Genomic DNA, 143,764 nt, shown 5'->3' with positions numbered 1-143,764 from the left:
AACTAAGTAGCGCAGAGCCGAACCAATCACAGCCGCAGCGTCACGTCGCGTGACTTGTTACGTACAGCACAAGTGCCAAGCCGCACGTGTGTTTGTTTGGGAAGCAGCCAGCGGGTAATGGAGGAAATGAGTGTGCCGACTAGAAAAATCAACCGAGCGTGACCGAAGAGAAAACCGATGATGGTTCCAATGCCGGAGAGATTGTCGAACGGAAGAGCCATAGAAGTTCCGTAGTGTGAAGGTATTTCGGCTATTTCAAGTCTGACAAAAAATAGAGTAGTGTGCACTGTAAATTGTGCCGAAAGCAAGTCTGGAAATACAATAAACTGGTGCATGCGTCACACTGTGCGCCACGTTATTGTTTCGGTGAAATGAATTTCTACAATACTGTTAATTCTACTCTCTGCAGTGTTTAAATGCTTACATATACACACAGTTACTGTCCCTCCACACATACGACTCGGTTCTGCTTCTATGCCCCAGCTTTGTTTACTTTTTCCCACCGAGGCTTCTAGACTTCTGATTGGCCAACATTTCTGCACGGTTAGGAATCTAGCGCCACCTGCTGCTTTGGCATGTTCATAGCAGCGTTTTCCTTCATTTCTGCCTTTATGTGTGGACGGGATTATTTTTTAAAACGAAAACGGAAAATCTCAGTTTTCAAAAATACCCGTGTACGTGTGGACGTAGCCTCAGTCTCTGACTGGAAGCGCTAATTCGTCATTCGGCTTTTGTCAGACTAAAGTAACTGTTAAAACTGTTTGAAAAGCTCAGCTATACAACAAGGACAGATTGAGAATTTCCTTTTAGTTCTCAGTTTATTTGATATTGACAAAAGTTAGTTTTGTCTGTTCTTCTGTAAAACAAACTAAGATTTATTTTTAGAATTAATATTTTGTTTCTAAGTGGAATTGACAATTTAGTCTGTTTTGTTTGTTCTATTTTGAAACTTAAACGCTTTAGCGGCTGCCTTTTGTGTAGTTTGCAATATTTGCCTTTATTTATCTGAAAAAGTCTCATGTTCCTTAAGTACATCTGCCCTGTTGAACTTATTATGGGAAATAAATATTTAAATAAAAACAAGCTGCTGATTATTTCACATTTTACTTGTGAGCAACGGCACATTTAAATCTTACAAATATACTTATTTGGCTTATATCGTGATAGATATCGTTATCGCCTGAAATGAAAAAAACATATCGTGATATGAAAAAATCTCATTTCGCCCAGCTCTAATATATATATATATATATATATATATATATATATATATATATATATATATATATATATATATATATATATATATACTTTTTTTTTCTTCCTCAGTTCAGCAATCTGTATATAACGATCTGGTTCTGTTGATACAGAAAGAGAAAAATCTTTCCTTGGGTCAACTAAGGAGCAAGGCAAGGGCTAAAATTTACCAGTTTTATACACTGCCACAAAGAAGAGGGCAGGGTGTATAATCATGTGTAAGCTACCAGAAAAAAACTCAGCTAACTTATTTATTATAAATGTTATAATCATTCCACTGGTGTCATTTAAATTGCAATGTAAAAAAATTAAATTAGTCTCATTTGAATGCCGTGCTTTGTATCTGTTCACCTCCTTGTTTGTTGTGTGGTCCCCACACTTGTAACCTACTTCTTTAGAGTGAGATGAGCTTCGAACAGGACTGCCTGATGAAAGGAGGCTGTCTGGGTCAAATGCACAATGGCATACACTACAAAGAGGTCCGACAGTTTCAGTCCAGATTATTCCTCTGAATGATGGACTGACGTGTGCTGTGGATCAGGTTCACATTATATATATATATATATATATATATATATATATATATATATATATATATATATGTATATGTATGTATATATATATATATATATATATATATATATATATATACCATTAAGTTGTATTTGAACCCAAGGTACCCAAGGTACAAAATTGTATAACTTGGATGTTATAATGTTTTTTTGTTTGCACACAGCTGCATATTTGTTAAATGTTGACAATTTGTTGAAGATTACAACTGTTACCTTTAAAAAAACTGCATTCATGTATTGTCTGGACATGATTATTTCAGAATATATATGATAATTGCATTATTTCAAAGGTTTTTCTTTTGACGTTTTAATAATCTAGAGAGCTAGAACGTTAGTCACATATTAATTTTGTTCGAGTCTGTCGAATAGAAATTGTTTTGACATATAAATTTAGTAATATAGGCTTGGTTAAAATTGACTTTAATAGATTTAAATTTAAAAGATTCTGAAAACTGTCGTTTATTCTGTTTGTAATAAATAATAATGCGCCAAGTATAAAATGGATCAATAAATGTATACTATATATACACATCTTTTTCTCATTTCTTAAAAAAAATGAAATTTACATGTTTTACTAACAAAACACATTTTAACACATCTTTGTGTCAAAATAACACATCTGTGTGTTGACTTACTTTAACAGAAGATGTGTTAAAGGAGCAGACACATTATTTTGTGTTAAAATTGACACATCATGTGTTGTCCCTGAGCAGATACAGCACATGTGTTAAAATCTAACACATGATGTGTCAGTTTTAACACATCACTGCTAAGCGTGTATTTGCCAGTGACAGTCAAGAGATAACTTCAGGTATTGTATTGTAAACATTGCACCTTTTGAAGGTAGCAAACAAACGTTGATGTTGATCTACCATGTAGACATCCCAGTCTCAGAAAACATTTGTACTAAACCTTCATCAGATGGGTGGTATTGACAAATTTGACCAAACTGATAAAAGACCGAACCTAAAGGCTTTTTTGTATTTATTATTTTAGCCAAAACAAACACTTTCTTCAGTATTTCTTTCTTTAACTGTTTACACAGAAAGGTTGGGAACCATGTACTGCAATAGGGCATTGTGTGTGCTGACTCCAGGGAAAAAAATTGGTGATCATTGTACAACTGATACATCTGAGGTATGAAGGAAAACCAGGCGAAGTGTGACAAAGAAATACAGAATGTAATTACTTGTACAGCTGCTGTTATTGTGTATATATATATTTATTTTATACACAATAGTTATTTTTTATTTTATTTTCAACTTTAATTTATATATTTTAAAATAACTATCTTTATCCTTATCAAAAAGGTGAAATTTAGTCATACTAAGTGCATGAAGAGGTTCAGACAGTCCTGAGGATGAAACCACAAGCACAATGAATTTGTGAAATCAGTTTATTTATTTGACACTTGATCAGCTCTTTAATACATTCGAACTTACAATGAGATTTAGCTTTTTTGTGAAAAACAGACTGCTACTGTCAGCTTTTGTTGTTCTGATAACAAACATTCAATCTCGGATAGCAGAAAAAAAGAACAAACAGCTGTGCTGAAAATGTGTAACCTCTCATAGCCAAGAATCCCCATTGATCTTATTACACATTAAAGTTGAAGTATAGAACCGGCAACGGCACAAAAACGAAGACAGCGGTGATGTACGTTCTGTCAGATCAAATGACTGTGCATTTGTTATCTATACAACACTGATTGTCACTAAAACTGAAGCTGTGGTGACTTGGAGCAACCACCTTGCAAAGTTGCAAATGACTGAACAGAGAAGAGAATGAGAGGGGGGGAAAGAGGAGGAACAAAGTGACCACCATCTCTTATTGGCAGCAAACTCAGGTCTTAAGGCAAACGCTTTCGGTTAACAGTCAGCAAACTCATATAAGCCAACCTGGCACAACCCCTTCAAGATTTAACACTCTTGAAACTTTCTTCTCCTCCAAATCAAACTGTCATCTGCTTCTGTCCAATGAAACTGCATCAAACATTATCTACAGAAGAAAATCACAGATCACTTTCCAGATGCACAAAAGAAGAATTACTAAGTTACAAACTGCATATAGATGAATTTTAATGAGAGAAAACAGAGAAAAATTGAATCCATACCAAGTGTAGATATTAACATTAAAGATTAATGAAATCGCTACATCAGACTAATGAAAACCCAGAGAAGAAATTATTTTGTGCTTTGAGATTTCTTTCTAATAAACATATTGTACGGTTGCTGGGTAAAAGCAAAGTGCAACTACTTGAAAGCGTTTTGGAGAACATTAATACGATACATTAACAGTACAATATATGGCATTATCCATGTAACAACGTGAGCAGATTACAGATTTTGAGGCAAAATTCTGTAAATCTGAGGAGGACATATTCGGCAACAACATATTCCAGCTGTTTAGATCATTGAATGAGTTAGGCCTAAAATCTGCTGTTGTATCTGAAATGATTTGCCAGATAAATCAGATGAAGGAGTGGGCTTTAGATTAGGAGATAAAGCTAAACAAGCACATATTTACATTATTTGACTGCCTACTACATCCAAGCACATTAAGATAAATCAATGAATAGTCGACTGAATTAACCGGCAACGGCACAAAAACATATTTGGAGGTAGTTCACTAGGACATATTAACTCTACAGTTTGGCTGTAACAACTGTGAATATACTGTGGTTGAAAACAAAGTTTACATTTCTGCATCTGTGTTTTTTTGCAGTAATAATTTCCTCCTCCAGACATGGAATATAGTTTAGTCTAAGACAAAACAAGGAACAAGTGCTGCTCAGGACTACAGACACATAGTGTATGAACGATATGAGTATCACTTATCCATGCTCTGTTTTTTCTAAATTCATGCTAGTATGTATAAACACAAGATGGCACAGTAGTAACATACGCGGGATCCTCATATTATTTAGAGGCTATAATTCAAGCCTGATCTAATCCACTTAGCTTCGAGCTACATCAAGCTGATTCAAGGATTTAAAGGTTCATTAGAAACAATTCTCTTATTTACCTTTTTCCCATTGAAGCAGTGAAGTGATAAACCTGAAATCTAAAGAAAGAATTCCAAAGCAACGTTATTAAAAAAGAGAAAGATAGCATCATAAACAGTGGATACTTTACTCACGTTTCACATGTTTACTGGTTTACATCACAGTAGGAATACGACCAAAGTGTTTTGGCACAGAGCCTTCATTAGAGCCCAACTCTTATTTCTCTCAGTTTGAAAACTAATTTTGAAAAATGAAGCTATTTTTCACTCTGAGTAAAACCTGTAGGGTCAAAAGCTTGTTTCCACTACTACGAGAGAATTAAAAAGTGTCATCCGTAGGTCAAAAATCTGTCTTATTATCTCAAAATTCAAGTTAGGTATCTCAAAATTTTAACTTACTGACTCAAACTTATGAAAAAGTTAAAATGAAACCTTCAGAAAAAGCTGGAAAAAAGTCCCCAAAATGAACAAAATGTTCTTTGATTCTGAGGAAAACTGCTCCCTTTATTTAAAATGATTGAATATTCAGGCGTGTCGCTCATTTATCTGCTACTGGAGACAAAAATCAGACAAGGCCATCATACATTAAATTTCTGTACATATACATCTTTTCTTATCTGTCTGAAAACTCTTTAGCGCATACACGATATGGTGCTTGATGTGTAACTGCGCCGCATGTACAGATAATAAAGGAGAAAAGGATGTGGGGGAGGGGCGGAGGAAGTCATTCTTCCACATTAGTTTCAAATTAGGGAAGTCTGATTGAATCAAATTCCCCCCAAAAAGGACGTTTCAGTCAACCAAGTGCTTTGGTTGTTTACTTCTTATCTTTATTATACATCAAACATCAAATGATATATAAAAGTTAAAAGGTCAATCAAATGTTCTCTAAGTTTACATTAAGGCTGGTTGGTATGACTCCAATTAGAGTCATTTTTATTTTTAGTATTCCCTCTTTTGGCAATTCTTAATGGTATGTAACACATCTTGTGTCCACATCTCAAAGGCAAGTATAACAGAAACCTCCGAATTCTTTTAAAAAAACTACAGACAGTGATATTGTCGGTCACTGTCTATTTTCTAGGCTGCATATAAGGTTAAAGTGCCTAACAGAGCGCTGTCACGGGTAATCAGAATAGGTTACAAGGTTTAATGGGAGACAGGTTTTCTAAAGCCAGACTTCTAAACTTTGTGTCTGTAAGTCTTTAATTGCTTTTCTATATACAATGTGCTTATTAATGTAGCATGTAAGTTTATCGCCTTTATAACATTCTTAGCAGCTAGGAAAAAATCTACCTCAACATCGATTAAGTTGGTATTTTACATTTTCCACATGGCGACGGCAGGTGTTTGTCTTTTCCCGTTGAACATAATGGTTCCATTATGGCACCCCTGAAAACCCTGAAATTACATGTAGTAGCAGTGTGAAGTGTGTCTTCCTGTCCTTCTCAGCAGAGGGCAGTGTTGAGCCACCAGGAACAGCTCACTGGAGTAGAGGTTGCTTTCATGGCGCCATGAAATATTCGTCCTCATTTTCAGCTTTCTACTCTCTGATCCACGAGTTATAATGGCAAAACTTAATTTCACATCTTCTCACATCCTTTGAACACACTCTCCAGGGTGAGTTTTCTGACTCCAAGCTCTTCCGTGGTGTCTGTTTTGGTTCTGTGTGTCAGTGTGTGAGTGCGCACACCACGAAACCAAAGGAAAAAAATCCAAAACAACCTAGTTTCTCCAAATATTGACTCGTTTGCTTGACTACAATAGCCTCATTTTTAAGCACACACACAGTTTCTTGGTTATCCACCTTGTTCAAACAATGCTGGAACAGAGCTAGTGAGACGTGGTTTCAAGTCTTCAGTGTTTCGCTCTCGATGGGGTTTTGAGGTTAAGTACTACTTCAGTCCCCACATTTTTTCCTGCATTACTCTTCTGAGAGGTTTCCTCTTGGAGCTCTCTTTAATGCTTACACCTCCTCCATCACTTCCATGACAATCGTCCGCGGACCGGTCAGGATCAGGTTGCTGACGGTTCGGTAGTCGTGACAGAGGACGTTCAATCCGTTCACCGCCACCACGAACTGACACACCTGGAGAAAGTTGACAGAAACAGGAGACATGCTTGATCACCTTTAATGCCACTCATAGAGAAAAAAGAAAAGAGGCAGATAGCGATATATTTAATTATAGCTGCAAAAAACTCCCCAGATATTTACAATACAGCCTGTAAATAAGGGCACAACTATTTGATTTGAAATTACGAATTAATTATATTTACCTACAAATACATAACGGTAGACACACATAAATAAGGAGTTAACAAGTCAGGTTTTTACAGGAAACAATTATACCATACGTAAGTAATGTGTGAGTAATTTTGATGAGCAATTTTGAGTATTGATGTGCTATTATTCAACTGTATTTTTATTTTATCAACATAAATGTGATGAGGACTATTCTCTCTTACCAACTTACAAGAATAAAAAGATCCCATCAAAATTTGCAGCCCTATGTGATCTGATAATGGAGAAATTCATTGTCCTACTTCATAATACAACCCACACGCTGAAAAGTGCAGTGTACTTACAATGAAAGTTACTCATACATTACCTACAATTACTCACAGTATAGTTATTTCTTTGTTTCTTATAAAAACCTGACTTGTTATATAATACAGGTGTATTTATCTTTAAGGGCTTGTAAGCAAATATAATTATATTGTAATTTCAAATAAAGTACATTGAAATTCCTTTTAATTACAGGGAAATTATACCCTTAGTCGTGGCCCACATTGCAAAGTTTTACAAAAAGCCATCAGGCCTACAGAAGAATTCGAATTTTATTCTACAAAGCCGAAATCTACATTTGCTGCAATGAAAGACAGCCTGCTATACTTTATCCAAACTGTGCTTCTCTCTGTATCAAGTTTTCATCTGTAAAGCTCTACGGTCAAAGCTTATAAGTATAAACTATAGCTGCCTTACTCCTGCCTTACAGTTCTTTGGGCTTTAAGTTGGGAAAGCACATCACTGAGGGGATAGTGTGAGTGCCCTTTGGTCTTGTTAAATGTTCACTTATATTAATAGACAAAAAAGTGTCTACATCTAGTAAGTCTGTTCTTTCGTCAAAATTATAACAGTAAATTAAAGACACATGTTATTAATAACCTGCCCCAGCAAAAGCTAATAAATCCCCTACACTCTCATCTGAATAAGTTTAAGGCTTATTTTAAAACACAAAAACAACCTAAAAAAAAACTTGGAAGCTTTAAGTTGTGAGCATTCAAAGCAATAGGTGGCCATCTTTTATATACAGTCTATGAACAATTATACAAAGGAGCATTTGGCCGTCCTTCACTTTAACATGCAAGAGTGCAAATGCTTCTGGGTTGTCTTTTTTTTTTATCAGCACAAGTTTCAGTGTCAACACATGTAACCTAACACAGGTGTCAGTGAGCACAGAGCACAGTCATAGCTCAAAACTGTGAGCTCACTGATGTAAAAAATATAACTGAGTTTGAATAACAAGAGGTACAACATGATTGCCTCACTCCAAACCACTCCTGTCACGCCTGAATGCCCCCTATGTTATCGTTTAACCACTTCTGCAGCTGCAGATAAAAATAAGGCGTCTTTTCAAAACTGCCTTCTAGCTGCCGTTCTTGCAACATGATCCTGCTGCTGTGTTTTTTGCAAACTTTTAAACCACATACTCACTCACATAAGCACTCCCTGCTTTACTGGCCCCTAAAAGTTGTTGTTTTTTTTTCTCTTCACGATGCCAAAAAAGATCGATTAAGAACAAAAGCACCTCATTATTCTGATATTTTAATAGCCCATAAATCAACCACGTGCAGACAGCCGAGGAAAGATTGAAGAAAAACAAACTCTAACAGATAGTTTATTGACTGTGCATACAGGAAACATTATGCATGTGGAAAATTTCTTGGAGTGAACAGCTACCTAAACTTGCCTGTTACACAGAAAAGTGAACACATGCAGAGAGAGGCCTCTAGGAATATTCTCACGGCAATCGTTGCTCAGTGTTTTTCCAGCACTCCTAAATGTTTCTGTGCTAGAAAGCTCAAAATAGGCAAAGGAAATAAGAGGAAAGAGAGATTAAGTGTGATGAAGAAGAGGGGGAAAAAAACGCCAGGCTGCTAATCCTATGTAGCAGAGGAATTTAAGACCCTCACTGTAATCACACCCAGATCTCTACGGGCTATACTGCACTATTTTCAGAGCCAAAACAGTCTTCTTCATTCTTCTTCATTTGACCATCTCATCTTTATCTTTGGTTCCCTGAATTCATCTCTCTAGTCTACCTTTCCTTCCAATATCTTTAACTATCTTTAAACTACTCCCCATCTTATCCCTCCTCTTTCTCCCCTATCCAAACATTCCTTCTCTCGGGCTGCAGGGTTGTTAATCTTGGCTGGACCCTAGCTGGACGAAATGTTTCCCTGTGCTGAGATGGTTAAAACCCCTCTCACAAAGTGAAATGACAGAAACAGGAAAAGATGCAACAAGTTAAAAGGTGTGTGAAACGACTCGGCTGTAATCTGAAGACGATGACTTGTCGCTTTTTTGGATTTTTGCCTGGACTGTAGTTTCAACATCTGACAACATGACGCCCCTCTCAGGACTGCGGTCTTCTTTCATTAAACAGTAATAAAAACACTCAGGTGAGGTGGAACCTCCGAGGAAACGTGAGGAGTGCGATTAACTCCACACAAATAAACTGATGACGATACTGCACACACCGCTGCACACGAGGAACTTAATGTACAAACCTGACACGATGGAAATCAGATAAAGCTAATGTAATAATCTGGTTTTTGACGTGGTATTTATTGGCTTAATGGGTATAAAAGATGCTCAACACAAACAGACCATGTTAAATGTTTAATAAAAATGGTGCACAATTAAAACCGCTTCCACATGAGGTCTTCATATTTTGTCCCAATTAAGTCCAAAATAAGTTTAACACACGTGAAACGCTCTCTGAGCGACAACACCTTTATGACTGACTTGAACATGTTTCTATGGTAATAATCAGTCACCAGAGCAGAAGTGATATTATTTCCAGAGGCTCTTTCCTCTTTTAGTGCTAATACTCAAACTCATCTCCTCTACCTACTTCCTCCTCTTCCAGTTTTCATCTTCAGCTCATGTGTCTTCGCTATGGCAACCATCCTTTCTTTCAGTCAGTTGCACACATTTTCTCCTTTAATTAAAAGAAAACATCCCTGTAACAGAACAACTAAATGATGTGTACTAAAGGATATGGAAAGTGATATGTACACAAGAAAGCCCTTTTGCTTCCATCGGTGACCACCCTACATGAGTAACACGCTATCAATAATTAATTTCTTGTTTTTCAGGCTCCTTCTACAATTTTTTTCAGTCATTGCACTCTGGCCCCGCTCTCCATGTTGTGGTAAAGTTGCTGTGCTCTGCATTCCCAGGATTCCTTGCTGCCATTCTGTTGACATACCTTCATGGCAGCTGTAGCAGCACAGCTACCATTATCCTTTCATACTCCTTGATTTTTTCCCCCACCCCTACTACAGCACATTTGTGCCACTCTTTCCTCCCATCCTAGCATCCTCCTCCTGTGGGCTGAATCTACAAAAAGAATCCTTAAACTCTTGTTTGACATTTAAATGCTTCTCCGACAGTCTACAGACTTAACGGAGCTGCCCTCTTGAAATCAAAATCCACAGCAAAAAGCATCCGCAGAGGTGCAAAAAGCAAGTTTATGTCTCAGATTTCACTAAGAAGTGCGTGTAGTACATCTATTGTTCTTCTCTTCAATTCATCTGATGACAGAAGCCTGCAGGGGTTCATCATTCTTTCAGGAGTTCACACATTTCTACCAGTCTTACCTTCATGCCAGCAGCGGCAGCAGGTCCACCTGGATCCACAGCCTGGATGTGACAGGGTTTGCTTCCTCGCACCACAAACCCCCAGCCCACAGCATCGCCTATAATCTGAGGACAACAGCAGCAGATGAGACGCAGAATATCTCACTTCTTTTCAATCCCATGCTCAGTGACTTTAGATGGTGAAATAATGTACTTTAAAGTACTGTTTGCACATTATACTTTGGATTTTTGTCGTGTGATGCTCAGCTGAGACTCTTTGGTGATCACACTTAACTTAAAAAGAATAGGGAGGGATGTATGTGTGCTGTCTGCTTACGCCCATGAATCATGGGACCTTTCACATATATTCGCGTGTGTCTGTGTGTGTGTGAGGACATGTGTGATTGCTCAAATAGTCTCCGTTAGACCTCAGCTCTCTGTGTGCGAGTGTGTGTCTGTGTGTGTCCTACAGTGAATGTCTTCTTTATAAAAGGTCCTCCTGGTCTCTGCAGCTCCTCTGGACTCACTTGTCTCTTCAGGACTGTTGAGAAAGACACATCAACACAACACACAATGTTACAGCAATAAGACGACACACTGGCTTGGGCATGCACACATGAAACAGGTCTATTTTTGGTTAAACATGTACGTGTGTGTGTAGAAACTATGAGTGTTGGTCACATGCTAATAATGCCTTTGAGGCACCCTGCTTCCTGAAACAGTATAGCTTTCCTTCCTCTAGTCCAACTTCCCCTTACCAGTACTTGCATCGACATGACTCTCCACAAGGATCCAAAAGACTTTTGTGTCTTATTAATTAATTAGATTAAATTAATTGGAAATGTCCTCATTTTAAGGAGGAAAAATGAAAAGAAATTGGAGAGCAAAAGGTGAGATACAAAAGTTAAAATAAATAAGATCTTTCAATGCTCTTTAGACAATGCTCTTTATTAACAACTTTTCTTAGGCTTGGTGATCGCATTATTACTGACTGCTATGATTTATGAGCATTTATGATGAGTCTGTGAATGAAGCTATAGTTGCTTTATGCGATGTAATGGCCATAAGTATGAAGCGTCTGACCATAGTTTTTCCAACTAAAGCCTCTCCAGGACATTAAACTAATTGATTTCCCGCTAGCTGTTCCCACTCATCTATTGGACATTTCCTTCACTTTGTTGTTTTCCTTCCTTTAGGTCAGGTCCATTGACCTTTTCCATATCATCTTCTTAAATATTTTATCAATATGGTGTCTCAGTCAAAGAAGCCCTGACTGGCCAAACCAAAGTTGTTTGTTCCAGTTTTGAAAGCTTTTTTATTGAAGATTAAGTCCAGACAGATATTCATGCCTCACTCCTTTTGCTTTTTTCTAGTTTATATCCATGTGAATGTGAGTGCGAATGGTTTTCTGTCTCTATGTTTTAAGTTTTCTTATGCAGGGTGGTGTTTCAGTTCCTCATCTCCTATAATAGGACCTATCATAGGGCTGCATATGTTTAGCTGATAGGCTTTTAAGAATAGCCAGATCTCCTTTACCACTGGAGAATTGGAGGGTCTAACAAACTCTTATGTCTATAGCCTCTGTAAAGTAGAAAAATACAAATAAGTAAGCAGCTTTCAGCCTTTGTGTGCACATTGAGTTCAGATTTCAACAGGTGCTTAGTATTTAATAACAAACTATAAATCAACTCGATATATGCCGCAAAGATCACTGAATAACTCTCAAAAATCTAAAAGCAAAAAATGCAAGGACATTTCTTAGAAAGCCAGTGGCCCGTGCTTGACAAATCACTTATGGTCTACATCGCAACACTTAACTGTAATCTGATAAAGAAGAGGAAGTGAAGTGCAAAGGACCGCTAATCCGCTAGAGCTGGAAATTTTCATAATCTCTCTGTGGAATTCCAATCTGATCAGATATACAGGACAATTTCTCTTAACATTCTGTTATCTGCCCCCTTTGTGTCACGATGACATAACCTTTTTTAATGGTGTGACTTTATAGAAACAAAACACTGGTCAAAGCTCACCCCATTCATCTTATATGGAGTTTCTTCCTCCTCGTATGTGAAGCAAAAGAGAAATACCCTTACTCTGTGTGTGTGTGTGTGTGTGTGTGTGTGTGTGTGTGTGTGTGTGTGTGTGTGTGTGTGTGTGTGTGTGTGCCTTCCTCTTCCTGCTCATTGTGCACCATGAGCAAGTGCTAATGTAAAAGGGGGGGCTGCTGGCACAAAGAAACTCTTGTCGAGGACTCTGCTTGAATGAAACACATCAGAGGACACCTCAAAGTAGCCAAAATAAAACACTCAGAAACACACACACGGCTCAAGGGCGTCACTGCCAAGTTTTCAAATCTGCACAGAGAATTTAAAGCCGTTCATTTCCAAATGACAGGTATGATTGTCACTTTCCTTTAAGCAGTGCATATCTGCTTTCCACTGAAGTAAACGTGCGCTCATTAGGATTTTTCTTCAGCATGTCTTCCCACAGAAAAACAAGCTAATTCACAGTTTGCGATAGAATAAATGTGGGTTAAGCAGTCTGTTATATGACCTGTTGTGAGTCTTCTATGCGTTTAGTTGTCAAGTTTGTAATATGGATATTTGTCAATTTGAATTATATAGGATTTCAACTAGTCCACCTGACGCCTCTCTCACTGACGGCAGCTGATTCTCACGCTTCATTTCCTTCTTTCCAACTGAGCAAGTCTGAAGCCTAATTTAGTAACTTTAATTTCAAAAAACACAAAGTAAAATATCTAGTGAGAAACCTGCTGTGCAGTGGAGGTCTTGTGTTCCTGCTACACAAACAGCTCTCTTTCTGTTTTTTTGTTTTTTTACCACAGGAGTGTCAAACATACAGCTGGCCTGGCCCCCAGACATCACCCATGACCTGGCTTATTGCAACAAACTAACTAAGCACCAGATAACAGTGTTTTGCTTTAAGTGTTACATTAAAGAACAGAAAAGTTCCTATTTTTCAGCATTTACAATAGAAATGTTTCTCTTTTTTGTTATATTGAGTCACTGGTTAAAAGAACAGCACAACAACCTTTTCTGTCATTTTAAGCATTTAGTCATTAAAGTTTACGTCAGGGGACCTGTGCTGATTTTTTATTTATTTATGTAATATTTCTTTATACAATGTGGAAAAACTCTTTTCAAAATTTAATTTATTTTTCTTAAGAAATCTTATGGAATAAATGTGTGCTTGGATTTCTTTACACTAAAAGGACGGGGAACAGTTTGTAGATCCACACAAGCTCAAACTGGGCTCTGTGTGCACCACTACATAAAAAGGGTTTTGACACCTCTGGTTTAGCACGTGACAGAGCTGCATGCAGCAGCACACAGACTGAAGCTGTCCACTGTCTAAGAGAAAAAGTCAGAAGTTCTTTGCTTCTCTAAATGACCGCTTTAAAAATCCAAAGTAGAGCCACTATATTAAAAAATAACTTTACAATTAGTAAATAACATGAATCTGTCAGTAAGAACACACAACAACTAAAATCATTTGGACTTATTCCCATTTATTAATGAGGTTAGTTTAAACTATTATAACTGCCACTGTCTACTGAAGACTTCATTTAACTCTATATGCAGCAACTTTAAACCACAGCTTTAGAAAACCTGACAGTTAAGCGAAGATATAGTTCTTGCTCCATAGTTTTTTTTATGTTCAGTGGGAGTGGGGCCCATTACAAAATACACTCGATATCTATGTTGTCATACCAGATTTAGGGTTGCAAAGGACAGGCGGACTGCTGCTGAGCGTAGGACTGCTGCTGTAATAACCACTGCTGCAATAACCGATGCTGCCACAGCTGCTGCTCATGCTGCTCCGACGAACTCCGACAGACACCTTTATCTCTTTTGTGGGACTCACTGAGACAGAGAAACACAAACTGAGTTGTTAGTCTGAAAGACAGCCAGAAAAAAGAGAAAGAAGGCAAAGCAGAATAAAGGCTTGATTTACAGTTCACCAGTGTGGCCTCTGGAGCTGCAGACCAATCTAAAGACAGGAAAAACCAGCACTACATAGAGCCCCTTACTTCATTCATATAAAATATTGAGTCTTTTCTCATTGGAATATATTGTGTAACCTCCTAAGTAGGTTAGACTTTTAATAACTATTTAATAGTTTTAAATGTGCATGCTTAACTTTCTCTTTGTTTTGCCATATTTTTTGTGCCACTTTGGTGAGACAGAGACTTTGTGCTCTGCTCTTATGCCTAGTAACACAAACAGGGCTGCTCTGTTATCTTCATAAGGCAGACACCACCAAGGACACAGGTTACGGAGAGTGGATTTGGGTATGTGTGTCAACAGAAGATAAGGCAAACTGGATAAATATGCCACTGAATCAAATAACCAGGGGCAATATTTAAACTGCTTAATAAGAGTAATGTTTCATGAACACATGGACACAGTGAAGGTTTCCTATGAAAGGTGACAAACTTCCCAAGGTCTCTACCAAACGTCTGCGAATACTCTCACGGAGGAGCTGGGGTTCAGCAAAAGTTTAGATTTAAAAAACAATGTTTTACTTTTAAAATGACTGAAAGGAGGACACAGATTATTTAGCTGATCTGTCAGTTTGGAATTAAAGGAAATAATGAAGCAAAGCTTTTACACAGTTACTGAGAGTCAGATGGAGTGTGCACCTGAGAGAAAGCTGGTGTTGCCTCCGTCAGAGCTTTGTTTCCGGAGACAGAAGGGACTGTCGTGGCTCTCTGGGATGCTGCGCCCTCGCTCGTGAAGAAGTTCAATCAGTCGCCGACGTCGCCGGAAGTTCATCCTGAACTGGTAGAGGAGCGGCCCATCAACAAAGTGATTCTTGTTGGTGACTAATAACAGGGAAAATGGACATGAAGATCATAAATACGTTTTGTTATGTATCTGAAATGTATAAGCTTACTCCTATTGAGCCTTGATCTAGAACCTCAAACGCAAGTAACAATTTCCCTGGAGCTGCGCTAGAACACGATGACCACTGAGAGCACTGACCTCACTTATTTTCGCTGTGCTGATAAGATGAGATATGAGTACATTTTTATCAAAATTAACAAGCATGCCAAGGTGAAACTAATCACGTAAACCGGTCAAACTGCTGTCAATGTCACTGCTCTTACTGTGGTTTCAAAAGAGGTGAGATGCACAGTTTGAGAGAGAGAAGAGAAGCTGATATTGTCTTCTTCCTGGCTGAAGAGTCACATAATGCCCGCGTGATGTCTTTTTTAACCCCCTCAAAGTATTTTGGGGGTTTTAATCTTTTCAACCAACCAGCTATAGACAGAAACCCAATTTCCTGTTTCAGGTTATGTAAGTTAACCTCTTGAAGCCAGATTATTGCCGTCTAGAAATGAGTTCCTGTTAATACTCACCCACAAAACAATGCAAAACAGCACAATACAGTCAGGGGGTGGGTCTGTGACCCAGCGTCTTTTCATTTATTTAGTATCGTTGATTTCCTATGTTAAAATAATGTTAAATTCAGGTGTTATTCTTAAGTTAAGGGTGTAGTTGAGTTTTTTTGTATTCTGTATTACTAATGAGATACGTTAAGTTCTAGTATTATTAGTTTGGTTGAGTTTTTAATCTGGTTTATGTTTCTTCTTCTAATACAGTATGTCATGTGTTTCATGTTGTCCTGTCTATGTCCCATTGTGTTTCCGGTTTTATTTTGAAGAGTCTTGTGTTCCATGTTCATTGTGTTTTGCTTCCCCTGTGGCATTCAGGTTCATTTATGCCAACTGTGTTTCCCCAGGTGTTTCCACTTTCCACATTACCCTTTTGTGTATTTAAGTCCTCTGTCTTCCTCTGTTCTTTGTTTGGTTGTCTGCTGTCTCAACGTCAAGTCACGGCTGGTCACAGAGTTTTATTTCTATTCCTTAGGTTCATGTTTCATGTTATAGTTATAATAGTAATTTAGCTGCTCCCAGTTTAGTTTTGCACCAGCCTTGTCTTGTTTTCCGTTTTTGACATCAGCACAAAATAACCGGCTCGCTTTTTGTTAAAGATTCAGTTCTGTCTCTCCCTTGTCTGCTTTCGGGTCTGCTCCACAAACACACCGGCCATTCTGGCTGTGACAAATACAACATTACTCCAGTGAACCTAAAGTATATTTAAATAACTGATGTTTCTCAATGTCCTCCTTTTTGGAGAAAAAAAAAAGAGAGCTGTAGAAATCATTATTTCCTTCTTAGTAATGGCTGCTTCTTATTGGATATATATATATATATATATATATATATATATATATATATATATATATATATATATATATAAATGTAAAGTTCAGATTTGTGTGTAATGCATTACTGTAATCAAATTACATTCTTCAGTAGTGCAGAGACTCATTACTGTAGTAAATCAAGCATTCACGTTACAGTTCGCACTACAAACGTTTTTCAGTTCAGCACGCGGGCAGACAGAATGTAAAACTGTAAGAATGACTTTCTGTCCAAAGATGAAGCTTACTTTATATACTTCTAATCACAAATAGCTGGAAGAAAATAAAAATCCATCCCAAACAAGAGCTTAAAGGTCTCGGAAGGTTAAAATATAAAGTAAGTTGTAAGAAGAAAGTCTAAATGCGCAGGTGTCCACTAGTGCATGTTATGTTATTACAATAATCATTACATAATGAGCCTTCTCATAGTCATTTCTCATTTATAGGTATCATGCATTTTTATGAGCAACACACATTTGGCTCGTGGCCATGTCATGCATCAATTTTGTGGTTTCTGTCAGCTCAACAAAGTCCCTTTATTGTGTTTTTTAAAAGTAAAAAGCCTGTACTGTGCTTTACACTCCTCTTCACAGACTGACGTGAAATGCTGGTTTTTCTTCTGTAATCTGATTTATCATGTAAAGCCTCACCCCTGGTGATGACAGCTGGCTCCTGGCTCATTGCCTGTTGCACAGTGATATATCAGCCCTGCTCTGTTTAATTTAAGCATTACCTGGAACTCTGTCATCTGCTTATTCTGCCTGTCTGTACCTCATTCAGAAGCACAGTGTAGGAAAACATTTTCCCCAGCGCGCCACACTAAGCACACTGACCAAACACAGGCTTTGGGCCAAACACAAAGTAGATCCATCCAGACCAACCATACATCGTACAGATGAATGTGACTACGGACCACAACAGAAAAGAACAGAAATCTGGCTGGTTTACTCTCCACCCCCTTTATAATGTGTTTTTCATGGGAACTCGGGGTGTGTACGAGTAAGCTATTTATAACTTTACTGCAACACAGTGTTGTTAACAACATACACAGTCCACATATTATTTCTGTAATACTAGAGCACTTATTTTTGCAAGGGGGATGGCAGTGCCGTGTCTCTGTGACGGAGCAAATGAAGTTTTCTATCACCTTAAATAAGTGACGTAACAAGGCTGCTGTTTGTGTTTTTGTGTGTGTGTGTGCATGCGTATGTGTGGAGTAACACCACTTTCCAAGTCCCTCGAGATGCTTAGTTTTGCAGCAGTCCTTGAGAGATGGAAACTAGGAAGTGAACAAGAGAAAGAGGGGCCAGATGGACCTACTCTGTGACGACAGGCATTCAGGCTGAAGAGAAGCAGTAGCAAAAGGGAAGAGTTGGTAGGAATAACTTGATAACATATGATAAACCACCTCTCCATCACTCATGTCTTTCCTCTTTCTTTTTCATCTGTAGGTTATCATTGCCTCTCTGTTTAAATCTGTCTGGACTGCAGAACATGGCAACCATGATGTACAGCAGTGGCATTTCAAAAACGTTTTGTTCCGTTTAGCTATCTACAGTCTGGAATCCAGACATGACGACCCCCAACACTGTTGAAGACATATTTTCCTTAATGAAAATACAAAGGTCATGTGATCGCTCTGCAGCAAGCCAAATTAAATCAGACATGAACGGGAACCAGAGAAATTTCATGATGCAGTTATGACCCAGCAGAAACTCATTCAGGGTCCAAATAACCATCATTCAGCAAAATGCCAACCTGTCATTGAAGCCCTGAACAACAAACGCAGGACCAAAGCCCCTGGAAAAATACTGACATCCACAGTGTGTGAGTCAAGCATGTTCAGGAAAATATCAGCGACACCTTAGCAGGTATTAAACGCACAGTTACAACTGGACACGATATGAATGTATATGTCAGTGATTACCCTCCACACAAAATTGTGTCTGCACAAACACAAGTTTTTAAAACATCAAATTTGTTCACATGCAAAAGCACTTTTAAATCAGTTGAAAGCGACCTTTCGGAAAAACTCACCTTGCATTTCTGTTTATGCGCATGTGTTTGTTCCTCATGTCTGGGTTTTCCCCCATTTAGCTCCCACGTTCACCTCCTCGCATTTATTCCATGCCTCTCCTCTCTGTCATGTGCGTTGTCACCCATTGTCACTTCCCTGTTCCCTTGTTAAGTCAGAGTGTCTTAGTCCGCCTTTTTTCCTGTTTTATTTTGACAGTCACGTGGTCTATGTTAAGCGTGTTTAGTGTTGCTTCCCCTGTGGCGTCATGTTCGGTTGTATCAGCTGTGTTTCCCATTTGTTTCCAATTCCCCTGATCACGTCCTGTCTGTATATATTGTGTGAGTTTTCCCCCGACCTTTGTCGTCACATCTGCTTTACCCGTGGCTCTCCTGTGTCCCTCCCGTGTTTTCAGGGTTTCTCTAATGCTCAGATTTCTCTAATGTCTTTCCCCCAGTTCAGGCGTTCCTCTGTTTAGTTTGTTTTTTATGTTTCTCCCCGTTGGGTATGTCTGCCTTAATAAACGGCACGCTTCAGTTAATTCCTGTTTTCATTTTTTGTGGTCTGCATTTGGGTCCTCACAAAAAACACACGCCTCGCATGTCAACTGCATTGTTACTTCTTTTACATAAGTTCTTCAGTTATCTGTATGATGTTTTAAACATTTCTTTGCATTGGCTTATACTCATCTCATTGAGGATACTGATGAAGAGAAGAGTGATCTCCAGCTGTAAACTGCAAAGTGTGCAAAGGCCAGAAACAACAATCCGCTGCTTGGAATATGGCAATAAATCTCTCCAAGAACTTTGCAAAGGTTCCATATAGCAAAGGACGCACATAGAAAGTGATCCTCAAGCTGAGTGTATTTCAGCACCATGCAAGAAACAAAAGCTTGATTTCCAGCAGGTGACAAAAGCACGAGGTTTCTATGGAAGCAACGCTGTTGCCACAGTATTATGTAGTATGTATTAAGTATTATGTGTTTTTTACCAACTAACAGTACATGAAGTGAAAGAGCTTGTGTTCTCATTAGGAAGAGGACTTTTACTGCTATGTAGGCACATATATAGTTTAATAATATACATTTAACTGGCAATCACATGGGTGAAACTGCATCTCAGACAGTGCAAATTAGCACAAAAGTAATGGAGCAATGCCCCAGTGCAAGTAATTACTTTCTATAAGTAATGTATTGAATTAGAATAAAAATATTTTAAAATACTGTAATGTAAAACATTACTTTTTGGGGGATAAATGACACCAGTGCTACTCATAAGCAGTGAAATGCATTCCCAGTCAGTGTGACACTATAATGTGGGTCAATTCAAAATGGCTAGAAGCCCAAAATGGGCAGTGATGAGTTTTAAGGAGCAAAACTAATAAAGATTTCATATTTTAGGCACCCTTTAGAGACCATATTAACCTAGTTTTTGTTGTTAGGTTTGAGGCCTACTTATGGGTATTGCCTAGAAAGAAACTGTAATTTAGGTTGGCTCTATCTAGACATATCTATGACACTAAAACGGTAAACTGGTAAACCCTTTGCTGACTACCAATTCAACGGGGAGATAAATGATTGTACTGATTAACCAAATAACTGACAGGAGGAAACAAGGCCCTTCCCTTGACTCCATCCTCACCATGCTGGATGATCCCATGTTCAAGAAGCCTCCGCCCCAGCTGTTCAGCCTCCTCCCTGGTTGGCATCTCCCCCTCCTGCAGCAGCCAATCGATGAACTCTGAGGCTACCAGCGTCCGCTCAAACGACTTGCCTTCCTCCTCTCTGGTTTGCAGTAGGTTGTTCTCTGTGTTCATTAATCTATGGAGAAAATTAGAGCGAACAGAGTAATGAAGTTGAGACCGAGGGAAAGGAGTGATAGTGGGGTGCTGCAGAGATGAAACGGCACATTTGGTGCACGTGGTGCACCTGGCACCGACAAATTTATTTAAAGTTACAGTGATTTTACATAAAAGTCTCACCTAGCTGTTGGAAAATAAAGTAAGGTTTTATGGAAGCTACGAGCCTTTGGTTGAGTGAAAAGTAAACTTTCTTCAGAGGTAGTTCCCTGTGGAGAAAACCTTATAAACCAGCAACTCTGGTCATTCCTTCACTCTCTAATCTTCACTTTCAAAATGCACAAAGCCTGTGCTGTAGCTGTCTCCAGATTAGCACATGAGCAGTGTGCATAAATTCAAGCCATTCCTTAAACCTCATATATCAAACCTACACGATTACAAAGTAAGTACACTGAGGCAAACCTTCTGGATAAGCTTCACTGATAAATGGAGGGTTGTTTTTTGGAATCAGCTGAGTTGAATGTAAAGGCACAAGATTTAATATAGTTTCCACAAAAACACAAAAAACAAAACAAGGATTGCATTAAACAGGTGTTGTAGTCTGTTCTGAGTGGCACCCGGTGACAGACTCAAACAAAAACAGGCATGTGCACGCCTGTAAGGAGCAGAACTGTCGACTCGTTCGCTATCCCACTTTCTCAAAACCACATTCACACCTGTCACTCACACGCAAGCACTCACCAGCCTATACACTTAAGCAATGCCATCAAAGAGCTGTGCAAGTTACAGGGGGCTTTCTGCCACCTGCATGTCAAAACATATGCTTAAAATGAAATACAGCCTCAAAGATGTATTTTCTACGCTGTTGGTCCTGTTCTGCTGGCACAAAACGTATTCCCACATTCAGTTTTAGTGGCTTATCAATCATTCACTGAGCGGTTAATATCACAGCCTGGACTGTGTATTACACACAGATATCATGCATGAATGAATCAGCAGTTTGGAGATTTGTATAAATAATCATAATATTCAAAGAACTTATTCAAAGAAGTAATAATTTCAACATCAGATGCATCCAAAAGCTTTGGGTGATTTGGCTCCAGACTAAGAATCAGCTACTAACTTAACATTTGATCCAAGCAGGACAGAAGAACTAGTGATGGGATAATCTTTAAAGCTATATTAATTTAACTATGGAGGAGACAGTTTCCGTAAGTCCCTACCGGATCAGCGATTCAGTGATGAGATTAAACCCGAATCTGGAGATGACAGACATATTAACGAGAGCTCCTCTGGGCTTTTTTTCCCTTTTTTTTTGTAGAGTTAGAAGAGAAGATGTCACTCCCATGTCTGTGTAGTAACTATTAACTATTTCCAAAGAAACCATCAGATTAGTTTGGCTTAACCAAAGCCAAAAAGCTGTTCAAACCTCTACAGACAAGTGTGCAACTATACTCAGCCAGGAAATTGGCAACATAACCCAAATGCAAAAAGGCACTGGTATAATATGTAAGTTAATGAGCTTTAAACATACTGACAGATTAAGTGTGTCTCTGTTTCTTGCCTTTATTCTAAGCTAGGCTATGCACTCTATTGCTATCATTGGAGAGTGGCCTTCTCATCTAATTCTCAGAGAAGAGCAACTATGCCAATACATTTCCTGCCATGCATTTATTTATTCGCTTTTTGTATAGGCAATCCACAGTATATCATTAATCAGTATATGTAGTAAGCAAGTTTTACCTGGCACAGACAAACCTCCTACTCTTTCAACATCTCGATGGAGACAAATTAATATTTGATTGGAAAGCTTTAGCGACAAAACCATTATTCTCCTGACAGAACAGGTTCTGTGCTAAGTAACACAAATAGAGAGACTAATGAAAGAAATGAAAGTAAATGGAAAACTAAATGAAATCCAACTCAGCTGCAGGATGTGAAAAGCCGCCTCTATAAAAAAAGCACATTCATGCTCTCACTGTGGTTCATTAAACTTTGACTGACATCCACAGAAAACCGAAACTAGTCAAGAGAAGAACTATGACGTCACTGAGTTGCTCACAGGGACATAGTGTTATCCTCAAATTTCAACCTTTGGGTTGAGTGAAATATAGAACAAGTGCAAGCCCAGTGTTGCTCAAGTCTTTAGTCATTTAAGGTCACTGGCTGGTTTAGATGCAGAATTTAGAAGGATTGGTGGCTTTACTGGAATAAACTGCTATGGCTCACATTAGCAGCAAACATCATAACATGCTGTTAAAAGAAATGGACACAATGTTCCACAAGATCTGTTTACACAATGCAATTTAATCCATTTTAACAGGTAAAGTCAACAGATCGTGTTATGCTACCTCCAAGGGACAGGCTCAGTGAAGTGAACTCTGAACTTTGAATAGTAACCACTTAAGTAATAGAAAGGACTATGACGCTTTGCATACACATATAAATGGATCATGGAAGCATTAAGTGGAACAAGAGGAGTTGCCACGACCCTGATATGAACTCAGAGTGTCTGTTCAGTCAGTTTACCTAACTCCGAGTGACAAACACTGAGACTTGGCATTTCCCTGCTTTTAAATTTAGTCTTTCATATGGGTGGGGTAGTGATGACTCTATGGCCAAAGAATAGCTTTTAAAGGATGCAACACTAATGGTTATGTAAGATGGGCATGGTGAAGTGGTTTGCACTTCTGTCTCCCACAAGAACCTAACTGGTTTGAATGTATCTTTGTGTGACGGGCATCCTGAAGTCCAAAGGCGTGCTGATTACTGGCCTTCTAAACTGGCTGTAGGTGCAAACAAGAGAGTGAGTGGTGGTCTGCACCTATGATGGGCCGATGACCTGTCCAAGGTTTAGCTCTTCTTAGGGTTTCTAAGAGAAATATAAAGAGAGAATATCTTGTTCTTGTACTTTTAGATTTAACAGCAGCATTTGACATAACTGATCACAGTATTTTGATTGGCAGGTTAAGGTCTTAAGTGAGCATCTCTGGATCATCTCTAGAACGGTTTTCTTCTTACCTCAGATTTTTATCAGTTGCTGCTGACATGTTTATGTTCTCATCTGCCACTTTGTCATGTGGTGTAAACCCAAGGTGCAGCTCTGTTTGCACTACAACCACTTAAGACACATCTTGCGTCTCATATAATTGTTATGCAGATGATATCCAGTTGTATACTTCTTTCTCTCTAACAAATGTTGCAAAAATATCTGTCATTCAAGACTGTATTGATGCTATAAATAACTGGGTGACAGCTAAGTGTCTTTCACCTACACTGGGAAGACTGGTTCTCTTTTGTGTTCCTGACAGCTTTGTTCCCATTGTGATCAACAACCTTGTGTATTTATGAATAAAATGACTGAACCTATGGTGAACATTTGATGATGTACATTTGACTAGGCTCTTCATTTTGATAAACATTAATAGCCTTGTGTGTGACTGCCTCAGTCGAATGGTGTCTAAATCAGAATTAGAAATGATTATTCATGGCTCTGTTTCCTCACAATTGGACTATTTTAGTACACTGGCCTCAGTAAGTCATCTTTGAATCACCTACAGATGGTCCAAAATGTGGCTGTGAGGGTACTTAGTAGGTCCTCTAAGTTGTCTCATTTGAAACCAGTTTGAGATTTAGGTGATCACGTTCAGAGCTTTGGATGGTCAAATGCCTGCTTACATTACCAAACTCTTTCTCCCAAATATAAGGTGCAGGTCCCTGAGGTCTTCTGACCAAAACCTGTTGGTGGTTCCTTGTTACAGACTGAAAACTAAAAGAGACTGTGCATTCGAGGTTGCAACTTCTAAACTATGAATGCTCTTCCACTGAGATCTGTGGACTCAACTTTCAAAGAGCAGCTCAAGACTTAATTTGTATAGACTTGCTTTTAACTAGTGGATATTGCTGTAGTTTATTATTAGTTTTGGGGTTTTTTTATTTCCTCTTTTTATGAAGCACTTTGTGATCCTTATCTTGAAAGGTGCTATGAATTATTTTACTTACTTTACCCACCTGCCATCTTATCATGAGTCACGCTATCACAGAATATGAATGGGATTGCAGCAGTGAGGGGTGGTTTTTGGCTGAGCTGCAGGATACCAGGTGGGGCAGATTAATTCAGGGAGCAGTGCCAGGTGGAATGATTGGCTCACCTGCTATAAGTTGCTGATCAACTTCTCTCTTTTATGTATTAGCGTGCAAGGGCTGAATGGGGCGGATGCACTTTTCTCCACTGGGCATGCTCACACAAGTGGACCTTGTGGAGTTTATGCAGTTATGGCTACTTACAGCTTAATAAACTAAATGCATGCACTTCCTTTACACAGACTGTGTAGCAAACACATTATGTGAATGACACCCTGCAGTGCCAAAAAAAACCTTGTCATATCAAATAACCTTTACTTCTACAGTCCTAATCTCAGGCTCTTAAATGAAGGATTAGTTTAACACCTTTACTATGACATAAGTTCACTTTTGCAATGCTGTACTCCAATCTTTTTTTTTGCCTCCATCCTAAAAAGTTTGATTCCTTTTTTGATGAATCTTCCTCTTTTAATCACTTATTATTACGACTTCCTACTGAAACAAAACAAGATTTTCCACCACTGGAAATGTCACATCTCCTCGCAAACATAAAGCAGTGACCACACTCACAGCTATAACTTGTTATGTTAAGGAATTAAAGGTTGTGTGTCTCTGACAGGGAAAAAAACAAAATATAGGTTAAGCATGATGGATGTCTGGAATGCGGAAAAATGGTCACCAATAACGGAAAGTATATACAATTTGCAGCTGAAGTAGAAAACATGTAAAACCACCAGTACACTGAGTGAGCGCTGTGGTTCCTTGAGGCTGACCAGGCTCAGACTGAAGGGCGGCCTTGGGAATGAAAAGCAGTCTCTGCTTTTGAAACTGGTGTGTTTTATAGACTTGACAAGTCCTGTGAAATCAACAAACATCCCTGCCTGCCCTTATCTCGTTGTCTGTACGCACTGATGTGGCAAACGTTGATGAAAAAACATGAAAAAACTCCTGCATGAACGTGGGGAATGACAACAGCAGCGCACAGACAAGAGATTGTATCTTACATCTTGTAATGTACCTAGATTAAATCTCAAATGCTGGCTAAGGTGATCTGCATCAAAGCTGTGCAAATGAAATAATTTCTGTAAAATTTTCATGTTGGCACAGCGTCCTTCCACAGTTCAAAGACATGCATTAGGTTAGGGTTTCCACATTCAAAACTGCGTCTCTCTGCGTTAGCTCGACAGACCTTTATCCTGCCCAGAGTGTACCCTGTCTTTCACCCTTTGACAGCCTGAATAGGCTCCAGCCCCCTATGACACCAAACAGCTGTTGTGTGTGCACCAATGGGTAGAAAACCCACCATCCGTCACCAAAGAACATAACTCACAGGTGCTCCAGTGAGGCTACCAGAAACTACTGCAGGTGTGAATGTATGTGAGGATAGAGCAGTGTTAGGCTAATCTCAAAAAGGCTCAAATTAAGCATGTAGGTGCATTCTATATATATTTGACCTGTTGCCAAAGGCAGCTCGAGATTAAACCGCCAACCCTGAAAACAGTGGGCAGCCTGCTCTACCACCTGAGCCACTTGAATTCAGCTACTCAAAGGTAATTTATTATATCAGAGATCTACATGAGCATGATTATCCTCTGAAACTCTGGGCTCCAAAACTGTGCAGTTTGGGTGCTTCAGATGAGACACTCATCATAAAATATTTTACTGTAATTAATCAAAATTACACATGACAGAATAAACAGTTTTTGTCAAACAACGAGTCACTAACACTGATGTTTTTGAACCTAAACATTTCAGCTACAACTCTGGATGGTACTTTGACCCTGAACAGGGGTCTCTAAGGTGGAAGAGGTTAAATTCTGTAGAAATTCGGGCATAATCAACAAGAGTGCAAATGCACACACGCACAAACAGCTACATGATAAACAACGTTTTAAAGTGTCCCCTCTGTCGCTTAGGAACTTCTGTCAAAATAACTTCTTGTGGTTTGTTTGCAGTATGTTGTTTATGTTGTTTTGACAGTTGATGGTATCACAGATCAATTAACGTGTGACAAGAACTGTTTATTTTCCAGTAGAAGAAAAAATAGACGTGAAACTGGCTGAAGGAAAAAACACAAAGCTATTTTAATGTACAGAACTGTGCAAAAGTCTTGAGCCAAACCATTTTTATATATGTTGCTGGAAAAATTAGAAATAGGTGCAGTGATTTCTAGATGTTGGCTGCCTTTTGTTCTGTTCTCTATTAAGATGATCCCACACTGCTTCAATAATGTTGAGGTCTGGGCACTGAGGAGGCCTATGGATGTCTCATGGTGTTTCATTGTCTTTTTATCTATCCAGGTATGCTTTTACTGTATTGGCATTGGTGTTTGGGATCATTGTCATGCTGAAATATGACGCTTTTGCAAATTTAGACACTTTCCAGTTTGTATTGCATGGTGGAACACAATCTGACGGCACCTTTCTGAGTTTATCATTCCATTGGTTTTGCCAAGATCTTCAACATCACCGGCTGAAATGCAACCCAAACCATGACAGAGCAAATTGTTGGAATAAAAACACTATTTTTTATCTGCCAAACTGCGTTCTCGTTGGCATTTTTATAGAAATAGGAGGAAAAATACCATGTAAAATTAGCCCTTTGTTAAGTTTTCGGGTATGTGTAGACACACTGGTTCATCCCTTGAGTTAGGTGGTAGTTTTATGCTTGCATGATTCGTAGCTCAGCGTTTTGTGGTTTAACAGACAAAAACCATTACTAAGAAAATAGTCAGAGACAAGGACTGCACTGAAAATGAGTGAAAAAAATTAAAGCAGCATATAAGGGATTAAAGTGTGGCTCAAGACTTTTGTGTAGTATTCTGTTAGTAAAGCCTTCTTTTTCTTCTGTGAAATGTTGTCATGATCCTGGAGTTTTGACCGAACACTTTGGGTTTTGCACTAAATTCTTTATTACTTGATGCTCCTTTGGGCTCTTAGTTTGTTTATTCTGGACGTTTCTCTTCAGTCTGGGGTTTGGGTTTCAGTTAGTGTTTTGCTTTCTTGTCTCTTCTCTAGTCTCATGTGTATTGTGTTTAGTTTTGCTTCCTCTTGTCCCATTGGTTAGATTCTCTTCACCTGCACTTGTATTTCCTACAGTATTATGGACTTACTGTCACAACTAAAATAAATACCAAATTGAGTTAATTCTGCTCTGAGTCTGAATTCGGGTCCTCTTCTAACTCCATCCCACGACAGGTGTCTTCACTGAAAAAAAAGATTTATGCTAGAATGTCTTCCATCTTATTTTACTGTGCTAGCCTGGCAAACTATAACTGAAATGAATGAACAGATAATTCTTGTACTAAAAATGCCTCATGCATCCTCTGGCAACCACGAATGTCTATAGAAAATATTGTTCATCTAGAAATAAGGATGTTTCAACCATTTTTATATCCACTTATCAAACTTGTGGGAGCCTAACCCTGAGGCCATAAGGATGAAACATCCTGGGCACTTTAGAGATGAGTCAAGAATTTTTTTAATAAACGAATCAAAGTATTATATGGTACGATGTGGTGTATAGAAGCCTTATAATAAAACCACATTCCTGACAGCTTGATAACTTCTGCTGTGGTCGTTGGTTCTTGTGTATCTTAAGTCTCATTCATTTCAGTTGTGTAGTGTTTACAAGTGAAGTGATTACCAGGAACTAAATCATAGATTGTTATGAAAACAGGAAGCGTAGGGACAACAACCTTCCCTCAGTGGGACATGAGTGCACTTTGCACTCAAGCACAAGAGACACAGAGATTTTTTTTGTCATAAGTGCAGCAGCGAAGCAATTCAACCACTAGGATAAGTGTGTGTGTGTGTGTGTGTGTGTGTGTGTGTGTGTGTGTGTGTGTGTGTGTCCTGGACTGCACCGCGGTGATTACATAAACACATAGCTTTGAGGAAACGACAGATGTCTCCCCTTGGAATATTTCTTTCTCTTATGCAATAACTGTGTTTGTGTGTGCTGTCTCAGGAACACATAAGAAATAGGTCTCTGTTAATAACAGTGTGCCACTGTGTACAAATTAAAAGCGGCACAGGAAGACTACGGTACAGTGCACAAGTCCAAAAAAATAATGCCACATACACACGCGAGAGGCAGAAAGGAAGAGTTTGGTGGTTTTTTTATATTTATAAATTGTTAGTCTCCTATTTACTGGAAAAACAACACGGTTACAGAGCTGATCATGCTATTTGTGGCATCCCCCCTTTAAACCCAAGCGCTCCTCTAAATAAAGCTATGACTCATCTCTATATCCTCTAATTTTCCTAACTTTGCAGGCTTTTATCACAAAAAACAGGCATGCTCAATGCAGTGTCCTCTAATCTAACTGAATCGAATTCAGCAGCAGGACAAATTTTCTAATTAATGGGGGTGGTATGTCAGATGCACTCAATCAGCATGCTGTGCAGAATGACATAGACTAACAAAGAGATACAGAGGACAACCGGAAATGTGTGGATGGAATGTGGCACAGCTTTCCAAGTAGCCATGAAGCTCCAAAAACTGAAACCACATATCAACATAAAGTCACAGTTCACCATTCATGCTATCAAATGCTTTCACAGCTGCGGCCTTTAAAGATGACCTACTAGGTTCATTTCCAAGCCCAGACTAGAGGCTTTGCATGATGTACAGCACAAAATATTCCTAATTTATCTTGTTCTGAGCCTCGGTGCAGTCCCACAGTTTCTGGGAGGAAAAAAAACAAGTAATTTTGCTTCCCATGACCCTCCCTGTAAATCAGCTTTCTTCTGAACAGCTTCTCTTCACAAACAGGTTTGACAAGCAGCTAGTTTGAGCTGCTGTGCCTAAAATGAGCCACAGAGATAATCATCATGTTGATCAGAGAATTCATTTGCGGTATGCTTAACATTATGCACCAGAGGTTTAACATTCTGGGAAATTTTTCATCTACCTAGGAGTCAAATCGGGAAATTGATGCTACTCTTGAGCTTGTTTTATAACTAAAGCTTGACCCAGAAGTCCATTTGCTTAGTGTTAAGGGCCAGATTTACTAACGTATGCACCAAACACAGTATTGTCTGTATTTACAAAAAGAGCACAGTGAAAAATTACATGTAATCGTTGGGAATGGTTTCTCAATGCCAAAATATAGGGAGGGCAATATTTAAATCAAGTATGTAAACTGATTTACTAACGTTTGTGGCATGCAATTTGCTGCTGATAGTGACAATATGTATTAATGGAAAAAAAATCATCTTTTGTTTTTAAATATGAATTTAACTGCATCTGTGTTTAGCAAACAGTGCAACTTTGGTGACTTACCAGTAAAACCAACCACACCCATGAGCACTGTTTAGGGATGGCACACATTAAATGCTATTTTGTCCTGTTTAGTAAATCTGACTCTAACACTGGGAAAGGGTAAATGGCAAAATTTGCTCAATCAAGAATCTAGAAAATCATCCCTGAAGTTCACTGATCAGCTCACTCAGGTTCTGCTGGCTACAGAAAAACTTCACAACTGGGAAGCTAATTACTGAGAGCATATCTTCTCACCTTTACACAGAGACTTCCTGGTCTTTATGCAGATATAAGAACCTTCTTCTAATCTAGCACTTGGTGTGAAAGCAAATGCAACACAGTATCCTTAATGCTACATTTTAAAAAAGGTAAAACAGAAAAGTTTATTTGTTCATACTTTTCATAGATCCTCTGGCCCCTCATAAACACCTTGGCTTCATTATCCAGCGGGAATGTGCCGTCATCCTTCCGGAAGCGGTAAAACAGCTTCATGTCTTTGAAGTCCCGGTGCTCGTCACACACTGAATGCAAAGAAAGTTAGATTAAAGGGCTAATCTGCAAAAACACTGCCACATTTTTGTTTACTCTCCCAACCAGCCGAGATGTGGTTTACATATTTGTCTGTCCAAACTCAGTTACTAGCTTAAACTTCATTTTTGGCAGACAGAAATGAGTATGTCAGAGGGATATCTCAGGCTGAGCAGTTTGGAGACAAACGGCCAAGATTCAGATAGCCTGGAAATGTACAAAGGAGGGATCGTGGATGGAGGAGTAGTAATAAAAATGAATGCTCTGCCTTCCAGTAATACTGTCTATGTCATGGCGGTGGGTCTGTGACCCAGCATTTTGAGCTTATTTTGTATGTCTGATTTCTTATGATGTATTAGAGTAATGGTAAGTCCTGGTGTTATTATTAGTATGCCTTAATTAGGTTTCGTTTAGCTAAAGTTTTTTCCATGCTCTGTTTCCTGTGTAAGTCTCTCCTCCTCTATGTATGATTTTAGTTATGTCTGTGCCTCGTTCCTCTTATCTGTTCCCATGTTCCTCTCCTTGCGTATAATAGTTAGTTTTGCTTCCCCTGTGGCGTCATGTTCATGTGTCAGCTATGTTCTCCATGTGTTTCCGCTTCCCTCATTACCCTTCTGTGTATTTAAGTCCTTTATCATCCTTTGTTCAGTGTCAGTTTGCCTGTTGAGTTCTTGTCATGTTTTCAGGTTTTTTCATGTTCATGTTTTTATCATGTTCAAGGTTTTGTTGTCTGTCACCTGAACCTTTGCCTAAGTGTGCATCTACCTTTTGTTTAGTACCTTTTCCCAGCCACAAACAAATGGCTCGCTTTTTGTTTAATTATAGTTTCATTCCAAGTGTCTGCATTTGGGTCCTCTTCCTCCCTCCACACAGGCTGCCATTACAAACGGTGACATGTAAAATGCATACATGTAGCACGTATACATGTAGCATGTATAATGTCAAATGAATTGGTCCTAGCACAAAACCCTGTGGAACTCCATTGTTATTATTAACCTCCATTATTAACCTTAGTGTGTGAAGCTCCATTTACATTAACAAATTGGAGTCTATTACATATTGCTGTATAGTATCTATTCTATTTTATCTTACCCTATCCTATTGTGTTTTTCTTAACTTACTGCCGTGACCAAAAGATTTCCCACATGTGGCACTAATAACGCTTATCTTATCTTATCTTATGATTCAAACTGCAGCACAATACCTTGTAATACTTGTGGCATGCTCTAGTCACTGTAATAAATTATTGTGGTCATAAGTGTAGTACACTGCAATGAGGTTAAGCAGGACAACCACAGAGGTCATACAACTACTCTTTAAAGAACTTCTGAGACAAAATAAAGGTTGGTGATTGGCCTATAATTAGCTAAGACAGCTGGGTAAAGTTACTCAAGACTCTAAATAAATGTTGGTAGTATTTCAAGTAGCTTTACGTAATGATACATGTTGTCGATGAAACAGCTAGTCATGAAGAAAAGAGGACGATCACAGAAGATCCATGTAGGTATTGAAGGAGGTCATGCAGAGAGATGATGTGACAGAAGAGGATGCTAGGAATAGTGTGAAATGGAGGAAGATGATCCACAAAAGGTGAACAGCCGAAAGAAGACCAAAGGTTCTTGCTACCAGTTCAGCAGCCGACCATGTCTGAATGATGTCCGTCATCATTTGGTGACTTATGATCAGCACTTATAACTTTCTAAGTTATACATTATAATATCATAGTGGCTCTTACCTTTTTTAATTTTCAAGTTACGTTTTTCAAACATTTGCGTCCAATTTTTCCATAATAAGTATTTGGTGTATTTTATTTTTAGGCATGTTAACCTTCATTGGACAAGATGGTACAGAGAGTAGGAGAGTTTGAGGGGAAATGGTCTGGGTCAGACTTGAATCCAGGCCCCTGTGACATGGATTTTAGCCTCGAGTATATCACAGCTAGCTATAGCACCACCCAGCCCATAAATTCCTGAGTTATGGCCAATGAGGTCACAGTGACTTGGCCCTTTGACTTCTGAATTCTAATCAGCTCATCATTGAGTCCAAGATAACGTACTTGGCAAATGTAATGGAATTCCTTCCCTTTCTGTGATACTGCAGTAACACGGTGACACTAAGGAACCCGATCATCAAAACCAGTTCCGATCATGAAGTCTGTAAATTTCTGCAGAATTTGCAGACATTTAAAAGAAACTGCTTTAACGAGAACCCCCAAACAATGCCTAAATAACAACATGGACAATTGTTGACAAAGAGCCACTACAGGAAGCGGCTGTTAGAGAGTGACTGAGAGAACCCAAAGCCTATAATGCAGGCAAACGCTGTCTTCATGCAAAGAAACACAGATGCACACAGAGAAACAAAAGCTGTCCTGATGTTTTCTTTCAGACTGTATAGAAGCGTTACAGGATCACAGACTGGGTTTTGACATTCGGTCATTAATCTATAGCCTAGTTTCTATACGTTGGCTCTGTCTAAGTAATAACTTAAGAGGAAAAAGGCCTCTGTCAGTGGTCAAATGTGAAGCAGGTATGAGACGCTCCACTGGAGCCAAATTGGCCAGGAGACCCAGAGAATCATCCATTAAGAGGGACGGCTTGTTCCCAGAAAATGTCAGGAAGAAAACAGAGGGTGAGAGAGGGACCCTTGCTGTTATAGAAAATGGAAAATCCACTCTCACACGCATACACTTTCTCACAGAAACAAAGCTCTACCGTGGTGAATGATGCTCTGGTCTAAAAGTTTTTGCACAATCTTGATGGCCGTGTCTCGATCTGAAGCTTCCTTGTGTTCGATCAGCCAATCAATGAGCTCCTTAGCTACAAAGCAGTTCGGGTAAGTCCGGAGGTGGTGCCTCCGGTCCTTGATCACCTTCGCCTCATGGAGCCGCAGCCTGTAAACAAGTAGCAGAGGGGAAGAAAATCTGACTTCAGCACAAGTCCTTAGAAATTACACCAGAAATTGGGTTTTTTGTTGTTGTTGTTGTTTGTTTTGCACCTGAAAGGGTGCATTGATTTTGTAACATATAAAGAGACTGTAATAACAGTGAGGAGAGACCAGAGCAGCATGGTGTATCATTTTACACTCATTTTGCTCATATTGTTCTAAAACAAACAGCTAAGCACTGTTGCTGACTACATGTCCTGATTTGGTTATCGATGTGAGGGTATCACAATTGAAATTTAAAGTGGAATGAAAACACAGCAAATGCATATTTTTGGTTTGAGATGAAACACAGTATTCAAACACTATCTGCAGGGATTTATAAGGTTGACTGCATGATCACATGATGAACCTCTCAAGCCAAACTTAATTTCCATCATGGGCCAGATACCGCCCACTTTGATCTTGAGATCAAACCAGTGAAACTCCTCCTTATGCCAGTGTAAAAACATTTAAATAAACATTTAAACCCTGAGATCTCTTGATATAAGAAATCAAAGTGTTAGTTCAACAGTACATCTCGGTTTTCTGCATGATAAGCTTTGGTAACCCATTCCCACACTGTCCTGCATACATAAAATCTAAAGTTTCAAGTTTCTTGTTTTTAAAATGTGAGCGCACTATAAAAAAAAGCAAATGTGGACATTTCTATAGTAAATAGTGAAAAATAAGAACTTCTCTGTCATTTAATTGTTTGTTTAATAACTTTTCTGTAGCTGGGAAGACTTATTAGTAAAACCTATGAAAATACAGTTAAAAAGTTAAAAATCAATGCACTTGTTCACATTTTTGAAAGCTATTGAGTGGGCTGGATTGAAGTCTTTGCTGGGCTCATTCTGGGCCCCGGGCTTTATGTTTGGCACCCCTGGTGTAGATCCTTCATGTGCTGGCTTCACAGTGACCTCTAGCTGAACCTAGGTATTGTGAAACAGTCCACCAGTCTTAGCCAAGCTTCCTCCAGCTAGCTAGTTCCACTTCATGCTGAGTCTGTATGCAGCTGGCTAGCATCACGCCGGATTAGCTATGACAGCATTAGTCCAAGCCGACCCAACTCTACTGCCAAGACTCACGATGGGCAAACAAGCTCCTCTGAAAAACTTGGAGACTTTGCATCCATGCAATCCTGACATCATCCTCTCTGTGTATTTAGCTCCGGTCTAATCCTCACATAAATTCAACTCGAGAGGAAGCAGAAAGCAAAGTCGTTTCATTTCTTTAACTTGTGCTGAATCACACAGTAACAGGGAGAAGCTTTTCTCAAAGAGTCTTTGCCTACTGGCATGCTGAGTCCCAGGCTGGAAGCATTCATGAACACTTAATAACCATCAGACTCAGCCACAGTGCAACACATTATCTATTCACAGCTATGAACTGGTCACAAGACTTACTACAACAGCTGCATGTGCCTGTTCTTCCATATAGCTGCTTCTCTGTCTGTTTTTAAGCCATCTGCCTGAAACAGATCTGTTCTGTGATACAAGGAGTCAACACGATAGAGCACAAACAAGTGATAACATATTTTAAAACAGTCTGCTGTTATCAGTAACGGAAACTGTGTCATTCATGTTCCATGAGCTTGACTCATGATAAAGTGAGCTAACAAATGTGTGGGCACTGCTTGCTCTCATCAGCAAAGTGTAATCTTATACTTATGAATGCTGCGGTTCTCAGACTGAAAGGGAATGTAACGTTTTTAAATCTCTCATTGCGTTTGGTATGAGCAAACACTCCAGGACAAAGCTAAAAAAACAAAGGAATTGCAGCCAAACACAAAAGGAGAAAGTCAGACATTAAACTGTCCCGTGTGTAAGAGTGTTTCCAGGATTTATTTTTTTTTAAATAGGATGCAGCGAAGGGAAACCGAGAAGGACCATGGGTCATGTTTAATCAGAAAACTCTCATTAATAATATGAAACAAAACAAATTACAAATATTCACAAGCTACAGTGCTGTCCAAAGGTTTTGGCATCCCTTATCTCCTTATATTTTGCTTCCAAGGAGCCAGACCTAATTGTATTTTTTTAATTGGTCTTGAGCAATAGTTCTCCAGGCTTTCTGAAGGTCTTTCAAAATTTTTCTTTTGACATTGGTTGCTTTGTTACCCTCATTTTCACTTTAGTCCTTGTATCGGAGGAATTTTTTTTTGTCTGTGAAGCTACTTAACACTGACCTTTGAGTCATTCGAGTGTAAAACAAATACTGTACATAAGAGAAAACTTAGCCAAGAATGAATTTTAATTGTATTTTAGGCACTGTGTATTACCAGCCAGTTTTTCTTGCATTTCTTTAGTTAAATATATGAAAAATGCCAAAGATAAAATTGTGCTTGTGCACCAACAAGGTGTTATTAGCTGAAGACTTTGCAGCATGGTGTGGAAAACTGGGCAAGTGGTGATCCTAAAAAACCACCCCAAACTATCCAGAACAGATGAAAAGTCTCTTAAAGTCATGTCCTTAAGAAATAAGAAAATAGAGAACATATAGAGAAATCAGGGATGGCCCGAGACCTTTGCACAGCACTGATTCGTGATTTTTGGCTGCCCTGTACTATAACTATACGGTGGCCACAAGATTTAACAGTGAGGTAATGAAACCGGGTTGAAACAGTGACTATGTTTTCATTTCGCTGAGTGTTAGAAATAAAGGACAGTGCCTGACACAATTTTTCCGACTTTCTATAGCCACACTAGCCACTGAAGGAGACTGCACTTACCCACTGCACCGCATTAATCTAAATGTTAACGTCAGCATTCCTAAATGCTCACAAAGGCAATTTAACATGCTGATTGCAAGCATAAATAATGTTTACTATATTCACTGAAGGTCATTTTTTATATGCATACATACATACAAAAAAGCAGCCAAGAACAGTTTTGGTTTCTATTCATGCACTATCCATAGTATGGGAAACGCTGACCTGGCGATGGCAACAGATAAAATTAAATTTATTCCTCAGTGTTTGTCCATCCAAAAAGCAGCCATCAAGCTTGATGTGGCACCAAAATCTATATGTGTACCAAATTCATTTTATTTTATTATATTCAATTTTTTTTGCAATCCATCAAACAGTTGAACTGTTCAAGCGTGAAGCAAGGCAGTGACAAAAAGACATCTTTGAAACTGTCAGGAATTAAGATTTAGGCCAGAGAGCAAGTCTTACAAGCCACAACCTTGAGTCCTTTCCCCCAGAACAGCGGCATCTCAGGAGACCCTGGAACAGCCTCCACAACCAACCTTTCGTTCACTGACACTGACCACAATGCCAGCTGGCAATCTCAGTGTGCAGCAGTGCCAAGGACACTGACACACACACACATGGTGAGCATATAATGATAAACAGGGAAAACTGTTGCAAGCAAACTGTTAATCTCTTTAGGAAGACTGAAGTGATACTGCTTGTGGTTTTTTGGAAAGCAACATACTTCAAAACACAACCACAAAAACATACTTTAGCCACATATTTCCATATAGTTCAGTTGGGGGCTGAAATTCCAGGCATTGATGCCATGCTTTACCAACTGGGCCTCTATTCATTGCTGGGGGTATGAAGTAGTGAATGAACTGCTGGTTATGTAGTCTTTTTTTCTTTTTTCTTTTTTACAGTACAGTGGGTCAAAGGGTACAGCATGTCAACAACACTGCTAGCAGTGTTGGTACAAATCCCTGATAGGATGAATGGGCAGGGCTTGATAATGACACCGGGTTAGTAAGTTCATCATTCTCTGCGGGGCTCAAAGGGCACTGTATAGATGGAGCACCAGAAATGAATGCTGCAAAGCAGGATCCTGCAGATTCTGGACATTAAAGTGATATAGTAACGTGAAAATGCGTTACATAGTGGAGATGAGGAGCAACAGCGTGCACGAGGAAGGTTATGCATGTCTTTGTTTGGTTGTGCATGGTGCAGTGGGGCAAAAAAACAAAACAAAAACAGGCTGCTGTACCCGTTTGCATGGAGAGGGAGCCACGTGATTGCATGGTTATTAACCTGCTGTCAAATATCTCCCAAAACCCGCTTCCCTTATTTACTGTCATGGCCTTTTACATGTACCCAAAACATGCTGACATGAGCATGCATAGTAACTTAAAAACTGCTAGGAATTCCTTGCTATTAAAGCTGTCAAATCACACGAAAGGTACCACAAACTTTGCCAAAAACAAGGTAGGACGCTACACCCTGTGAATTCTACGAGAACTTGGAGCTGAACCGACCGACATACCTGAGCTGTTCCCCGGTGACAAGCACCTCGGCCAGACGCTCCAGCTCGGCAGCCTTCTTCTGCATGGTGTTCCCGATGCCGTCCATCTCTCTACTGAAACAAGAAGCAAAGGGCGGGGGGGTTGTGTTTCTATGCATCCAAATGTGCATCACTGCTTTTTAGGTGACAAACGCATAAAGAATCACCGGATTGGACAAAGGCGTGGAGAAGATCCGTGCGCTGATGACAAACAATGCACTGACACCTCGGTTTCTGCTTACCCTTCAAGCACCATGGAGAGCGGTGAGGGTAGGCTCGCAGGTATTCCTTGGATGAAAGCGAAGAAAGGAATTATTCCATCCCGGGAAACACGAGCAACAATGCCGGGAGTGAGACGCAAAAACAATCCAGGCAGCGCCTCAGTGCGCCTGCAGCTTCATCAGCAGTTCTCCACTTTCAGTTCCCTGGATTGGAAAAAAAAACCCAAACAAGAAAATCTACTCTTACAGATCAGTGCATGCATGCATGCCCCCTCCTCCTCGTAGTCTCCTTGAACCCCTGCGTTTAATCTTTGAATTCAGCGCTAGTGACAGCAGCTCTCTCTCTCTCTCTCTCTCTCTCTTTCTCTCCCTCCGTGCGGTGCTCGGTTTGTTTGTCCCCGCGTGCGACCAACCACACGAGCTGACTGCACGTTTTCTGCACGGAGCAGCCGGAGCCCATCCACAAAGCCCCCGCATTGGGAGGACTCTGCTGACGTCACTGGGGGAGTTCACCGAAGGGGCGGGATTGCAGAGATGTATGTGTGTGTGAGCGTGTGCAGGTGTGCGTGCGCTCGCTTCTGGAAAGAATGAGGTAGGATAGGTGGGACATGAGGGGGTAATTTTAGCTACAAATTCGGGTTGTACACCTTTCTTCTTTGCACGTGTTCGTGTATTTTCTAGAGGAAAAAAAGGCATTCTGTCATTTACAACTGTAAAAGCAACTGTAACACCTGTGATTTACACAAACTAAATTAGTAACAATTTGGAGCTTAATAATAAGATTTGTTTGTATTTATTCCACAAAATGGGACGTCTCCACCTCCTTTACCTGTTAAATGTATATGCTATAGTGTACAAAAGAGGGGGGAAAGACACAGAAGGAGATTATGTAACATCCTATAAAGCAATTCAGTGCAGACAAAGAATGCCAACTGCAATTTCTATTCAAATAAAGTGTGTCAGTGTAGCCTACTTGTAGCTAAAAAGGCCTCAGGACAAACTCTCACAGGCAACAGGAATCCAATCATAAGCTACCAAAACATCCTCCTATGACATGTGAGCAGGGTGTAGCTCAACCTACGCAGCAGCAGCACACAAATTCCTGTGGACATGCACACTGCCTTACATGTGTTGCTCAATGTATAAAATAACAACATATGTCGAAACTTGTCGAGGAACTGGAAGATTAGTTCCAACTCAAAAACAAAGTATTCTGTGTTACTGTACATTTATGTACAGCCACTCCTTCATTTCTCTATATTTTGTTTGGAAAATTGGAAACAGGTCCACTGATTTTCTGGATAGAGTATATAAACAAAAAACAAACAAACAAACCAAAAAACAGATTTAGTACCTGTCTAAGAAGTTACGCCGATATTTTCTTTGGATGTTGGCTGCGTCCTGTTCTGTGTCACAAGCATCCCACACCGCTTCAGTGTGGAGGCCAATCTATAACTGATAGTCTTCCTCTGTGCATCTTTCTCTTTTACTGCATTGGCTCTGTGTTTGGGGTCATTGTCATGCTGAAAAATGAAGCTGTAACTAATTGGACATTTTAAAAGATGTTGTTGTGTGGTGGACCAAAATCTGATGGCCCTGCTTTCATAATTCCATCAATTCTGACAAGATCTCCACCACCACAAATGTAGCCCCAAAGCATGACAGAAGCCTCCACTGTGTTATACAGATGGCTGTAAACACTCACTGCTGTACAGCTCTCCTGGCTCCTCAGTAAACACCAATAATACAAACCAAAAATGTAAAATTTGGATTAATCACTCTGTCAGACCTGTTGCCACTGATTTTCAGTCCAGTCCTTGTGCAATTTGGCATACCTCGGCTATTTCTCCCTGTTCCTTCAGTCCAGCCTTCTGGGATTTCCTTACCTGGATGATTGAGCATGCACCAAGACAAAAGAGAAACGTGGCGAAATTGAACAATAGACAAGAACTTCTGGGTTATGGTGTAATATGGCATAACCCACAATGAACGGATCACTTCTATGGTCTATAATAAACTGAAATTACATTAAATATGCAGTGTACTAGAGTCAGGGTAGAGCATCTTTCTTCCTGCCCTCCACTCAGTCAGAGTCTTGGTGGCTGTGGCCTGGCAGCACCAACTGCTGCCAACACTGTTTACATGTGATGGTATTATTCTTCCTTGCGTACCACTTCATTTTTGCCACTGTTCTTCTCCCCCTGCCCTTTTCTCTTATGATAATGCTGGGCGGTGTAAAGCACATCCATGAACCCATCACAGGTTGGTGAGGTACAAGAGAATGGGAGGAGGCAGGAAAGGGCAGGCAGCTGGGTAGGTTTCTTTCAGAGGTAACAAGGAAATGGAACCACTTGGGAGCTTAATCTGTTTCAGTTGGGCCATCCCTGCAGAACAAAGGCAGAACAACCACACAACTGAAATACTTTTGTAATAGCCTCCTTCTCTCTTGATAAGGTAAATAATCTATCAAGTTCTCGACTGCTTTCATTTAATTGTTTAAGATAAGAGATAAGATAAGATAGAACTTTATTAATCCCTCGGGTGGGTTCCTCTGGGAAATTCGATTTCCAAAAAAGCACAGCACCGACAGAAGTTACAGAGTTACAGAATATTATATATATATATATACACACACATATATAATTACAGAGACAAATATAAATAAAATATACAAAGGGGATAAATAGAATAAATAGGAATAAAAATAAAAATACAAGTGAATTGCACATTTCAAGTATTGAGTCTATTGCACTGTTGACTATTTACAAAAAGTATTGCACAAGGTATTGCACAGTGAGGTGAAGAGGCACTGCAGCTTAGTTGTTCCCCCCTCCTTTGTCCTCCTGTTTCCCCTCCCTCTCCCCTCCAGAGAGGAGTTAAACAGTCTGATGGCGTGTGGGACAAATTACTTAACTATTTCTGTGTGGGTGTATGCGGCAGGTCGGGGTTCTTATCACCAACAAAAGCTGTAAACTTAAAATACAGGGTTAAGTAAAAAATGTAGGCCCCCATATTCTTCTTCATATTTTCCAAAGCCATCCAGTGGGCCGATTGAGACCCCCAGGCCTTATGTTTGTCACCACTAATAATAATTTTGCACCCAATGCTTTATATGAGCTAGTAGCCCCCCACTCAGCCAGAGTCATGGCAGCTGTGGCTTGGCAGTACCAAATGCCAAATTACTGCTGGTGTGTGGTAGAGTCCCCCTCTGCTGACACTGTTTACACATGATTTTATTAGTCTTCCTTACATAACTGTCACTATATTTCTCCTTCTGTCTTTTCCTCTTATAATAGTGCTGGGTGGTGTAAGGCACATCCACCAGCCAAGCAGCTGCAGGTGGGTGAGGAACCATAGGAACCCTTCATACTCAAGGCAGGGATTTTTTTTCGTAGGGTCTTCCAGATTTCTGGCATCCTTGCAGAGTGGATCAGAGGGACAACAAAAGTGTTGCAGCTCCTCTCTCCATCCTATGCCTCAGTCAACTGCTTGAGCATGACTTCCTCACCGTCCTCATCTCTGCTTTGGTGATGTAGCTTGTCACATCTGCTTCTGTAGGGCACATGTGACTTGTTTCCTTGCTTCTGTGGGCTTAGCTGCCCTGAGTCATTGCAGGTCGCTGTCATGCCACAAAAAGATGTAGCTGGTGACTTGGGCCATGAAACCAGAGTAGAGAGCGTGGGAATCAGTTGGGCATCCAGTAGCAAATCTCCTAGTAACATTTGTTACCCAAGCAGCTGTATACCGGGGCTCACCTGCCAGCTTCCTCACAATCTTCTTGGCGAAGTCCATTTTGATAGCCTGTCCAAACAGGGATGTGATGGAGGCCTTCACTTTATCCAGCCTGCTGAGGACATCTTGGGCATATACCTGCATCAGTCAATGATATTTAGGTCCTGCAGGCAGTGAGAAACTGAATTTGCTTCTCAAGCCAGCTTTTAGCATGCTCTTCCTCCAGTTGCTTTTTTTTGGCTGCTTCTGTTTCCCAACCTACGCTGATGCATGAAGAACACAACCTGGATGTCACATCCCAGCTTGTACAGTATGTCAGAAGACATGGGAAGTGGAATTGCGATGGCCAACATCTAGCTGGGAAATGATGGTGTGGCTCCAGCTGATCATCTTTTGTTTGCAGCTCCTACAGGCAAGATATTCTGAAGCCAAGTAATAAGAGTTGCCGATATCAACTATGAGCTTGATCTACTAATGTAGTCCAGCAGATATAAGATCTGACTTGCAACAGTCTGGATGTGGACAGTACAGCCTCACACGCCACAGCGTCCTATCCATCCAAAGGAACAGGGGCTGGCCAAAGTACTGCTCCAGTGCAGGCAGAGCACTTGAAGTCAGTGAATTGCACATTCTGTCTACCTTTGTGTGGTCCACCTCTGATTGATTAAAGCGCAACCACTTGTACAAGGTTTTGGAAATCCACCTCTGGTCAATATCTGGTAAGGCGTGGTGGATCCAGCCAGCAGGAAGGAAAATTCTCTATTAAACCGATAACAGAGAATAAAAGTACAATAATCTTTTAACTTATATTTTGTGTGTGTGAGAGAGGAACCACATACCTAGCATAATCCAGTACATTTTCAGCCAGTCTGAAGCTTATGGCCCCTGAAGATTCCAAACTGCAGAAGATGGTGTTCATTATCAGGGTCCCCCACCTTGACAGAACAGCCATCCTTGCTGACTCTTTTACCTTCTCAGGTGAGAGAGCTCAGGCCCATGGGCTTTTCTCGGCTTTGACTGTCATGGCCTCTTCTGTGTCAAAGAGACTGGCACAGCCGTCCCCTCTCCTTCTTCTAAATCTAGGATCCATTCTGTTTCAAAAAAGGACAAAAAAACTCGGTCAGTCTCTGATGGGCAATTAATTGTGCTACTCTTACTTTATTTGCTCATGTCCCAATGTGCAAACTAGTATGTTAAACAAACCATGTAGTATTTAACATTATCAGGGTTGCATATGATAGCTTGCTACATAATAGCTTGTCGCACAATGCTGTATATTAGCTAATAGAATATGAATTAGAATTTGCTCACAACTCTCCTAACTTTAATTTACTTTATTAAAAATAGCTGGGTTAAGTATATATAAACTTTGATTAGCCTTCAGGATGATTATTATTATTATGTTATAAACTTCGACTTACTGTCTTCATGGCAGTCAGAATTTCACTGAAGTTAAGGGGTGGATCCTGGAGACAGTCTTGACAACAGTGATTCCAAAAAGTTGATTCTGTTCATCTGGATGTGGCGTTTTCAGTGGGAGAAACGTTTTGTCACTCATTCAAGTGACTTCTTCTGTCACGATCCTGGGTCTTATGACCCAGTGTTTTGAGTTTTAGTTCATTTTGATGTTTATAGTTTATGTTTAAGCCCTTCAGGTTTTCAAGTTCATTTGTTATCATGCCTAAGTGTTTCTAGTTATTATTTCCCCCTCGTGTTTCCAACTATGGTAAATCTCCCCTGCTCTTCATGTGTTTCATGTCTGTGTCTTACATTGTCAAGTTCGGGTTGTCATGTCTAGTTTTAGTGTTTCCTGTTTTATTCTGACAGTGTCATGTGTTCTTTGTTCATTGTATTTAGCTTTCCTCTCCTGGTCCTGTCATTAGGTTTATGTCAGTCAGCTGTTCCCCCATGTGTCTCCACTTCCCCTGATCACCTCATGTATGTATTTAAGCCCTTTGTTTTCTGCATGCCATGTTCAGGTCGTCTGCTCATCCATGTCTCATCTCCAGGTACCCATGTCAGTTCACTATGGTTAAGGTTTTTCATGTTTTGTTATTAGTTCACCCAGTTTAGGTTATTGTTTAGTTTTCACCGATGCCCTATTATTTTGTACCCTCGTTGCTAGTCTCAATAAACGGCTTGTTTTGTTAATCCACACCACGTTTTGGTCTGCGTTTGAGTCCTCCTCTGCAACACATACGGTCTGCCCCAGCCAGACCGTGACATCTTCAGGCTCAGCTGACTGCAGGTCTTATGAGCCCCTGAAACGAGACCCAGGAAGTGGTTATAGAAAGAGGGTGATAGACAATGCTATTGACCGAACCTCATACCACAGGTTATACCCAGAGGAATCTACACCAAGTCTGTATGGTTTACCGAAGATACATAAACATGGTGCACCTTTAAGACCAATTGTCTCTATGATCAACTTCCTTACCTATAACATGTTAAAGAAAAAACACCAAGTCATTGGTTAATAAATAACCAATATTTATTAAATTAATAAATAATAATATTTAATATTATTAATAAATCTTTAAAAGCCTGTTGTAATAGTATGCTCAGGTAGTGATGGATATTTGTAGCTGGTAAAACAACATTGGCACCTTTCCAGCAACTTTTTATCCACATTTCACCTTTATTAGTTTTAACTGCCGATTTAGAAGGCGGGACTAGTCTGTGTGGTTAGATACAGATTGGTTAATTTAGGTGAGCTAGCGAAAGATGGTGAAGATAAACCATTAATATTAGTTTACCTTTGGGAGTGTAGTTACCTGGTTTATTGCTGTGGTGGGCACTCTGTGACGAAATGTAACTAGTGTTTCTTTCTGTATTGTCATTAGCCTGTTCTTATGGAAGAGGATTTGGACCACTAGAAAGACAAAAAAGTAGCCACGTCTTTCTTTTTTGTTTCTTTTCCAGAATTATGACTTTAATCTCCGAATTCTGACTTTTTTCCTCAAAATTCTAATCTCAGAAATTTGAGATCAATCTCATAATTCTCAGAATTAATCTCAGAATTTGTGTCTTTTTCTTAGAATTCTGTGATTAAAGTCAGAATTTTGGCTTTTTTCTTGGAATTTTTACTTTTTTTCAGAATTAATCTCTTTTTATCCACATTTCACCTTTATTTCACCTTAATCACCAAAGTGATACATTAGTTTTAGCTGCCGATTTAGAAGGCGGGACTGGTCTGTGTGGTTAGACACAGATTGGTTAATTTAGGTGAGCTAGCGAAAGATGGTGAAAATAAACCATTAATATTAGTTTGCCTTTGGGAGTGTAGTTACCTGGTTTATTGCTGTGGTGGGCACTCTGTGACGAAATGTAACTAGTGTTTCTGTCTGATTAGCCTGTTCTTATGGAAGAGGATTAGGACCACTAGAAAGACAGAAAAAGTAGCCACGTCTTTCTTTCTTTTTTTCTTTTCCAGAATTTTTATGAAAAAAGTCTGACTTTTTCTCAGAATTCAGAATTTTTTCTCTGAGATTAACCTTAGAATTCTCAGACTTAATCTCATAATTGGTGTCTTTTTCTCAGAATTCTGAGATTAAAGTCAATATATTGAGGAAAAAGTGTGTTCGACAATTAGCTTGAGACGTCCTGCCACCTTATTTGTGTAAAGCCCAACAGCGACATCTGCTGACCAACGGAGCCTTTTAAAGTAAGAGAGGAAGAGTGGTACGCTAACGAATTGCAGGTGTGCACTGAGTCTGTCACGTCGTGGGCCAGTGGCGCAATGGATAACGCGTCTGACTACGGATCAGAAGATTCTAGGTTCGACTCCTGGCTGGCTCGTCGTATTTTTAGCCTTCATTCTCTTATATAAGAGTTAAATGCTGGATGACTTGCTAGAGATGTATAATTCCAAGAAATAGTGGATGTATTGATTAAATTGTTTGCTAGTGACCAGAAGAATAAAGAGGCAGGCCTGTTGCCTGAACTTGCTGGAATTTCTAGAAAGATTTGACCAATTCAATGTGGTACAAAGAATCAAAATCGATCAGTTATCAATCAGTCAATTTTCTTGGCAACAAGTACAGCTTCAGTTCAGTTTGGTTGTTTGGGGGAAGACAAAGTTTCTTGGATAAACACAGATAAGTATTATTGTTATAACTATTAGAGGTTGTGTCAGAACCATCACAATACCTACGATCTCGTGGAGATGGAGACGTAATTCGTTCTACGGAAGTGAAAGTAAAACAAGGAAGCTTTCTTAAATTTACATATGAGGAGAGTGGAAAAGAGCGAGCCAGCCAGGAGTCGAACCTAGAATCTTCTGATCCGTAGTCAGACGCGTTATCCATTGCGCCACTGGCCCACGACGGTTTCCACTCGAGAACTTCCTATTTCACAACAGTGTAAGTATTTGCAGTCTAGGTTTACTCGTTCTTTTTCGAGGTCGTCATTTAGGAACGTGGTGGGTAGCCGAAAACGTAATATGGTGACGATTTGTCACCTAGCGTAAAATGTTACGCTTTGGGAGTGAGAACGGGTTGAAGTATAACATTAAAAAGAACAATAACTGTTAAATGAATAAATAGTAGTAGTTACAACTTAATGAGAAAAAACTCGGCCTAGTTGCTCTCTATGCCAGCAGGTGACGCCATCGTGCTTATTTTCAGAGCTAGTGAACACGGCGCCTAAACAAATCAGAAGATCATAGGTCGAGTTCTTCCTTGTTGCGTTTTTTTTAGCCAGCCAGTCTGCCTGCGCCTAAAGAGAATGTGTGTAGACTAGGGGCTTCCAACTCCAGTTCTTGAAACCTACTGTCCTTCAGCTTTTAGATCTTTTCCAAATATGGCGATGACTTCAGGCCCTGAAGGCCCCCGTGGACTTGTCCTCCTCTCTGACACATCTTCTGTCACCTGTTACTAAGCAAACTCAAATGCAACAGGTTGCTGAATGCATTCAGGCCTTTGCTCAGGCCTGTTTCTAGATTGTATGTATTATATGTGTTTTGTAGGCATGTATGCAGTTTTAACCTTCTGTAGCTCAGAAGTTACAGAACTCAGTTACTTCTAGCTCCATCAATGGCATCATGGACACCGGGGTCACTGCTCCGGGGTCCACTGGCCTCGTGATTACCTTTTCCAACAATCCTCTGGTGCAAGGAATGAGACAACAACCACAAGTCACCAATATCCCTAGAAATAATGCAATAGAAAGCATTACAGACATCACAAACCCTTTCCATTGTCTGAAGACGGATGTCATCCAGCTCTCCAGCGGGTTGTCGATTCCTGAGTGTTCATGCATAGTTTTAGACAAAGTTTTCAGCCCTTCCAGAGCTCGAGTTACTGAGCCATCTGGGGCAGTGTTGTTGGGGATAAAGGTACAACACGTCTCCGAACATGGCACATACACCCCCTTTCTCCGCCAACAACATGTCAAGGGCCATTTGATTTTGCACTCCCATCAGCGAGGTCGGACCCAACTGTTCCGCAAACCCCTCCATGCCATCTCTGGTTAGGTTAGAGGGTCTCAGCAAGTTATAGTGGACATAATTTATGCAATCAACATTCTTGTTTGGAGTTACCCAGATGAATATACTTTCAAATCCTGAAGCTACTTGGTCTGCTAGTTTATACTCATTTGGAACTCCCCTGGGCACCCCTATTGAGTCAATCCAGGTGGGTGAATTCAATCTTGGGTCATACGCATGTGCCCTCTGGGTCCCTCTCTTTGCCAAAATGTGTCTCTTACGTCTGGCAGCTAAAGCGCATGTGTTGTGTTGTGGTAGGGCTTTTACCTGGTTTCTGATCAGTGTGAGTGGAGCTCCCAGCCGTACCATAGCACATGCCCCCTCACTTCCCAGAGGAACCCGAACCAAAAGAGTGCGGTGTCCACAGTAATAATACAACCCACTTCTAGCCCATGTTCCAATCAGAGTGTTTGGGTCACTTACATTGTTGGTGGTTCTTCCCGTGAGTGTGACAGCACACCAGCTTGGGTCAATTTCTCCCAATTCGTACTTTACCTCATCCGTTGAAAACTTAAAACATGTATAGTTGCCTTGTCTTGACATAATTGGTCCCACTGTTGTCTGCTTTGGGATTAGAGGAAAAAGACTAGACAACAGAGTGCAGTTGCCAGTACTCACTGCACTTTTAGTCAGCCTCAGCATACAGTCGTAGCCCCACTTGTCCTCTGGATACAGTGGTGCGGGCTCTGTAAACAAACGTGGTCTGGCTGAAGCACAGGCAACGCAATCAGATACCTGTTGTTCTTTAGCACCAGCATCGATGCTGAATGGATATCAGCCAATGTTGAAGAAGTTACACTGTTAGCCTGTTTGTCAGCTTAATATAATTAATCAGTAATAAATAACGACGGTGAAAAAGCAACAGGAGACGCTTGTTAAGGGGTCTGAAATAGCAATTTAATAGTCTAAATCAAATTTGGCTTGTTGTATTTTATTAATTAAATATTTCCTTTACAACAATCAAACAGAACACAGTTGGTTACAAAATAAGGACTGCAAATGTCAAGCAAGCAAGCATTAAGTTAGTATATGAATAAAATATGGATGGCAAAAAGCATCAAACCGAAAATGTTCTGGAAGGGAAATAACTATTTAAAGGGGAATTGCCCAAAAAATAAAACAGACAAATGATTATAGGCCTACAGTATATATAAATATTTATAAAAAAAATGCAATGATCTACAGTTCTAATACCAGCATTGTCATAGGTGCATAGAAAACTCACTTCTATTTCTCCATGTGCTTAGAACAGACTAACAGTATAACCAAGTCTCTCACTTGATAAAACACATTTGGGAAATTATTTTGAAGGATCCTGTAAATTAGCTTTAATTTCAGTGGTCACTGGGACATTTAAAAGAAAAAAACCCATTGATGTTAGCAGGATTTATCCCAAAATAAGGGTTAAAAAAAACAAACAAACAAACAAACACACATTTCCCCCTCAGAGTTATACTTCCACTCCAATCTTTGGTTTTGCCAAATCATTCCAGAGATTCCAATTCAGGATTCTTTCAGTGCCATGATGCCCGTCTCTTATACCCCTGGAATTAAGTATCGTTTTATTCTCGTGTGACACAGATGTGTCTAAGTTATTATATGATGTAACTAAATGTTGAAATTAACAGCAGAAGTTTGGAGGCGAAGTTGAAGGCACACAGTCTAGGATATTTACACAACCAAGGCATTTCATATTTACACAAAGAAAATCTATAATATGACAACACTTCTGGAAAGTCTGCATGCAATGCTTCATTTAAAGTAGGGTTTTGGTGCATTGCAGTACTTCATTATTGGATTCTGCATAAAGGACACTTCATTGACATTCCTGTCAATATACATATCAAACTATATTTCAGGACGTCTCAATCCTTTACAACAAGAATTGCAAATAAATTCCCGAAGTCCATATTTTGCAGTTCCTTCTCCGATCCATCAGGTGTCTCCCACCACCTGGAGCGCTGTTAGTAGGAGGCAGCAGCGACTGAAGAGGAGCGGCCAGGCTGGATGTGCTTCAGGTGGCAGGAGTGGCAGAGAAGGTGTCCGTTCAGCGGGTAACAGCGGTGACCTTCCTCATCGTTCAATTCCATCTTACAGTCCTGCACAGCATAAAGCAGGAACATGGCTGAGACATGTCTACTGAGTGAGCTTCAGCAGATAGAACAGTTGACAAAGGGTGTGATTGTTGCTCTGTATTGATCTTGGAAGATTTGACAGCAATAATGGCTCTGGTCAGCAGGGGTTTTCTTTTGTGCTGCAAGATTTCTTGAAAGAAATGTTTCTAACACTAGATTTTGTGTTTTGAACAACCTGAAAGACTTAAAAATAAAAAAATAAAAAAAGCTGAGAAGAAACCATCCAGTAGTTACACAGAGGCACTTCTCACAGCTCAGTGATTATGAGAAAAAAAAAAAAAGAAGCTGTCAATCATGCAAAAGAACAAACAACGGGTACTTGAGAAAATGATCAGATGGTGATGATGAGGTGTTGCATACCTGCTCTGCTCAGCACAGCATAATTACCAAGACTGTAATTAAGATCGGGGATCTACTCATTATAATTTCATTTAATGAGCTATTCAGAAAGCGACTGGCTAAGAGCCACTAAAACACACACATTTTACATTTCGAGGTGTTTTTACTTACCTCACAGTGATAACATTCAACATGATAGTCTTTGTCCATGGATACTACTCGAATGGTTTCATCAGACCCCTGGAAAAAAACAAAAAAACCCAAACAAACCACTGAAGGTAATATCACTAGAAAATGCTCCACTCTCTCCTTCTGTTCAACTTCTCAGTTTGACAAAAGCTTCAAAAGATCGATAAGAAGCCCAGGGACGTCAATGCAAGCCACGAGCTGAATGATCTGTAACTCCTCTGCATCACAACTTTGGAGCTCAAGTGCTTGGCAATCATCTTGGCGAGTGTTGAGACATGACTGCCACTGGTTGCTCCAGTATCAGAGCAGTTTCATTCTATGTTGTGAATGTACTCAATTTATTTCTCCCTCCCGTCAAACGATAACTCAGATGAGCCCTCACATTGTTTTGACCAGCTTGAAACTTGAGCTCTGTGTTTGGGTCTTAAGGATTTATAATCAATCACGTTCTTACTGAATGACAGTCCATGTGTAAAAATAGCTGATCATGCTCTACTCCTACAGTTTCTTAGTCATCTTAGCTTTATGGTTCTTCTCACAGTCTTTGCCCTCCTGTGAACCTGAGCTAATCATTCTCTACAGTAAAGATAAAAACCCGGCACTTTATGATCATATCCTGTACACAGGTTCACATTTCAGCTCCAAATTACATATACTTATCTGGATACTGAGTAATTTTCTCAGCACCTATGTGCTACAACACAGTGGTTACTGTAGGCAAGCTGGACTGAGTGGATCTGAAGTTTAAATAAATATTTCAGATATTGTCCAGTCACCAGAGAAGTAAGGTATTTGAAGCTGCCATAGAGGAGTTCAAATGTCAGCGCTGCTTTTAACCAACAAAGCTGCGTCCTTATGGTGTAGAGATGAAGGTGTTTACTATGAACGGTGCCCAGTTTACTCTGGCTAGTGGCCTTGATCGCATTTTATTTATTCTCTTTACTGTCTGTGCACTTCCAGGCATACAGGTCTCTCATACCATATTATGAATTACATTTTTAATATGAAATTATATTTACTTGGATTTCTACCCAGATTAGTTTTTACCTTATTGAGACAGGCGTTTTTTGTGTCATATTTTATTTGATTGATTTAAGCTGCTTATTATACTGTATGGTTGTCTTTCACTTATTTTTAACTGATGTAACCAAAGAATTTCCCACCCTTTGTATAACTAAAATATATCTTATGTGGGTATAAAAACATGATTTGTGTTGTGCCAGTTTGATATGGTAATTTAAATTAACACCTGCATATATAAAGGGATGAGTAGCCAACTGGACATCTTTTTTTTTAATTTCACTTTTTTGATTTACAAATGAACAAATATGCACAAAAGAGAGGATTGATAATTTATCAGCTAACATTAGCAAACTTAGTAAACAATTTGTTAACGGGAGGAGTGATTTAAAAACGTCCTGCTGCATGTGACAGTTGTTGGTTTAAGTTTACAGAAAGAGCAAAACAGTTTGTGTGTCACAGGCTGTAAACACGTTTGATTCTACTGTGTAGTTGAGCGTTTTTCAAGTGGCCGTTTGTGGAACTAAATGTTCACCACCTATTATTTTTTTTAAACCCAGGACAAAGTATTTTTTGGTGTTTTCTTTTGAGAAAAGCTCAAAATGTTCAAATGCACATTGCTGATGTTACCCAAGTAAAACAGCAGAGAAAACAAGGTGGCGATAGCTTACCTCTGAGGGCAGGATTGGCTGGTTACAGGCAGCACATTTAGGTGCAAGGACCCTGGGAAAGTAAGATGGAAAGAGAAACTTTTAAAGACTTTTTTAAAACTTAACTGAAAAAACAAAAAAACAAAACTGTAACGACTAAGGTAAATGTAGTAACTAAATGAGCTGAATTAAAATGAACTCTATCCAGACTTTAAAGATCACAGTTCATATGCAGTGTCCCTTTACCAGACGTTACACCCCCCCCCCCCCTCCCCCGCCTCCTGATTCAGCTAAGGAAATGCCAGGTCTGCAGATGTGCTGGCTTCACTTCACACACGTGATTCCCCAAATCCAAGAACGAGTAGAAAATTAAAGCGCAAACTGGATTCATTATTTCCACACACGTGGCAGGCACCTGGAAGTCTGAGGAAAAAACAAAGGGTCTCTCAGTGTGGATGGGCATGACTGTGGCCAAAAGTCACATAGCTGTATACACAATAAGGCTTGTCTGATTTAATCAGCGTAGAGAACATTTGGGGGCTGCCAGGCAGAGATCGGCCACGTGCTTGGTTCTGCTGTACATGCTGTCCCAGCAGGAAAAAAAAAACAAAAAAAAAAAACAGCTGGAACTGCAGAGCCGCTGTGGAGAGCGAGCCTTTACAGGTGCTGCACATTCAAATGTGATTGCAGTTTGTCAAAGTGGTTAACAGTTCCCACACATGGATTCATACATAAAACCTTTCAGACCCCTACTTGTATTGCAGATTATGTCCAATAATGGGAAGAGCCATGGCTCTGTGCCACTAGTCACACCTCTAACTGGACAGTGATATTTTCTTTCCTCCCTCCCCCTCTCTCTCTTGCCCCCTGCCAGAATAAACTTCTCATGTGTCTGCCACATGTGGCAGAGGGAAATTTAGTCAACCCGTGCAGGCCTTCTCAACCTGATCCCGCCATAGCAGAGGAAAGTTAAAGGGCTGTGCTAGTGAGTTCAATTGGAACATGAAACCTGGACATGTTTTCCCAGCGTCACTTTAAACTAAATCCACCCCAGACAAATCCAGGTGCTCCTTTAATTACTGTGTAACAAGCGACACTCACCTGTGGTAGTCTTTGACACAGTAGATCCTATTTTCGGTGTCCACAGTGAAGGGCACTCCATCAAGGCTCTCGTTACAGATGACACAGCGGAAACAGCCTGGGTGGTACGACTTCCCGAGGGCCTGCAGGATCTATGGAGAGGAATGAGTAACACGCTTCATGTTTCTTGGTATTTTGAATGGTCATCATATAAAATAAAAAAAAAAGGGAAAAAAAAGAGAGAACATTTTGGTGGGTTAACTGAGTCATCATCACAGCCCAGAATAGTCTAAGACAAATAACTCAGCAAAATACAAGAAGCAAGCTTACCTACCAAACAAATCACAAAGATTGACCCAATTTTAACACATTTTATTTACAGCAAGAAAAACTAAGAAATCTCCTTTACTCAGCCTACTGAGGTGCAGACTCATGCCAACAGAAATACTTTACTTCCTGACTTGTGATGACATCACATCGGGGTGTTTCTAAACCACAAGCCTGTGTGTCTGTGTTTGAGGAGACAGACAAAGACACAGAGCCAATGCTCTTTATTAAGTCATCATCCAGATGTGTGCACTGAATGCTCATTTAGGATGAAGTAACCACGTTTAGTGCCGAGATCACCAGACTCTGACACACAAAAATCACACAGAAGCCCATTCAGCTGACGAGAGGAACCCAACAGTTACCATGTCCATGATCAAGTGTCCGCAGGCGTTGCACTTGTCTGCAGACTGCTGGAAACCAGAATACTACAACAGAGAAAACACAAATATGGTTTATTAACGGATTTTCTCACAATAGAACCCCTCAACAGCTCCACAGTGTTTACCCTAGGCCAAATCCCAGGCCATCTGGGCAGCTGAACTAAAACCATCTCTACAGTTTGTTGCAGTAACATTTGCTTCAGTGACATTTTTTCCGATTTAGTCACAAAGTCAGTACAGTGTAGTTTGTTTTGAGTATATTTAAGTATTTCAAAAATATTATGTAGGAAAATATCAGTGAGAACAGTGCACACGTACAGGCCTGGCAGAATACATATGCATATATCACCACTTCATACAGAGAGCAAAGCCGGAGCAAATTTAACTCAGTATAAATGTTGATTTTAATTGAGAAGCTACGAGCTTTTGGTGGAAGGGCAATTACAGGAGGTTTTACACAGAGAGGGCTCGCGGGGTAAACAGACACAGGGCTGCTGAGAGAGCAAGAATGAATTTGTAAAATACTTTTCACATGAACGCAACATAAACACCAGCTGTAAAACGCAGACAAAAAAATTCATGACAAATTCTAACTTAGGCTTTTAATTGAGTTGAATGCATCCATGATTATGCACAGGGAATGTTCTTTCAATTTTTTGCAAAGTACACGTGGGAATACTCTGATGGTCCAATTGGCCTGACTGCCCTCCAACCCATCAGCAGTAGGAAAGCTGTTTCTCCAGTAACAGACCTCTTTCCAGTCTCATTTTAAGGAAGTTATTCACATTGAATACTGGAAATTCTCTAAACTCTGTCAGAAGGTCATGTCTCTGATTGCCATTTGCATTCAAGTGGAATGAAGCAGTTTTCAATGATCATGGGTTGGATTAAGGAACGATGTACACCCCCCCAAAAAAAAAACCCAACAAAAAAAAAAACTTCTTTGAGCAGCTCCCTTATTTACAAGGGGTCGCCACAGTGGAGGGATATTTGATTTGGCAGACATTCCTATGCCGAACGCCCTTCCTGATGCAACGCTCTTTGGGACACTCGTCTCTTTCTGGTCTTGAACTGGCGATCTTGCACACAAATGGTGGGAACCTGTGATTTCTGGTATTTTAGGCAAATCACAAAGTTATCTGATTTTAGAAATGAGCCATGACAGAAGGATACTGACTGGCATCTAAACTAAATCTAATGCTTTTTTTTTTTTGCATTTTTAAGTCCCAGTGATGGTTATCAGACCATAAAATCCAGTTTAAGAAAACTAAATATTGACTCTTTATCGACTGCTCACCAGGAAGTCTTCTTCACAGAAAACCTTCCCTCCAACATAGTAGAAAGCTTTCCCTCTCAGTCTTCGACCTGCAGAACAGAGAGAACAGTCTATTAGCATCAAAGTTGTCCACAGCTTTGACTAACAAAATCGTCTTATTCCCTCTTACTGAAATACGAACGTTAGGCAGTTTAGAACAGGCTTGAAAAGATAACTTAACGACAGAAAGTTGAACTGTCATACTGGAAAGTCTTACATGAGCCACGAGCTTCATCTCAGAAAATAGTTACACCACGACTAAGGCATTAAGAATGTAGTGATTAATTACAGCTATTCAAAAGGTAATGGGCCGTCTTGCAGTATTCATTACGTCCTGCTGAATTCCAAGCAGATTAATCAAATTCAGGGATTCACAGTGTCTTGGTGTCTTAATATAACACTACTGTGGCACAGATCAGGCAAGGAACACATCTGGATCTAACACGTGCAGATAAAGGGCTCATTAAATCTAATTATTGGACAGGTAAACTGATTAAAGAGTGCCCTGTTGAATGTCATGGACACCATAGGCCAAATCCTCCAATAATGCACTGCTCTTCTTTGTTCCTATCCAATGTCCTTACACATGCTGGGTATGCTTACTTTTTGTCAAAACACACGTACCAAGCCCTTGTGTGCTTCACATAGCTACGCCTGCCCTGGTCCCACAGGAAGAAAGAACATTCCTCGGATTTTGGAAGTGGGGAGATGAGGGAGGGGACAGCAGAGAGGGAGGGGTTCACCTTAGTGAACCGCAGTCTTCTTTATCTCTCAGGCTCCATCCCACAATCTGTTTACTTTTTTTTGTGTAACCAGTCTACTTGTTCCAGGAGACAGATCCACATCCTAACCTATACCAATTAACAAAAACAAAAAGCCTTTTCATGATAGAATAAGTACTGGGGCTTTTTTCTCGGAAAATGATTTCTCATTGCTTCATCTTTCAGCTAATTGTTTGACGATTTAAAGTCATAACTGGACTGTTTGGAAGCAATGAGCTGGAATAAAAAGTAAAATGAGATCTAAACCATGAAACCTCATGATTTCTATTTTTCACTGGGTAGCACATTAACTTCTTCAGGAATTTACAAGTTCATGATCCCATTTTAACTGAGTAAAAATGACCATGCATTACCAAAGTGTCGCCTAGACTACCTAAAGAAGAGCAAAGTCATTCTGATCAGACCAAGGTGGGGAACTGGCCGTGAGTAATTACTGATAGTCCTGGAACTGTGTCCCTAAAGGAAAAAGGGAAGGATGAAGGGGATGAAAGTGAATTATGGACCATTCCTCTTCTTCACATTCTTCTTCTTCTTTTTTTTTTTTTTTTTAAGTGAGTCACAGAGGGAAGGCTTTGCACAAAGATAAGAGCTTAATTAAAGTCAGGAGTCAGCAGTGACGGTTTGAAAAGCACAAGAAACGACGACTACGGCGCTTTCATAAAAATGTAAAACACCTGAGGGACAGAGCCAAAACACAGGGCCGGGTTCTAATTAAGCAAATCTATGAATTCCCTCATGTGATCCCATTCAGAAAATGAGCAACTCCTAATGACCCTGCCATGACTTCCCAATCAAGCCTCAACCTCAACGAATCAGGTCCTCGACTGTGACATGTCAGAGATTGTTCTCACCTTAAAATCATTTCCTGTTCTATGAAATCACTGATGTACTTTTAATTTACAAAGAAAATGAGTATTTTTAAGACTTCTTTGAACTTCGGTTGTTTGGTCAAGACCCTGAAAATGTAGCCTCCAGATGTTAACATACCAGCAAACTGAAGGACCAATAGGATCCTGGCTTGTATCCTCCAGAGCCTGCAGACTGACTTGTATTATGGGCTGATATCGAGAAAGCAGAATCTGTTTATCACTGTTCTTTGCTTCACTGCTGCAGTTCTAGGCTATCATAGTAAAATAAATGTGAAAAACAAACCACAACAACCACAATTTCCTTTTTATTTCCATCAAGATTAACTCTACAGATGCAAGTTTTCCTGAGTGTCTCCAAGCATATAAATTTAAGAAGCTGTTTTTAATTTTTTTTCTTCTGAATTACACTTTTTTCTTTTTTTTTTTTTAAACAGTTCCACAGACCATCTGAGAAGTAAAACTTGGGCTTTTTCTCTCTAACTGAAACTGTGTTTTTACCTTTAAATGTCTGTAAACAGTAAATGATTAAACTAGAAGGAAGACCCCTGCAGCGAAGTGCTGAATCTCAGACGTGGGGGGGGGGGGGGGCAGATTGGTAGACTGAAAGCCTAGAAGGAGGTTCATGGTCATAAAATCTTATGCAACTCAACACATGTAGCAGTTATGCTGACACACACATTTTGGAGACAGGAGAAAAAAAAAAAAAAAAAGGGGCAATGCTTAATACATGAGTACTGAGTAGCTGACTCGATTATGCAGCAAGTATTACATATGCATTTATATTTTTCGTTATGTTCCTGTGTGCTGGCTCTGTATTGCGTGGTAAATGGTCTCCCTGTCTCACACTGTACTCCCAGCTAACACAACAGCGCCTACTGTCCTCCTGGAGCTGGGGCTACAGAGGGCCCCCATGCCTGCATTCCTCCCCAGATGAGATGCTTTCCCCTGGGGCCGCTCGGAGCAAACACAACCCTAATGCCCTCGCTTGTAACAAGCCATGAGAGGTATGTGCTGTGTAAACTTTCTCCCACCACTTCAGGAATCAGCTACACTCTGAGCCACCATGTAAACCCTTAGAGACATGCAGTCCTTTCCGTTAATCGTCTTCATGCCTGAATGAGCGCCGTTGTCACTTCTTACTAGTATAAATGTTACTAGGTACAGCTATATTAGGACTGTGCCCATCTCTCTTACTTACTTTGAAATGCTCAGTTCCTTAAAAACATGATTTGTTATATTTTAACACATTAACAGATAAAATCTTATCTCATGCACTGTTTCTAATTTGCAACTTGCGTTCGTTTTTGATGCATTTTTGGCAGCTCCTTTAAATCCATACTGTTACATACATGTCTGAAGGAACATAAAAATTAATGAGATCCATGTCTGAAATCAGGTCTACAAGATACTGCTAAACCCAGCAATATTATGCATCTCTTATCATAATTCAGCTACACCATTTTCCTCACAAACAAACATGACGGAGGGTAAAGGGAAATAGAGGTGTTAATTACACATTTGAGTGTATAACCAGAAAGGTCAGCAGTGGTACAGAATAATGAGCCTTGGCAGAGATCTCCAGAGTGCCACAAATACCCTGCATACCCATGATCTGATAATTGGGACAGAGATTTTAATGGTTGAAGCCATGAGTGAGGTCATGCTTTAGTGGGGGAAGGAAATTAACATCTAGCTACAGGTCAACCACAAACCATAAGTAATAGGTCGAAAGCGACAAAGTAAACTAAACCCTTTAAATATTATTTAGCACAACGTTGATAGAATCCACAGGATCTATACGTGCGGCCGTTCCTACACTTTTCATTTAAACTCAAAGTTGAAAAACTGCATCTGCCCCCGGTAAGCAATATTTAAAGAAACACACAAACAAATGAGAGATTTAGTTTTTGAAGTCGATGCCAAAGCATCTTTGAACAAATAAACCCTGTAGCCAACCGGTCCAGTGTGAAACAAGCCACTCTTGTTTCCGTCCATGTGCCACAAAGCACACATTCCTCCCAAGTGTGGATGTGGGTTTAAGAGTTGAACTCCTTAAAAACACTCAGAGAGACACTAAGTATTATTCGAAAAGCTAGCTTGTTGAAAGACAGATGAATTAGGCCGGCAAAAAGACTTTTAGTATGCCTTTGTCTGGGCTGAACGAGTGACTGGCACACCCAGAAACCAAACACTAGCAGCAGAGGACAGTAATCCCTAAATAATTGCATGTTTTTGCTTGGGGGCAGTGAATGAGCAAAGAAGAAGGTACCACTTTGATTCAAGAGTAGAGCTTCTTTGGCAGCCTGTTAGTTAGGAGGTGACAGCAGCTTTATGTGTGGAGAAAAGTGTTTAAATGGGAGCAAAAGTGAGAGTATGCGGCACACGGGAGTTTGTGTGTACTTACTACAGGCGCTGCAAGTGAAGCAGTTGTCATGGTAGAGGCTACCCATAGCCTGGCAGGCTTGATTGGCTCCATGCACTGCCTTATTACACTTCACACACGGCCCTGGAACAGAACACAGGCAAGAAGACACACATTTAACCAACATGGCTGTCACGGTTCAGGTAAATTCATGTTACTACAGCACAAGATATTAATTTCAAATATAAAAACAAAAGGTTATTTCATCAGTTTCTGGAGAGAGAGAAGAGAAAACTTCAGGAAGCTGGTTTAGACTGAAAGGGGAAACACATCAGTATTTGCTTATTTGACTTGGCTTGAAGACTTAGAAGTCTATTAATAAAAGAGCTGATAAGAATTAGAGCAGTCCTACTTTTACAACATACACAGTTAATGTGTCCCGATATCAAGACATGGGAGTGTAGCTAATATTCATACACACTCACGTCCAAGTCGTGTTATTTTTTCTCTCTCTCTCTCTCTCTCTCTCTCTCGTTGGGTGAAGATTACTATTTCTGTCCTTTCAACAAGCCTTTCACATGATGGCACGCCAGGAACATTACATAACCTCTCCCTTGACTCTGGACAGCTCCTGAGCAACACAAGGTTACCGTGTGATCAATATGCAACTATTTATACCGAGAGCTGCATGAGGATTGAGAGAATTTCCAGAGAACCCTCCTCTGAGCAGAAACAGTAGGACATGGTATGATAAGGCAAACTGACATATGGACCGCCATCGCTGCTGACTGATGGGCTGCTAAATCAATCAGTGAGATATGACTACCTAATTGTTAAAACAGAAAGGGCGATGACACCGATGGAGGATGAAAGTGAGACCTCAAGTTTCTCTTTTAGTGAGGGGGAAGTTAAGTAAAGGCAGGCATGAGGTTATTTGCGTGTGTTTTTAATAGTAAAACTCCCCAGAGACTAAGAAATGGAGCTCAGCAGAAGAGTGTTACAGCCCAGCCCAGCCCAACCTAACACAGCTCAGCTTCTCCAACACTGACAAAGAAACTTCTGTTTCCATTGTATCCAACACTCATCATATGACTGTGTCCTCCACAAACATGCTGTTACATTTAATAGCGCTCATCAAATGATTCTCAAAACAGACTTCCAGTAATACAGTTGGGCTATATATACATATATATATAATTCAGCTAAACCTCTCCTGATGCCACCACAGAGTGCACATCATCAGGGGCCCCACTGGCTGGAAAGAAGATTTAGAGATGACAGAGGGATATTATTAGAAAGCCAAAGAATGTTGCTCTTATGTAAGCTCTTTGTTTACATGAAAACATGATAAAGCAGTCATACGAAGACTAAAATACCCTATTTGAATAAGTCAAGATCAAATCTCAAGTCTTCTTAAAACAAAAAAAAACAAAAACAAAAACACAAAACCAAAAACAGAAGAAATGGTACAAATACAGCACAGAACACTGTTTTTTCAGGGGGGGGGGGGGGGGGGGGGTTACATTTGATTTGTATGCACTACAAGGGAAAACAGGCTAAAAATGTAGTGTCACTTTAGTTTTCCTGTTTTAAAACTTAAAAAAACAAAACAAACTGTTACTCACTGTTGCAGTTTGTGCTTCACTCACTTTAACATGAGTCACCTACACCTACATTAACTTAGATGAACACATCCACCACATGAACTCTATAAAAGACACACGCATGAATGCAATACAATAATCTGCTCACACACACACACACACACACATCACACCCAGAAGTGACAAGTGACACAGCATACCAACTTCTGCCAGTTACTGTAGCACATATACATACAAGTGCACGCACACAGACAAAACCATGCAGATGTGAGCTTGTGAGGATATCCAGTCACATACTTGATCAAAAATAAAATAAATAAATTAGCCTCCAAAAGGCCTGCCAGAGCAGAAGCCAAGAATCCCTGGGAAGAGTTAAGATGAAGCTTTCCACTCAACAGCCAGATGGGATAAATTAATCCTCCATTTTAACGCAACACTAAAAACTCTCCACTGGATGTGTATGTGAAAGTTAGAGGAAGAGGCCAGGGAGAACTCTGGGATGTTGCTTCTTCTTTCTTGAAAGAACTCCTCCATAAATCTAACTTCCTCTCAAGTTCTTGCAGCCAAGGACAAAGCTGCATCCACAAACCTGTCCCTAAATTTCTCAGACTGTCTGCTCATCCATTCAAGCTGCACCACAGGCACCCCTAAACTCGTCTGGGACACCCCCCGCCCCTCCTCTTTGTATCTCAAGACTTCATTTCTTAAATTCCTCACTCTCTTCCTTCAGAGATTCCTCAGTGTTCCCTTGGTGCAGCCATTGGCAATGAACTCGTTTTCCCAGAACCTCCAACTGCAGTTAATGCCAATCTACGGAGCCCCTCTGATGACATGGTACAAAAAATAAATAAATTGTGGCTACAAAATACTACTTCGTGCCCTCGAAATAGGTATAACGTGCGCACAAAATGCTAATTTGTGGGCACGAATTGGGTATAACGTGGCAACGAATTACGCATTTGTGGCAACGAAATAGATAGCGTGCGCACATCACATTGATACAATTCCTGGACAGCTGCGTAGCATAAGATTAGACTAAACCTATACACCATGGACATAAACAGTATGAATGAGTTTTATTTTAGGCTGGGAATGAGCTACAAATGCATTTTGAAAAGCCTGCAATGCAAGGAACCATTATTACGGAGAGACATTTAAACAGGATATTGAGAGCCCAGTTGCTTTACAGACGCAAGTACGACCTGGACGCCGGGATAGATTTCATTGTCAACCAACTGCAAGGGCCTGGGAAGGATCACGGTTATCGGTCAAGTGTTTCGTGGCCACTAGGGATGGGTACCGGTGTCCGGTGCCATGATGGCACCGGTTCTGACATAAACGGTAGTAACCAGACCGAAAAGCAGCGCACATTTCGGTGCTTTATTTCGGTGCTTTTTTTTCCTGAGCTGTGATACACTTCTAGCCAATCATTTTACGTTTCCGAGGATAGTAGGCGGGGCCAGGTACGTACGTTCTTTTATGCAGAGCTACAGATTAAAAATGTCCAAGGCGAAGCGGTCAAAAGTCTGGCTGTACTTCACATCAAAATATGCAAACTCAGCAGCCTGCAACAAGTGCTTTAAGCTGATACTGTGATACTGTCAAAGGAAGTAACACCAAGAATCCGATTAAACAGCTGGCGACGCATAGCGTTTTTTTTTTTTTAAAGCCAAGAAATGCGCCGTATTTGATGGCAGCAGCAGCCGTTCTTCTCTGCGTTAGTAGCTTAATGTTGTTCGTTGAGTAGGCTAACCACGTTATTACATTAATGCAGGTAAGGTGAACTAGCAAACATCATCATAGCTACATGCTGCTGTCTTCTTGTTTGATGGCAGATACTCCCTTCACCCTGGCTAAAAAGACCAAAGAAAAAGTGGAAAACAGTTAAACATGAGAGGTTTTTGGACAAAGTTTGTATTTTTTTTCCATTGTTTAAGCACTGCTTCCAGCCAAGAGTGATACCATATATGCCCCATAGCTGCAGAAAAGGCTAACATTGTTATCTTTTTACAAAAAACCAGCTGAATATGAGAGGTTTTTGGACCAATTTTGTGTTCTCCATTCTTTAAGCACCGGTTTGAGCACCGGCACCGTTTCAAAAGTACCGATTTGGCACCGGTATCAGATAAAACCTAAACAATACCCATCCCTAGTGGCCACAAATAAGTATTTCATGGGCATGTTATACCCATTTCGTGGGCACGAAGTAGTATTTTGTGTCCACAATTTATTTATTTTTTGGACCATGTCATCAGAGGGGCTCCGTACCAATCAGCACAGTATGCAAACAACATAGCCCAATATATGCAGGCATATATCAGTAACTTAATATTCAAGCACTACTACAAACGATTTACAAATTAAAATATTAAAAGAGCTCAAAAGTAGGATTTTTCAGGAGAAACTTAAGCATGTAAAAAATAGCCTACACTAGTTTTTACCCCCCACCTCTGGTATAAAGTGATGACTCAGAGGATGAGCCATGGTCTGGTGGGAAACTCCATATAGGAACTGTGTGGGCTATGTAGGACAGTGTGTGAGAAAATAAAGGCATATATAGCATCATTTTGAAATCTTCAACCCCGGCCTGTTGCACACTGTGCTCTCCCACACATCCACATTGCGTTGGCTATTTGTGCACCTCATCAGTGACTGTGGCGTATGCCAGAGGATCTTTCCTTACACACCAATATAAGCACGTTTGGGAGGGGGGAGTGAGGTAGAAGAAGGCGAATTACATCTGTGACATTCCAGCAGGAAATTCCTCCAGCGAGGATTCATGGGTGGGCTACATGTGCATGTGTCGGGGTCTCCTGCTCTCTCTTCCTTCCCACCATGTTTCTCTCTCGAATCCTATTTTCAAAGATGACTTTGGCTTTGAACACCTGAGGATCTGCATCTGTGATTACAGCCTATCAGCTGATCTCAAAGGCAAGCATCTGTTTTTGTATTTTGTTTCTCTCCCCAGCATGTTTTGCGTATTCATTTTTTGATAGCACCTGCAGTCTGGAGAGAGCAGCTTCAGTGCTACATGCACCAACAGGAGGAATGAAAACCAGAATATGCAGGGTTTTTCCCCCCCAAACTCAACAAGTTGAGAGCAGCGGCTTGTTTGTTCTTCATATGACCCCAAATTCTAACATTTACAGTCACATTGATCAACTTAAACCAAAGCAATCACATAAACTCCTTGGTTTGTCTTTTTGTTAAATTGTTAGCAGTAATTACTCAAATGTTGACAGATTTATATAAAAATTCTCCAGAGATGGAGCTGGAAAGCTGGGAATTTCTTTTAAGTGCTCCTTGCGATATAACGAGGTCAAACACTTTATGCCAAATATTCCCAAGTTTATATCAAACTGAATGGGAGACATTGTAGTTTTCCATGTGCTTGAGCTTGGTGCATGCACAAACCTGACAACGTGCTTACAGAAAGTGCAATCTTAAAAAAAGGGTGCAAGCACAGGTCTCTGTCAGTGACATCATTCTAGTGTCAATCAAACAAACTGGATGAGGGAGGAGCATCAATACAATTACAAACTTAATGCCCCACAGATCCAAAGTGATAAAGCTCTAAGTACAGAGTTAAGGGCCTCAATAGTAATCAATTACCTCCCTGAGATGAGATAAGAGGGTAACAGTCTTCTTTCTGGCCTCTGACATTCTTTTACTGCCAAAGGGTTTGTTGTGGGTAGGCAATTAAGCAATTACATGAGACATGACAAATTAGAAAATTATTCCGTCTGGATTCCAGAGCGGAAAAGGGGGAAAGGACCACCACGGCATCGGTCGACGTGCAGTTTCACAGACAAAAAAAAAAAAAAAAAAAAAAGTGTTGGCATGTATTCATGTCACCAAAAAAAGAAACACACAAGATGCACGTCTGCAACAGAAACCCACAACAGAAGGATTACAAAAGCTGACAAAGGGTACACGTGTCAATGAATGAAGCAAGTGACCAACTTGCCTCATTCACTGGCACATGTACCCTTTGTTGTTCTTCTGCTCTGGGTTTCACATGTCTCATGGTGGTTTATGTTTTGGACTGTGGTTTGGTGGTTCAGTTGCCCAACTGGCAGAAATCCCCTTGTTAATACTTGCAATCTGAATTCTTACCAAAGTAGTCAGCCTTTGGCTGGGCATCCATCTCTTTTTCCAGTCGCTTAGTGAGGGCTTCTAATTTTATTTCAGCTGCTGAAGGACTTTGTTCAGGTGGATGTGTCAGGACGGAATGACAGGGTAGCTGGACAGGCTTAGAGGAGCCCGGGACTTCAGCTTCAGCACTGTTGGTCTGTCCACAGGCAGGCATTTGGCTCTGACCTTGACCCTGAATGATGCTTTTGGAGACACTGCTTGGGTTTACAGCAGAAGATGTCACCCGGGCTTTGGGCTGAGGCGTTTCAGAAGTTGTAGAAAGGACAGAGGAGGCTGCCACGGGACCATTATGGCTGGCAGATGGTTTAGAAATTGGCGGTGGCGTGTAATGGGACGCAGGCTTGGTGGAGGGCTGCTGCACATGCAATTCAGCTCCTCCTGTGAAGGCACTCAGAGGCAGGATAGGCGCCAGGTCTGGTTTTGCTGAGCCAGAGGGCTCTCCGACCCACCCTTTAACTGGCCCAGCAGGAGATGGTGGACTTCTATTGACAGGTGAAGAAATGGCCTGATTCTGCTGGGATAGAAGACTGTTGAAGGTAGAAGGTGCCTGGGATAGGTGCTGGGATGCACTGCTGCTCCCAGACTCAGACAAAGATGGGGCAGGCTGGCTGTCTCTGGATGGGGCCCAAGCAGGCGGCTGGCTCACTGGGTGACGCGCATGAGAAGGGTTTCCAGAGCTAGGCGGGGAAGGGGTGGTATGCTGGTATGAATGGGGCTCCAAGCGCTCCTTACTGTCGTAATTGTTTCCGTACTCGTAAGTCCTGCTGGTAGGAAGTTCAGACTGGATACCCGTGTGGTGTCTCTGGCCGTCAAACTGTGCGTACTGACTCCCAGCAGCGGTGCTCGGCACAGGGCCAGATAGTAGTGGGGGCTTCGCAGCAGCTTCACTCGGCTGTCTGTAACTGTTGATGGGCGGTCTGTCTTTGGTGTAATGTATGCTGCTGTGACCTCCGTTCATTTTAATGGCCTCGTTGTTTCTGGCTATCTCCTCCTGGTGTTTCTGCATGTGTATTTTAGTCATTTTAGAGGCAAAAACTCTCCTCGTCTCTTCAAAGTCGGGGTTATTTCCCGCATCCCTCCTCATTCGAAACAAGCCATCTCTGGATGCTTCATACATGTTTAGGTCCTCGATAAACTTGCTCGCCTCGAGCCCTAAATCCTCGTATTTATCCATTTTTAAAAATGCGTATCGGCTCTGCTTCAGTAAAGTTGCAAGTAGTTGTATCTAGCCTAGCTTAAACACAAATATCCGCAAACTTTACAGTCAGTAGTCCAACAGCTCGCAGTCTTGAGAGAAGAAAATAAACTTTCCCCCTCCCGCCTGATATTTCCGACCTTTTCCCCGTCCTTTAAACAGTTCGAGCTCCACGTCCTCCTCGGTGAAACTGTCCGTCCGTGAAGCTCAGCTCTGCCCCAAAGAAGCCGCCGTCCGTCTGGTTATAAATGTGAGCCGATACCCCCGGACGACCCCACAAACCGCCCTCTCCTCCTCCTCCTCTTGCTGTTGCTGCTTTACAGCTTCATTCAAAAACTTTGTCTTTCGCACCTCTGAAAGAAAAACTACTAGAAAGCAGTCAAAAACAGAGAAGTTAACCCAAACCGCTGGGTCACCGAGCCGTACGTGGCCGCCGGGTCGACAGTTGGAACTTAACGACGGAGCAGTTTGTTCCTTTAAAGGCACAGCGCTCAAATCAAGTAGGACAAGTAAGATAAGAGCTTTCCCACACACCAGCCATTAATCAGCGTTATTTATGTAACCAGATACCATATATCTGGTTTTAAAATAGCTCAGCTCGCAGGCATCCATTCTGTTAACTGTTCCATACATCATGTGTTATCTTTAAAAATATCACCGAGTTGACTCAATTCCCGTTCTTCTTCGAGGAAAAAGAAGAAAAAAAACCATTCCACTTCCCTAACCTATACTAATCTTTATTTTCATTGTTTTATTGTTCTTAAACTGGACATTTTTTAAAAATTTATTTTTTACATTTTATACCGTTATTAATAACTTCACATTTCCATGGAAGGACGTGTGTTATTGTTGCCTTTATTTAAACAGGCAACAGGGTGCAATCACAATCCTGACAATAACGGGTTCACTGTTGAGGGTAGAAAAAATGAAGACAATTTGTATATGGAAATAAAAGAAGGCAGAAGCTGGAACTTGAAATTACTTAAAGTAACGTGTTACTTGTTATTAAATAGCATTGGTAAAATAAGATTTAAAAAGTAAATAAAGTATAGCCCCTGACACAACTGCTTAAACTAGTCCCACTTCTCATAACAATCTGTGTAATTTAATATTCATAAAGCTGTACAGTAACTACTGCATGGGTGTGTATTATGTGGTTTGGGTATTAACAGGCCTGTCTGTTTATTGCTGAATGACATCACACATTCCTGTTCATGCAAAACACACACACACACACACACACACACACACACACACACACACACACACACACACACACAGTGTAACCCCTTTGCATTGTGTCCTGACCCGTCTGGAATATTTGAGGCAGAGTTGGGGTGCAGCAGGACAAACTCATAATGTGTAGACAGAAAATATTTTATGCGTCCTACATAAAGCCTGAGTGTGCTTATATTGTCTGACAGCCACAGTTATTGTGAAAAAAAAAATATATGAAGCCTGGTGGCATAATAAAAGGTTTAGCCTGAAGAAACAGTCACTGTAATGCAATCACCCCCCCCCCCCCCCTAAGCAGGAGGCCTAACTTGCTTTACTTACCCCTTAAACACATTCATCAGGACAGCTGGGAGCACTATTGCTGTAAAGAAGGGGAAAAAGGACAAACCAGAGCAGCTGCTCAAATGTGTTATTGCTTAAATAAATTGACCAGCATCCACAAAGTTATAAAATATTATTTATTTCAAATAAAGATGCAGTTGCAGCATGCAGTGTGGGACATTAATGAATATGTCCAAAATCTTATATCTAAAATGTTGCTAACATGGCACTCTGACATGAAATTGCAGTGAGTGTCCTGGATTTGAACCCTGGATGTCTTGTACAAAACGTAATAAACTAAACATTTGAGAAAGCATCATAAAAGTGACAAAATTATATCTCCAGACTGACTTAAATTAAAAACTATTTTGAATATTATCTGTGTGCCATCCATAATATTGGTGTTGCTATGTTCTGCATTTACTTTGCTAAATATCTATGGGGAAAATCCAAGCATGTGGTGACAATAACTCTGGAAAACATGAGCTCATTTAATTTCACCCGTTATGGTAATTGTGTCATTAGAGCCTCATTAAAAGAGAAAAATGGGATATAAACAAACAAACAAAAAAAGCCAGGTTTCAGACTTCCTACATGTTCATGGTTACATCATATCTTAGAGGGGACAGTTAGTAGCACTAACTACTATTATTTCCAGGAATCCAAAGCTCTGTTGTTACTCTTTTATAAGGATATGTGCCAAGGCATTTTGTAAACAAGCAATGAAAATGTAGCAGTTAATGAAATCTGCACAGCAGATAATGCCATATATTCTTAAACTAATGCTCAGAAGTCTTTTTTGTTGTTGTAAGGCATTAACGCTTCCATAAAAGCAGATGCAGTTTGTGGAATTGTCGGCTTTTACTTTGAAGCATTAGCAGTAACAACTCTACGTGACAAGACACAACAATTTGACTGGTTAGATGGAAATAGGTGGAATAAATAGATATGTTTGAAAAACCTGCATGTAAAGATGGATGAAAGAACAGCAAAGGAAGAATGAACACTGGCCAATGCTTTATGATACAGCCTTGGACAGCTTTACAGTGAGGACATCAGTGTTTGTACTAAGATTATACATGGATCCTTTCAATACAAAACAAAACACCTTAGAAAGTGTTCCTCTGCACAGAGAGGGATATAGCCGGCACAGTAAACATAATCTAGAGTGGATCTTCTTAAACCACTCCTTATTTCTTTACATTTTGCTTCCAAGCAGCCAGACTGTGTCATTTTTTAAGTGGTCTTGAGCAGTATTTCTCCAGGCTTTCTAAAAGTCTTTTCATTTTTAGTCCAGTCCTTGTACCTGACCTTTTTCAGATGAATGTTTTCTTTTTGTTTTGTTTGTTTAAGCCACTCAATACTGACCTGTGAAATCATTCAAGCAAACTATCTACAGCAGATGAACTGAATTTAAAAATTATGTCCTTAACAAACACCTGACCCTTCAGTTGATTCATCGACTGTTCACTGAAATTTCATGAGAAATGGTCTCAGTGGAAGGGTGGCTGTCAGGAAGCAATTCTTAAGGAAGGGGAACAAGATGAAAAGGCTGAGGTATCCCAAATTACTCAAGAACTGGACTGAAAAATCAGTGACAACAGGTCTGATGGAGTGATGAATCCAAATTTGAAAATTGTGGTTCAAATTGTCATCAGTATGTAGCGAGGAGCTCAGGGAAGATGTGCAACAGAGTGTCTACAAACGTCTGTAAAACACAGTGGGCTCGTCAAAGTGTCCTGGTTTTGGAGCTGGATTTCAGCCAGCTGTGTTGGGAATCTTGTCAAAATGGAATTGTGATTCTGATCCACCATGGAATACCATATGGAAAGCAATTGATTGGCCATGGTTTCATTTTTTAGCTTGATAATAATCCCAAACACTTCCAGTGCAGTAAAAGCGTATCTAGATACGCACAGTGGAACCCCATCAGCCATGGACTGGCCACCCCAGAACCCAGATCGCAACATTATTGAAGCAGTGTGAGATCATCCTGATAGAGAACAGAAAAAAAGCAGCAAACATCCAAAGAGCTTTGAATGTCCTTCATGAAGCCTGTAGAACTATTCCTGAAGACTACTTAAAGAAACGGCAAGAGAGTTTAGGTTGTGTTGAAGAATAAAGACGGCCATACTAAGTGTTGTCTTTCAGACTCATCAGAATGGTACCAACTCAGTTTTTGCCTTACATACTCCATTTCGATCTATTTTCTAACATCTTTCAGTAAATCACTGCACCTATTTCAGATTTAAAATATAAGTAAATGAAGGGTGACTTAAAACTTTTGCACAGTATTGCAAATTAATAAATTAAGGTGTGGCAGTTAAGTGTATAATCACACACTACCCAAGAGTTTCGTTTCAAATACAATTAAGGAACTAATGAAACTGTGTGTGAGCTCATTGTGTAAGCAAAGAGTACCCACAGATGACTACTTTTCCAGCCTTGAGGTCATCCTGCAAGATAATGAGCTGTGGCATTACAACGTCCCCCTGTGGGAACACACAGCCCCAGTCCAGGGACTCGACTGCTGCAATGGAGGGTGACCGGGACTGCGCTGCTGTGTGCTCCACCCTCATCCGTCTCAACAGCAGAATTTCTCAAGAGGCAGAGGAGTGATTTAGTTAATCTCATCAAAGACAATCCATGCTGTACATGTCTTGTGTAAGAAAGGGTATGACTGCGATCTGAAGAGAAAGTGAGTCACAGTGGATTATTGTTGCCTTTTCAATGATCCTCGTCGTCATGGAAACTGCAGAGATGATAAAAAATGTTAAATGATGCCATGAGCTGAAAGTGACAAAACGAATGCATCACTGCAGTTCAGATCAAATTTATTCAAAGGGGCTAACTTTAGTCCAGGAAGGATTTTCTATCATGTCACTCAGACTGCTCTAAAGAGAGCAACAGTGTAACTGTTGTTTAATGAAACAGCAACTCAGGGCCCATTTTTGAGGCCACCTGAAGTTCAGCCATGCTTATTAGCTGCTGTTACCAGTGAGAAAAGTAAATGAAGGTGTGAAAAGAGCTGCAAAAAAGGAAGAGATCAGGGGTTTAAAAACAAACTCCTTCTGGTTGTAATGCCTATTTTAAAACAGACTGTTTGAATGTGTGACACAGAGATGAGCACAGAGAAGGTAAATGCCTCCGTTTCTTTGTCTCGCTTTGTTTTCGGTTGCGACGGCATCAAGCCATTGTGACAATGAGAAAAACAACGAACAGAGTTAAAGTTCTTTACTCCCCTCCTCTAATTCCTGGTTTCACTTCCTGTTATTCTGTCTCTCTTGTGAGCCTCTTCCTGTCACCTGATGCTGAGAGATAAAGCACCAAAATATGGGAAAAGGATTGAGGGGGTCAGTAAGAAACATTTTTTTTGTGCGTCTGCACATTTTAAAAATTCAGCATGAGTAACTAAAAACAATATATACAGCAAGCCATGATTTTATCAGCTGCAAGCTGGCCAATATGATTCTTATCAAATTAAAAGCATGTCCTTAGCTATTATCCATATAGCTTTAAAAAACTCAACTAATCGGAGGTGTGGGCACAATAACTTGACGAGGGGGAAATTGTTTTACATATCAAGTGACTGCTTACTCATACTCATTCCAGATAGGCCAGTAGGCGTGTTCACAGATACATTTCAGTGCCTCTGGTGTGTGCGCTCTGCCAGGACAGCGCTAAGGGCTGAGTCATGTTGGTCTAATGTCAAGACACAGAGCCCATGAATAGGCATAGTTGGCCATGAGGGACAGAACAAATGATGCGGTGGCAAGGTTAAAAATCCCCTGACCGCGTGAGGCCCTTCAGTTAACTCCAGCTGGCCAGGGTTCACGCAGCGCCGCATCCAGTAGCCAAATGGCAGTCTATGTCTGTGCAGCCCAAAAACAGGCTCGGAGGTGCACACAAGTGCTGATAAGGCACAGCTGCATGACTTGGCTGAGACGTGCATTGGTAGATTGAGAGGTGTGAAGCTGTGAGTGCGATGCTTAAGGTAGAGAATGTGAACAATGACTGGAATCTAAAGTGGTCTTTGGGTGGAGGTGAGGTCCTGAATAATTGGGAGTCTGATTTAGAAAAGATAGGTGCTGCATTAAAGAGACTGGAAACCTGCAGTTGCTCTTTTATTAAAATAGAAAACATAAATAAAATGCCTATATAGATATTTACATTGATATCATTCAATTTTTATCTGAACTGACGTTCAGCCTTTCAGGTTTTCTTAAATAGATTTTTAAAAAGTCCACCTCTTTTGTCTGTCTCAAAAGCAGTGGTGAACAATCCAGTGTCACTCATCAACAAGGAAGTTGATGAGAGCAGTCCTGGGAGACAAGATGGCTCTCTTTATGCTGCGTTCGCGCAGAAACTTCTGTCCGACGGGGCTCTCCAGAACCAGCTGCTGTACCCGACTGGTATCTTTGGACACCTGCACAGGGACGGTCACCATGCCACAGGACTTGTTGTTTATCTAAGAGTAAGAAACAGAAGGCGACAGATGAAAGAAGTTACTGAAAGTTTTTTTCCATTCGGTTATTTTGAAAAACAAAAGTACTGCCATTGAAAGTTGTATTATAAACTGGCACAAAACTCCTAAAATAGCAGACTCCACCTTTTCCCTCTACATATACAGTGCATCCTTTAAAACACATAGTTAGTGGTACGCATGGTAAGGACACTCGGTCTTGTATGTTTGGAAGCAAATGTATGTGTGCACACGCTGAACATGATGCTGCTTTTAGGTGGTTGTAAATTAAGGGTGTGCACGCTTGTGTGTGCGTGTGCTCGGGATTGGCCTCCATTCTGGGACAAACCCGAGTACGTGATTAGAGGACTGAGAGTGAGGAAAGCCACAACAGAGCGCTCAGTCTAAGGGAAAACCACCACCATCATCATCATCACTGAGCAATGGAAGCTCAAATATATATACAGTGCGTGTGACTCAGAGATGTGTAAAAGAGTATTATTTTCACTAAGACACGGAAAATACATATGGAGTATTGTGAGAACAGAACTGGGCACACCCACCCGCACTCAGACGTGTGCTGGTGGGTTTCCTGGAGACCCGTCCTAACCATAAACACTACTTCTTCTTGCTAAGGTAACCCTTACCTAACTGAGTATTTACACAGAAATGTGCTGATTTCCCAAAATGTCACTGCAATGAGATTTATATCTCTGTAGTGGGAATAGAATAAGTGGACACACCCATTTCTGTCTCGTGTTTCTCGTCTCTTTTTCCACGTAAAACTCAAGTGAATGAGTAGCGCTGTTATTCAGCGTAGTGTTTGTTGAAATCACAGGTGTGTGTGCGTGTGAGAAGGGATTAGCAGGTTTTCTCAGGGGGATACTACCTCCTAAAAGAGAAAATAGTCACATTACAGCAGTTGGAGCTTTTATCTATTAGCCTAGTGGATATCCAGGGCAGAACGAAGAATAGCACTCTGATACAAATGGATTTTCTTTTAAAAAAAAAGAAAAACACTATCACAGCTGGATACATCCTCTGATTGTCTTTGCATGTTGAAAAACACCGATACTTGAATTCCCGATGATGATGTACTCAGCTTAGAACCAGTCACAGGCTTCATTTTGGCTAACAGGCGTTTTTTTGGTTGGGTTTTTTGTAAAGAAAGTACACGAGTGAGTGAGTGACAGCAAGGCAGGAACTCTGTTCTTAACTTCTAATTACTGACCAACTTGTCTTTTTAACTTTAAGCACAGTGTCCGACATGCTGACGCATAAACACACAGGTACGCACGAACTTGTAAAGACATCTATCCGCGCGCGCACAAGCACACAGAGGCTAATCATAGGCTCTCCTGAAAATTACAGACTATGGAAGTAATCATGGAAGTAAAAGTGGAGAGTTTCAGGAAATGCTAGAGGACGTATGAGAAAAACAGTCTTAATAAAGTTCTGTATATACACTCACTGGCCACTTTGTTAGGTACACCTTGGTAGTACTGGATTGGACCACCAAGGGTGCTCGACTGGATGAGATCTGGTGACTGGTGGCATTTGAGTGCACATTTAAAGGGACAGACATGAGCATCAGCAATACTCAGGTAGGTGTTAAAACATTGGTACTAAGGGACTAATGTGTGCCATTAGAACACCATCACCAGCATTATTTATGGATACATGCGTTTTGTCTTTTTTTAAACACCAAATTCTGAACCTAACATCCAAATATCACAGCAGAAATCAAGACATTTCTCTAATCTTCTGTTGTCCAGTTTGTGTCTCCTCCCAGTGTCAAACTGAGGATTATTCTACATGTTAGGTAAATGTGTTAACCACCATAATATGGAGTGTTCCCTGATTGTTACTGGTGGTTATTTGAATTCCTGTTGCTATCAGCTCAAAGCAGTCTGGCCATTGTCCCCTGACCTCTGGCATCAACAAGGTATTTTCACCCACAGAACGTTTGCTCAGTGGATAGTTTCGCTTTGTCAGACTGTCAGGGACCAAGCAGTAAAGCATAAAGGACACCGGTGGTTTTAATTCAAAAAACGGGTTTTATTGACCCAAAAATATGAAAATATATTTAACAAAGCCAAAACTTAAACAGGCAGACCAATAAAAGAGGTCAACTCAACAGACTAAACTCAAGATAATAATTAACAAAACCTCAAACAAACATATGGTAAACTGACCTGCTGAAATGACACACAGGGGGACTTAAATACTGGTTTAGCTAAACCAAATGACACACACGGGGGAAAACAAGATGGCTGCCATATAACCAACTAATACAAAACATTTAAACAAACATGAAACACCCCCCAGGCAATGAAGCATGTGGTGCAATCCAATTAGGCTGTCAGCAGTACTTCAGGTCTCCCAGCCCTTTGCCACACCTTTTGCCAGACAGGAGGAGACACCAACCCCCAGGTAACATGTGTGGCATGCCATCACACAGACCATTCTGTATAAACTCCAGAGACAGTTGGGTGGGAAAATCCCAGTAGTTTCTGAAATACTCAGAACAGCCCATCTGACACCAATAATCATTCCATGTTCACTTACACGACCTTTCTTCCGCATTCTGATGCTCAGTTTGAACTTCAGCAGGTTGTCTTCACAATGTTTAGATGTACAAGTGCAATGACCAACAAAAGAAAAGGAATTAGGAAATGTAAGCGCTTCATTTAACTTTGACAACCATTTATTTCTGTATTTATTGTTCGGTCACAGAGTCAGAACCTTCAGCAGTGATGCATATTGAGTGAGTTCACGTTTATCTGAACTTACCAGTACAGACAATTCCACAAAGTCAGGGACCTCCAGATACTCTGGGTCCACAGTCGGCCAGGACTGCTGCAGGACATCCCCTTCATGTTGGAGGATGGGGCTGAGGGGGTGTTTCACCTGGCAAAGACCTGGGAAAGACCCAACATGGACAATATTTGCCGACTCTCAGGAAACGTATGCGGAGGTACAAAAGAGTCAGTCAGAAATGTTTGTTTTTTTAAAGAAAGAAAAGTTATATACACATTTAATTTTTAGTTCTGCGGATTACTTTAATGTTGCTTGTATTTGTTAATCTTTATGCTGAGACAACATCTCGGTAATGGGTCATACAACAACGACGCAGCTATTCTTACAGCGAGCTCCTGTCCTCTGGAGGCCCAAGGGAAGGATGTGAACTTCCTCTATCCTGCACTGTGTGTGTGAAATTACGATGAAGGGCTCAGAGAGTAAAGTACAGTGCGGCAGAGGTCACACATCTTGTATGTCCTGTTTATAACGCTCTGCATTGGTGATTCTCAGACTGTGGGGGCAAAACATGACGAACACGTACCGGGGAAACTATGCAGTGAAACTCGAGTAAGCTGAATAACTGAGGAATTTTTTAAATTTTTTTAAATGGGGTGGGGGTAGGACAATAAACAAAACGAAGTTTGCTGATGCTATCGTGCTCAACTTTGTTTCACTAAAAAACAACTTAAGCTTCTATAGCTTCTTCTGCTATACGTACATGATGTACATGAGCACACACAAACACAAAACGTGCTCATTGTCACTCATTAAAACCAGCACACACGCTATACGCTTTCCTTTCAGCTGGACTCTGTTTTCTGGTTCTCTCCTCTCTCGGCTGTATGCAGAAAGCTCGCGTCCGTGCATCCATGAAAAGAAAAGGATGTCCTCCAGGGCAGCGCAAGGGCAGAAAGTGACGCTAGAGCTTCCTTTCTGTTGTTTAGCTTCTCAGCACTGTTTATTTCAGGCAGAGTGTACTGATCATCACCACTCATCGTTGGGTGTTCACTAGTGTAAATTAGAAGTTTAGCAGAGGCCGCTTCCTCTTTTACACACCAAAATTATCCTCATTTACAACTATTTAAATATCATCCGACAAGCGGTTAAGTGTAAGAAGCTGTGTGTGTCATCATGTGACACATTTCTTCTTTACATTAAATATGCACATGAACTTCACCAACCTGCCCAAAGCTCAGAAGCTAAGTGAGGGGCCATGGGTGCTGTCATCATAACCAGGGCAGCCAGAGCTTCCTCAAACTCCACGCTGTGTTGCAACAGCCTGACTGTTGCACTCTAGACACACAGAAGCAGTGGAGAAAATGTGATTTCCAGTGTGTTCAGTTCAAACAATACTTGTACCATATTTGCAGTTAGTTCGCCTCAGTTGAGTCACGCCTCATTTATTCATATTTTGCAAGGAAAATGGGGAAATAGGTGCAATGATTTACTGAAACGTGAGAACACTGACGAAAGTACAGTATAGAAGGCAAAAACAGAGTTTGTACAATGAGCTTTAAAGTCAATATTTGGTGTGATCACTTTTATTCTTCAACAGCCTGAACTCTCTTAGGCAGCTTTCTTGTCATTTCTTTAAGCAGTTTTAGGAACAGTTTTCCAGGCATCTTGAAGGACAAACATTAATGCTGTTTGGATGTTCGCTGTCTTATTCAGTGTCAGGATGATCCCACACTGCTTCAACAATGTTGAGGTCCAGGCTTTGAGGAGGCCAATCTACAACTGATTGATGTTTTTCTATGCAGGTATGCTTTTACTGCACTGGCAGTGTGTTTGAGATCATTGTCATGCTGAAAAATGAAACTGCTGCCAATCAAGCACTTTCTTGATGATGGATCAAAATCTGATTCTACTTTGTTTGGACAAGATCTCCATGACCACTGGCTCTCAAACCACGACAGAGCTTCAACTGTGTTAAAGATGACTGTACACACTTGCTGTTGTATCTCTCTCCTGGCTCCTCTGTACATATTAACAACAAAAATTTCACAGTTGGATTCATCACTCCATCAAACATGCTACCACTGATTCTGATGTCACTCCTCAGCTATTTGTCCCTGCCTTAAGAATAGCTTCTTGACAGCTACACTAAGACCTATCAGGTCCTTTATCAGCTCTTTTCTGGATTCCTTTTCCTATTTCTTAAGGACATGACTTTAGATGTTGCTCATCTGATGTATTGATGTATTTATTTATTTTTAGCTAAGTTTTAGGCTAATAGCGCTTTAGCGCTTGGTGCAAAAATATAATTTTATGCCTGTCAAACTATGTTATCTTAGGCATTTTTCATGGATTCAACGAAAGAAACAGAGACTGGACTGAAAATGAGTGAAAAAGCAGCCAATGTCCACAGAAAAACCTTGAAAGACCTTCAGAAACCCTGGAGAACCATCGTCTGTGACCACATTAAAAAATTACAAGAGGAAGTCTGGCTCCTTGGAAATAAAATATAATGAAATAGACTTTTTTGCACATTACTGTCCTTCAAGATATAAGAGAGTGCACTCACGCTCAGTGTGTTAGTGAGTCCCATTAGGCGAGATATGGCTGCGTTGAACAGGAAGTCCTCTGTGAAGTGAGTCGTCACCTGAAAACACCAACAGAGAAACACGGCACAGTTGGTGAGTAAAAACAACAGTCTGAGGCTTTATGATGCGTTTCTGGATCCTAGACATATGGCTGCTTCCAGATGGGTTGGTGTTGTCACTTATTATTACAGAGTGTGCCTCTGATGAATCACTGGAAAACAATGACAGGTTCAGAAGACGGGCCTCCAGTCTGTTATTGTCATGTGGACCAGCTGAAGCCACAAAGCGAGTCAACATTCCCCTGCTCAGCTTTCATGGAAAAGGGAGCCATTTGGGAGGGTCCACAGGGAGCAGGTTTATCAACGAGGCTTTTGAGGGACAGATCAAAGGACAGCCTCGGCTTTGAGGGCTTAGGGCAAACAGCCTGAGGTCCTTTGAAAGCAATGGCCTTGAGGTGGGAGGCGGGGGGTAGAGAGCGACTATCAAACCTGGCAGCCAGAGAAGGCTATTTATAAAGTGTGAAAGGAGACAGTTTAAAATCAATTTCCAGCGCCTTCTGCTGCTACCCTTTATTCCAGGGGTTTCAGGTTGCGACGGATGTTTAGCACTGAAATGCCACAACTCAGGACTTTGTACTGCGAGACTGTGTAACGAGTGATATATTACTTGGTGTCATTTGGTGCCTTATAAATGAGAAAAGACTTCTTAACGTGCCTTCCAACTGTAATTAACAAAGTGGCAAAAGGCTGAAGGATATTAATTAATACCAGGCATCAACAACTTTAGCACAGATAAGAGGAACAAGCTGAGAGCGAAATTCAAAACGGAGCAAAATGACAGATGCAATATGTTGCCGAAGGACAGTGAATGTTAAATCTCACTGACAACCCGAGATTTGACAACGGGCACATATCTGACCCCTGCTGGTGAGAAGTGCTGCAATATGTCACAGTTTAATGTCACAATGAGACGCTTAAGCCAGGGGTGTCCAACTCCAGGCCTCAAGGGCCGGTGTCCTGCAGGTTATAGACATCACTCTGGGTCAACACATCTGATTCAAATGAATAGTTCATTCCCAGGCCTCTGCAGAACTTCAAGACACGTTGAGGAGGTTATTTAGACATTTAAATCAACTGTGTTGGATCAAGCACACATCTAAAACCTTCAGGACACCGGCCCTCAAGGCCTGGAGTTGGATTCACTCGTTCTCACTGGAGCTGCTCACACAGACAAATTTGCAGCACTGACTTTTTTCGAAACAAGCTCAATTTTTCGGATCCGAATAAACACACTTGATATGTTAGACTGCATTTGGGAATAAATGTGTTCGTAGCTCAAAATGATGATACGGAAATAGTAAAAGAATACTGTTTTACTTCAGACACACAGCTAAACACACAGATGTGATCCTAGCTCTGTCAAAAAGAGCTTAAAGTGCCCAACTGACATCATGAAATATGGACAAAAGCAGCCATTATACAGCTTCAACTCCTGGATCAAACCATTAAGTCTGCCTTCTGCTGCCTTCTAGTGAGAATTGGATGAACCCAGAATCTCAGTTTCTTCCCTTTCTTGTTTAGAAACATCAGGACCAACTCATCATCACGACGCGCTCGGTGTGTAAAGGCCTTTAGGCTGCAGAGCAGTTACCTCTTGAATTGCGTAGTTCTTGTTCTCCCAGATCTTTTTGGCCTCTGCGAGCTCTTTCTTTTTCAGCAGCCTGGGGTTGGGGACATCTCCGAGCTGCCGTGCTGCTCTCAGCTTGGTCACCAGCTGCCACAGTCGAGACTGCCATCGTAGAACGCCAGCAAGAGCATCGGCTGGAGTGGGTCAACACACACAGGACACAGGAAAGAGCATGTTTTTACAAGATTTATTTAAGTTCACACATCATGAGTAACTTGTCTGTGTAATTTTGCAGACTCTTCTCACTCTTAGCATTCCACAGGATGTCCTGTTCAGGCGGTGCCGCATAGAGGATGTATAGTCGTACTGTGTCCACGCCGTACTGCTGGACCACGTCTTGGGGGTCCAGCCCGTTGTGTTTGGACTTGCTCATCTTCTCCCACGTCACCTCAACGTGACCGCCACTCAGAGCCACTGGCTCCTTATCTGGAAGAAACAGGATGGGGTCAGAGATAGCTGGGATCAATAGACGTCCTACTTTGATAACTAGCAGTATCTCTTGTTTATCTTGTTACCAATCAATAAATCCTTAAATGCTAAGTATAACAGTGTTTTGGTATCTTCAAAGGATTTTATGTGATTTGGCTTTTCCTGAGAGTGTCTGATTAACCCGTCATTCAACTGGAAAAGTGCGATCTGAAGCGCTTAAATGAAGAAGGCTTCTCGCTAACAACGCTAGAAGGAGGCGGGGAGGCAGTGTTACCACACATTACAGAGAAAAAAGATCAGTCATTTCTCCGAGCCCCCCTCCTTTCTACTTGTTACAAATGTGTCACATTAACAAACACCCTCCAGCTGCACGCAGCATGTACCTGTGAAGTTTATTTCTTCTCTCTTTAGGTACTGGCCACTGCCTGCAAGCTTAAACGTCTGGCCCTTGATCAGACCCTGGACCAGGAGCTTCCGAAAAGGTTCCCTGTAACACATAAAGAGAGTGTTTCACTTACAAACACTCTCAAAATTCAAATGCACACTAAATAAAAACAAAAACAAACATACACATAAACCACAGTGTACCCCACCTGTGACCCACAAGACCCTGATCCTTGCAGAAATGACAGAGGAAGCGAGCATAGTACAAGTGCATAACAGCGTGTTCCTTCCCTCCGATGTACACGTCCACAGGAAGCCAGTGGTCTGCCAAGTGGCGCTCAAAAGGCCTGAAGACGGAGAGGACATTTAAAGAGGTGCTCACTTCATTTACTAGCCTAAAGTAATATCAAGAGCAATGCTAAACTGAAAAGGAACAATAAGAAGGGTGAAGAAGTGTCAGTGAAGAAGGGGACAGGATTTCTGAAGACCTTGAATGATCTCTTCCTTCCTAAAATGAGGTCTGTTGAGTTTCATATAGGAGCTTTTTTGGGCTCTCACAGACGCTATAAATGATTGTGCAAACATCATCATCTGTCCACACAAACCAATGTTGTGGAAGAAGTCTTTTCAGTAAACACAGAGGCTGCTGGTTTGCTCTATCACGATGTAACTTTTATCTTTTGCTCACTTAACGCCATAATACTACACAGTAATCATTTATTTTACCTTTTTTTAATTTTAATTGATTCAGTTTATGTTTTCTCGTTCATGTCTTTGTCATTTTGTTATCTGCACTTGAAGCACTTTGATGTTTAAAATCAATGCCAAAAATGAATGAATTAGCAACTCAAAGCTGCAAAATGCCCAATTACAATCCCAGTAGGCATTTTTTCAGATGAGACTAGTTTGTAGTTACGTGCTTTGGTAGACATGCACGCCGTCTTCCTCCAGGGGGCAGGCTTAATCTGACACACGAGAATCCAGAGAGGAAAAGAAGCATCGTGAAGCCTCTTCAGTTTCTTCAGACTCAGAAAAAAGTACCAAAGTAATGCCTTCTTACATTTTGGCTGCCATCACAAGTTAATAGTGAAACTATGACTATTGCTTTCAGATCTTGGCAGGACAGCCGCGTGTAGTCAGCCTGGCTGTCATGATGGAGTATCGGTAATGACGCTTTTTAGGGAAGACTTACATCATTACTCTCCTTCACACGTCTCTGCCTCCAACCCTCCCTCTGTGCCTGATAGCACCTCCAGATAATTGAACCGGGGTGGAGGGGAGTTATGAACTCACAAAGCTGAAAATAATTCGGACTCACTTCTGGCAAGAGGCCAAGGAAGTCTAACACATAACACCCTGTTCCCATTTCCTTCATCGCACTTGCTACTTTAAAACATCACTCGCTTCCCATTTTCGCTCCCAATCCCCCACCCCGCGTGTATACGGCTCAGCAATCCAACTGAAATGCACAAATGGTGTAATTGCTTTTTCTGTTGTGCTGTAATCTGTCCGGCAAAGAAAAGTGATGGAGAGAGCAGTCCCCCTCCCTTTTTAAAGCAGCTTTACGGCTAGGTCAGGGCACTGGGAAATTAATCTCTTTTGTTAAGCTCAGGGTATCACCGCCACCCCAGCAGGTGACGGCCATTGCTCCATAATCTCTATCGGCAAAGAGTGCAACTTTCAGGGAAGTGCGTATGCATATCTGCGTGTACACAACCCAATACAAGTGTTTCAAGCAGGCAAGTGGGAGAGAGAGTGGGTGATCTAACAATGAGCATAATCATAGTTTGAGTACAACTTACACCAATAGCACTTATAGAGTTTGTATTTACACAGCGATTACACAGCGACCTTTCTTCATATCTAAATAGACAGACATGCTTCTTCTCCTACTGCTGGAGAACCTTTTGCAACTTCCTCTTTTCTCGTTTTCTTTTAAACAAATACGATTGTAATAAAAGGTGAGAAAGAAGGTAAGAAAAAAAGATGCAAGAAAGAAAAGTAAATAAGTCTACATTTGTTGGCCTCATTGAGCCAGAGATGGATGAACAGGAACATATTAAAGCTTCAAGAGGAGGCTGTTTATACCTGTATGCATTGTGAGGGTCTGTGTATCTAAAATAATACCAGGCCGAGTCCACAAATGTGTCCATGGTGTCAGTTTCCCTTCTCGCTGGGCCCTTGCATCTGACAGGAGAGACAAAGAGAGAGTTGGCAAAGGAAGGACTGGGAAAAAAAACAACAAAAAAAACAGGCTGATAAATTAGAAAGTGAACAAATGAATGATGTCTGTTTGTATGCTCAGAGAAAATGGCTCATTATGTGATTAACGTGGGTGTGCGCGCGCATGTGTGTGTGTGTAATGCTGCCTGCATCTGGCTGTGGGGGTCATGTCCCCGTGGAGAAGCACAGCTGAAGCCAGCCTGGCACCAGAGCTCTGTTCTTGTGCCCTGACTAACAGGCTGTGCTAACAGGAAAAGAACTGGCAGGACGCACACACGATCATGTGTTTGTGTTGGAAATGCCACCTTGTGCCCCTCTCTATCCAAGCCAAACAGCACTTGGGTATGTGATGCGAATCTGCCAGCAACACTTTCACAGTGCAGGAGAGGACATCGGCAAAGAGGGGGAAGGAGGCGGGGCTTTTGGAGAGTACTTCTGCTTCAGTTTAAAAGCATTTAATGGAACGGTGAAAGCATCTGCCTTTTACTTATAATGAGTCTCAAAAGATTTAAAATCAGTGTCCCGGAAAGACAAACAGAGAAACAGCTCTGAGCTTTGCTACAGTGTGTGCAGCGGAGCTGGTGTCGTCTCCTGGACCTCGTGGGATGCCTCCGTTTCATCTTAAACTCCGTCTACTGCTCGACGCGTTCTGATTCATCTCACAGTCACATTTTTTTAGTCAGACACGCGCACGTAGAGAGGCAAAAACTCCTCGACCACCTACCATACCAGTCTATAATAAGGCTGTGATGATGAGGTAAGAGCTGGAGGTTGCCTAGCAACAAGGCTAAGGTGTAGCACAGTTAATATTTGGAAGTCAGGTGTTATTTCATATAATGAAAACCCAGCAGTATAACAAAACCCAGTCTATCACAAAAGCGCTCAAATGGAAAGAGAAAATTAGTGTGCACAAAGAAAGAAAGAAAGAAAGAAAAAGGATGCTCCTCTCCTTCCTCAGACAGGCCAGTATGGACCAATCAGGAGTCAGATTGTGGCTATTTGATGGACAGCTGGTCCCAGACTACTGAGGATGAGATTTGATGACACAAAGGTGCTCTGTCCAGAGATGGGCCTTCTCTAAGCCATGAAAGGAGCCCAACAACAAAAGTTGGTAGCTAAAACAAACCTGTGCTGGAGAGAGTGTGTAAAATGTGCGTGTGTGTTTGGAGGGTGAGCCAGAAAAAGCCAAAAGGCTCTCAAACAGATGCAGCTAAAGGAGGCAGCTGTCCACTCGAAAGCTCTCCACTACAGCAACGTGGCCCCAATCTGCTGTGTGTCCACCTGCTCATATGTTGGTGTTGTGCTAACTAAGCAGTCTCGCCTTTTACCTGCAAACCCACACCTGCACGCACACCTTCTTAAACCAGACTAAATCAAAGCTCAGGGTTCAGTTGGCAGACCAATTTACAGAACTGCAGAGGTTATGAGACAAAGATGAGCACGCAGGAAATGACTTCGTCAAGGACAGACAAAACTGCATTCCTGCCACCCATCTCTCATCGCCCTGCCCGTCTGTGTTCCTCGCAAACTTTAATTGGACATGGTCGACAAGTGACGAGAACAAATTTCAACAGACACTTAACAACGGAGGGGAGATGGGAAGAGAGGAGATAACGGCGTCTTTGCGATTATAGCCATCAATCACTGCTGATGGGGGGGAATTATAGTAGCTTTGTGGAAGTGAGTGAACACAATCTGATGACTTGTGCCATCTGCGACTGAGTGGGCCTTGGTTTTAATCAACATGGTGCCATGGCGGTGATTAGTCTTATTCAGAGAGGAATTCCCATGTCAGCAAGGCGCTCTGGAGACGCCAGTTGAGCAGTCATTCTGCATTCAGCACATTCACTGATGAGCTGCTGAGATGTGTGTGTGTGTGTCCGTGTGTGTGAATGATTAGGCACTGTGCATAAAAGGTAAATGCATGCATGTCCGTGCTTGTAGGGCATTCGTGTGCATCTCTCGAGACACAGCTGGCTTATATAACACCCATCATCATCATCATCATCATCTCATGCTGCTCGTGTCAGAGATGCCACTGATTACATAACCCCGAATGAACAAAAGTATTAATCATGCAATTTACAGGCTTGCACTCAATGCAAAGTGTTCCTGTAAAGCTGTCAGTCCTCTCAGGCCCGATTGACAGCGATCTCATTTTGTCAGTGTTGTTCTCCTGAGGAAACACAGGAAGGAAAGGCGGCCACAAACGCCATAACAGGCATGATCATTTCCCCAAAACGCTTATGCTGTGCTAGAAAAGGAATAACACTGTGTATCTCATATACAGTATGACATAGACGGACGTGTGGCTGTGCTGATGCTAATACTAACAGTGCTTCAGGAGATGGTGTTGATCCAGTGATACTTGTACAAATGGGATCTATGAGATACAGAACTGAACAAAAGGCTTGATTGGAGTGAACATATTCAGGAGTTCCCACACTAATCGGACCGGATTTTTCAAATTGTAGAAAAGAACCAGAGCAGTGACCTCCGAGGCAGTTCCTCGAACGGTCACCAGAGACTTCTATTTTAAATGATTCAACATTATAGCACACATAAACATGTTTAATCCTGATGCAAGAATACGATTTTGCTCTATTGCTATTTTTCCTGTTTGTGGGGCCTTGTTCCAGTTAATCTAATACAAAAAAAGACCTCTCAGCCATTCTTTGTGGAGTTTGCGCCTTTTGAAGAATTTTATTTGCAGCTATGCAATAAATAATATGGCTCACTCAATGGTAGCCAACAAACTCTTTGGACTCTTGTAAGCAAATGTTAAGGTGCATAAATGACAAAAGCTGCTATAAACAGCTTCCCAAGCTGCATTTTCTGGCTGCAGTGACACTGACACTTTATGCATTATATGTTTGTTCTTAGATAATAAACTGCAGCTGACCAGTATAACAAGTACAGGCTATAGTAGTAATTATATGCACTCATTAAAACTGTTATTGTGTGGTCTATAAAAGCATAACAGAGGGTTCAGCACCTCCTAGCTGCTACTCTTTCCTGTGCATTTTCTACATTAATTTGAATATTAGGAAGGAACGTAAGGCCCTGTGAGCATCACTGCGTGTTATAGACAATTTACAAATACTAATTCTCCATTTTTAAGGATTTAAGAAAGATGTCACACATCCTGTACCTTCTCCTTCCCTCCTTCTTATACACTGCTTATCTATTTGTTTGTAATGGCACGAAAGGTTAATGAGACACATGAAGTGGGATAAATGAAGTCTACAGTCCTGCTGTGCGTTATACAGGGCTGATAATACTCAGCGTTCTCACCTGGGACATTTGCAGTTGACCCAGTCATGTGCTGCTTCTAGAGGCGACGCCCCTTTTCCTGTAATCGATGGCAGCTTTGGCAGAGTAACTGGTAACTCCTCCTCAGGGACGGCGACCGGACCGCATGACCCACAGTGCACCACAGGGATGGGTGTGCCCCAGTATCGCTGTCTGGATATCAACCAATCTCTGAGCTTGGAGCTGGTTAGGTAGCCTCCAACCTTCTGTTCTTTGGCCTTCTGGGTAATAGAGTTAAAGGCTTGATCTCTGGTAAGGCCTGAGAACTATGCAACAGATAAAAGAAGAGGGACAAAAGAATGAAAATAGTGTTGTTTGCTTTTTATTAAAGAATGATTAGTATTAGTGCTGACCTCCTCAGAGTTGATGAGGGTTTGTGTCCCATCTTCACGAGTTTTCAGCACTGATGCCCAACTCAGATTCAGAGCTCTAGCTACAGACAGATCCTCTTCATTACAGTCTGGGACACCTGTAACATACATGTGCAGCATGAACATGTCAAGAAGGTAAAAGCACTCAACAGACATAAGATGCTGCTTATTTCAATCCTTTTTACTTGTTGATAACGCACCAACCACAGTATCCAGATAGTCATCAAAAGTCTCCTTGTGTGAGATGACCAGGGGAACCTCACGGCCGGTGAACAGGTTGTGAGCGGTGATGTCTGTCAGGGAGTCTGAAGAGCAAAGGGCAGGAGGGGAATGAGAGGCAGCGCTGCTTCCCCTGGCAGCTCATTATCAACAACTGTTCACCACTGAGACTAGTTCAAGGGGAACCCAATTAACAAACAGTCCACTGCAGCTTCTACAACCAAACCTCGACTGTGTTCGAAATTAAATATTTACATTAGCGCAAGGTATCCAACATGCATCCACTCCAGGATATGGAACACATAAAGACAAGTACAATACAAAACTTTAATGAAGTGTATAAAAAATATAGTTCGCAATTCTTCAAAGAAAAGCTAGTAATCATACAAGAACATATTAAAGTGTGTAAACTCCAGTTTGAAAACAGCCTGAGCACAAGCTGGTTGCGAGTGTGGAGAGATGCCAACCTCTGCCTGGCTGAAAGGCTTCCTGCAGAGCGGAGCGCACTGAGCTACTGCCGTGCAGCAGTCTGTGGGAGGGCAGGATGGCCAGGTAAGCAGCTCCGTACACCGTCTCCGGGGAGGAGCTGTAGGCTGACAGGGTCTCTCCTGTTTCCTTCCCATTCACCTGGAAAATAAGAGAGGAGGCATGTGGGAAACTGTCACATCCACAGCGGCACAGAGGTCGAATAAACAGCGAGGACCTGCTGGCTTTCTATTCCATATTTCTGTAAGATGGCAAATAAAACTAGAACAAAGCAACGGTTAGCATTTTTATGATTTTTATAACATAACAATTTTTATAACATATACACACATATATATATATATACACAAATTTTGAATCACAGCTTATAAAACTTGACCACAGTGACTCAGATATATAAAACACCTTCAGGGCTTACTGGGCTCTTTTAGCTACAATAAACATCCTGAGATCACTTTTAGATGGCGCACAGTTATTTAAGGATATTCTAATTAACAATTAGTACCCATCACGCTAAAAATCATACTGATAGGAGATAATTGCAATTAACAGCAGCATTTTACAAACTCTAGTTTTTACTTTAATTTTACATTCCTTCATAACAACCCTTTCCAATTATTATCCAACCCTCTTTCCTCTATAAATATAAAAATACTACAAAATATCTCAATTAAAGAACCGACTTGAGTGATTTTTATTTTTAAGGAAAACTGCTTTAATAATGCCAGTAATTGGGTTCTCAGTTGGCTTTTTGATGTCTCTCAGTTTGAGACAACAGGCTTGTGAAGAAGCCTAAATACGACTTTCAGCAGCAAGTAATCTGCGACATCATCTGTTTGGGTAAATTGCTACTTGTAGCAGATGCAGTGAAAGCAAATAATAAGTATGGATTTCGATGTTTTGGTACATGATTTTAATAGAAACAGATAAAAAGAGAGCTGTCAAAGAAACTCAAAGCAGGCAATCAGTGCTCGGGGTGAAAGAGATGAAAAACAGAAGCACAGAAGAGGGAGCACTTGCTGGGAAAGTGCTGAGAGACTGAAAGAAAACAAGAAAAGTGAAGAGGAGAGAGAAAGGAGTCGAGATCCACCTTCAGTTTGAAGTCGAAGTAGCATCCGGTGCACTCTCCAATCCAGTTTGCCTGCATGGCTTTGACCCCGTACCACTCTGGAAGGTCCTGCAGGGCGTCCAGGAGGGGCTGAAAGAGATAAAGCCACAAGTTTACTACTTTGTACAAGTTTGGAAGGAGCTAATTTTCCACTTCACTGTGGAAAAGAGATATTCCTATTAGTATGTGGCTGTCTAGGATAATGCAATTGACTCCAATTCCGTGTGGCCTCTTTCAAAGCGCAGCCAATTTATTTTGACAAAGCAGCAGAGCCGACCAGGTCACATTATGCAGACAAAAAGGGATTCTCAAAAATTGTGACCTCTGCTCGCCCTCTTTCCTGGATATCGCAAAGCAATCGCCTATATAGTGTGCACACTACCTCACACACCCACACTTCACATACACACCCATAAGCCCATACACCCCCCCCACACACACCCAGACACACAACAACATTTATACTGCATGATTAAAGGAAGCTATGCATATCAACAAGGCTCAAGCCAAAAAGCCACAGCTGGTCTGAGGCCAGAGATGTTATAATTCTCAATTTCCTTTTCAGTCTGTCAGCATCTATTACCCACAAACCACCCCTCCACCCCATCGTGGTGCCGTTCAGCATGCAGTACCTCATCACAGAGTTATCAATACGAACATAAACACTAGCCATAGTCATCGCTAGCATGAGTGCAGCTCGTCAGTTATGGATTCCCTTCAGAGCGAGAGGGGAAAAAAGGGGCATAAATCCCGAAGAACGTGTGTCAGCGTGACTGAGAGGCTGCTGGAAGGAGACACAGCAAAACAAAGATGACGAAAAAAAAGCTACGAGTGAGAATCGGGCACGGCTTTAAAGTGAAAGGCAGTGAGTGTTTTTCTCACAAAAGCCAGAAAAAACATTAACAGCAAGGACATGAGTCCCTGGCAACAAAGAAAAGCTTGAGCATGAAATAAGAGTAACCAAGGACTGTGTGTGTGCATGTGTGAGTGAGACATGTCAAGTACACTTCTGGGAAATATATTAACACAGTGAGGAAACACACAAACAGCTGTACTTTGGAAGTGGGTTCAGTTGTCGGGTGTTAATTTACTTGGAGGAAATCAAACATTTCTGGAAGCTATTTGAACAATACTGCACGTGAGCGGCGCACTGAGCTCTCGCTTTTTGTGAATCATTTAGATGTCAGTCGTGGTGTAATAGGCAGGCAGCATTTGTCTGAGTGCAACAAGTGTGATTATGCATGAAATTGAAAACTCCTGCTCCTGCCATGTGATCATTTAGCATCCTGCACGCTCCACATGGGAAGAAAAAAAAAGGATCCATCTTAGTAATAATACATAGTCGTTGCACAATGTGGAATAACTTGACAGCTAAACTGAATAAATATTGCCTGAAGTTAATGTTGTCTAACAGACTCGAACACGTTTAGAGGCGAGCGGACAGAAATAAAAAAAAAAAAAAAGGAAATCACAGTCCAATTACATCGCTTTTTATTTGTCACGCTCTGGTTTGACACGGTCCGCCTTTCCCTCCATCTGTCTCTCTCACTTCTCTCCCTTAACACCTTCCTCTTCCTTCCTTCCCACTTCTCTGCTCTTCAGAGAAAATTAGAAATGCAGGAACACATTGTCACAGTAGGCTGCTTCCACCTCCGCTCAAACCTCTGACACGGACACGCACGGGCGACTTCGGCGCCGCGGCTGAACCTGAGCGACAGCCGACTGCGGACGAAATTATTTTTTTAATCAAAGTGACAAAGCAGCGAATAAAACCCTCAAACGGACGCGCTGGTGCTCTCGCAAGTTTGGGGTTTGTTTTATTGGAAATTACATGTGTTTTGCATCATTTCCAATGTTTTTCTTTTTTACATTTATTTCACACCGCCCAGGCACTGGTTTCAATGTTATCTCAGTATGAAATGAAACCCCACTCACAAAAACTTGCTTATGCTTTCTTTTATATTGTGATGGAAACAAGAAGAGCTGAAATAATCAGGCAGTGACTGAACCCATAATTTGAATGCAGAGATGTCAAACTTTGTTTTTTTGCTAGGCAAATGTGAGGATTTACTGCTTTGATGTTCTGTATCTCTGACTATGTTTAAAGTTTTGGATGGCTTTGAAGCTGAATTATTTTGTTGGTATTGCAATTTTTGGGAGATTTTCTGCACATTTAGACACCAAAAAAGATGCCCCACAAAATTAAGATCAACTAACATTAACTAAACATGAATGTAATTCCTCATTGCAGCTCTAGAAACAAAAAAAAATGTTATTAGAAACATTTCTACCCAATTTTTCTCAACTCAGTAAACAAACTAAGATAAATTCGAGTTTAAAGTGTTCAAGCACTGAGCACATAAAGCCAAACTTTTCTCTTTTATAGGTACCTGCCTGTACAGTGTATTTCTATGTGCAAGCACATGCACACACATGCATGAGTTCCATGAAAAATGTATGAACTTTCTTTCTGAGGCTGATTCATGTAAGTCCAAAACGGCTAATTTCACCGTGCACCAGCCCTGTTCACCCCTCTGCTTAAAGGTGGAGGCTTCTCATCAGCCAGCCAGGCCACCTGGTGGTATTACTGAGGCTTCTGGTCTCTTTTTCCTTGAAGTAGAGATGCCAGGCTATAAATGATGGTCTCCAGGGGTCTGATTGCAGAACCAGAGAAGCAGGACTGCAGCTGCTGTTACTGAAGTGTCAGCCATGATTGTTATCAGAGGGCTCCGCAGCTCATTTTTGCCCACATGAAGTTTCTGGTCAGCCATTCAGATGCTGCTTGTCACACACATACTGGTGTATCTCTAGCACTGCCTCTCACACACACGCGGTACAGTCATACCTTGGCATAGTTTGTAGTCTTGATGAACCATTGTGTGAGTAGCTTCTGCTCCACCAGAGCTCCAGACCTCCAGGAGTGCCCATTTTCATCCACCTGTTCATCAGCCAGCACCGTCTGATCAACAGGGTCCCAGTTCACCACAGCCTTGGATAACACACATGCACGCACACAGCACACACCCAAACGGCACACATGAGCTCACAAATTGAAAAGCACAGCTTAAGAAGTAGCTCATATTTAAAAGCATATTTTAAGGCCACTGCATTTTATTACACAAAATGAAAAATGTTTTTTCCAGCCTGCCTACCATTTAATCCAGTCAAAGAGAAAACTCTGAGCTGCTTCAATCATTACTGTACCAGTCAGGGATCTGAAACCTGCGCAAGTCATATTATTCATTTAAAAGAAATCCAGGATAAACCAGAGCGCAAATACGATTAATACCTCTTTTTGGTATGCCAGTCCCGCTTCAAAGAGCTTGATAAATAGATACTGCGTCCACCTGTAGTAGTCTGGGAGGCAAGTGGTCACTTCCTGTCAGGAAAGTGAGAATCAGACTCAAAAGGGAGCAAAAGGGGCCTGAAAGCTGCCAAAACTCTCTGTCTGATGCTCAGCTCATCATCACGTGCTGCTTACCCGGTCCCAGTTGAAGCAAAGCCCGAGAGTGTCCAGCTGCTCCCGCATAGACTGTATGTTACTGAAGCGAGAGGAACGGCGCTAGAGTTAGGATATAGTGCACTCATGGGCCACTTTGTTAGGTACACCTTTTCAACTGCTCAACACAAATATTTAATCAGCTAAACTGATCAGCAACAGCAACAGAGGACTGCATCCAGTGCCACTCTGTCAGCTGTGAACAGGGAACTGAGGTTACAGATGGCATATGCTCACCAAATTTGGACAACAGAAGATTGTAAAAATGTTGCCTGGTCTGTTAAGTCTTAATTTCTGCTGCTTTAGATGGTAGGGTCAGCATTTGGTACAAACAACATGAAAGCATGGATCTGTTCTGCCTTCCAACAAAGCTTCAGGTTTCTGGTGGTGTAATGCTGTGGAAGAGGTTTTTCTTTGGGCATACTTTAGGACCTTTAATATCAGTTGAGCATCATTTATGACAACAGTGCACCCATCGTCTAATAGCTTCTTCTAGCAGGATATCAGGCCATATCACAAAACCTCCACCACCACAAACTGGTTTCTTGAACATGACAATAGCCCTCATTTAGCAAAATTACCTTTGGAGTTATGAAACATGTACACCAGCCTATTTTGTTCTTACCACTATGCATACGTTACTAAATCATTCTGAACCAACAGGTTTGTGCTGCCTGCATATAATCTGCATACTGCCATGCCTCCATTTTCTCTATAAGGAGACAGGTTTACCTCCAGGTGAAGCAGAGAGAGCGGTGACGTGTTGCAAAAGAGACGTCTGGACAACTAAGGCAAAAAATTTGGCGAAAATCTGACTGATGAAACCGAAACAATTGTTTTCAAAGAGGAAGCTGGAAAAAGGCAAACGTTTCCAAAGTGTTTCTGTGAGCACTGTTTAAAAAAAACACATAATAATAAAAAGCGATGCTCTGGCTGAAATAACGGATGTTCTGAATATCTTTTGGACAAAAAATTGGTATGAAAAAAAGACTTAAAGGAAAAAGAAGAAACCGGAGCATGTAATCTGTCAGCTCGAGATGAGAAACTCACCGCATCGGTGGGATGTCTGAGTGATGACATCCAGCAACAACAGAAGTCATTTTAAATTAAAGAAATATAAAAATACAAAATATGTTTGAATTAAACGGTTAAAGGTATAACTTTCCATTTAGTATTTTGTTTACTTAAATGCAATTTTAGAATTTAATTGTAATTCAGAGCATTTTATGGCTTATTGTGTATTTGACAACTATAAATGATGACTAAATGGCAATGCCAGTATTCATTTTAAAGAACTGTTTGAATTCCCTTAGACAGCCATTCATTTGTTTGCAGGCACGGTCTACATTTGTAAGTCAAGACAGGGTCTAACCTAGCACCACAAAAGTGGGCCAATTCCAGTTAGTATATAAAAACAACAAACACTGAGATGTAATAGTTCAAATACCTTTTAGTCCAGTCTTCTGGGTCAAGCCCCCTCTCTATGGCTGCATTCTCAGCTGGAAGTCCAAAGGCATCCCAGCCCATTGGATTTAAGACCTGAAGACACAATCAGGGAACTCGTCATTTTCATTAGCTTTCTGGAAAATGTGAAAGCCATTCGATATTCCTTTTTTAGGACTTTTTATAGAGTAGGAGCTGAATTAACCAAAAAATGGCTTCTCTGAAACGATATGAAATCTGTTTAAATATTGGTCAAAAGTGTCACTGAAGGTTTCAGACTTAACATCACACTTAGACCAAGAGGAGAAAGTTTCCCAGGTGAAAGGAGGAAAATGAAAATAGCCCTGTGGTGTCAACGTGCATCATTCACATAATTAACTGACAGCACCTCTGATCAGCATGCTGTTCACATTACAGCAGGATTTATGCAATCAGTAACTATTAAACCAAAAAAAACAAGTCAGTCTAGGAGGGAACGAGGGTCCTCTGCACGCATCAACTTTATGGTGATGTGTAAATCCCTGCTGGGAGCTTACACATCGGGATGAAAGCACACAGACTAAGAGCCGATGTTTTACTAAAATGTAAAAGGAACTGGTTTAACCTTAGAAAGAAGGGTCAGCATGCTTACATTATTACCCTGAACTTGTTGTAAATATACTGTCACTTTCTATACACATCCTCTCTGAACGCACGGCTCCCCCAGGCAAACACTCGAGGCGACATCTTTTTGGGTCCTCGATGGTGTTTTTCTGCTTACTGGGCGAGACGAAATGAGAGCACAGGAGTGGAAGGCGTGAGTAAAGTAGAGGAGAGGCAGAGCGACGAGGACTCGAGAGCTGGAGAGCATCGCTGAACGGACCCTAACTGGTCTGATGTTTCAGACGAATTGGTATCCTTGGTAACTGCAGGGGCCTCATTTGTAAAGCCGAGTGCTGGATGGTATCAGGCTAAGAGAGCTCAGGAGGAATACAGCCACACTGTGAGTAAAGCAGCCACGATGTGAACTGCAAGCGGAAAAATGTTAGGACAGATGTGCTACTACACTCTTGATCCAGCGTAAATACTTCACTGGTAATAGCTCCACTTATCCTTGTGACCACAGAAAGTGTGAAGCTACCCCGACTTTTTGAGAATCTGTGGCCGTGAAATCAGCACATTGACAAGAGATTGTGGTAGATGGACAAGAGAGTCACTGAAGTCACTGTAATGCAAAGTCAGAGCCAATCAGGGCAGGGCACCATGGGATGAAAGCAGAGGAGAAGAGCTGGGAGACTGATGTTGTTGATATGATGCTACATGCAAGTGTCCACCCACACAGCTCCAGACAAACTCCACTCCATCTGACACTTTGAAATGCAACTTGATAAACGTTTCCTCGTTACACTAGCCCATTCAAAGGTTAACGACCCCTTACCAACCCTTACACATCAGTGTATGTGTAGAGGCAGACCAGCCCTATTAGTCTTTTTAAATAGCTTATTTTTGGGTAGTTCAGCCTTTATATTGGACAGGACAGCAGGGCAGAAGAAAAGGTGGTGCAGGAGGATCATCACACAGGAAATTACTCAGGTTCCTGCAGTAACCTTTTGGTACATCTGTCGGCTGCTCAACGCAGTGAGATATACTGGCGCCCGTCTTTAGCATTTTTATTCCTTTTCATGCTCTAAATGTGGTGAAAATGTACCAATACACACGTGTGTTTGATAAATTTGAACCTACCACCAGCTAATATTTATAAGCATGAAACGAAAAAGCCTGAAAATTTGCTCTGACAGCTGAATAATGAAAAAGCTGATATTGATGTCTGTGTACCATCAGTGCCCATTAGATGCATCTCTGTCAAACTAAAAGCAATCCTACTTTTAAGCAAACTAATAGTTTTGTTACAGTCTTGAAACTAAATTAATTCTAGCTTATGTCAGGAAATGATTTGTGATAATCAGCAGCGTCATCATTCCGACTGTCGATACATATCCATCAGTCTCAATGAGTCTCTTTGTCAATAAGCACAACTCCACAGGACTCAACTCCACAGGCTGCCAGCCGGTCGTATTCTGGTTATAATCCAATAGAACATGAAGGTTACTGAGTGCAAATGTAATAGTTAACAGTGAATTTTTGTAAACCAAAAAACCCACCAGAAAGTAACGTTTTTTGAACAAAAGAGAGAAGAAAACACTTGGTGATCACGTAGACTCAGGGTCTCGTCTCAGCCGAAATTGTCTGCTCTGAAAAATCAGCTTTCCTTTTGTTGAATTCTGTGTGAAGAAGCTCAAGTGACGTGTGGCTGGATTTAAATGTCGGCAGGCCGCGATTTTGACACATGTGGTATAGACTGTAAAAATTATTATTTTTCCTAAGCAAGAAACAAGCGTTGTTGTTTTCACATATATAATTACACCCAGCAGCAGTGCCCATGATATCTATCTAAACTGAAAACGGTACTCAGTCATGGTTGGAATAATTAGGACCATTTGTCACGCTTATATGTTTTGCATCAAACTCATTTTAATATCTACGGAAGAGGGTTAGGGTCACCGAAGGGGGAAGGGGAAAAAAAAAAGAAGAAAAAAAAAAAAAAGAAGGTGGGCACATCTTTTTTTTTCCCCTTTTCCAATATTCTGACTTTTTCCCTCAGAATTCTGACTTTAGTCTCAAAATTCTAAATTTTTGCTTAGAAATCTGAGATTTTAATTCTGACTTTAATCTCAGAATTCTGACTTTTTTTTCCTAGAATTCTCAGATTATATTCAGAATTCTGAGAAAAATTTTTTACTCAGACTTCTGACTATGATCTGAGAATTCTAAGACTAAAGTCAGAATTCTGAGAAAAAAAGTCAGAATTTTGAAATTAAAGTTAGAATTCTGATTTTAATCTCAGAATCTCCGACTTTTTCTCAGAATTCTGAGAAAAAATAAGTGTAAAAAAAACCAAACAAAAACAAGTGTAAAAAAAAAAAACCACACTTGAAGTTTCAGGAACAACTTTAATTTTTACTGTTTACTGTGATTATTAGCACGAGCTTTGTACTTACAATAAAGGTTAAAAGTTAACATCTTTTTTTGTTTTGATTACCTCATATTTTGATATTTATAAAGAACTAGGTTAGGTCTAGGTTAAAACTTTCTCTAATTTAGTATGTGACACATGAAAGAACTCCCATTACACATAACTGTTTAAAGGAGAGTGAGTACCTTTCTCAGTTAACTAGTGAATAGGGTCGACTGAGTGCATACAGCAGAACAAACTCAACTTTCTGACCGATGCTGAGAGAAACAAAGTAGTTCTCAGTGATGTGACACCAGGTTTCTGTTCAGAGACAAACCAGCCAGAGGAAGACGGGCAGGTGAAACAAAAATAACACTGCATCTCGTGTAAAGACGGCACCTGGACCAGAAAACACGGAGGAAGAGAGAAACTTGTCACACACCCACCTTTCTTCTTGGGTGGATAGATCATGTACAGACAAAGTCTAACCAAAGAACTGAGCAGGTGTTTGTGTCACCGCAGGAGCACGGTCCATGTGACAGACACTGCTCGCGGCTTCATCAGCGGCCGCCGTTTAGTGGAATCAAACAGAGTGCTGAATATCGATTGCAGCACTAGGAGCTGAAACAGAGTGGAGTCAATAACAGACTAGAGCGCTGGTAATCGAGAGTATGGATTTTACTCTACACCTAATTTTAACCTTACAAGGAGACCTCATAGCGAGGATCCAAATTACCACAGCAGGTATTAAAAACCATAGAAACACCTTATAGGAAAAGCAAAACAGCTGCTTATGGGCCGACCTCATTCCTCACTTTATTGTAAGAAGGATTCAGTGTCAGCCAAGGTTATTAAAGTTAACGAAAAGTAAACTAAAAACTAAAACTAGTCATGAAAGTTAACTACTATAATAAAAACCAGATCTCTGAAATAATTTTGTGCAGCAGAAATAAACGTAGTTTTGTCATGTGTTCATTTGGTCAAATCTGTTATCACAAACTATCCGAAGAGACTTTTGTGGACGTGTTTATTGAGGCTTCGGATGTCTACAAGACTGAGTCAGCTGCTTTCAAAATGTCCTGCTGTGCACTGATTTTCCTAAATCTTGCCACAAATACAGCAATACTGAAAAAAAAACTAAACTGAAATTAAACTCTTCAAACTTAGGATTGAAAGAAACTTGAAAGAAAGGCAGACGTCAAATGTGACATGATAGTTGAATGCAAACTATAATGTGATATTCAGAATCCCAGCAGGCAGTAAATTTCAATATTAGCCTTAAAGATGAGTCATTTTACGAAAGTTTGACCTTATTTGACCTCGAAGAAGACGTCAGAGGTTTAAAGTATAGTGATATTAATGCCTATATATCATTCACTATATACTGTCTTTGCACACAACGGCAGTAAGAAAGACCGTTTTAAACAGCCCTATATAGGATTATTATCACTATGACCTTCAGCATAATCTATTGACCTTGAAGTAGAGGTCAGAGGTCAAACATGAGACAATATTTTAAATCTTTATATTTGTAAGAATCATAACCTCTAATTTATTTTTAATTTTATTGAAAGTTTTTGTCAATTTTTGACCAATAAAGCATTAAGTTGGCCTTAAAGACCTTGGTGCATCTAATCCAAATGTTAATGGCTTGTAACCAAAAGCCCACTCTACACAGTTTTTTTTTTTTTTTATCAGAATCAATTCAAAACTTTTTGAGGCAGTAAGAGTAACACACGCACGCACACATACACAAACATTACAAAAAACATTACCTCCTCCTTGATGGGGTTAAGTGTAAAATGTTTTCTAATTTCTGTCATGGTAATTGCCCCAAAAACAGTTCACGAGACACTGATACAGGCTGACATTACAGCTGAATCAAAACTGGCACCTGGGTGTGGCGTTGAAATTAGCATTTAAAAAGCAAAGGGATGTACAATAGAAATCAAAGTACAACAAAGAACAATTTAATTACACGCTCTCACGGCGGTGTAAACATCGGCCATCTAATTGAAAGAAACAGGCTCCCTGAGGTAGACTTAAGCTTCTAATCACACTCATATTAATGCTCAAGTCAAACTACTGCATAAGCATTACACGTGTATATAGATGGGAAGCTTCACAGTTCGGAGGAAGAGTAAACAGTGAGTCCAGCAGTGTAAACACAGCTGATATTAAAGAACTGTTGAGCAGAAATAAACAGAAAAAAAGTGGGTTACAGATTGGTGAGGGGAGCCTTTTGAAGTGGCTCCAGTGAGAAAGCAGCAATCATACTGTCAATGCAGCGTCATGTTTTGTATCAAAGACGAGTTCAATGAAGGACTGACTCACCATTTTTCCCAATATTACTAAACAACAGCCAAAACACATCCATTACATTTAACTCCTCACAATAACACCAAGTGTGTGTCTCAAACAGCACATTTGAGGGCGTCACGTCCTTTGTAAGTTTTTGTTTGTCACAGGGAGAGACGTGCGGTGAGGGGAAGATAGCGCACAATAAGCCAAACTGGGGCGTGCATTAAAAGTTAAAAGCTCAAAGGCAGAACAGGCTCATTCCTACAGGGATGGACACCTGAATGTGCTATTGTCATGGGGTATTCTCAGTGTTTACCTGTTACCTGCTTCTCCTCCTGTATGTATTATTTGTGTGTGAATGGTCCTTTGTTGTAACAATGCTTCTAGGCACTAAATCCCACACCAGTACAAAGCTTGTGTATTTCTCCTTTAATGTTGCCACATTCGTAAGCATAATGCATTTGTGAGTTGCACCCATGAAAGACTTAAAAGATCTTCTCTGCCAGTGCCAAACAGCTTATTCTGTTATTGACTCTTGTTTGGTGTCACTTATTGGATATTGGATGATCAGTGTTGGAGAGTAACGGAGTACATGTACCACCGTTACGTATTTAAAATACAAAATATGAGTAACTGTATTCCGTTACAGTTACCGTTTAAAAAGGTGGTATTCAGAATACAGTTACTTTGTTGAAATAAATGGATTACACGGCAGTATTTTCCCGTTTCATATGTTAGGCTATGCTCTCTCTATTTTTAGTTTCCATGCCGGTGGAAACCCAAACAAAACACGCATTAGGAGGCTCTAATGTCTGTGTCTCAATCTCGTGGTCCATGTCACCTCTACTTGCGGCCCGCATAATGACGTGAAGAAATATTTTAAAAAATTATTCACAAAAATTATTTAATATGAAGGCAATAGGAGAAGTGTTACAGGCATAACTGTAAACAATGTAGCCTCATGGGCAGTGTAGTCCGTGCTGCAGGTTGAATGGACTGACATACCCGTTATGTGTCTGTGAGCGAGGGAGGGAGAAAAAGGAGAGTGGAAAAGTACGAGTTGTCACCGAGCAAAAACGGGAGATGGAAGCATGTAAATATAATAATAACCACTGCAGCCAAAAAGAGCCAAGTTGTAAGTAAGCTATTAAGACTCGACTGTACACCGTGTTCGCGTTTTCCTCCGAAGCAATAAGTTCTGTTGGAGCAGCCTTTCAACGCCTCTCTCTGTCTCTCGCTAGCAAAGTTGACTCAGACAACAAAGTAAAGCTAGTCTTCAGCTACGAGCCCGACACGAACCCCGAAGTATTAGCCAGAGGTCCCTTTACGGTTTTACGCCTTTACGGTTCGGAGCTGCGAACCTGTTTTACAGGTGAGGAATATTTTTCTATAGGAGATTGCTGCAAAAAGTGCAGCCTTGAGTAACGTAACGGAATACGTTACAAAATACATTTTGGGGCATGTATTCTGTAATCTGTAGTGGAATACATTTTAAAAGTAACCTTCCCAACACTGAAGATGATTGACGTACACATACAAAGGCACAGCACCCTGGCACCTCCTCCTCCTCATGGTGGTCACCAGCTTGGTCACACACTGGGGTAGGATGGCGTCTTATTCTTCAACTAACATTTGTCACAAGTCGGCCAGTTGTGTTGGTCACTCTGGCACGAACGGCACGCCCAAGCTGATCCCACAAGCGTTCGGTGGGGTTGAATTCAGGACTGGCTGTAGCACAGGAAGTAGGTTGGTGGTTATATCCTTGAGCAAGATACTAACCAAACTGCTCTCAGATGCATCCACTGGAGTGTGAATGTTAGACAGACCTCACAGAAATAGCGCTTTTCACCAAAGATAACGTTCCTCCACATCATCATCCGATCCGATAAACACCATCAATCAACAGTCAATAGCAGAATAAGCGGTTTGTCATTGGCAGAGAAGATCTGGAAGGTTTTTTATGAGTGCACACAAATGCATGAATTAGAAATAAACAGCCTTTAGACTTATTGCAAAGAGGCATTGAAACAACAAAGAAATAATAGAGTTTTGTAAGAAAGCAGTTTGAGAGTTTAAACTGAGCAGAAAAGCACTTTATAAGTACCAATCCATTTACATCAAACAGCAGTGTGTCCTGTAATATCACTTATGGAATTTCTGTGTTGGCCATAAAACCCTGTAATTTACTTACAGAGTCAGCAAACAAAGCTAAACAGCTCTCGGGACTCTGAAATATGGCACCGCTAAACAACTGCTGCTGTGAGAGCAGAGCATGTTCGGCTTCAATAGGGATGGTACAAGGCAGAAACATAACAAAATAAAAGAATAAAATAAAAGCTGACATACCTGATGCCCTCTCATTTTTTGGAAATGACCAATGGTGTCACTGATGGTATACACTCGCACATGGCCCATATGCAGTCGCCCTGATGGGTAAGGAAACATAGAGAGGACATAAAACTTCTTCTTGTGGGGACTCTGGAGGAAAAAAAAGAAGAAGAAGAGGCCGTTATAGAATCATGAGACATGAGACAAATGACCATAAAACTGACTTTTAATCCTGAAAGCACACAGCAGAGGAGCCTCTCCATTATCAGTCTGGCCTCTGAATGAATCCCATACAACAGAGACTCCATTAAACTGATGAGAACAGGAATAGCTGCTCATCACATAGCGATCGTGAGCGCCGACTGACTCGGGGTATATTACTGTATAAGGCTCTAACAGAGGCTGATTATAGTGTCCGAATTTAAATGATGTCAGTGCAGACCGCTGGTGATTTACAGTCTCAATGCTGTTGCCACAGCAACGCAGTAAGTACCAGTTACACCCAGAAAGACGTGATTACAGGAAACGTGAGTCATGAATTTTTCAGTAAATTAATTAGGTCCAGAGTTCTGTGGTAAATGCACTTAATCACTGTGAGCCAGTCCCAGACTGCCACACTGTCAGGCCATTAGGATATATAATCATCCAGAGCTCCGAGTCTGAGATGAGCTGCGAGGGTCAGTGGCAATAATAGATGAGGGCATAATTTAGAAGCATGCACCTATTCGTCTAACTGTGCCTCAAATGTATACATGTGGATCTGTTTCAATACAGGATCAGAGGACAGAATTATTAGCTCAGGTGCTAATAAGTATTTCCCAATTGCTGTTAAACAAAACAAGGAATTTTTAACAGAGCCTTTCCAAACGTCAGAGTTTTACTTTGGATGCGTATTTTACTTTGCACACAGAAAAAAAAAATTATGTCACAAAAGCTAATACTACCAGGGTCAAAATTATTAGCCCCACTGATGCTAATAATCAGACACTGGAGTCAGTTTTAGCTGGATAACAGCCTGCAGTTGTTCGTTTCTCACACTCGTTTTCCAATCACAGCCCATTTTTTTCCAGATCTAACGGTCTTCTGGCAGGGACCCTGGGCTTCAGTTCACCCCACAGAGTTTCAGTTTTTCAGGATGTATCCATGCTAGTCAGTAATGCTCACTTTGGCATTCTGAAGGCTGTTCTTCCAGGAGCTATGAATGTTTGGGTTGCTGTCATACTGGAACACAGCGATGACGCAGACCCAGTTTTGCGCTGACTGCTTGAGGTTTTATTTTAAATTCTTCATGATTCTTTCACCTTGGTGAGATTCAAAATCCCAGACATACTGGAGCTTTCCCACAAAACAATACTCCCACCACCACTTTTCACTGGGGAGTTCTTTAGTTGTTTACCTCCCTCTTCTTTCTCCAAACATGAGCGGTATCTCTGATACAGAGCTCTAGTTTTGTCTCATATGGCCAAAGGACGCACTTGCAATAATTATAATCTTTCCTCAGGTTTTCTTTAGCATACTTTAGTCTGGACTGAAGGTGTCTCTTCTGCAGAAGTGGAGTTTTTCATGGTCTGCAACCTCACAATCCATTCTTGTGCAGGTTTTTGATGATTTTCTTCTTTGAGAATATCATTCCTGCCTTGGTTAAGTCATCCACTTGTGTCTCTGCAGTCGTTCTGGGGTCTTCAGACACATCTCTCACTGGTTTTCTTTCCAGAGTCTTTGAAATCTTTCAGCTCCTACCTCTACCAGGCTTGTTCTGTATTGTGTGGATCCATTTGAATTTCTTGAACTCACTCGTGGGTTAAAAATGTTTTGCTCGGTTAAAGAGGGGAGCTAATTACCACTGTCCTCATTTATAGTATGCACTTGGCCCAAGGTAGACACAGCAGAGGTTTTGTGAAACTCAAATAAAATCAGCAGTTTTTTAAACACACACATCTGTGTTTTTCTTGCAAGGACAAACAAAACATTTGTTTGTGCTTATGATGTTTAGATTCTACAAAAGACGTCTACTTGTTGGTGCAACCTTGATTTGTGGAGCACAATTATGATTTCCAACTCATTCAACAGTAATGACCTCTATTTAGGCCATAGAACATCTGAAAGAAGTATTTTTGTTATGTCAAGTATTTACTGAGGATGACTCATGTTTCTCACTCGACATATCAGACATTCATTTCTACTAGCAGTTTACCTCAACACATTTTTACAGCAGCAGCATGTGGGGCAAATGAAATGCCAACCATCTGCTTGTTCCAGCTTCTTATCTAAATATGGATTTATTGGATTATTATATTAGGATTATATAATAATTAGGATTATTATAGGATTTAGTGCATTTCCATCCATGCATGTTCCAGACTGCCTAACCAGGATTGTGGTGGGACAGGAGCCTATCCCAGTTGACACTGAGCAAGAGACAGACTGCCAGTCTATCTCAGGGCCAATTTACAAATCACCAATTAGATCAACATGCATACCTCTGAGCTGTGAGAGGAAGCTGGAGCACTTGCTGTGTCATATATAAACTGAGTTTTGGGTTTTTTTTGTAACTGCTGGTTACCAAAAGCAAAACAATCATTCATTTAATCTTGAGCTTATTATTTGATACTTTGAAAGACCCTCTTACCTCCTCCACTGCATCCTTCCGCCACTGCGCCATAATTCGCGGGTGCCACCATCCTTCCACTTTGCGTCTGGTCTCTGTTCGATAGTCCTTCTCCCACACGCCCGTCTCACTGAACAGGGTGCGACTCCTGGGTGAAATTTGGTGCAGAAATGGACTCTGGAGGGCTCCGCTCCTTTGGGCTGCAAACAGGGGATACAGCGCCAGCCTTCTCACGGACACCCGCATGATTGCGTCTGATAAAACAGGAAAACAGCCAGTGGTGGAAATGTTGACATGCTAGTGAAATACTAAAGTTTCTATTTTTCAGTAGAGGTCAGCTTTAACCGAGCTTTCCCCTAACCTTTGGTAAATATATTAAATAGCTTATAAAACACACAACATGAATGCACACACATTAAAACATCTAACTGACAGAAAATGGAAACAGCAGTTTCCATCTTTACATAGAAATGACAATAAAAGGCTCGTGACTCCGCCCACATGAATCAAATACTTTATCTGATATAGATTTTGCTGCTCTCCCTTTCAAAGCTGCCTCTTCGTGCCCCTTCGGCCCTTTCCTACGCTTGGATCGCTTCCTGGAAGTTTCACTCTGACCGGCCAAACTTGTGCAACTGCAGTGTGTGCTGGATCTCCATCGATGTGACCAAATGGTGAGATGAAAGAAAATAGTCAGGTTTTTGTGGAGTGGAATAAGCTAAACTTATTTTTCAAACCCACTAGAGTCTGACATTATTATTCTAAAAGGCTACAGGGCAGATATGCCCTCCATGGTGTAATATTCAATAAGTAACTAAGTATATTTTATTTTATAGCACATTTAAACCCCAAAGTGTTTTACAGGTTCCTTAAACACTGACATTACACGCAGTCACAATGTTTACGTGAAATAACCAAATCTTCCGGTCACAGTTCCAAATTCTTGACAGAAAAGGTGCGTCTTCAACTCAGATTTAAACATTTGAATTTGGGTCATTTGGGAGGTCACTGCAGAGTTTTGGTGCAGCAGCAGCAAAGACACGAGGTTCTTTTGAAATAAGCTTTGATGATCAGGAGTTACTAAGGAGCCCAAATTTCCAAGAACCTTTTCTTCACCTTATCACTGTGGGGTATTGTTTGAGGTAAAAAATGAATTTACGACTGTAAAATGACTGAAAAAATATGAAGCAAGTGAAGCGCTGTGAATATTTCCCAGAGGGACTGTAAGTGCATTAGAATAGCCCAGTTTAGATGTAACAAATGCATGCGTAACCCTTCCAGATTAGAAGGATTTAAAAATACTGACGGCAGCCGGTGGTACCCAGCCTTTTAGTAGACACATCTATGGTATGAATATCAAAATCCCACTTTGCCTTGTTCTCTTGTTATTGCATTCATAGTATTATTTTTTTTTTTTAAAAAACTTAAACTTGACCTTAAGGTCAAGGTCACTGAGATTCAAACTTGTCCGAAATTTTTAGCATTTAGATACAACTATGTTACTAATATGAAGTGCCTGTATTGCTTCGTTCTCGAGTTATCTTATTCACAAACGTGGGTGTCCATGTTGCCCGCAGGATGACAACAATACCCCATCAGCCTTTTAGGGCTGAGGGGTTTAAAAAAAAAAAGGTTTTCAGTCTGGAGATTGTTCTGATAGTTCTGCAGTAGGTATGAAAAGGGTTTCCCACATCAGTGCATATGACTTCAGATGACTTGAATCTACAGGAATGAGCAACATTACATTAAAGTCCACTTGTTGTGAACAGACTGAGTGACAGTTTCATCCACTGCGATTAATTTATGGCAGCTCTGATTTTTTTTTTATTTCTTTTTACCACTGCTGCTTCACAGCCTGTGTCCATCGCATCAACGTCACTCACACAACAGCACGACTGGTTTATTCAGCGCGATGTGATTACAGCTCTGCCTCTCTCTGAATCTAAGGTATCAAACCACCTGCCTGCTCGGATGAAAGAATGTCATTTGCAGTCAGATGACATGAAATGACACACCGATTTCTCGGCTTTAAATCGGCCCTGTACTTTTAGATTATTCCCACTTCATTATAGGAGGTTAAGTGCACCCAGCTGCCTCTGGACATCACCTGCATGGAAGTGGCAGCTTCACTCAATTTGTGTAATTACTGGTAGGTCAAAAGGACAAAATACTACATTAAAGAAAATATCCAGAACAGGATTACTCTATAAAATAAATTTAAAAAAGTTTACCACTCCCACTGCTAACAACTTGAAAGAAGAAAAACAGATTGATTGTAGGCTGTTTCAGAAAGGTTTCCCTTCCTCCTTAATGATCAGAGAGCAGTTAGGCTAAACTTTCTGCTGGCTTAATGTCGGTCAGACAGTCAGCAGTATGTACGAAAACCCATTTAACCTTGATTTGATTTCACCCAGACACAGACGTGTATATACAGACAGTTTCCAAGGTAACCTGAGAGGCTCGTACAGTCAGCACAGTCTTGGCTGCGGAGGACTACTGCTGCTAACCTGACCTGTAAGGAGAATATTTTCACAGCAGTGACGCATCTGGATCTCAGAAGGAGAGACCTTTAAAGCATCAAAGCGGAGGCTGAGATGATCAGCACGCCCCGACATCAGACTGACATCAAGTCAGTCGGGAAAATATAAATTATGACTAAAGCTGAGGAGGGCTCAGAGGAAAAGGTTACTCTGTATTGTAGGATTGCTGATGTTATGAAAACTTGACAGTTAAACAAATCAGCATGAGAGAGAAAGTTTCAGATGACCTGATTTTAGCAATAAAAACCACTGCTTTTTAAAAAAAAATTACATCCTAGATTATAAGGAGACAACTGACCAGGATGGACAAATCACTTGGAGAAAGCTGAGCTTTGTCAGCTGCCACTGGTTCTCCTCCACCCACCTGTTTGTGGGACTTTTTTGTCTTCAATATATTCTCTCGAGTATAAGCTAGCATCACAACAGCCAACACTCCTCCCCTCAGGCTGAAGCTGGGAGAGACGAGCACTCAACGCCGTGCGCGTCTCTGACGGTGCGAGTGAGTGGGCTGAGGCGAAAGACTGAGATAATGTTTCTATGGTGACTGGCCTCATCCATTCGGGTGTCTCCTACAAAGAGTAAAACATTGCTTCATCTCAAGCTGATGTCCAAGTCTGTGTGCTGGACTCCAGTACTCAGCAAGGGGTGGGGTGGGGGTGGCTGATTAATTCTTCAAATGAACAGTAACTATGACAATTTAAAAATATATTTTTAAAGCAGAAAACTAGGATCTGGGGGAGAGCTGTGCAGTCAGTCATTATGAGAATCTTTTATAAATGCTCAGATAGGACAGGTGTTTCAATATGTCAGAAGTCAAATGCATCTGTTTCTGGTGCCAGAGCTCACATATATTAAGACAATGAGTAAAGGTGCACTTACTTACATTTGCTCAAGAAACGATAATGTTGCCAGTAATCAAATGTATTGGATACATTTATAAGAATATTCTCAAAACACCATCAAAACTGTGTTACCACAGCTTGTCTTTCTGACCACATGCTCCCAAATTTACAACTCCTAACAACTTTTGGCCTCATTGGATAAAACGATCATATAAATGTAGGCGTTAAATTCAGTTCAGCTTGTCTTACACTGTTAACAATGAGGTGTAATAAGCTATATGGCTTCTGACATGAGAGTTATACACGATTTGCCTGCATATTTGTAAGAAGCACCAAGCAAGCAAATCAAGTAAGAGCAAAAACATTTTGGATTCTAAAACCACAAATAGTCCACATCCTGTTACATTGATACAGCATGCGTCACGCCAATTATCGCGTGACTTTGTTACATGCACGTTATAGGGGTTTTGACATGGTTTCTTTTCCGTCTTTATGCTACAGCGGTATTGCGTGTTGTTATTTCTCGTGATAAACCTGACCTGCTGCTTTATCCGCATAGATAAGCGAATACTCCTCTCTTTAATGCGAATTAAACACAATGGAAACACCTTTTTACGCCTGCTGTGTGCATGTTCGTGGAGTCTGTCAGCTGCACACACGCTGAAGGATGAAGGAAAGGAGGGAAAATGTCTTCTGTGAAGCTACTCACCGTTTTATTTCCTACTCCTTTATTTCCGCGCTGTGCTCGGAATAACAGAATACGCCAGTCCGTGTTAAAGAAAACATCCCAACCAGCCTTAAAAACCGTTGTAAACGACCTGTTTTCCTGGCTCACGATTGCACTGTAGGCGCCGCCATATTGGATTTAAATAACCTTTATTAACACAGTGCACAACGACAAAGATAGCCTTTAGCTACATTCCTGACGGATATTGCGATTAACGCCCTGTAATAACTATTTCTGGTACTGCTAGTAATAGTACTAGTACTAACAGTCGCTATTTTCCAGAGGATAAAATGAAAATTGAGTAAACAAAGGTTGACAATTCCTGTTTTGTGACACATTTTTAAAAATTTTCTTTCTAGAGAGGGGATTTTTGAAAATCTCACTTTAACACTAGAACATACTGTCAATGGATGTTTAAAAAAAAGTTTTACTATGTTTATAGGAACAAAATATGTAATAAATAAATAAAAGGATGTAGTTGTCATTATCCAATCAGTTTTTGTATTGCACTGTAGCCTCTAGACAGATAAGCATGTATTCAGCAACTGGCATGAATGAATCTGATAAAACAAAAAGATAACAACAAAACCTTGGATTTAATGGTAAATACAGTAGATTGCTTACTAATGAAGCAGACTACAGATTATATATATATTTGTCCACCCTAGGTATCCTGATTTTTATTGAGCATTTGTTTGTACCTACATCACTGAACATAATTCAAGGGAGTACTAAATCTTCACACAAAGTCATTCAAAACTTCATTGATATCAGGGTGTTTGTTTAGGAAGAATAAACCATTGTGATTCCAATTTATCTGCTGCGGTCCAAATTAACATGACAACAGCCGCATTGGAGAGGCCACAACAAGGCATGTGAACCTCCATATAAACGTTTGCTGTGTCTCCCAGCACAATCTCAAGAGTTCAGAGATGATACCAGGAGATAGGTCTTTACACGGCAAAAGATGGATTGATGCCTCTCTACAGCAGGTCCAGGTGTCTTCTGGTATCTCAGCTATACTCTTGAGACATTACGAGGCACAGCAAACCTTCTTGCAGTGTCACATATGGATGCGCCATCCTGGAGGTGCTGGAATACCTGTGCAACCTGAATGAGATGCAGGTATTATCTCAGGCTAAAACAAAATAAGAGAAAAGTCAGTCAGAGATGGTCTGTGAACAGCCATTGCCTTCTTGTTGCCTTTCTAGCGCACCTGTTGCCACTTTTGCACCAAACCAGGTGAAATGGATCCACAAAGGTTTATTCTTCCCAACTTAACATACCGACGCTGAACTGACATGAGTGTTCTCTTTATACGCTATGCTTGTTATTCTTTGAGATTTCCAATGTTTTCATAAGTATTTTAATAACTGATCTTCAGTGATAAGAGTTTGCATAAAAGCTGACTGAAATTATTCCACGATTCGCCGTGATCAGCTTTACAACTACAGTGTGCTCCGGAGGGACCATCATTATATGCGGCTTCTGAGGGAAGTACACTTTCTTTGATGCCAATTTCCATCTTGAAGTGATTGCTGACTGAGAGTGCACCTCTACTCACTTTCATCTTCATCATGGAGCAAGGTAGGCAAAGAGGAGAAGGCTGAGGAGAAGACAGTGTCTTATCAGTCTTTTTTTTCCCTATGAGCCCTCCCTGTGGCTCTCACCTTTGATCTGACGTGCAGACAGAAGCAGTGCAGGGGGGAACAAGTCAGAGCCATTGGGGGAAGAAAGAAAGAAGGAGGGAGGACATCATTAGTAAGAGCTAAAGAAAGGTACTTTATCTGACGTCAGCGAGCTAAACCTGGGGCTTTGCTCTGGCTTGCCATCATATATCAAAGTTAAATGGGTGCCTCCGCCCAGGATGTGGCTGCAGTGGATGAATGAGAGGGAAATGGGTTTCTGACAGAGTAAAGATGCTAACTCTCCACATACATTCAAAGATCAGTGTGCAGATACAGACGAAACGTCACTGATGAATGAATGAATCTCACTTCCTCTACTACAGTAGAAGACAGCAGGTGCTGGTGAATGACGCTTTGTGACCAGCTCAAAGTTTCTGGAGAGATCCTGGAATCAAATCCTTCAAATCTGAATGCTCCATTCTTAATAATATTCATCACTACACTGTCCTACATGGCAAAAATGATCAAAGTATTTACAGCATAACCACAAGATGATCACCCTTCAAATAAGTGTCTCACTGTCTATAAAATCAGTCCAAATTTTTCACCTGCACCAGATCAAAGTGGGAAGTGAATATGAAGGTCAGATACCACAGAGTACAACATACATCATCAGTCAGAGGTCTCCCACACTTTGGTGTGTGTAATCTGACCAAATTTTGCCTCCCATTCAGTGTTTCTCTTTGAGACGTTGACTTAGACACACACAAAGTTCAGTTTTGAACTTGTTTACTCAGATGCACGCAGATGCAAGCAGCAAAGATGGAGAGATGCCCATGACGCATGCAAAAGTGCAACTGTGTTTGTGGACCTCAATGGAGACACTACCTTGGCTTCCATAATAGTAACCCAGGTTTTTAGTATTTGACCACATTCCTCTTTCCATACAAACACATGGCAGACAAAGGAGTCGTAACCAAAGGGAACTTTTTGGATTTTCAATTTGCAGGCCGCCAATTACCCCAGAGGACTTAGATTGTCCCTGTTTTTCATGAACCCTATTTGTTATTAAAGATGCATTCATTACTGTCTGTGGTTGATTCCACTCTTTCTTATTTATTTGACTTAGGTTTGATAAATACAGTGAGCCTTGTGTTCAAAATAATCATGCTCTGTACAGGGAGTGCAGAATTATTAGGCAAGTTGTATTTTTGAGGAATAATTTTATTATTGAACAACAACCATGTTCTCAATGAACCCAAAAAACTCATTAATATCAAAGCTGAATGTTTTTGGAAGTAGTTTTTAGTTTGTTTTTAGTTTTAGCTATTTTAGGGGGATATCTGTGTGTGCAGGTGACTATTACTGTGCATAATTATTAGGCAACTTAACAAAAAACAAATATATACCCATTTCAATTATTTATTTTTACCAGTGAAACCAATATAACATCTTCACATTCACAAATATACATTTCTGACATTCAAAAACAAAACAAAAACAAATCAGCGACCAATATAGCCACCTTTCTTTGCAAGAACACTCAAAAGCCTGCCATCCATGGATTCTGTCAGTGTTTTGATCTGTTCACCATCAACATTGCGTGCAGCAGCAACCACAGCCTCCCAGACACTGTTCAGAGAGGTGTACTGTTTTCCCTCCTTGTAAATCTCACATTTGATGATGGACCACAGGTTCTCAATGGGGTTCAGATCAGGTGAACAAGGTGGCCATGTCATTAGTTTTTCTTCTTTTATACCCTTTCTTGCCAGCCACGCTGTGGAGTACTTGGACGCGTGTGATGGAGCATTGTCCTGCATGAAAATCATGTTTTTCTTGAAGGATGCAGACTTCTTCCTGTACCACTGCTTGAAGAAGGTGTCTTCCAGAAACTGGCAGTAGGACTGGGAGTTGAGCTTGACTCCATCCTCAACCCGAAAAGGCCCCACAAGCTCATCTTTGATGATACCAGCCCAAACCAGTACTCCACCTCCACCTTGCTGGCGTCTGAGTCGGACTGGAGCTCTCTGCCCTTTACCAATCCAGCCACGGGCCCATCCATCTGGCCCATCAAGACTCACTCTCATTTCATCAGTCCATAAAACCTTAGAAAAATCAGTCTTGAGATATTTCTTGGCCCAGTCTTGACGTTTCAGCTTGTGTGTCTTGTTCAGTGGTGGTCGTCTTTCAGCCTTTCTTACCTTGGCCATGTCTCTGAGTATTGCACACCTTGTGCTTTTGGGCACTCCAGTGATGTTGCAGCTCTGAAATATGGCCAAACTGGTGGCAAGTGGCATCTTGGCAGCTGCACGCTTGACTTTTCTCAGTTCATGGGCAGTTATTTTGCACCTTGGTTTTTCCACACGCTTCTTGCGACCCTGTTGACTATTTTGAATGAAACGCTTGATTGTTCGATGATCACGCTTCTGAAGCTTTGCAATTTTGAGACTGCTGCATCCCTCTGCAAGATATCTCACTATTTTTGACTTTTCTGAGCCTGTCAAGTCCTTCTTTTGAGCCATTTTGCCAAAGGAAAGGACATTGCCTAATAATTATGCACACCTGATATAGGGTGTTGATGTCATTAGACCACACCCCTTCTCATTACAGAGATGCACATCACCTAATATGCTTAATTGGCAGTAGGCTTTCGAGCCTATACAGCTTGGAGTAAGACAACATGCATGAAGAGGATGATGTGGACAAAATACTCATTTGCCTAATAATTCTGCACCCCCTGTATAGTATTGTAGCGTGTGGTAACATTTTAGTGGACCTGAGGAATGCCCATAGGTTAACACTTTAATTTTAATGTTTGTTGTTGAGCTGTTAAAACACATTTCAGTACCATGACCCAACTCTAACCCGGTTACATGCTAGCAGTGATGTGCTCGATGTTACGAGGTTAACGTGGTCATCTCAGTGACACAGCTGTGACAACACCAACCCCACTCACTTCCTGTTCAAACTTTGCAGATGAGTGGTGACGATCTGAAGTTCAGCATCAGAAGTTCAGAAATGAACAGCCAAACAAACCTGATGTATTCTGGAGAAAAAAGTCACTGAAGAATCATGTGATGTGAAAGTATTTTTCTCAAGGGTGAGAAAACTTGACGAGATGAAAAACATCAAAAGAAAACACCTCTCTAACTGTTTATCATGGGGATGGATCAATCATGTTTTGAAGGGAAAATATCACATCATCAGATAAGAAGATGGCTCCTACAACAAACTACTGATCTAAACCGTGTGTTTTCAAAGGCTTGTTGATCATCTGGGCTTATTAAGTTTTGCTTTTCAGTAAAATCCACTTGCTTGTAGCTTCCCTCCATCATTTTATCAGACAATTAATCACAGTGCAACAAATGGTCTTGGTTCAGACCCAGCTCTCTCTTTTATGAAAGCCAAGTTTTCCTCATGACAGATGTTCGATTTGTATGTTTCTAAAGTTTACCTTCCTAGAAAACGTCAGAAAACTCCTCCCTAAAATGACTGTGACTTTCCTGTTCCAGCTGAAGTCATAAGCCAAAAAGCTGTGGCTGTGCGGTCCAATTGTAGCTCAGTGCAGTCCACATGTGCAGTTCTCTCTGACCACATTTGACTGACTGCATACACTCAGGGTGAATATGACTACCACAACTCAGTGACAGATCTACCAACCATGGGCCAGATGTCAGACATCAGCACCTGCCATTACCCATGTTACCACTGGGCATGACATTTAGGCCACAGCTGGTCCACACAACACAGTAACAAGACATGAGGCGCAACTATGTTGCTCTGACATCATTGTACAACCCCAGCTCCAAAAAAGTTGGGACTCTGTGCAAACTGCAAACAAAAACAGTTTGGAATATTACCAGTAAACCCCCATAAACCCATAGTCAACTCACAATAGAACATAGAAAACATATCAACTCGTGAAATGTAAAATTCTTAAGAATAAATGAGGCCATTTTGAGCTTGAGGGCAGCAAGATGACTCAAAAAAGTTGGTATAAGGCCATGTTCACCACTGTGTAGCATTCACTTTTCTTTTGACAACAGTCTGTAAACATCTGGAAACTGAGGAGAGCAGCTGCTGAACTTTTGGGAGAGGAATGTTGTCCCATTCTTGTCATCCCTGTGTCTTCTTGTCTGTGTCCTATTTTTCGTTTCATGATTATTGAAAGATTTCCAAAAAGATCCCGACTGCAGGCAGGCCAGTTCAACACCTTTTCTACTATGAAGCCTGCATGTAACAGGTGCAGTATGCACTTTATTGTTGTCTTTGCTGAAATATGTAAAGTCTTCCCTTGAAAAAGATGTCCATGTGTATGGGAGCATTGATGGTGCCTTTCCAGATGTGCAACCTTCATGGGCACTAATGCACCCCCATATCATCAGCGATGCAGGCTTTTGATCTGAGTGTCAATGACAAAGCTCGATGGTCCCTCTTCTCTTAAGTTTGGAGGATGAGGTGTCCATGTTTTATAAAATTAAATTCAAATTTTGATCTGTCTGACATAGAACAATGTTAGTTTTACTCTCAGTCCATTTTAAATAAGTTTTGGCTCAGAGAGGATATCTGTGTTTCTGGATTGTGTTCACAATGACTTATTTGCAACGGTAGAGCACACTGTGAGGACACACAGTGGACTGTGTTCACAGACAGTGTTGCTGAGCTCATGCAGTGATTTCCATGGCAGAACCATCCCTGTTTTTAATGCAGTGCAGTCTGAGGACCCAAAGATCAATGATGGTTTTCAGCCTTGAACCACACACACAGAGATTTTGCCATATACTTGGAATCTTTTGAGGACATAATATACTGTAGCCAATGTGGTATTCAAATTTGCTGCAGAAACTTATTCTGTTCCATTAAGACTGGTGAATCTGCGCTCATTTTTAATTCTGAGAAATCTCCCCTTCTAAGATGCTCTTTTTATACCCAGTCATGTTACTGACATGTAACTGTTGCCAGTTAACCTAGAAACCAGAAAATCCTGCTTGTGAAGCTTGGGGTACCTTTATGATCACAAACCTCTTGACTGATTTTAACCCTGCTGATGAACTTCCCTTCTCCACTTACGCTTCCTTTCTCCTTGTGGTCTCTATCAAATAAAAAGATAAAAAACAATCACGGAAATGTTTCTTACTTAAAGGTGACTTCATGTTCATGTTGCTGGTTGCTGTTCATGCAGGAGCTGACAAATAAAATGTGTTTACAGGGCATTTAATGAACTCATTAAATGCTGTGAAGACTTCAGCAGGTGAAAATTGTCTGCTCAAAGTCATTTTTAAAGAAATAATGGTCCTCTAACAACAGGATGTGTGTGTTAGGTATCATATAACAGGAGCAGATGGAGGCTCCGTGTCCTCAGGGAGAGTCTGACTAAACTAAGCCAGAGTTTTTTTTCTTTTTTGTTTCTTTTTTTCTTAAATCTATAGAGAAACACACACACACACACACACACACACACACACATGGAATCAGTTCTGTGAAAGTCTCGTCCTTTTTCCAGTGGCCAGCTTTGTCTCAGAGCTCCACTTATTTATATTTCTCCTCTAATTAACATTTTAAAACTTGGATGGCATCCTTCCTCGGTAAAATAAAGTCTTTTCATCAGTAATTTTTTGTTGTATTCAGGGTGTTTTTGTTTCTCAGAGTCTCAGGTACACCCCAGCCTTCTGCTGTTTTTCAAACAAATCACTTTTGAAAGCAACCAATCATCCTCTTTTTCTACTCGCATCCACCTTGTTCACACCTTGACAAACAACCCATGGTAATCGCTCCCTCTCCCCTTGCTCTGGAGGACGATTGCGCCTCGCGAGCGGAGAACCAGATGACAAACGACCACGCAGAGCTGCCGGAGCAGCAATGCGTTAGCTGGGAAGCAAATGAGGGGAGTCTGGGTCTGGCTTGTCTTTACCTGTCCACGGTGACCTTTCCCGAACAGGCGTGTGATTCACAATCCACATCCACCTCAATAAGAAGTGGCTCCACGGAGAAGCAATCTCACACCATCTCTGCACACTGTGTTTCAGGGAGCCCGATAAGAATGATGTTATTTCCAGACTGTGTTTCACGTCAACAGCCTCGCTTGTCCTTCACTTATCTGTGCTTGTGCAAGCCCAAGACCTCAAAGAGAAACGTGGTTCTACAGAGCACCAGCTCTGCAGCTGGAGGAAGATCTTAAACAATCTGCTGGGAGCTCTCAGGCAGTATCGCCATCTATCCTGATCGCTCCCGCTCTAATTTTCCCACACTGCTGTAGGACTTCAGTCATCTGACACACAAGCTGTTTGACACAACTACACATTTGTTATGTCTTCTTCTCTGGCTCCCCGTGCACTTCTCCTGATTTCAGAGCAGTTCCTCAGCAGTTAATGCTGCTAATTACTGCACAGCTCTTCAGTTCTGCAGATCCCTCTGCAGTCTCCTAGATGCACTCAGACCGTCTGTAAGCCTGGCTGAGGCGACAATCTGATTAAGAAACCGATACAATGACTCTCCAAATTGTCATCTTGTTATGTTCTCAAGTTAAAACGTAATTTCTACGTGTCTTCATGAGCGTCCTAATTGCTTTCCTTCACAATCTAACAGTCAAATAAAGACTTTTTGCTTTATGCAGTCTTAGAATTCATAAAATCATATTCATGTTCAAAGTATTCACTGAAACAGTAGCGGTTACAAGATGCCTGTACTTGTCCTACTGAACTACAACTCAGAGGTAAGCAATTATCCACCAGCATAATCCACTCAGTGTGAGTCCTGTTCGTACTGAGTGGATTCATTAAAAACAAGCACTTTAACTAAAATCAGCAAAACTCGTGTTTCATAATTAAGATAAGATAAGATAAGATAAGATAAGATAACCTTTATTAGTCCCACACGTGGGAAATTTGTTTTGTCACAGCAGGAAGTGGACAGTGCAAAAGTTATGAGGCAAAAATTAGAATACAATAAGAATAAATACAGTACACAGCTGTACAGAATAGAATAAAATAAAATACTATATACAGTAGAATAAAATAAAATAAATATACAATAAGATAAAAATAGAATACAAATACAAATACTATATACAACTGAGTAAAAATACAACGATGACAGAAATTACTCTTAGATTAAAATTTTCATCTAAAAGAGATTGTAATACGTCTTTATATTTTATCAACCCAGCAGTGTATTACTGTTTGTGCCTTCACAGTGAGAGACTACACCTCTAAAATGCTGCTGACATTTGAAAAGAATCAGTGATAAATATCTGGTTACTTTTATTGTTGTTATATATTGCTGCTTTAGTAAAAACACATTGGTAGAGCCGGTTGTCTCTGTAAGTTCTCGATCATCCGAGTAGTCTTAGGAGTTTGAAGAAAATGGTAACTGGACTTCTTTAAGTTTGCGAAGAATGTTTCAACTCTTATCCAAGAGGCTTCTTCAGTTCCTTTTCAGAGCTCCAGAGATGTAAGGAGGTAGTCCTGATGGTCTTGACCCACTATTTGTCATGTGAAACCTAACATGGGCCAAGGTATTAATAAAAAGGTATGGGAAATTGCCACCACTGGAAGTTAAAGCTTGATTCATACTTCCGAAAGAAATCGTAAGTGTAAAGCACTTTTAACCACGAGCTGCAACATTCCACATCACTCAAGTCGTTGCGTGGTGCATCAACCTGACATGCAGCTTCATTTGTTGGGAGGTGTATGTCAGGTTACATGGAAGGTTAGGCATAAGGGTCAAACCTCTGTGAGACTTTGTCCCACCCCAACATGTGATCTATTGAGGTCACCAGAGGCAAAGAGTGAGTGGGGGTTAAAGTGCCTGAGAAGGGATCTCAAGACTGCACTGCAGGTGGCTGACAGCTGGTGTTGTAAGCCACCACCTCTGTTCAGCAATGGTAGTTCACAGTGGACATACATGGCCTCTTTTACACATCTTTCAAACTATTCGTCTCCTTGATTCAGAATGTGAACACTGGTGTCCTCAAAAGAGTGACCTTTGACCTTCATGTACAGGCTAGAACGATCTAAAGTGAATTGATATTATACATTTATCAAATGACAAGCTTTTTGGAGGGGAAATGTGGGTTAACCTTTAAAAATGCTGAATGAAAAAGATCCCGTAATGAACTTCACTAGCAACTTGTGTTATTCAGGTTTGATTTACCTCTGTGGACTATCGCAGTGTCCCATGTTTAAGGTTTATAGTGCGATGCTGGTGGCAGCTTTTTAGCATGAGCACCTGTCTTTTTTTAGTGGAAACTGGTTCTTATGTTGGCCATTGTGTTGGTGGAAAAGAAATAGAAGAAAAGCCTTGGTCCCTCAGCTTTCACAGGCTAGATCAGACTCCAGGTAATGAACACAGTTCTTCTTTCTCTTTTGCTCCTTTTAGGGATCATCCCAGTAGATTATCTTCCTCCATCTCACCCTATCCCTAGTATTCTCTTCCGTCACCCCAACCCTCTGCACGTCCTGCTTCACTACATCCATGAAGCTTCTCTGTAGTCTCCCTTCTTGTCTAGCAGCTCCATATTTACCATCCTTTGCCCAGTATATCCACTCTCCCTCGTCTGCACACATCCAAACCACCTTAGCCTTGCCTCACCCTAAGCTGTCACTCCCTCTGATGTACTCTCTTCTAATTCTGTCTGTTCTGGTCACTCTGAGTGAAAACTTGAAGTGCCACAGTCTCTCAACCATACATCATAGCAGGTTTCCCTACCATCTTGTAAACCTTCCCTTTCACTCTTGCTGCTATCCTTCTGTCAGAAATAACTGGACACTCACTTCCACCAACTCCACCATGCCAGCACTCTATTCACCTCACTTGTGCACGTCTGTTGAATTTTAAACACCTTCACTACCTCAGCTCCTTGCAGGTCCACTCGTACACCTGTCTTCCTGTGTGTCTCATTCACACACATTTATTCTGTCCCACTTCCACTCATGTTCTTTCCTCTTCACTCCAGTGCATACCTCCACCTCTTCCGGTTCTCTTCCATCTGCTCCCTACTCTCACTACAGATCACAGTGTTGCTTGTGAACATCACAGTCCACGGATACTCCTGCCTGACCTCCTCTGTCCATCAGTTCAAAGAAGAAGGGTCTCAGAGTCCATTCCTAAAGTGTATGAAGTATCTTTAAGTCTCCCTATAAATAAACCATTAACTGTATTTCCATCACTGTAAGTTATGTTAGTTTCAGTTTTTTAACCTGTTCAAAATTCCCTCAAGAACCTCAATGTAAAAGATGCATCACATCCACTTCTGCATTTCTTCATCATGTCTGTGCCTGAACCAGTCGTTTTCTGACTAGGAGCCTGTTACTTCTTCAAAAATTAAGTGAGAGGGACAGTCTGACAGACAGGCCTGCTGCCCGGTGCATTATTTTTCCTCCACAGTCCCTGAGCACGTTATTATTGTGAATATTTGGCTGCTCTGATCTCCCGCAGCATCCTCACCACTAAAGTCCACATATAACAATAAAAACAAAGATAATAATATTATTTTCATTTTCATTTCTTTTTATTATTATTTTTATTATTACCAACTAAACAGACCATTCATTCCTTATCAGCGGGCACCCCACTACTCCCCTGCTACTAGGGAAACGCAGTTTTGTTGCCGTGGTGATAAGTCCTGGCAGTGATTGGTGGTATGACAGGACCACTGGAAACAGACAGGAGATTCTCAGATGTAAAACAAGCGACTTAACACCACAGCTATGAGGAGCTGCGTCCCCAATCCTTGACTTCTTTTTTTTTTTTTTTTTTTTTTTTTCTTTTGGCCTGTCCCGTTTGGCTCTTTTGCATCAGAATTATTGTCTAAAGGCAAAGAAAGATGCCCAACGGATTTACTTTACCAAACTGACCATCCCAGCCTTGCCATAATGGTCCATTTGATTCACCCTTTATTGTTTATTTTATTTTCACTTGCTGAATACGGGACAGACTTGACTGGGGGAAAGAAGGGGAGAAAGAAAGAGGGAAAGAGAAACAGCTGAGAAGAGGGACGGGGGAGAAGGGCAAAAGACAAAAACCAACAGAACGGGCAGAGAAAAAAAAAGAAAAAAAATGCATCTATCAATCACCTGGATCACCTGCTGAGAAAGAAAAAGGAAAGCAAGCAGAAGAGAACAAGAGTAATAGAATAAACAACATCACAATGATATATGGGAATATGACAGTAAATACTAAATGTTAAACATTATTGTGCAGCACATAAGATCAACAGAACACAGTGTGCTTTGAGGTAGGAGCCAAAAAGGGTGTAGTTTGTGGGTGTGATCACCCGTGTGTACACCTGTGAGCATGGACGCGCTTGTTTTTTGTTTTTTTAAAAGGTTCCTTCATGTAATAATCTGCTAGAGGGTGTGGGGGGGGGGGGGGGGGGGGGGGGCCACAGCCCCGTCCTCCAGGGCGTGAAGCAGGTGTGGAGGAGATCAAAACTCCAGACATCCAGAGGCCCCCAGAACACAAGAGACCAAGGAAGACCAACAGAGGGGCAGCCGCGCCACTGTTCCAGAAAGAGCTGAGGAGAGTCCCAGATGAGGGCTCACTCAGCAGCCGCGGAGCAGAAGCCAGGGGGGGTTGCAGTGACGCGCCCGTGAGCTCCGCCAGCAGCCAGCTGCGCCTGAGTGACCGAGCCCCAGGCCGAGAGGCCGGGGGCACCCCACCTCCGAAGTGGCCCGAGCGAGCCCCAGGCTCCAGGCCCCGATAAGCGGCCGCCAAGGAGTGAGCCGGTGTGTACCTGGACGCCCATCCCCGGACACAAAGAACCACCAACGCACCGATGTCTGAGGGAGTCCGCCACTGGCAGGGGATAGGGGGGGTAGGGGGAGATAGGCCTCCAAACCTTGGAGGGCCTGAGATGTCCCCAGAGAGGTGGCGCCTGACACCCAACCTGACATATAGACACAGACATACAGGCACACACAGATACAAACATCCATTCCCACCCTCATGCTCTCATATGCACTTACTCCACACTCAACCAACGTGGAGACAGACATAAAGAGACGTTGTACACACGATCACACTCCCCAAGCGTACTCTACAAACCGGGTCTAGGTGCCCCCGCCCCTGGAGGGGGGAACTGCACCCAGACCCAGGTGGTGTTACCCTTTTCCCTGCGGTGGGGGGAGGCAGACCGCCCCGACTCCGCAGCAGCAGGAAGGCTCCACACTCCAGACCGCAGTCGGACGGCCAACTCCTCCTCCTAGTCCTAGCCCCCCTGCTCCAGCAGGTCGCAGAGAACGGGGGTGAGAGAAGACTCCGAACCTCCCTCCACCCGCTCATTGTAGTGTTGATGCATGTGTGTTCTAAGGTGCATTTAAAACCCAGGAGGGCATGGAGCTACCTGCCAGAGAGCAGCAGGTAAGCGCATAGTCCCTCCTGCTAGCCCTCAATGTCTACGTGTATTTAAAATTGAGAGGTGGGCAATGATGCCAGGGGTGAGGCGTACACCCTGATGGTACTTTGGACTCCGTGTATCGTGCCCACCCCCAAGATCCTATATGTATGTGTAATGAGAGTGTGAGTAATGTGAATGTCTAAGTTGTGGGATAAAATTGAGGCAGAGGCAGCCAGAAGGGGACAGAGGGGGGGGGGGGGGGGGGGGGGGGTAGCCTCCTCTGCACCCTGGTGACATACCCCTACTCCAAGGCCCTGCATGTGTGGGTGGTTGTGGTGGAGCGGGAAGAGAGAGGCAGCTGGAGATGGGGAGGGAAGGAAGGGAGGGGCAAGTGACCCCTCCCTGGGGCCAGCTCCCCCGCTGACCCCAGTAGGCACCCCCATACTCCGCGACCCGCCAGGGAAAGGGGGCCCAGGCCCATCCAGACCGGGCCCAGTGCAGCAGCGCCGCCCGGCCCCACAGAGCCCGGGACAGTCCACCCAACCCCACCACAGAGAAAACTGCACCCACCCCACCATCCACTCATCTTCCAGACTACATAAGACAATAAACACCCAGGCTGAGATCTTCCTCCACCTCTCCTGTATCTCCCCCTCCTGCAGAGGCAGCTCCTGAGGAGAGGAAAGCTCCTGCAAGATGTGACAATCTCCCCCACCAGTTGAAGAGCCCCCCAGGTGGCTCGACGCACCGGCGGCACCCTGCTCCATGGCTGGGCCCCCATGCACCCACCCGCCCACAACCCCGGCAACACACCAACCAGGACCCAAGCCCCCGAGGCCCGGCCCGGGCCCCAGCCCAGAGACGGAGCGCCCCCAGAACCTCACGCCCATCCCGGACCCACCCAGGGGCAGCCAGGCTACCAGGTCAGTAACCCACGTCCGTCAGCACAGACCCTCCCCTAGCCCCGCTGCACGCAGCCGCGAGGAAACAGTCACCGGAGAGCCAACAGAGCCCCTAACCGGACATGACCGCTACCCCGGGTTGAGCCCCTCAAGGAAGATGCCTCCGGGGAACCCCCCGACGCCCTAAGCCTGTCCCTACCCCCACACCAATCACAACAGTGAAGGCGGGACCAAACTATGACCCCCCACCCCCACTAGGTGATGGAGCTGATCAAAGGAGACCAGAGCAATTGATCTGATGTGGTGGCAGAGGCTGTATCAAGACTAATGTAATCTAATAGATAATTTCTATATTGGTTAGAATTAAGATTATTTTTATTTTTCCAGTTCATGAGGACTGTTTTCTTGGCTATGCATAGGGCAGTGAAAACCATATGGGCGATATTCTTTTCTGTAGTGACATTATCTAAGCTGCCCAACAAACACACTAAGGGGGAAGTTGGAATGTTACATTTCAGACACTTCGATAAGTCTTCACATATCTCGCGCCAAAACTTCTGAACTGGTGGACAGAACCAAAGAGCGTGGATATAATTGTCCGGTGAATTGGTTTGGCAGTGTGAGCAGTTGTTGGTAGACGTAAAGCCCATCTTGAACATCCGATGACCTGTATAGTGCACTCTATGTAATATTTTGTATTGAATTAATTGAAGACTGGGATTTCTAATTAGATGAAAGGTTTTTAAGCAAATCTGAGACCAGAAGTTTAGGTCTAAGTTAACTGATAAATCCGCTTCCCATTTTGCAATAGGAAGTGATATTGATTCATCTGTTTTAGAAAGCATTCTGTATATTTTGGATAGTAATTTGGGGGGTTTAAGAGTAAGAAATTGAACCACACTTGGTGGTGTTTGTAGTTCAACTTGACCCGGTTTAAATTTCTTTTTTTACTATGGATTTAATTTGTTGATATTCTAAAAATCTTTTCTTGTTGATCCCATATTGTGTAACTAGTCCGTCAAATGAAATAAATTCTGTTCCTTCTAGTATATGTTCTAAATATTTGATTCCTTTATCACTCCAATCTGAAAAGTTTATCATATTATTGTTTTGTAATATGTCAGGGTTGTTCCAGATAGGTGTACGTTTGCATGGGATTAATTACGTCAGTTGTGTGTGAGAGCCAGCAGGTCAGATTAATGGCGTCTGATCCAGCGCAGAGCTGATGAAGGCCAGCCAGGAGCTGCTGCAGGTCTCTCCTCTTTTGGTCTCCAAAATAAAGAGCTACATTTTCTGAGAAATGAATCTTTCATACATTTTCCTTTAGCAGAAGAGACCTTTATCTTAGTCCATTTGCATTTTTGTCACCAGAGCAATTTACATTTTTATAGCATAATTAATGAACAAGAAAGTCATTTACATTTTCCTGCTCGGCTCACCAGTACATTGTCTGGAGCATTTCTGATGCAGAGGGACCGGCATTTGGAAACGTGTGGGAGTGTTTGCGTGCACCAGAGAGATGTCTCAGTGCACAGAAAGAGAGCAGTACAACTACACGATTGTTTTCAAGCAAAAAAAAAGAGAAAAAGACCGAGTGGGATACGCTGTCATAATTAAACAGAGGCGAGCACACGGGAGCTTTCAGGTGCAAATTGAGGCCAAGGTATCTTTCAGCTGGCCCTCACATCAAATACACGAAGGCAGGCCTCTGGAGCAAATTACACCATTTAAACAGCACAGGAGAAAACAATTCATACAAGAGGCGTCCATATCTCATCTCATTCTGCGAAGATAAAACAGAATAATCCTCACTCTAATTCTGTCAATAGCTTATTATCTTTCCTGATGCATTATATTTAAGCTGTTGGGAAAAGTAGACTGCTAAAAGACATAATTAATTCCTCAAAGACATACCCTCTGTTTAAAAAGTTGAAGAAGAGAATGTTATGAAAGTTAAGCAATTAAGACATGAGGATAATTTGGCTTTTCCTGAACCCTTTAAGGACGATGGACACAGTAAGAGCAACGGCCGTAATCAATCTGCACCTCAGGGAAACCTTTAGTGTCTTGTTTTGTTTAAAATCAAAAGGGCAGAGAGCAGTTGCTGCTCATGATGCTTTTTTGCATTGAATCCATCCATCTTGCTTTGTTGTTGTTGTTATGGACAGTTTTTATTTATGCTTGCCCAAAAAATGCACAGAAAATAATATAAAAACACATATTCAGGTCTCCACCCCTGTCTTTCCACACCTAGGAGCCCTTTAAACAAACTACACTGATCAAAACAGTGAAGGGAACACTTGATATTGGGAAACTTAAACCACTGTGAGCCCATTTCAATTCCTTTAATGCAAATGAAAGTGATTACAGTTGCACTGCAGTGGTAATCCCCCCCAAAAAGAATGTTTTTTGCAGACGGCGTCCAGTGTCCGTTGCTCTCTCCTCATGGCTCCTGACAGATTTGTCTCTACTTTTGCTTTTTACTAGAGTCCTTATTGCTGCTGTCACATAAAGGTTTCCTGTGTCTCCTAACACAGTCGCATGAGTATGCAGGAGATCCCGGAGAGTGGCCATTACATGAATTACATGAGCCGAGCTGGCTTTCTGGATCAACCCATCAGCAGGTCCTATTTTTGCTTCCTGTGCCTGTGTGAGGGGGAACAGCAGAAGCACTGCGAGAGCCCAACAAAACGACCTCCAGCGTGTGCATGTGTCTGACCAAACAGTCAAAAAAATGTTAGTCTTCTACCTCTGATTTTGAGTCGCTGCCTAAAATGAATCGTGTGTGACAGAATCCCTAAATGATCATGAATGTTTTCAGATATTCTGGACCAGAACTCTTGAATTTTTACACGTGACCATAAGGCACAAAGTAAATGACCACCTTTCCATTTTCTTACCTGCCTGTGCAATTTATGGTTGTGGGGAGCTGAAGCCTAGCCTAGAAATGCAATTTATAGAAAAATAAAGGGAAAAGACTAAACAATGATGCTGTAGATGAAAAACAAAAAACAAAAACAAATGCAATGCATCTCTAATAAATAAAAGTACAAATGCTTCAAAAATGCCAAATGTTAAGACACTAGTTTAAACCTCTTTCAAAAGGTAAAAGGAGAAAGGTTGGTCGTGGTCTCATCAAGTTTTTGGAGTTAGTGAGATTTTGCAGCTCAGGGCAACCTGCCAAAAAGCGATCAGGTGTTTAACCACCAGTCCTAATACTGAAACTATCATTAGAGCTAAAAAAAAATCCCTTGAGATTAACTGCAGCCGTGTCCCCAGCTGTAGGTGTAATCATATTGGCCGTTTGTGATAAAGTGCTGGATCCATAACACAAAGAGGGCAGGGTGGCGGGCGGGGGATTGTGTCTCCTATCAGATAGAACAGCCAGGTGATACACAGTGTGTACGAAAACCCCTGCTGCTGCAGAGGAACATGTTTATTGATGTGTCTGGTTTCCCCTGAGTGCACAATACGGTCGAAGGAAACAAGCACCAACATAAAGAAAGCTCAAAGGGCGGAGAGTAGATGAGCAAACAAGTAAAGGGGTTATGGACTATTGGGTTTACAGCTTCATAAGTAGAAGCTTCGGACTGAGAAAGAAAAACAAACACATCATTTTAAAAATAGCAATGCCGAGTAAAGTACATTCTTCACAACTTGGGGAGAGAGATTGTTGCTCTTAATGGGCAGTCTGAGTCTGTGAGAAGGTAACACACTTAAATAACAAAAAACTGTCACACAAGCTTTTAAATTCATTCTTTTTTTCTTATATATGCTGTCTTGAATAGGCTCTGCCATGTGCAGAATGAACGACAACCCAAAGATAGCATTTTCACTCTGGGTAACTACAGGAAGACACTTTGCATGCAGCGGCTGTTTTATGACTGAAAAGGAAAAAAGAACGGATGTGGACAGTTTCTTTCATTTGTATTTGTATTTATTTGTATTTATTTATTTATTGTCATTGTCAAGAACAATGAAATTGCGTTTGGGGCTTCCATACAACCCAAAAAAAAAGAAGAAAATAATAAATACCCCTTAAAACCCAAGTGTACATATTTAACCCAGTGTGACTCCAATGCAATAAGACAATCCTTAGCAATAATGTTCGTAGAAATTCAGACAAAGACCTGAGAAACATGACAAAATACAACAATGCAACCCATTCAATATTATTGTACTGTGAGATATGATATCAGATATGATAGTTATCTATTTAAGAAAGAGGGGGGGGGGGGGGCAGGAGGGGGAAGAGAATAAAGATATGATGCACCAATGCAGACCAGTTCATTGCTATTAAGAAGTTGGATATGGTTATTGTCCGTGAGAGGGGGGCAGAGAGTTCAGGAGCCTCACAGCCTGTGGATACAGGCTGTTGGCCAGTCTGGATGTTCTGGCCTGTATAGACCTGTACCTTCTCCCTGAGGGCAGCAGATGGAAAAGGTGGCGCGCAGGGTGATGTTGGTCCCGCAGGATACTGTGCACCCTCCTCAGACAGCGAGTGGGGAAGATATTACTGATCTCTGGCAGACTTGTTCCAATAATTCTGCCAGCTTCCTTCACCACCCGCTGGAGTGCTTGCTGATCGGCCTTGGTGCAGCTGGGGAACCACACTAGAAATCCATACGTCAGAACGCTGCTGATGGCACAGTTGTAGAAGTTCAACATCAGAGATCTGGGAATGTGTGCGCTCCGCAGTCTCCTCAGGTAGTAGAGGCGCTGTTGGGCCTTCCGTACAACTGAGGTGATATGGTTGCCCCAGGACAGGTCCTCGGTCACAGTTACCCCCAAGAATTTAAAACTGCTCACCCTCTCCACCGCCTCACTGCCAATGAAGAGAGGCAGATGGTTGTTATGACCCCTCTTCCGGAAATCTACAATGATCTCCTTGGTCTTTTTGGTGTTTAAGACCAAGTTATTGTCGTGGCACCATGACTCTAGTTGTTGCACCTCTGTCCTATAGTTTGTCTCATCATTGTTGGATATAAGTCCGAGCACTGTAGTGTCATCTGCAAACTTAACAATGAGATTGGACGCGCAGGAGGAAATACAGTCATGGGTGAAGAGAGTGTATAGCAGAGGGCTCAGAACACACCCCTGAGGGGCACCGGTGTTGACCACAAGGGTGGAAGAGGTGTTCTTACCCACTCTGACACTCTGTCTACGGTTAGTGAGGAAGTCCACAATCCAGTTGCACAGAGAGGAGTTAAGTCCCAGTTGGTGGAGTTTGGGACGGAGTTTGTATGGCCGGATGGTATTAAAAGCCGAGCTGTAGTCTACAAAGAGGAGCCGTGCATAGGTATTCCTGTGTTCCAAGTGCTTCAGTAATGTGTGCAGCACTGTGGCGATCGCATCCTCGGTTGACCGGTTCTCCCTGTATGCAAACTGGTGCGAGTCCAGGGATGGTGGAAAAGCAGCTCTGATGTGTTTAATGACCAGTCTCTCCAGGCATTTGGCGGGAATGGGGGTGAGTGCCACAGGTCTGAAATCGTTCAGACATGTGACATTTGACTGTTTTGGGATGGGAACGATGGTTGCTGCTTTGAAACAGGATGGTACCAGTGAACAGGACAACGAGGTGTTATATATAGAGGTGAAGACGTCCGCCAGGTCCGCAGCACAGTCTTTTAGCACCCGGCCCAGCACTCCATCCGGCCTGGCCGCCTTCCTGGTGTTAATGCTCCGGAACACACGCCTCAGCTCATGAGTGCTCAGGACCGGAGCAGGGTCGGTTGAGGGGAGAGGGGACAGGACAGGGTCGGTGTTCTCCCTGTCAAAACGGGCATAAAAGAGATTTAGATCCTCAGCCAGAGTAGAACTGTCGGCTGAGGGTGATGGTGTTCTTCTTTTGTAGTCCGTGATAGCCCTGATGCCCTCCCAGACCTGCCTTGGGTTTGTGTTGTTCTCAAACCTGGCCTCGATACGCCTCCTGTGCTGCTGCTTGGCAGTCTTGATGCCTCTTCTCAGGTTGGCCCTGGCAGCACTGTATGCCTCCTGGTCCCCGGATTTGAAAGCGTTGTTCCTTGTTCGAATAAGTTGTTGAACTCCGTGTGTCATCCAGGGTGGATTATTAGGGAACACACGGAGTCGTTTCCAAGTTGTTACATTGTCCACACAGAAACAGATGTAGTCCAAGACAGTGGAGGTGTAACTGTCCAATGCGACACGATTGTCAGTGTCCTGCACCTTGAATACATCCCAGTCTGTGCAGTGGAAACAGTCCTGAAGCATCGGAATAGCATCCTGCGGCCATGTTCTCACGGTTTTGGTTGTAATCCCAGTGCTCTTGATCTTTTGTGTGTATATTGGGTGTAGCAGAAGGGAGAGATGGTCTGACAGACCCAGGTGGGGATAAGCCTGGGCTCTGTACGCATTCGCCATGTTGGTGTACACCTGGTTCATGAGTGGCCTTCTGTGCTTGCTGAGAAGCTGTGTAGCTTGTGTGTGGCACCGTCATTAGACCTGAGTGGATTTGAACTTGCAGCTATCTTTGAGCAGCAGCAAGGCTTTATGTATCCAGCAGGAGATACCCATTAATAGGTTGTCCTGACAGAAGGACAAAAGAATGTTCAGAATGAGCATGCTTACACAAAAGTGCCTTTTAACTCAGAAAGGAGGTACAGTATCAACGTGGGAAGGGTCGACTAAAAATTGTGTTGGACGCTCAAAAACATCTCTCTGTGAGGGACAAATTTAGGCAAGATCATAATCTTCCCTCATTCCCTGACTTAATCAGAAATAAAATGTGGCAACACCCTATCATACGGTTGTCTAACTGTACGTTACAGCAGTACAAATAACTGGCCCCATATTCCTGCAGACAACAAAAACTCTGAGATTTTAGATGTGTGTGCCAGGTAAGTTCCCCATCAGTGGGGTCATGACACAACAATGATGCTGTAGTATTTCTCATGGATGCTTCATCACTGAATGTGTGTAAAAAACTTGAATATAATTTTATTAGATTGTCAGTTTTTAGAGAATTAACACGTACTTCATTAAAGGAAGATAAAGGCTGAAATTGTTCAGACAGAATTTATTCATACAGTCTCTGTATTAGTTACACATCATTATTATCAAATCAGCCAATCATGTGGCTGCAACTCAGAGCTATTAGGCTTTAAGGCATCGTCAAAGAGACCTGCTGAAATTCAAAGTGAGCATCAGAATGGGGGAGAAAGGTGACTAAAGTGTCTTTGAATGTGGCATGGTTGTTTCTTGAGTATTTCAGAAATTGCTGATCTGCTGGGAGTTTCCCACACAAACCTCTCTGGGGTTTATAAAGAATTGTTTGAAAAAGGGAAAATATCAGTTTTATGGGTTAAAATGCCTTTTTGTTGTCAGAGGTCAGTGTGAAAATGGCTGGCCTGATTTGAGCTGATAGGAAGGCAAGAGTAACTCAAATAACCACTGATTAAAACCAAAGTGTGCAGAAGAGCATCTCTGAACGTACAAAACATGAAACGCTGAAGCAGTTGACAGCAGCAGGAGACTGCACTGCTACTCGTGTCACAAAGGCTCCCCAATATTAGACAATATAAGACTGGAGAACTATTATCTGGTCTGATGAATCTCCATTTCTGCTTCCACATTTGGATGGCAGGGTCACAATATAGATCCATCCTGCCTTGTATCAATGATTCGGGGTGGTGTAAAGGTGTGGGGGGTAATTTTCTTGTCACACTTTGGCTTCTTAGTACCACATGGCCACAGTTTAAATGCTTAAATTTGTTGCTGACCATGTCCAGTATTGTTCATGCTGTGTACCCATCTTCTGATGGCTGGAGCAGGATAACACATCAGAAAGCTCAAATCATGTCAAACTGGCTTCTTAATAATGACAATCAGATCATTGTACTGAAATGGCCTCCACAGTTTCCAGCTCTCAATCCAGTAGAGCACCTTTTGGATGGATGTGCAGCCAGCAAATCAGCAACCCTGTGACGCTGTCATGTTAACACTGACCAAAATCTCGGATTGTTTTGAGCACTCTGTTGAATATGTGCCATGAAGAATTAAGGGAGTTTAGAAGGCAAAAAGAGGGTCCATGCAAGGTCCCCCTAACAAAGTGTCCGGTCAAGGTATAGCTACTTGTGTGGAAATGAAAGAGCAGCACTTGTTTTTGAGCAAGGCACTAAAACCCTGCTGTTTGCTCAGAGACCATCATTCAGGCTGAACTCAATGAATCTAATCTGATCTGAATAAATAAAGGTCCGGAGGTTAATCTTTCCTGCATGTGGTGGATTAACTTCTTATCTCTCAGCTCAGTTCGTCAAATGAAACAACAGTCAAAGTCGCTGCGTCCTTGCTGTAATGCTGTTGTCCCTTATCACCTGAAATCCTATCATGCTTCTCTGTGGCACAAAATACTTCAAACACTTTTATAAACATATGGACACGCATGTGCTACACGGGGACGTCTCCCCAACTCGCACAGGCTGTAGAAACCCCTAGGGAGCGTGAATTTGCAGTCAAACTGAAATTTTAACCTGACCTCATCACTGGAGGAAAAGCAGTGGCAGTAAGGATTCTTCCATTCACCCTGGATCAAGGCCTGAGACTTTTCTCTAATTGCCCTCGATAACAATCGTCATCTGAAATCAGTGACCAATGTCTGTTTGTGCTGATTTTTTGGTTTGCTGCTGATGGTAAAAAGGTGGGGCAATCACCAAATTCATCCAAACATCCATATTTCAGTCTGCTCCAAATGATGGATTGTCTTATCAACAGACTCTAATATGACACCTGTATATACGCAGAATTTGCTGCTCCCCCACCATAATAATACTGCTCCCTGTCAGAAGACATTTTAAAGCTTTTTTGTAGTTGGGTATAACTGAGATTTTAGAAATTGCACGTTTTTGATGCCAAATCATTGAAAAAAAATGCACTTTAACATTTTAATAAATGTCTCTGTGCGGGAAATGTAGCAAGCCTGGTGAATATTTCAATAAATCCAAATAAATAAAGAAATTTTTGAGATTTTCTCTCATGTGTTGACATGTAGCTCAGTGGGGCTAAAGGGGTGCACTGGGGGACCCGTGATTATTTTTAAACTTCTGGTAATGCTGCTAACTCCTGGTGCCTCAGAGGAATAAATTGAGAAATAAATTGAGGGCAGCTGATTAACTGGCCTCTATACGGTCACGTGACGTTCTCTGTATAACGCTTTCATTTATTTTTGGTGTGGTAGGTTTATGAAGCATGTGTATGTCATGACTAGAAAATATGTAATGCACTGAGCTCCTGCGCACTGGAGCACTAGAGACCCCCCCCCCCCCCCCCAAAACCACTCCTTTGTGTTTTGATGCTCAGCGCTCACACCTGAAGTGACCGGCAGGAAGTGAAGATCGGAGCTGAGAGCGCACAGCTCTTCCCATCCTGCTACGTCTGTGTACCGATAGATGGGCACATTTGAAGAACGAGACGGATAGAAACATCCGCAGGGAGGGGGGATGCGCGCATGACAGCCTTTGGACGTTTCCATTTGTATCAGCCGAGCAGGGAATTGAATCTTTCCGCTGGGTGCTGCGTTAAAAAAACAAAAAAACACTCGCGACTGGTGAATTAAACATTTGCACATCTCGTCCGTCTCCGGCGATCGTCACCGCACCATGCGAGCAGGAGAGACGCGCCCTGTGCCATGCTGAACAACTCTCCGACTCTCCTGCTGGCTCTGACCGCGGTGGCCGCACTTCTCCCGCGATGTCAAGGCTGGAGCGACGAGGACCTCCTCCTGCCGCCCATCAACTCCTCCAACAGGTTCCTGGCGAACCTGGAGGTGGACGTGCGCTTCTCCAAAAGGTCTGTGGAGGAGAGCGACGCCTCGCCCGACGCCTCCTCCATGCAGAGTCTGTCCCAGTGCAACGTGAGCGTCCAGAGACTCCTGCCCACGTCGCTGGTGGCCCGCTGGGACAGCAGCTTCGGCTTCCAGTGTGATGTTATCATCTACACCACCAACAACCACGGCAGGGCTTTTTTCGCCGCGTCTTTCAACAGGGTGATCTCGCCCGTTGTCATCGAGCACCTCGGAGTCACCGGGGGTCAGCAGGAGTTGCGCTTGTGCGTGGGCTGCGGGATGTCCCGGTACCGGAAGTTCGGTCAGGGTAGGTCAAGGGGCCAGCAGACCGGGGATCAAGTCACTTTTTGCTGCGTGGATTTCAGCCTCGACGAGCTGAAGGGGGACAAAAGTTGGAGGCTGAACAGAAAACCCATCGAGTCGACACTTGTGGCTTGTTTTATGACTCTGGTTATCATTGTGTGGAGTGTTGCTGCTCTCATATGGCCAGTGCCGATCATTGCAGGATTTCTGCCTAATGGGATGGAGCAGAGGAGACCCAGATAACTGAAATATCCTTCATTATATTTATAGCCTGTGCTGCCTATACTATAATTGTAGCCATCGAACTGTATGAATGAATGATTGCGGAGGAACCTTTTGATCAAATGCTTTAATCTAGGGTGTTCTTAGACCTCCTTTTCCTCCACTTTAGGACAACCGAGGTAAAGTATAAAGGGTTATTATATACTAGCCAATATTAATCTATACTGGGACCAACACCAATGTGTTTTGTATACCCTTGTAGGCCTTCCTATGTCTGCGTAAACTGTGCAAAACTTTTCTCTTTAAACAGTGTTTGTATAGTTTTTAATCTTTCTAGAAAGTTTTTGCCTTATTCTATGTGTAGGACTTTTGCACTGAAAACTGAACTTCAAAGCGTGCCGTCTCATACACTATATAACCAACAGTCATGCGCATTCAGAAGTCAATGTGATAGTTTTTTGCCCCCAGATTAAGATCCTTTAAAAACATAGTTGTTGTTTATGATTGGCATAGAGAGGGATTGAGTACTTATATTGTTAGATTTCTTATGTCAAGTTGAATAAAAGTGGTTATTTGTATTCATGTTCTAAAGATTTAAGTAAAAATAAAACATATATAGGCCATACCAGATTTTCTCTGACCTGTTCTCTGCAGTCACATTTACTTCACACACACAAGCACTCACGTTAAATGTGAATGGATCATGATTTTACCTCTGGATCTGGATCCTGTATGTTTATGCTCACTTTTGCTTAAAATGCAGGAACGTGTGTGATTGAACTTAGATTTTGTATGGGGTGATTTTAAGATCAAACTTTTAGGAAGCCACAGTCACAATGTCATGCATCCAGAGCCTTGTAAATGATATTATTAGAATATGCTGTTTGCTCATGTAGTCAACCCTTTTCGCCTTTGCAAACTTCAATTCAGTTGTTTACACACGTTACCTTCAAAAGCACTAAGTCGAAGGATTACCTATGCTAGTGTCTAAGAAGAATTCAGAATGAATAATCACAGAATTCAATATAATGCAATCATTTCAGGGTGGAACCTTTATTTATCAAACCTGAGGCAAAATTTAAGTCATTTTGACAATTTGTTGCAAAGCAGATAAGAGGAGAAACATGCAACACATCGTTTTAGTCTCTTAACCACACAGAGGCAGTCCACTAAATCAACAGGTGGTTAAAGTATCCTTATTCAATAAAGACAGTGGAAATGTATGAAAATTATCTTGTGAAAAATAATGATTATTTTTTACATCTAACTTCAATATTCAATTCAATTTTATTTATATAGCGCCAAATCACAACAACAGTCGCCTAAAGGTGCTTTATGTTGTCAGGTAGACCCTACAATAATATATACAGAGAAAAACCCAACAATCATATGACCCCTATGAGCGAGCAGTTGGGCGATAGTGGAAAGGAAAAACTCCCTGTTAACAGGAAGAAACCTCCGGCAGAACCAGGCTCAGGGACGGACGGCGATCTGCAGCCAATATCTCTGTCCTTTCTCTCTTCATCCGCCTCACTTGTCCTTTGCACTGACAGTCACATACAAACATGTTGTATTCACCTAGAAAATAACAAAAATATAATCTTACAACTTTTAAAAATATCATCAGTGAATGTGGACGAAACAGATGCGACGTTGTCTTATTCATTTTGTTGAGTCTGACACTCCTTCCTGCTTCTTTTTGCTCACTCGCTTTACTGTTATCATCCTGCTCTCTCTTTTTCGCTCACTCTGTCCTCCTCTCTCATTCTCATAATTATGACCACTATTAATATAGTTATTTTTCAGGGTGTTATGATGAAATTTATGGCTTTTGCAAATGTTTCTTCTTTTTACCTGTCCTTCCTGATGAGTGTCTGGATTAATTTCTGTGGGAAATGTGCTGTAACTTAGAATAGAATATATTAGAATATTGTTGCACGCATAAATTATGAGCAAAAGCAGGTTCAGGGAGCCCTGAGTAGCTATAACCTGCTTTAAATATTGTCCAGTAATGTAATCAGCATCAACAAATACACACATAAATGAGTAAAGGCATTTCTCTGCCACTCCTTTCTAGGGTGAACAAATCCCATCAAAGTCTGTGTTTTTTGAGGGACAAAGTGAGACGTCAACAATGCTGGGAAGTAGTGTGAAAGTTTCATAGCAAACTAAAAACTAAAAATACAACAAACAGTTTAAACTATAACTAGATTGCCATTTACGACACAAAAGCCAAATATACTTCCAAGTGTTTTGTGCCAATGTAAAATGTGGGACACTGTAAGAAAATGCTATGCAGTCCCACATTAGCACAGACATCTGGTCACCCTACTCTTTGCTGAAATAACAATTTGTAGACTTATTTGTTGTCTCACAGATGCTGGAGACAAAAGGAGGTGTTACCACATAAAGTGCAAATCACCCTTTTTGTTCTGTGTATCATGAGAACCAGCAGCATGTGCAAACATGGGGTTGTCTGATTGCTTGTTAGTCACACATCAGAGGGCGCTGTGGAGCTCTGTTGATATTACACATTTGACCAGACAAGCTGTCCCTTTATCAGTAGTTAGATTGAGAAAAAGACACAAAACTTTTAGTAGAGGAAGTATTTTGTAATTGTTCTGGGTTGGAGTAGCTTTTTTTATTACAAAAAAAGTGCACACTTATTAAAACGCTGACAGTCATGGTTACCTGTTGGAAACACAAAAAGACTGCTTGTCTTTTACAAGATACAGGCAACATCTGGCATTTTTATTTCAGTGATACGCCAGTATCATTCAAAATACAGTTATGGATGCAGAATATGTCTTCAGTTGTTTTTGTGGCCTTAATAAAGGCTGCATCATTGAAGCACTGTAAATGACTTTAGTCTTTTCTCTGCTCATAACTCACAAAAACTATCTTTGGTTCAAATTCACAATTTAAATACAAGCGACTTTTGGTGGTGTTCATTTGAAATTTATTGATACTTTTTACTAAAATCCCACTGATGACTGTAAGGACAAAATACCCCGTACTGTCTGACAACCAACCCCACTATGGGGTAACTGTTTGCTTGGTAAATCCTTATTAAAAATCTCTTTTCACTCAACCCAGTGATGCATCAATACATGATTTAAAAAGCAAATCTAAAATTACAATAGTGATGTTTGCTTTTAAAAGATACAGGGAAAGTCTGGCCTAATTACATCTTGTTAAAATGAATTTAAAAAATGAAAAGAATAATGAAGCAATGATTATTGAAACATGCTCAAAAGATCAGAATGTCATTTAAGAGTAACAAGGGTGCGACTAAAAAAAATCCTAGGTCACACTCTGAAAGTCTCTATGTGACCTATCTTGACCTAAACAAGGTGCTGCTTAGAGTAGCCGAACGCGCTGCTGAAGCGCCGCAGCACCGAAGCACCGACTCCACGCTGTTCAATTTATTTGTGTGTCACGTGCGTCTCTGCACAGATGAGGAGAAAGGGGAAATGACACAAAAATACAATAGTGACACCTGCACATTCCACCTATGCGCCAACGTTCTGCCCAAAAGATTGGCACACTGATGTGACCAGCCACACAAGTGAAAAAAAACAGTCTCCGCAACTCTGAAAGTCTCTGTGTGGTAAACAACAGACACACATTATGCCCATATCATGGTCTAAACCAATCAAAAATAGTCAAGGGAGGAACCTATCAGATGCCCATGCCCAAGGTAAGATGTTCAGATATTGAGATGTTCAGTTCGAAGCCTTTGAGGCATTTTTAATTTAGACTTTCTTTTTATTTTATATATCTTGAGATATTTTAAGTTTAAATTTCAGCTCAGTGAAGCACTTTAAGCACAAGAACTTTTTCAGTACCGTATTTTTCGGATTATAAGGCGCACTTAAAATCCTTTCATTTTCTTAAAAAATGTGCCTTATGTATGAAATCTGGTTGTGCTTACTGCAAACTGATTTTATGTGGTACACGGTGCTCAAAAATCTGTGATCGGGTTTCTGGTACAGATCGGGTAGCGACAGTCACTACCCGATCCGTACCGGAAACCCGATCGGTACCCCGCATGCACGAAAGGTGTCTACTTCCGGAGTTCTGATCCATAACTATCTTTTTATTTTTCATTTTTGTCTACATTGTATTGAAATGATTCATTATTGGAAACATTTTAAGAGATACTTATTACTTATTTTTAACATCTTAACAGATACTCTGACCCGTAACTATCGTAAAACGCTTTGACAGGAAGTAGACACCTTTCGCACATGCGGGGTACCGATCGGGTTTCCGGTACGGATCGGGTAGTGACAGACACATTTTTTTTTAAAATTTATTTATTTATTCATTTTTTAAATATTAAACTTTATTAAGAAACAGTATACAGAACATGTATACAATCAGAACAAAATTAACATATGCCAGGGGGTGTAATACAAAGAATTACAAACATTCAAATAATTTGTAATTACTACAAATAGTAATAGTTTTCATAGACTTTTTGTTAAGTGATCCACTAATCAATTTTATGTAACATAAAACATCATTATAGTAATGTTTAAAATTAGGCTTTTTGTTACTGTATTTGCATTTGTGAAAATAAAATTTAGCTAAGATAACTAACAAGTTTATTATAAAGTAAACATCTTTTTTTTTTTGCCTTCGAAAGAAACAAAATACAACATTTTCCCATTTCACAGTAAAGTCTTTATAGAGATGTCCAGCAATTAATCTACTGAAGTCCTTCCAAAATGTTCTAGCGTATGAACAGATCCAGAAGAGGTGTTGCACAGTCTCAGGATGGCTTCCACAAAATCCACAGTTCACATTTATGTCCCTTTTGAACTTCGTCATGTAATGATTAGCAGGATAAAATTTATGCAGTATTTTAAATGAGACTTCCTTCACTTTATTCGTTACCAGATACTTGTTAGGAATTGTCCATACTCTTTTCCAGTTAATGTCACTGACAAAGAAATTCCAATAAGAGACCACATGTGGGATAGTTAGAGATTCTGTCTGGAACAAAGCACGGATATTCTTATTACTTTTACTGTGGTTTGTTATACAGATTCTTCCTATGTGTGAATCTAAAGAGTTGGGGAGAGAAACAGATGATATGCAAGGTTGAATACCTTTAAAAAGCATTATAATACCCGTAGGTATTGCATCAAATAATGTGGCATATTCTTTGGGTGTGGCTGGAAATTTAAAGGTGTTTAAGAATTCTGAATAGGACATAAGCTGCCCATTAGGATTAAACAGCTGATTCACTAAAACAATCCGTTTCTCAACCCACCTAGAAAAAAATAATGATTTATTTTTATACATTATGTTCCTATTATCCAAATTGAATACGTATGGGGTGTAAAGTTGTGTTTATATATAAGGGACCAAGCTAATAGAACTTGTTTGTGAAACATCGAGAGCTTTTCTGGAAGCTTATCTATATTATAATCACAACCTAAGATAAAACTTAGACCACCAAACTTAGAGAAAATGTAGTGAGGAATAAAATTCCAAATGGATACCGGATTTTTAAGAAAATGTTTAGCCCAATTAATCTTAAATGTATTGTTTAGAGTAGTAAAATCCAAAACATTGAGACCACCGTGTTCATAGTCATTCATCAATACACTTTTTCTGATGTAACGTGTCCGGTTTTTCCAAAGGAAGTTGAAGAGCATTCGGTCAATATCCTTACAAGTTTTGCCTAGTGACAGACACATTTGTCGGCCGCATTTGAAGGAGTCGACGAATTGGGACAGCCTTTGTCACCTGACTGTGACATAAGGTCCAGCAGGTGTCAGTATGGAGCAAAACAGCAACACCTGTTGACACAGTATTGATACAGTTGGGGAATGTGCTGAAACGCTTCACGAGGCCTCATCTACCCATCACTAGTTAATACTAAAATGAGTAGCTCCTGGAGAGATCTGCAGTGCTTAGCTTCCTAATGCTCTCAGCCACCTTGGATGGAACAAGACTGCCAAATGCCTCTGTCTGGTAGTGAAGCGCAGCTGTTTCTTATGAGGCCGCTAATTGTCAGCTGGGAAGGTGAGGATGTTAGTGCTGCATTCGTGAACATCACATAAAATCCTACCCCGGAATCTACTTCACTACATTGAGATAGTGGTCTACAAATGTTGAAACAGGATGGCCTTACTAAAATTATTGTAGGTATATTTGGGGGTTTTTAGATGTGTGATTTTGAATGGTTTAATAAAATTGATGTTTTTATTGTTTGTGTTTTGCAGCTGTTGTTGTGCTGCCTCTGCTGTTCTTTTTTTGTTCTTTTGGTTAATTTTGCTTTGGTTAGTCCATCCAGCCATAAAGGCTGTTATGAATGATTGAGAGTGAGCCTGTAAGGGCGGACTAAACTCTTTTTTTCATTTTTTTGTTTATTTGTTTGTGCCACTTCTCTTTACAAACCCAGGTCGCAGGTCATGCATAGCGCTGATTTCCAGCTGTGCTGAGACCCGAATTGTTTGCAGTGCGCACCCACAGGTAAATTGATTGCAGTGTCTCTAAAACTGGGTGTGATGGTTTGCAATGTAGTGTTATTTGCTGGCATCTTTGGTTCGATAGGTCTCATGTGCAGCTGGGATATTAGTAGAATGTATTGTAAGTCCTGTCTGGGAATGAATAGGAAAATCTATGTTTAATTGACGGAATAAATCAGTTTTAAATGCGTTTCTTTGACATGTTATTCAACACATTAGTGCTGGGATACACATGGAAGCATGAATGGATATAATGTAAATGAATTAATTTTTTTAGTGGTGTGGTAATAAAGCTAATACAAATTCAACTTTTCAAACAGCTCAACAAATAACAAATATCAACAAATATCTGTGTGGTTTGTCACAATATGATCCGTAGCGAAACTCTGAGTCCAAACCCTGTTCAAGGCTTGGAAGGTGATCTGTACCATCAAATGTGCTGTAATGAGCAAAGTGAGACATGTCCACTTGATACTCGTGTCTGCAGCAAATGTGAGATTATGCAATAACAGACGATGAGGATTCTTCAGCTGGATGTTCTGCAGCAGTCAGGAAACAGGAAGTCTGGGTCCTCAGGCAGCTTCTGATGACAATTGTAACTGAACACTTACACTCAGTAACAGAAATGGGTTTATCCTTAAATAATAATAGCATAAACTTACTGTAGTCAAATGTTATAGTCAATGAAACAGACTAGCAAAATGTATTTCAAGCAATCTAATTTAATATTTATGTGAATAGTGAATGTATGTATTACAGAATAACCAATTATCTTATTACAAATAAACCTTTAAAAAGGTGTATATTTTCTATAATTTATAAAAATAACTGCCAAACTATCAGTGTTTATTCCAGAGTGTAATGCAAAAGTAAAACTACAAATGTAGGGCTGTGTAGGTAGTTTCTACTGTACGTTCTACTGTACTGTAATTCACTACTGGATTTCTTTTCAACTCAGGTTCAAGCTTGTCAAGGTAGATAGAGCTCATGGCGGAAAAATGATAGAAGATAGAATGGCTTGTCAAAAAAAGATAGAGCAGGGAGACGGAGAGTGATAGGACAGACAGAATTGCTTGTTGATTGCTTGTCAAAGATAGAGGGAGAGGGTTTTCTGTAGCAGGTCATCTGTAAGACAAAAAGGGACTGGAATTAGGCATATTTCCAATAAACGTTGCTTTACAGTATTTTTCGGACTATAACGTGCGCTTAAAATCCTTTAGTTTTCTCAAAAATCAACAGTTTACCTTATGTATTATTTCTGGTTGTGCTTAGTGACCTCAAAACAATTTTATGTGGTACACGGCGCTCAAAAATCTGCCAAAATGTTTTGGTACGACTTTGGTAAGCTACGAAGCCACACCGCTTAATGGATTATCGGAGCATTATGGCTACCGTAGTCAGAAGCCTCGCGGAGTGATACGTACTAGTGGTGTGCGGATCGATACTGAAATATTGATTCTTCCGATACCAGTAATTTATGTTCTAGAATCGATTCTCATATTAAAATATCGATATTTTAGCACTTTGGGGTAAATTTGTAGTTTATTATTAACAGGAACACAGTGGAAAGAAACTATATCATTCGGATCATCTAAATTGGAAGGAACTACTTCCTCTTATGCCTTTCATAGTCATATGCGAAATGCGGCTGTATAAATGTGCCGCAGCTCCTGGCGTGCGCACTCACAACAATGGCTGAGCGTTAACGACGTTATGTGTGGACCTATTTTACCTCCACAAACAGCCAAGACAACAGGCAAGACAGTGAGGTGTTGTGGCAACACCACTAACCTCGTCAAACACAGAGTAAATCATATCACAGAATATGATGAGCTTATGTTGAGGCAAACTGAAGAGGAGGAGAGGGACAGGTGCTGCTAGGGCGAAACAGACGTCTCTCACGGAGTCCTTTAGTGCTGCAGGCAGGCGACATGCTCAAATAGCATACAACTTCAGGCTTTTTTATTTCAATATGATAATTCTGCATTATTAAGCAATACGAACAAGTAGTCTGATGTCCTGTAATCATTATGAACCTCTATTATTATATTATTTTTACAATTACACAATACAATTATATATTGTATTATAGAATACAACGAAACATTACGTTTTTGTACAGAGTATCGTATCGGATCAGTATCGTCAATACCACTCTGAATTTTACTTGGTATTGGATCGGAAAGGAAATCAGTGGTATCGCATAGGGCTGGGTGATATGGCCAAAAATCCATATCGCGGTTTAATTTGAAGCATGTGCGGTAACGACACATATCGCGATATATTAATTTCTTCTGTACAGTATACAATATGTTCCACATTATAAGGCAAACTTAACATTCTTTAATTTTCTCAAAAATCGACAGTGTTCATTATAATCTGGTGCACCCTATGTATAAATTCCGGTTGTGCTTACTGACCTCGAACCGATTTTGTGTGGTACACAGCGCTCAAAAATCTGTCAAAAAATGTTTTAGTACAACTTTGCTAACCTACGAAGCCGCACCGCTTGATGGATTTTCTGAGCATTATGGCTACCGTAGTCAGGAGCCTTGTTGCATAATCTGGATCCAACACTCTGCGGCAAAAACTTAAAATGGGAAATAATTAATTAAATAATTATTTTTGACACAATTAATTCATTTCATTTATTTGTTCATTTTCAGGCACAACAATTAATTATTGACACATTTTATTATTTATTTATTTCACATTTTAATGAATTATTGGCACATTTAAATAACTATTTAATGGTATATTTAATTAATTCATTATTGTAGTCAGTGGCGTTCCATACGTTCCATCCGTTTTCTGCCAAAAACTGATTGCTCGTATTTAAACTTCTAAAAATAACTTATTGGTCTATAATACGTAGCAACAAAATGCAGGTCCCAGTACACAGCTGCCATAATCCCCGCAGTACACTTACTTCATTTACTGGGGTTATAGTTATTGTTTTTTTATTTCCTGATGTTCGTATGTGTCATACCTGTTTCAGTCGCCAATTCTAAATTATAACTAACATTAAAAACATGTTTAAGGAGGAGAGAGAGCAAATAAATCCGATTAACATCTGATCTTTGGGTTTTTGTTCAATAATCATCGTGACCTGCGCATAAAAGAAATAATGTTGGTGTTTCCGTCATGTAGTAACTCCTAGGTTTGTTATAAACTCCTAACTGTACAAAGGTTGTTCGACACTATGAAACACATACAGACTTCATGATGTTCGTCTGATATTTTTATTGTGAATATTAATCATGAGGGTAAATGGCCCTGTACACTAGGGCTGGGCCATATTATACGGTTCATGGTAATACCGCTACAATGTTAGGCAACAATAAGAAAATAAAATATCGCGTTAGAATATGGGTAAAACGTGCATGAGCAGTGCCTTTGTTTTCATACGCACATAGCCGAAAAAGCATGGCGGCAACCAATGTTCCCTCTAATTTTTCATGTGTCTGAGCGAACACACAAACTCCCTGAGTGGTCCCTTGGACCACTGTGAGCAACAGCAGACGTGTGCATTGTGGTCACGCCAGCATTGAATCCATCCAAGTTACATGCTACATACAAATCTTTTTTACGCACGCACAAATCTTTTTTACACATACAAATCTTTTTTAAGCACGCACAAATTTTTTTTACACATACAAATCTTTTTTACAAGTACAAAATATTTATGACCACATTTTGAGCCCATAGATTCTCGCAAGCATTTAAATTCTCGGTGAAGAATCTCCACCAAGGACAGCCTTGCGTCGAAACTGGACAATCGCTTGTCGATTGACTCCAGTATGTCGGCAATATCTTTGCCGGCTGGCGATGTTGAGCCGGGTGAATCTGCCGGGCGTTGTCTTTTCGATGACGGCGTCTCAGGTTTGGCCGGGGAAGCTGCACACTGGGTCTTCTTCATCACGAGATCCTGAAAGCACTGATCAATATAATCTTGGAGAGTCTCTAAACTCTCCTCGTTGTTCTCCAGGGTGTTGGAGATTATTTAGACAAATAGTGTTAGTTATAAGATAATTGATAAGTGTATTTGGTATTTGGTATTTGGGCTTTACTTTCTTACATTTTATTGTCAAATGTTTGGCTGATATCTGACCGTGTTCATCTCGGTCATTTATAATAAATTATTCATAATTTTAGAAGTCATAACACTTTGAGATGATCCACTAACAAGGTCCTCCTCCTCGACCTCTTCCTTTGCATGTCTTTGGATCCATTGTTTCAAAGCTGAATGAGCTGACTTTGGCTTTTTTGTCTATCCATCAAAGTTTCTGATTTGGTGTGTGATATATTTTGACTCCTAGTGTTTCCACTTTGTTAATTGTGTGTAATTGAGCTAAAGCTGAGCTGATGTGAGTTTATTGACTGTTAGTGCTTTCTGAGTGACCACATGGTGTCAGCACTGATAAATGTAGGAATTCGTGTGTAGAGTTTTGCAGTAAGTTCACTACATCTGACTCATGTGGTAAAGCAGGGGCATAGTGGGAGGGGCTTTGTCTGGGTGGGACACCATTTCAAAAGTGTGTGGCCTAAACTATTCTCTCCCACAAAACTTACAGTTCAGAGGAAAAAGCGTTCACACACCATACCCAAGCGTCAATATCAGTCAAACGTAGAGTGTCCGTGCACACTCTGATGACTTAGTGTCTCACATAAAACAACACGTCCCTCCAAATGAACACTGTCAAAGTCACTGTGGCTTTAGCATTAGCTTTAGCGCCGCTGATGTAAGAGTCCGAAATTTCTGCATTGGTAAGTAAGGGTTGTTGCACAGCGGATTCCCGATGGGGACTGTGCAGCGCAGCACTGATTAGTGTTCCAGTTTCAAAATAAAAGCTGCCAGAAAGCAACACATGGTCCTTTTTAGTCTAAAATGTCAATGTTTCAAACCATATTCCAGGATTCTTAGTTCACCATTTATGAGGTTTCCCAAAAAAGGAAAAGACAGATCTGAATGTTTGAAAATGTTTTTGAAAAAGTCTGTAAAGATTAGATGAAAAATTCTCAAAGGATAAATTAAGTTAGTTCATTCTTTTGTCACATAAGTTGAAAAAAAAAAAAGGTTAAAGAAACAGTCAGGACTGGTTGGGGATGAAGGTGAAAAAAGAAAAAGGATGAAGAAGGAAGGGGAGAGGTGTTAGAAGATGCAGGGAGAGAGGGCAGAGGAGAGCTGAAAATTAAGATGGAACAGAGGTGGAGGAAGAAGAGGCTACATCAAGAGAGGAAGCAGCAGTGTCCCTCCTCCGGAAGAAACGGAAGCATTTTTTCTGCTTTTTCAGGCACTTTTCCATCAAACAATCATGGCTTCCATCATCTGGCTATGTGCGCTTTTTCCTCCAGGTTGAGGGTTTTTGAACTCATCGATTGTTTCGCAAGATTCAAGATTCAAAGTGTTCGTTGTCATGGGTACAGAAGAAATAGCATATTTCTGTGCAATGAAATTCTTGCTTTGCTGTCAATACACAAATGCCAGTTAAGTAAGGGTTAAAGGAACAAAATAAATAAGGATAAAAATAAGATAAGATATTAAGATAAATACAAATGTAAAAAAAATAAGGATAAAAAATAATGAAAGATAAATGAATAAGTACAAAAATAAGTAAGTGAAGACAAGTGAGGTATGCAGATGTCGATGTAGATGGATGTACAAAGTAGCTTAATGTGCAAAATGAACTTAGTGTGCAAAGTGTCCTGATATGCAAATTGCAGTTGAGGTAGGTCAGCTGTTCAGGAGTCTGATAGCAGTGGCAAAGAAGGAGTTGTTGAGTCTGGATGTTCTGGATTTCACACTTCTAAACCTTCGTCTCGAGGGCATACGTGTGAACAATCCGTGTTGAGGGTGTGTGGGGTCTTTAAGGATGGAGGCAGCTCTCCTCTGGACTGTGATGGTAGATGCTCTGCAGAGAGGGCAGTGGAGTCCTGATGATCTCCGCAGTTGTTATCACTCTCTGCAGGCGTTTGCGGTCCATAGCAGTAGTACTGGTGTACCATGCAGTGATGCAGCTGGTTAATGTGCTCTCCACAGTGCAGCTATAAAAGCTACTGAGGATCTTGGCCAACATACCAAATTTCCTCAGCCTCCTCGGGAAATACAGCCCCTGCTGAGCGTTTTTGACCAGCTGTGTGGTGTTCCGTGTCCAGGTGAGGTCCTCATTGATGTGGACGCCCAGGTACCTAAACCTGCTCACCCTCTCCAATTCACTCTCCCGGATACACATCGGCTGGTGAGGCCTCTTCTTCTTCCTCATGTCCACTATCATCTCCTTTGTTTTATTACGCTAAAGGGTAAGGTTGTTGTCCTCACACCATGACACCAGACCGGCCACCTCTCTCCTGTAAGCCGCCGCGTCCCCACCAGTGATGCGACCAATCACTGCAGTGTCATCCGCCAACTTCAGTATGCTGTTGTCTTTGTTGGAGGCAACACAGTCGTGGGTGAACAGGGTGTAGAGGATGGGACTGAGGATGCAACCCTGTGGTACGCCAGTGTTTGTGATAATAATAACTGAGGTCCTGTTGCCGATCCTGACAGACAGAGGCCTGCCAGTCAAAAAGTCCTGTAGCCAGTCACAGA

The 143,764-nt window shown here is 41.1% G+C and overlaps 4 protein-coding genes across 5 annotated transcripts; 1 reads left to right on the top strand and 3 right to left on the bottom strand.

The window, feature by feature from the left end:
• Positions 1-3,207: 3,207 nt before the first annotated feature.
• Positions 3,208-38,504, bottom strand: deptor (DEP domain containing MTOR-interacting protein). Its single transcript, XM_082552271.1, has 10 exons — positions 38,039-38,504; positions 37,779-37,871; positions 33,330-33,508; positions 30,485-30,608; positions 20,583-20,761; positions 15,361-15,543; positions 14,429-14,581; positions 11,168-11,238; positions 10,719-10,823; positions 3,208-6,921 (listed from the first exon to the last, which is right to left on the bottom strand). Exons 1-10 carry the CDS (start codon positions 38,050-38,052, stop codon positions 6,799-6,801), a joined length of 1,224 nt encoding a protein of 407 aa, XP_082408397.1. The 5' UTR covers positions 38,053-38,504; the 3' UTR covers positions 3,208-6,798.
• A 9,602-nt stretch (positions 38,505-48,106) lies between these two features.
• On the bottom strand, positions 48,107-66,425 carry limd1a (LIM domains containing 1a). Its single transcript, XM_082553151.1, has 8 exons — positions 64,406-66,425; positions 58,728-58,829; positions 54,655-54,722; positions 53,340-53,402; positions 52,669-52,799; positions 51,589-51,640; positions 49,880-49,948; positions 48,107-49,333 (listed from the first exon to the last, which is right to left on the bottom strand). Exons 1-8 carry the CDS (start codon positions 65,616-65,618, stop codon positions 49,199-49,201), a joined length of 1,833 nt encoding a protein of 610 aa, XP_082409277.1. The 5' UTR covers positions 65,619-66,425; the 3' UTR covers positions 48,107-49,198.
• A 4,882-nt stretch (positions 66,426-71,307) lies between these two features.
• On the bottom strand, positions 71,308-106,711 carry lars2 (leucyl-tRNA synthetase 2, mitochondrial). Of its 2 annotated transcripts, XM_082553150.1 has the most exons (22): positions 106,484-106,711; positions 102,907-103,039; positions 102,414-102,646; positions 99,803-99,934; positions 92,168-92,259; positions 90,703-90,763; positions 90,511-90,600; positions 90,067-90,210; positions 87,204-87,311; positions 86,095-86,254; positions 85,609-85,713; positions 85,391-85,506; positions 85,020-85,303; positions 81,591-81,689; positions 79,712-79,849; positions 79,502-79,605; positions 78,936-79,115; positions 78,654-78,823; positions 76,985-77,062; positions 75,642-75,753; positions 74,452-74,579; positions 71,308-71,664 (listed from the first exon to the last, which is right to left on the bottom strand). In XM_082553150.1, exons 3-22 carry the CDS (start codon positions 102,636-102,638, stop codon positions 71,485-71,487), a joined length of 2,706 nt encoding a protein of 901 aa, XP_082409276.1. In that variant the 5' UTR covers positions 102,639-102,646; positions 102,907-103,039; positions 106,484-106,711; the 3' UTR covers positions 71,308-71,484. The 2 variants fall into 2 exon arrangements, with proteins under 2 accessions (XP_082409276.1, XP_082409275.1); XM_082553149.1 differs by lacking the exon at positions 102,907-103,039 and having other exon boundaries at positions 106,484-106,690.
• A 21,448-nt stretch (positions 106,712-128,159) lies between these two features.
• On the top strand, positions 128,160-131,309 carry tmem158 (transmembrane protein 158). Its single transcript, XM_082552697.1, has one exon. It carries the CDS (start codon positions 130,010-130,012, stop codon positions 130,709-130,711), a length of 702 nt encoding a protein of 233 aa, XP_082408823.1. The 5' UTR covers positions 128,160-130,009; the 3' UTR covers positions 130,712-131,309.
• Positions 131,310-143,764: the final 12,455 nt, after the last annotated feature.

Source organism: Aulonocara stuartgranti (genome assembly GCF_965226115.1).
Source record: "Aulonocara stuartgranti genome assembly, chromosome: 11".
NCBI classification, from domain to species: domain Eukaryota; kingdom Metazoa; phylum Chordata; class Actinopteri; order Cichliformes; family Cichlidae; genus Aulonocara; species Aulonocara stuartgranti.
This window is presented reverse-complemented; position numbering and strand designations above follow the sequence as displayed.

What these genes read in the sequence shown, in the direction of transcription:
- deptor (XM_082552271.1), bottom strand. An exon ending in CCAGAGCATCATTCACCACG is followed by an intron (nt 30,609 to 33,329) that starts GTAGAGCTTTGT and finishes CTTTGCATTCAG; the next exon opens with TGTGTGACGAGCACCGGGAC. An exon ending in ACATGGGATCATCCAGCATG is followed by an intron (nt 15,544 to 20,582) that starts GTGAGGATGGAG and finishes CCCTGTTATTAG; the next exon opens with TCACCAACAAGAATCACTTT.
- limd1a (XM_082553151.1), bottom strand. Translation starts at nt 65,618, where the DNA reads ATGGATAAATACGAGGATTTAGGGCTCGAGGCGAGCAAGTTTATCGAG. An exon ending in GACACTTGATCATGGACATG is followed by an intron (nt 52,800 to 53,339) that starts GTAACTGTTGGG and finishes TCCTCTCCATAG; the next exon opens with ATCCTGCAGGCCCTCGGGAA. An exon ending in AGCCAATCCTGCCCTCAGAG is followed by an intron (nt 49,949 to 51,588) that starts GTAAGCTATCGC and finishes GTTTTTTTCCAG; the next exon opens with GGGTCTGATGAAACCATTCG.
- lars2 (XM_082553150.1), bottom strand. Translation starts at nt 102,638, where the DNA reads ATGCGGGTGTCCGTGAGAAGGCTGGCGCTGTATCCCCTGTTTGCAGCC. An exon ending in GGAAGGATGCAGTGGAGGAG is followed by an intron (nt 99,935 to 102,413) that starts GTAAGAGGGTCT and finishes TTTTTCCTCCAG; the next exon opens with AGTCCCCACAAGAAGAAGTT. An exon ending in AGACTACAAACTATGCCAAG is followed by an intron (nt 87,312 to 90,066) that starts GTATGACTGTAC and finishes TATCTCTTTCAG; the next exon opens with CCCCTCCTGGACGCCCTGCA.
- tmem158 (XM_082552697.1), top strand. Translation starts at nt 130,010, where the DNA reads ATGCTGAACAACTCTCCGACTCTCCTGCTGGCTCTGACCGCGGTGGCC.